We start from the raw sequence: 137902 nt of genomic DNA, 5'->3' as shown, positions 1-137902 counted from the left end.
TATAGCCAAAGTCCCTATTTATAGCAGTAAGAAGCACTAAATTCTTTCCAAATATAAGTAAAATAAAATGTAAGCTCTGTTTGTGTTAGCGAGGGGCTTCCGTTCTCATTTTGCAATACCTTAAGTTATATAGGAGCTGATGATGCTTAGCTCTAGACATGGAAACTCAAACAGGAGGAGGAGGAGGCAAGGCTAAACTTGATAGCTCAAGGGATCAACTACACTTTGTCTAGCATCTCAGCTTTCAAGTCAGGTACTACCATACACCTGGTGACTACAATATTCCCCGTATCTCTCCGATAGGCTTATATGTCTAACTTGGACAGTAAACCCCTCAGAATCCTGATTTCTAGACCTCCTGAACTGACTCTGTTCAAATTATTCTGCCTGAAGACATTCCCTACAGGCTTGGTATGAACATGAACCACAAGGGAAGGAGAGCAAGGGGGCTGTAGTCCATCCTGAGAAAAGGATCAAATTAATCTGCAACTGATAAAAGAATCAGTTCACCTTTGGTATCAGAACAAGTCCCGCCCGCTCCCAAGCGTACTCTAACCCCCCCCCCACCCCACCCCCGCTTTTAAAACCTGTTCTTAAGCTGGTGTCGGAATTCACCGAGTGTTCTAGAAAAACCACTCACTCAGCACCTCCCTAGGCTAGGCCAGACTGGCAATCCCGAGCCACTGCAGCTGCCCAGCAGTGCCAACTGCATCTAAACAGCTGTCCTCCTTGAGCTTAAGAATGCTCTTGGGAGGAATGGCGAAGAAGCGTCTGCCCCCGTACTGCAAGAGACAAGCTCCTCATTCGCCCTTCTGCCTATCCATTCTTAACTTCTACGGCCATCGGGGGGTGGGGGGCGACCAGGTCCATACAGTGAGCATCCAATTCTCTCAACCTCACACTAAAGACCACTAAGGGTCATTAGTGAGGAAAAGGAAGTGAGGAGGAGAATGCGGGCTTCGGAGACGACCAGTCAGGACGGGCAACAATGCACACAAGTTAACCAGAGCGGGCGGAGGTCGGGGCTCTGTTAAGGAAGTCGTCATTGTCGCCGCGACGCCTCCCCCACTCTGCAGCCGACCTCTGGGGTTCCTACCCTTCCCCCCGCCCCCGCCCGGGGACCCGGCCTCCACGATGAAGCCCACCTTCCTCCCCGCTGCAGAACAAGACCATGCCTCAAGCTCCCTGCTAGGCGGAAAGCAGAAGGGGACAACAGACCCCCTAAGTGTGCCCCTCCAGAGGGATCTCGGTCGACTCCAGCTCAGATGGGGGGGGGCTCTGCATCTGGAGGCTGCCTCGCTGGCGGGTCCACCTGCCCCAAGCCACGAGCTGCAAGCTCGCCTCCTCCACGACTCTACCACCCGGTTGGTTACCTCTTGGAGTCTTCGTCCTCCAGCAGTTCAGGCTCGGTCGCCGCCATTACCACATCGCACTCCGCGGTAGCCGCCATCTTACCGCCGGGACCAGAGAGCCGGGTGGGAGGCAGGCGGTGCAGAGCACTTCCGGTCGGAGCATCGAGCCGCTCGGCGGCGCCGCGCCCAGAGGGACTCCCTCGAGCCCGTCTACCAACGAGAGGCTCCGCTTGGGGCCAGAGCGGCCTTCCATCCCTGGAGGTCCACGGTGGTCTCCGCGCTGGGGCGGGGGCCCAGGGACGGTTCCTGTGCGTAGGGGGCGCCACTTTACCCGTGAGTAGGAGGAGGGTACAGAAGGAGGTTGCCTCTCTAGGCCTAAGCTTGCCTCAGTATCCCTACAGCCCGGTTGCCATAACAACTAGCAATCCTAGAGAGTCTCCGGTAACGCTTAGGAGTCCCAGGTGGGTGGAGACGGGTCCCCAAGACACTTAAGGAAGAAAAGCCCCCCCCAAGACTACCTTCCGGACTTTGCAGTGTGTTCACAGCTTCCTCCCTGGAAAGGCATGAAGACCTGCTTTGAGCCCAATCCCCAGCTTTCATCAGTTCCTGGAAGCCCTGCCCAACCAAGCGAGGGGAACGCAGGGCGTCTTCACCCGGCTCCTTTCATCCTCCACGGATCTCTAAGCACCAACTGGTTCATCACCCCAATGACGCGGACCCTTTTATGAGACTGCTTTTATGTCAGCCGCTTGGGAGTGCCATCTCAGCGTTAAGCCTAGAAAGGATGACATGGCGCGCCAGCCCCTGCCCCGGAGTTTTATAAGGCAGCTCATGGGGTGAGGTCCTTTTTCCTTAGTGTCCCCTGTACTCCTACTTCTCATAAACTCTACCCAGCACGCTTGTCTGGCCAGATGTTGTCTGGATTGGGAAGACAGCATAATTATCTTTGTAGTACCACTACCACACACAACAGTGTTGTATTAAAAAATTGAGGCCCTCTGAGGTTAAATGTGGGGAGGAGACGACCTTGAAATTGTAATTTAAAGCCAAAAGGAACGAAAATAAGACAGTGGAATTTAAACAGGGTCTGTGCCCCTTCCCTTAAGGAAAGCTGTGTTTCAAAGTCCCTAACCTTATTTGTAGGTCCTTATCATTACTGACGGAGTGGAAACAACCTGGGCCACTGGATAGAGAATGATAGCTGGACCTCAGTGAATTGAAATGCTGTGACCCTTTAATACGGTTCCTCCTGTCATGGTGATCCCCAGCCGTAAAATTATTTTTTGTTGCTACTTTGTAGCTATAAATTTTCTACTCTTATGAATCGTAATGTAAATATTTTTGGAGATAGAGGTTTGCCAAAAAGGTCATGACCCACACAAGTTGAGAACCACTGCCTTAATTAATAAGTGAATTGAATTTTTCACCCATTTCTCAACAACAGGGGGGAAAAAAGCAAATTTTTCTTCCTTCCTGAATTCCTTATGTTAGATTTCTTCTGTTCATCTGTTCAACAGGAAACATGGGGTAAATCACACAGTCCTCAGAATTGCCCTTAGCTTGAAACCTTGTCATCAATGCTTTTTGTCCCCACACCACACATCCCCCAAGTCTTTTCATCCCAAACCCTTAAACATTAAAAGCAAATAAATAAACTTAGAGACTGCAAATCGTCTCCTAAACGATCCTCAGTTTCATCTTTGCCAAGCCTTGGCTCTTCCGAGAGAATGACCTTTCTTGCAAAAGTGGATGGAGTGTGTCATTTCCCTGTAATAAACTTACCAATGGCGTGCTATTGTGGTGTTTGGTCCCTGGCCTCCCACACACCTTCATTATTTGGCTAGTCTCTGCAATCAATACTGAGCCCCTAGGGATTTCTGGTTCCAGAACTGTCATGAACCTTGTTGTATTTCTTCTGTGTAATAGCTATCCCTGCTTGTCAACCTGACCGAATCTGGAATGAACTACAATCCAGAAATGCAGGGCGCACCTGTGATCCAGATCTTGAGGTTGGAACACGGGTTTCTAACCTGGATCTTGACATGGAGATCTTGAGGAATAATGACCAGGAAAAGCTTAAGCCCAGGTAAGGTAGGTACATGCATTTAATCCCAGGAGACTGAGGCAAGCAGATCTCAGTGTAAGGTCAGCCTGGGACAAAGCAAGTTCCAGATCCAGACATGGTGGCACACACCTTTAATCTGGGACACACCTTCTGCTAGAGGCCTTCATAAGGACGTTGGAAGAAGAGCGATCCACTCTTCTTTGCTTGCTTACGCTTACTTGCCAGCACACCTGTTGGAACCTACTACTTCAGGATTCCATTTAGACAGAAGACCAGCTGAAACAACGAGCCTCGTGGGACTGAGAGAACTACTAGATTCTTGAACTTCTCATTCACAGCTGCCCACTGTTGGGTTCATTAGAATACAGACTGTAAGTAATTACAGTAAATCACCTTAATTTATAGAAACATTCCATAAGTTGTGTGACTCTAGAGAACCCAGACTGATACAAGAAATGTCATGGTTCTTGTATTTCCTCTGCTTCAGAAATCTCTGTGCTATTCAGCCCTTCAAACCTGAACACAGTCACCCCCCTTTTCTCCCTTCTTTTTGGTATCTATCACCTCTAAGTTAAATGCCCCTCTGCCATGCCCATAGCACCCCACTTCAATAACAGCATTCATCATGGTTTGTTTTAATTGTTAGTTTGGCTGGCTAAGTATTCTAGACAGTGAATTTATGGTTCAATCACTTTAACTTGTAGCTTTTCCTTTGTATATGGCCCTACTTAAGGCACAAACAAGACAAAGTAGGTGCTGAGGTGTTTGGTTTCTCTGTTTGTTTTTGAGACAGGGTCTCTGTATAGACTATGTTGTCTTCAGAAAGTCTCCCTACTTCACCTTCCCAAGTGCTGGGATTCAAATGTGAGCCTCCATTCCAAGTTCAAAAAATTGCATGTTTAGTTGAGTGTGGTGACATGTGCCTTTAATCTCAGTGCTCGGGAGGCAAAGGCAGGTGGATCTCTGTGAGTTCAGAGCCATCATGGTCTACAGAGTGATTTCAAGGCCAGCCAAAGCTACACAGAGAAACCCTGTCTTGAAAATCAAAAGAAAAAAAAAAAAATTGAGGCTCAAAGAGCATTTGCCTAGTATGTGCACGATCCTGGGTTCCATTCATAGCATAGTATAGCCAAGAAAAGAAAAAGAAAACTTGTCGAATAGATGATAGAATTAACGAAGCGTTACTGTCTTTTAGAGAGAGAACATTTTAGTGTCAGAGCCTGGAACATCGGCTTAATAACCAGACACAAGTTCTGGTGGGCATTTCCCCGCCGGCCTCTGGGGGAGCTGTGCGATCCGCGCTCACTTTACGCCGCCGGAAGTTGTCTTGAAGGCTGGCCGTTGCGGGGCGGGACCTCTGGGCCAGTCCTTCCACCCAGAGGAAGAGGGCCGTCTTTACGGTCGAGCTGCCCCTCCCATGGTCCGGCCCACTCCGGGGGGCACCTCAGCGGGAGTGCTGCGGGGACCCGGGAGGTATGAAGCTGGGAGGCAGGGCTTGGCGCGGCCTCTGTCTCCGGTTCACTTTGGTTGTCCTGTGTCTGCCTCTGAGATTCTGCGGGGTGCCCTTCAGGGGTACTCTGTGGCGGCGGCCTCTGGCAGCCTCTCGAGTGTCGCTTACTAAAAGGCTCACACCACGGGGTGGAGATCAGCGACAGGAAACTCTCCTGGAGAGGTTTCTGCTTGGGACCCCTTTGAGGCTGACCTCTGGATCTCTGCTTTCTGGGGGGAGGAGGAAGGAGAGATTACTGGCGCTCCCCGGGTGCCTGTGTCAGGAAGTTTCCCTTTAGAAGGACCGCTCTCTGCAGTCTCAAGAGAGTTTATAAATCTGAGCTTTCTTTCTCTGTGCCTGTCGGCCCAAGGGATGTAAAAGCCACCTTCCGGAAGCACTTTTCTCTTTATTCTGTTTCTTGTCATATCTTTTATTTTACCGGTGGATTCAACTGGGAATGGTTAAATGGAATTTATTACCATCCAAATTAGTCATTCAAGAAAGCAAGTTATGCCGGGCAGTGGTGGTTGCACGCCTTTAATCCCAGCACTTAGGAGGCAGAGACAGGCAGATTTTTGAGTTCGAGGCCAGCCTGGTCTACAAAGTGAGTTCCAGGACAGCCAGGGCTATACAGAGAAACGCTGCTCCCCGAAAGAAAGAAAGAAAGAAAGAAAGAAAGAAAGAAAGAAAGGAAAAAAGTTTTTCTCTGTATTTGCACACTCTCCCTGAGGAGAAGATGTCAAGAAGAATCTAAAATTCCTGCTTCTTTCTTCACGGAAGTCATGGTTAAAGGGAGAAAGCAGCCTGGTGTGCATATGCCTCAACTATTTCATCAGCTGGGAGCCAGCTTGGGGTACATGAGACCCTGTCTCAAAACAACCCCCTCCCCCCCCAATCAAACAAAAAGAACAGGAGTATTTGTGGAACTTCCTTCAGTAATTGGTGCCCTATACATCTTGTACACAGGAACAAACCCGGCCAGCTGTTTTTGTCACCCCACTCTCTAGGCCCCTCCCTTTGTGGTGCCATTAACCCCACCCCGGCTGTGTGCCAAACCCTGGCCACTCCTGGGATAAGGAGGTTAATTACAGCTCACTGCTCAGTAGTTCCGTAAACACATCGGGGTGTGCTAACTCCCTGATGCTCCCTCCCCAGCCTGCTGTTTGGATTCTGTCTTTCCCTCACCACAGAGCTTCTGTCCTTTTAGGTTGAAAGCTAAGCATGGGGAAGAGCTGCAAGGTGGTCGTGTGCGGCCAAGCATCTGTGGGCAAAACTTCAATCCTTGAGCAGCTTCTGTACGGGAACCATGTCGTGGGTGAGTGTTGCTGGGCCCAGGCGACTGGCGGAAGTGAAGGATCTGGTCACATCCTGAACCCAAAAGCTAAAAAGGACACCAGCTGCTTTCACACCCTCCCAATTGGGGCTGGAGGCAGGGCTGACTGTCAGAGCCCTGGTCTAACATGTACTAGTCCTTGGGTTTGAACCCCACAATGGAGGGGAAAAATAAAACATTGTACCACCCAAGTTCTATGACATTGTACAAATCTAGAAGGAAGAAACCCAAAGCCAAGATAGGAAGAAGCCCATTCCCACCCCACAGCACTTGGCCAGAGGTGGATGTAGGGTGTCTGCTTGTATTACTGCCCGCCTTGTTGTTATCGTCTTTGAGAGGCCCTCACTGTACGGCCCAGGCTGGCCAGGAACTCACACAGATCAACCTGCCTCTGCCCCTGCCTCCCCTCCTCCAAGAGCTTCAATTCAAGGTGTGTGTCTCCACACCCAGTTCTGTGTTGCCCTTTTGCTTGGTGTGATAAAGACACGACACTCGGTCTCACTCTCAAGCCTGGTCTCTCCGTAGCCCCCATATCCCTTATGCTCTGCGTCTGGTCGGCTTGTTAGGCTATCTACCTCGCTCCCATCTCCCATCTCTCTTGACTCATTTTAACCCAGGTTCTGAGATGATCGAGACCCAGGAGGACATCTATGTAGGCTCCATCGAGACGGACCGAGGGGTGCGGGAGCAGGTGCGTTTCTATGATACACGGGGTCTCCGGGATGGGGCCGAGCTGCCCAAGCACTGCTTCTCCTGCACTGATGGCTACGTCCTGGTCTACAGCACAGACAGCCGAGAGTCGTTCCAGCGCGTCGAGCTGCTCAAGAAGGAGATCGACAAGTCCAAGGACAAGAAGGAGGTACATGTCCTGGACTTCTGCTGGGAGCCCAGTGGTAGGAGAGCGTGGGTCCTCGGTATGCTTTCGGGTGTGTACTGGCTGGTTTTGTGTGTCAACTTGACACAGCTGGAGTTATCACAGAGAAAGGAGCTTCAGTTGAGGAAATGCCTCCATAAGATCCAACTGTAAGGCATTTTCTCAATTAGTGATCAAGAGTGGAGGGCCCCTTGTGGGTGGTGCCATCTCTGGTCTGGTAGTCTTGGGTTCTATAAGAAAGCAAGCTGAGCAAGCCAGGGGAAGCAAGTCAGTAAAGAACATCCCTCCATGGCCTCTGCATCAGCTCCTGCTCCCTGACCTGCTTGAGTTCCAGTCCTGACTTCCTTTGGTGATGAACAGCAATGTGGAAAATGCAAGCTGAATCAACCCTTTCCTCCCCAACTTGCTTCTTGGTCCTGATGTTTGTGCAGGCATAGAAACCCTGACTGAGACAGGGTGCTGGCATGATTCCCAGTTGTGCTCATTTGCCAAGAGGTAGTTTAGGAGCTAGAAGGCCGGGAGGGTCTTCAACCCGCACAAGAGGTAGCAGGCCACGTGATAGGACAGCTCAATCGCTGAGTTGTCTTCTTGGTTTAGTAGGGTCCCTCCTAGCACATGAAGCGCGGCCTAGTTTTCCTTCTCTGGGGCTCTGTGCTCTTGCTAGTCCTCCAGAAGTCCTCTGGGAACTGCATCCTCCCCAGCTGTTGGCCAGAAACAGCTGATGGCCACGCCTGGTCCTGAGCCACTGCATGCCAACAGTCCCTGTTCTCGTCTGTCCTCTCCAGGTCACCATCGTGGTCCTTGGCAACAAGTGTGACCTGCAGGAGCAGCGTCGCGTAGACCCTGAAGTGGCCCAGCACTGGGCCAAGTCCGAGAAGGTGAAGCTATGGGAGGTGTCGGTGGCTGACCGCCGCTCCCTCCTAGAGCCGTTCATCTACCTGGCCAGCAAGATGACCCAGCCGCAGAGCAAGTCTGCCTTCCCCCTCAGCCGCAAGAACAAGGGCAGTGGCTCCTTGGATGGCTGAATAGCTGCCCTTCTTGCTTCACCATTCCAAGCCCATTCTGGGATGGATGGCGAGCACAGGGTGCATAAGCAAGCTGTTCTTCCCAGTCGGTAGGGGATTGACCCTCTAGGCCAGGAAGCTGGGCTGGCCCAGGCCAGTGCCACCTTTGTCCTCTCTTAACTCCAAGAAGTGCAAGTGAACTTGATTGTTGGCCCTCCCGTGATCTTCCATAATAGTCCCCACCCCACCCCCAGCTGACCATATTTTCTCCACTGTCACCTGGACACTTATGGGTTAGTGTCCCTTCCATCTGCCTGGTGCAGGAAGCAGGGCCGTCGTGCAACGTGCCCAGTCCAGGTTCTGCCTCCTATCAGGGATCCCAACTCTGAATTTCCACTAACACACACAGTACCAGCCTTAAAGCAAGAGACTAGGTACTGTAAGCGTACATTTGTGCGTGCTGGCTTAGGGTTGGTTCCTCATCCTCCACTCTGGTCTTTCCTCTGGCCTGTTCAAGGCCTGGTAAAGCCAGGCTCCTGGGAGTGGCATTTCCTGTTTGACCTCTACCCATCTCCCAGTTGTTTCACTTCCTCTTCCTGTTCTAGGAGCAGAGGTCTTATTGGCTGAGGTAGAGTGGAGTGATGACTGGGCTGTCACTTGCCCTGAGACTTAGCAAGGCTCTTCTCCTCTGAGCATCAGTCTTCTCATCTGTGAGTTGACAGAAGCTTGGATGTCACCTAGAGCCACGGGTAGCGCTGTGACTTTTCTAAAGCTGGTGGCTTGGGCCTCCTGTGTGTCTTCTGCCCCTGCTCCACCCTCTTCAAGGTGCTACACCTACCGGCCCTGGAGGCTGGATGGCCTCTCTTAACCACCAGGGGGCAGGGGTGCACTCTGCTCAGTGCTGCGAGCGAGCGGCAGTCTGTGGACCTGCCCAACAGGGTAGTGTCCATCCCTCCTGGTTGGTTTTGGCTAGTAGCTGGACTTATATTTATACTCTCTCTGTATTTATGCGCCTGCTGCTCTGGTGAAGGTGGGATAAGCCGCGCACCCAGCCCTTCTTTCTTACCTCAGATGCCTGAACAGAACCAGGCAACCCAGTAGCAGCTTCCCAGGAGCTGACAAGCCTTCCATCAGAGGCTTGTGCTATCAAGTGAGCTTATGACCCACAACCTGCGGTGCCCACTCCGTGCTTCTGATGTGCACACCTCACACGGGTTAAACACTACGGCCAGGCCACCTCCAATACCCTTTCCTCCTCCTGGAACAGGCGAGAGGGGGCTGGTGCCCAGGCCTGGGCAAGGAGAGTCGGGGCACCTACAGGCTCAGGCTTGAAGTTCATTTATTGATGTGTTGGACACAATAAAACCACAACTGCTGTTATAAAAAAGTTTCCCGTCCCCTACCCCTTTTCTTGTCCCATTGGAAATATCTTTTGGAAAGAAAAAAAAAAAGGGACATAGGTGGATCCTGGTGAAATCCCATGTCGAATGGGGGAATGGCACTGGCTTTGGCGACATGAAAGTTGATCTTGAGGGTTTACTGGACCATGTACCAGCCCGAAACGCCACACTTGGGATGGCCAGACCCAGTGTGGAGTGGAGAGTCTCTAGGCTGAGGGAGACCCAGAGCCCCCTTAGAGTTGGGGTTCAAGAGAAACCACTGAAAGGCTAAGATAAGAAGAGCTGAAGTAAGACAGGTCACTTGTGTCAAAGCCAGACCAGGCAGGGTGGTGTGTGCCTTTAGTTCCATTACTTAAGAGGCAGAGGCAGGTAGCTTTTTTGAGTTTGCCAGCCTGAGCACACAGTTCTAGACCAGCCAGGATGACACAGTCAGGCCCAGCCTGAACACCACTCTGACCTTCAAGCCCCACCCCCACAGAGCAGATGGCGCGTCGTCTCAACTCTGCCTCACTTGCACAGTACATTTTTGAAGAACTTTGGGGCCTCTCATCTCTATGGCCTGTAGTCAACTTGTGGTTGTTTTGGTGTTTGAGACAGTGTCTAGCTATATGGCTCAAACTGACTTTGAACTCGTAATCCAGGTCCTAGGATTGCAGGAATGCACCACCATACCTGGCTATCCCATGGTAAATATGCCTGATAGGTTCCAGCCCACTTCAGTTTGAGATCCCTGTCTCTAGTGATTGTCCAGACCGCTCTAGAACATGGCAGGAGAGGCTGGCCCTTGGGAGCTAAAATGCTGTCAGATCTGTGTACATCTCTAGTTGGGGTCTGGGTATGAGAGCACCATGAGACTGGGGCTGTGATTTTTGCATAGATCTTTGGGATTTGTTAAATCATAGATGCAGGGCAGCCTAGGGCTGGCCCAGGAAAGGAGGGTAGTGGTGGTCCTCAGAGCCAGGGGACTGGAGAACCCCAGTCTGAGTGAAGAGCAGCTACCCAGGTTGGGTGGGAACCCGGAAACTGCAAAAGGCAGTCTCTGTGGGATGTGGAGACAAGTGTCTGGCTGGAAGAGATAGGATGTGGCCATTCTGAGTCCGCTAATAGGGAGCAAAAAGGATGGGTCCTGCAGCAGGGCGGACAGCTCCTGCTGGAGAACGAAACAGAGCTGGGCCCAGGACAGGAGCTGGGAAGAGGGTAGCAGCTGCTGTTGCAGCAGGCCGGAGGGTCAGGGGCCCTGGCAGGGCACAGATGGCAGCAGCTGTGGTGGGCAGTGGACCAGGCAGGAAGCGGGCTGCCAGCGTCTTGGTGAGTTGCTTCTGCAAGGCCAATTTAGACTACAATAAAAACAGAAATGGACAGGGTCTCTGATACCAGAGAAGCCCGCCCCCTCCCTGGGACACATCCAGGAGCCTTGGGGACGTGCCTTTTAGAGTTCTAAGTCTAACCTCCTCCCTCCCGCCCCCAAACAGTCATGCCAGGGGGCCTTGCTGTGCCAGCTGTCTTCCTGCCCAGCAGATGGACAGCCTCGGGACAGGCCGCACTGTGAGGGGTAGGAAGAGATAGTCTCTAGGATAAGCACGCCCACCCCTGGCTTTTGCCCTTCATATTATGACCCTTAGGCCCAGCCCACCCGCAGGAAATTCCTCTGGGTATGGCCCACCTCCACCCTCTAACCTGCAGGACCAGCAGCCTCCCTCTTGCTGCACCCCAAGCCTTTCAGCTGGCCCTGCCTCCTCCTCTCTCCCATATAGACCATGGTCCTCCTAGAGACAGGTACCTTGAGAACACTCACAGCCAGTGCTGTGTGCTTCTGCAGCTTGCTATGCTGGCTGGAGGACTTGGGGGGCTTCCCAGCCAGCCGGTCTTTGTGCCTCCGGCTGCTCATGTGCTGACAGACAGACAGACAGACAGACAGAGAATGAGACAAGAAAGCCCACAGAACCCAAACTATTCTATTGTCAGACTATCTCAGACTTCTTCTTATCCATAGTTCGCATATTCAACACACACACAAGGGGCTCTCCGCGTGGGACAGTCCTGGACAGCCTAGCCACATCCATCCCTCAGTGGGCATCAATGCTTCCTCCCTTGCTCTGATACCCATCCTATCTTGGCCTCCCTTCTCCTACCTGCTTGAGCTGGGTCTCTGAATTGACATGGAGCTGACAGAGGGCACAATGGAAAGGAGGGCTGGGTCCCTGCCGGCCCCCACGGTTTCCTATCACTCTCTTGGTCTTGTGTCCAGTCCCTCCTCGGGACACAGGACGGCCCCGGCCCCTTCGGGGAGCCCCTTGATGACCTTCCACCATCCATCTGTGCTTAGCTCCTGGAAGGAAAGAAAACGGTCTCTCAAGACGGAAGGGAGGCCATAGCATCAAACTAGGTTAGCTTGGCTACCCCTCCGCACACACATGGGCCCCCAGGCACACAGGCTTCTGTCTTCCCAGCATCTCGGGCTGTCTATGGCTTTCTGTGGACATCCCTTAGGGAAGATGGCCTTTTAAAATAGACATCTGGGAAAAAGTCCCTTCCTTTTGATCTAAGGAGTGTGGAGGAGGGTACTCCAGTCCCTTAGTGACCTTCAGTTCTGGTTGCTGCAGACTTCTCTTCCCAATGCTCCTCCCTTGGGACGAAGAGAAGGACCCAGAAATGTCTTTGTAGTAACAGTGGGTAGGTTCCTCTGTCACCTGGCCATGAATGGCATGGCACCTGGGAAGCACTGACCTGTGTTGTGAGCCTGAAGCTGAGAGGCGGAGTTCACTGTCACTTTACAGGTAGGGCAGTAGAGGCGTCCCTTCTCGCCCTTGCCCTCCCCATTCACTCCACTTCCCACGGCCCCTTCTGCTGGCTCAGGCCCTGGTGCTTCCCTGCTGGGATCCGGGGAGCAGGGTGGACAGGAAGAGGAGGAAGACGAAGCAGCAGCATCAGAAAGTTCTGAGTGGACGGGGTCTCCGGCTGATGGGTCCGGGGTTGGTGGGAGCTGAAGTGAAGGGCCAAGAGGAGGGGATGCGGGACCTGCAAGGACATGGGACATACAGGGAGATTTGGATCTCTGAGGCGCAACACTGACATGGTGATAGAATGGGAGTCTGGAAAGCTTCCTGGTAAAGGACAGCTAGCACTAAATTCTGGGTTCACCCTGCCACCAACTCACTAGGCAAATTTGGGCCTCAGTTTCCCTGTATAAAAATCATAAAATCGGCCTGGTGTGGTGGCGCGCGCCTTTAATCCCAGCATTCGGGAGGCAGAGGCAGGCAGATTTCTGAGTTCGAGGCCAGCCTGGTCTACAAAGTGAGTCCCAGGACAGCCAGGGCTATACAGAGAAATCCTGTCTCAAAAAACCAAACCAAATAAAAAAAATCATAAAATCGGACAGAATAGGTCACACTTTCAGTCTAATGTTCTAGCTCCTCAGTATTAAGTAGAAGTCACCAGAAAGATGTGCTAGAATGTTTTAGTATTATAATAGCATTAAACTGGAAATTGGTGAGATCCATCATACAGGTGAATGGTAATCTATCTTTGAGGCAGAGAACACAGCACAGGAAGGGAAACTGACCACATGTAAACTCAGACATGATGGGTGTTAGTGGAGGTTTTAGGGGGAATGTTGTTTTTTGTCAGAGTCTAATGTATCTCAGGCTGGCCATGAACTCACTATATAGCTGAGGATACCCTTGAACTTCTAGCCTTCCTGCCTCCACCTCACAAATGCTGTGATCATGGGTCCGTGCCACTATTCCCAGTTTCGTGGTGGTATTAGGAATCAAACTCCAGGACTTCCCAAGTGGTCTGCAAGTACTGTACTGTACCCACTGAGGTAGACCCCCAGCCCCCTGTCCTTTCTTTTCTGAGTCAGGGTCTTACAGAACCTTGGCTAGCCTTAAATTTGATGTGTAGTCCAGACTGACCTGGAACTCTGGATTCTCCTTCCTCTGTCTCTAAGGAGTGTGGGGGACAGTGGTGCCCATTAGCTGAGACGCAGGAGCTTCTCCCTCTGGCCCCCAGGTAAAAAAACCAAACCTACCCACATCTGAATGCAGACCTCTGCCCTCTAGATTGTGGAGAAAATACACTTCTATTGTTTCAGCCACCTACTTTGGAGCCATGTGTTCTGCCAGGCTTAGGGAACCAACACAGGGAGTAGTTGAATCCTAGCTCAGGCTAGGTGTGCTGGCAGCACGTTGCCTGATCCAGAGTCAGCCTGAGGAAGGAACAGTATAGGTGTCTGCCAATGTCTGTATATTAGGGGTCATTTTTTTTTTAAGCAGGAAATATGGTGAAAAGCTAGAGATGGCGCAGCTGTTAAGAGCATGCACTGTTCTTGCAGCAGATGGGGGTGCAGTCCCGGCACCCATAACCACTGCTACTCCAGCTCCAGGGGCAGCAGATGGGGGTGCAGTCCCCGGCACCCATAGCCACTGCTACTCCAGCTCCAGGGGACCTCATGACCCCTCCTGGCCTCTATGTTCCATGAGCACCAACACGTTCACACACACATACACACACACACATTCACACACACATTCACATTCACCAACACATTCACACACACACATTCACACACACGCACACACACATTCACACACACAGACATTCACACACACATTCACACACACATTTACACACACCCACTCACACACCCATTCACATTCACACACACATTCACACACACACATGCACACACACATTCACACACACATTCACACACACATGCACACACACATGCACACACACATTCACACACACACATACACACACCAAAAAATCCCAAGTTAAAAAAAAAAAAGCCAGGTAGTAGTGGTGCATGCCTTTAATCCCAGCACTGTCATGAGGCAGAGGCAGGTGGATAGATCTCTATAAATTCAAGTCCAGCCTGGTCTACAGAGTGAGTTCCAGGACAGTTGCGACTACACTGAGAAACCCTGTCTTGAAAAACCAAACAAAAGAAAAAGGAAAGAAAGATGGTTGAAGAGCCAGAGTCACTCAAGCCACTGTCAGAAGCCAGCCTCGTTGTGTGAACTTGAAATCAAGACTGACCTTTGCTCTGAGGGGTTCCAGGGCTTCCACTGACTGGAGGTGAGGCTGAAGACACCACTGTCCCGTTTGTGGTTGGGTTTCGAGGCCTCTGCTTGCTCTTGGCAGCTTCCACAGCCTTGAGTTTTCTGGCGTGTCTGTGGCCCTTGTAATGAGCCTCAGCCTGGTTCTGGAAGAGGGAGGGGAGGGGTCACCTTCTTCCCATGGGTCACATGCCTAATCTAGGAGGGAGGCTGAGCAGGGGGATAGGCCAGAGGAATATGTGGTCAAAGGGGCGGACACAAGGCTCATCCACAAAGGAGTGATGTCAGTGTCACCATCATTGCCACATGTATAGAGCCCTGCCTGAGGTTTACAACAGCTTGTTCTCACACAGGGGCTCCCATGCAGGCAGCCTGCCCTCAGAATCAAACTTGGCCATATATGTAAGCTCTGCATCTCTAGGCAAGAAACAGCACCTCACTCAAAGGCAGTGTGTGTGTGTGTGTGTGTGTGTGTGTGTGTGTGTATGTGTGTGTGTGTGTGTTGAACCTAGAGTTGCACACAAAGCCTTGTGATTACTGGACTCCACTAAGCCACATCTCTCCAACCTTATTTGTTTCTGTGTTCCCAGATCCAGAAGTGTTGAACCCAGGGACATTACCCAAGTGATGCCCTTGGGTGTCTGCCTATATGTACAGAATATTCTGGAAATGAACTACTTACTCTGTGGCCCAGGCTGGCTTTAACTCTTAATCCTCCTGCCTCAGCCTCCCGAGTAACAGGACCACAGGTGTGCCCCGCTTGAAGCTTCGTGATGGTTCATGTTAAATGGGATATGAGTTGTCAGGGTCTATTTTATAAAGCAGGGTCTCCTGAATGTTACGGAGTCCGCCCACAGAGAGCACAGCAGTCCTCATCAAAAACATTCCATTGTTCGTTATTTTAAAAATAATTTTTGAGCATTTGCTGTTGGCCCAGCCATTCTGTCAGGGCCTAGGAATGGAGACATGTCCCTTCCAGCAAATCTCTTTACTGACATTTTGTAGAATGATGTGACCTAAACATCTGGAGAGGATGCCACAGCTGGGTGTCAGAATCCTCTTTACTTCAGCCAGGAGACTCTATTTGTTTCTCAACTATTTCCCAAAAGTGGGAAAGACCAGCCTCCACAGGCCCTCCCCTTTGGCTCTTTGGCTCCACTGTGGTTCAGACACCTCACCCAAACCCCACAATGAGATTACCCTCCTCTGCTCCCCCAGGATAGGCTGCAGTAGGAGTGTGCAGACTTCAGGGTCAGTCAGGGCTGGGTTCAAACCCTAGAAATGTTATTCACCAGCTGTGCTCCCTGGTAAGTTATTTATCCACCATGAGACTGTGTTCTCCTCAGAAAAGTGAAGATGGTAATTGTGTCTCTGTACCTCTCACAGATGCATCATGGGAGTCCATTAGGGTGATGAAGTGTAGTGGTGTACACCTTTAATCTCAGCACCAGGTAGGCAGAGGCAGGCAGATTTCAGGCCAGTCTGGTCTACAGAGTAAGTTCCAGCTAGAGTTATACAGACCCTGTCTCAACAACTACAACAAAATTCAATCAAGCTGGGCATGATAAGGCATGCCTTTAATTCCAGCACTTGGGAGAGAGGCAAGCAGTTCTCTGTGAGTTTGAGGACCGCATTGTCTCTACAGCAAATTCCAGCCCCCTTCCAAAGATGCTGGGGTGAATACATGCTGTAAACATCTTAAGTCAATACCGGGAGTTCACATTGTGGCCTCTGGGACATCCATAAGATGGGTGTGAAGCAGAGGGGAGGAGAATGGAATTCTAGTGGGCTACATGGAGTCAGGAAGAAGTATGAGAAGGGGCAGGAGTCAGGAGAGGATGGTGGTCAGAGCAACAGCCCCTTTGCTACCAGCTCCCATGACAGCAGCCCCGAAGGAGACCCTGCTCCCTCCGAGTCCCAATCCCATGATTCCCTCTCACCGCTGAGTTGAACCGCAGATGACAGATGTTACAGGAGATGAACAGCTTCTTCTTCAGAGGGGAGGGGACCCCAAATGTGTGGCTGATGACAGCTTTCTGGACTGGGTCCATCTGTGAGGGGGGAGTGATAGGACTTAGTTTCTCCTGCATGTTCAGTGTGAGGGGGGAGTGATAGGACTTAGTTTCTCCTGCGTGTTCAGTGTGAGGGGGGAGTGATAGGACTTAGTTCCTCCTGCGTGCTCAGGAAAGGTGCAGTTCAAGATACAGTCAGCCGCCCAGAAACCCCGGCTCATGCTATAACTCTGACAAGGGTACAGCCTTTTCCTGGCAGACGTGATCTGTCAGGTGCCTAGAGGATGACCAGGCTGTGCTTAGGGCCATGGCCTGACCTTGGTGTCTCTTGCTGCCCTTCTGGTCTTAGTTTTGAGATTTTTGTTTTGGTGGGATTTCCTGTCCTGACCCAGCTTTTGTACTTGGACCTGCTGGTAGGGGCAAGAAGCCCTACCTCACCACCTTTGCTCCTGTCCCAAAGTCTGATGACTGCTAAGCAGAATGAAGCCTGCTTAAGGAGGAAAGGAAGGCAGGTGGCCAAGCAGGACAACGCAGGAGGCCTGTGGCTCCCCAGGTAGCAGGATTGTCCCTTTTGCAATATGAACTTGATTGTTTTCTTTTTCTCCCTAATTAATATGTTTTGTTCATTTTTTTTGTTCTCTTGATTATCTATCTATTTTGAGACAAAGTCTCTCCTAGGTCAGGATGGCCTTAGAAGCCTTGTCTTCTTGCCTCAGCTTCCAAGTGTTGGGATTATAGGCATGCAACACAATGTAGTAGTCTGTCTTTCTTTCTTTCTTTTGAGATAAAGTCACTGTGTAGCTGAGGGTGACCTTAAACTCTCCTTCTTGCCTCTACCTCCCAAGATTAAAGGCATGTGCTACCACATCTGATTTATACAGTGCTGGGAATCAAACTCTGGACTTTGTGCATGCTAGGCAAACTCTCTTCCAACTTTACTATATCCCAAGCCACTTTAGCTTTCTCTCTCTCTCTCTCTCTCTCTCTCTCTCTCTCTCTCTCTCTCTCTCTCTCTTCTGTTTTCTTCTCTTAGGGGCCTAAGTTTTGAACTTTTGTTTGTTTGTTTGGGGGGGGCAGAGTCTCACTACGTAGCTCAGGCTGGCCTTTAAGTCACTGTGTAGCCCAGGCTGTCATTAGTACCCATTCCTTAGTCTCCAGAATGCTGGCATTGCAGGCAGGGCCACCATGCTGTGCATTAGACACCTAGGTTGTTGGAGTCAAAGGAGAGGTTGTCTGGTTTAGTCAAAAGGAACTTTCCAAACCTTCCCATGGGAAGAAACCTGAGGCAGAGAGATGAGCATGCTAAAGGAACTCCCTGAGGACAGAGGTTACAAGCTGGACAGTGCCCAAGGGACAGCCAGCCCTGCATCAGGATTTCAGAGGGAGATCTTGACACTGGGCCAACAGTAGTGTCACCTGCCTTTGGGAGCCCACTCCTTCGGGCAGTAAGCACATCTGTAAATGACAGTAGGGGCTGAAGCTCATAGGCCCATGCCCAGATGTCTCATGTTCCTCAGGAACTCTGTACCACCCTGCAGGGGACAAAGCGTGGGGGACCTCTCCGGGTTACTGGGAAGGCACGTGACATGTGACATAGTCTCTTGAGGAGAGAGTGGAGCTCATCCATGATTTCATTTGAGAATTAAAGGGAAGCTGTTCCTAACACCTCAGGGAGGCCTCCTAACATCTGCTCCTGCCACACACCACACACACACACACCACACACACACCACACACACACTACACACCACACATACCACACACACTACACACCACACACACACACACACACCATACACACCACGCACACATACACCACACACACACTACACACCACACACCATACACACCACGCATACATACACCATACCACACACATAAACACACCACACACATACCATACCACACACTATACCACACACACTACACATCACACACATACACACATACCACACACACACACACACCACACATACCACACACACATACACCACACCACACACATAAACACACCACACACATACCACACACACACACACCACACACCATACCACACACTATACCACACACACTACACATCACACACATACACACCATACACACATACCACACACACACACACCACACATACCACACACACACACACACACACCACACCACACATATAAACACACCACACACATACCACACACACACACACACCACACCATACCACACACTATACCACACACACTACACATCACACACATACACACCATACACACATACCACACACACACACCACACCACACCACACACACACCACACATATGAATCCAAGCACAGGAGAGAAATATACAGACACAAACACATATGCTTAGCAGCAGTCATAGATTCACAGACAAGTAGAAAGATATTCTCAGACACACAGATACTATGCAACCACAGATGGACTTTCACCTAAAATACATCCATACCCAGCACATAAGAGAAGGTACAAAGACACCCAAACCCCTCAGACTCACAAACACACACACACCATACACCACACACACATATACACACCATACCACACCACACATACTACATGCACATACACACACACCACACATTGTATACACCACACCACACACACACACACAGAGTATATACAAATCCCTAGGCACACACACACACATCTTCACAAATAACACATGAACTCACACATATAACACACAGACCTCCAGGTAGGTACACAAGCTCCAAGACAAAGATATAACTCAAGGTCTGGAGCCACAGCTCAGCAGTGAAGAGTACTTGCCATGCAATCATGAGGGTCAGAGTTCAGATCCCAGCACCCACATAACAACCCAGGTGCCTTTATGCAAGTCTGTAATCTCAGCCCCCTGGGAATGACAGCAGGAGGATTGCTGGGTTATGCTGGTCTGTAGCAGAACCAATTTAAGCTTATCCCCGACTAGCTTACAAATAAATGAGACTCAGACTATGGCCATTTTATTTAGCTTTGTCACTTACTGGAGGCTAACGCCTAATTTACTCTTCTAACTGTTGGCCTGGCTGCCTCCCCAGCGGTGTACCCCAAATCCTTGCTGTTTCTCCTGGCCATCTGCTCACGGTCCATCTCCTCTCCTAGTTGCCTCTCCTCTCCTCTCCTCTCCTCTCCTCTCCTCTCCTCTCCTCTCCTCTCCTCTCCTCTCCTCTCCTCTCCTCTCTTCTCCCAGCGCCTCTCCTCTCTCCTCCTTGTTCTTCCTTACCCACCTTCTTCCTCTCTCATGGTCCCCCTCAGACACCAACCCGGGGGAACTGAAACCCCACCTACCTCTCTTCTGCCCAGATCTAGGCTGTCAGCATCTTTATTCAACTAATAGTTTTAAATGACAGAGCCAGGTCAGATAGCGATACTTGGTGTATGTGAGGATTTTCTCTGGTCCCTGAGGGCAACCAGGGTCAGTATTTAGCCTTACAATACATAGCAACAAACCAAACCTCAACACACCGGTCTCTCGCTTTGCTGAGAAAACAGGCGCTCCAAGTTCAGAGCGAGACCACAGAGAACATCCAGTGACCTCCTCTGGCTGCTGCGCACGCACAGGCATGTACACCCACACGTGTGAACACATACCGACTTGCACCTAACTAAATACATAAATCATAAAATAATCTTTAACCTCCAAAGCAAGTGCCCACGGGCACACATGGCTCACACACACACACACACACACACACACACACACACACACACGGATCATCCATAAAACACCATCTCCGCCAGGTGTGGTGGCGCACGCCTTTAATCCCAGCACTCAGGAGGCAGAGGCAGGCAGATTTCTGAGTTCAAGGCCAGCCTGGTCTACAAATTGAGTTCCAGGACAGCCAGGGCTATACAGAGAATCTCTGTCTCAAAAAAACAAAAACAAAAACAAAACAAAAAACACCATCTCCGAACAGTTGTGATGGTGGGGTAGGGATGACATCATCTTCATCTCTAGGTAGGTGACAGCTGGGTTCTGGGTCCTTATTTGATAGCACCTAGGGCCAGCCAAGTCATCTTCCTTGCCCAACCCCCTTCCTTGCACATGCCCCCCACCCTCCTGCCCAGGCCCATACCGTGCTGAAGTTGGGGAAGAGACTGAGCGGGGTGGTGCCATTGAGGTGGAAGGCGAGCAAATGCTTCAGGTCCAGCGGGGGTTGCAGAGGCCGGGCGGGCAAAGTCAGGGAGGCCAACAAGGGGCTGGGGGCACCGGAGGCCGGGCCTGCTGCAGAAGGAAGAAGGGCAAGGTCTGAAATGAGGAGCCACGGGGCTCTCTCCCACCTCTGCTGCAGAAGAAAAGGCTGTTGTATTGCCAAGACAGGAACTCCCCGCTCCCTCTTCATCACAGCACCAACCCAACTCTGTTGTGGAAGCAGAGTCCGGGACTCCACAGCTCAAGTCTCCTAAGCAGAAGAGTGACCCTTTCTTACTGACAAGGTCAGCACAGTGGCCCAAATAGATACCAAAGGGAGTCCAGCCAAGAGAGGGGTTAGAGGAGTCAGGGTTGACATACACAAAACCATGGTGACAGGGTGACAGCATGACACAGTACTTGTCCCCACTGATCCCAAAGCACCAAACTCAGGGAGTGCGGGGAAAGGCCAACTCTTTTCGGTCTCACTAACTGTCCCTTTCTCACTTCCGGTTTCATGCCACTCACAGAAGGAACGAAAAGAAACCCAAAGCATAGGACTTGGGAGATGGCACATTGGTCAGCGCACTGGCCATTCTACAGGACCTGGGTCTGACTCCCAGCACCCACATGTTAGCTCACATCTGTAACTCCAGTTACAGGGGACCCAATGTCTGCTTCTGACTTCTGCTGGCATCAGGCACACACGTAGTGCCCAGATATGTCTGTGCTTATATGTATCAAATAAATCTTTAAGAGTCCCCCAAAGCCGGGTGGTGGTGGCGCACGCCTTTAATCCCAGCCCTTGGGAGGCAGAGGCAGGCAGATTTCTGAGTTCAAGGCCAGCCTGGTCTACAAAGTGAGTTCCAGGTCAGCCAGGGCTATACAGAGAAACTCTGTTTTGAAAAAACCAAAACCAAACCAAAAGAAAACAAAAGAAAAGTCCCACAAAATTAAGAAGATAGAAAGAAACCCACAGCATTCTGAACAGTTGGGTTCCCAGGGCTGGTGAGGTACCTGCTGCTTCCCTGAGGATGCACCCCATCCAGCATCCAGGGTGACACCCCCAAGCCAGTCCTCAGGACCCACGGGAACAACACTGTGGTTTTGTAGTCTTTGGTCGTAACAGTGTGAAGTAAAGGCAGAAAGGGGATGGAAACCGACAAGCCAGATTTCAAGGGAGGAAAGGGAAAAATAAAAGCAGAAAGCAAGCTGGGCAGTGGTGGCGCACACCTTTAATCCTAGCACTTTGGAGGCAGAGGCAGGCAGATTTCTGAGTTCGAGACCAGCCTGGTCTACAGAGTGAGTTCCAGGTCAGCCAGGGCTACACAGAGAAACCCTGTCTCGAAAAACAAGCAAACAAACAGACAAACGAGCAGAAAGCAACCCAGGTTACTGGAGACTTACGTGGGTCCTGTAACTGCCAAACCAAAAGAAGTGCCTTTCAATGCTTGGGTGTTAACCCCCTGAAACAGCAGGTGGGTTTATTTAGCATCTGTAGATGTAATGCCTATAAACACAGCCAGATACAGGAAAGCAGGCAGGTGGCAGATGGTAGGGGGAGCGTGGAGAGACTGAGGGTGAGCTTTCACCTCTCCGTTTGTGCACAGACAGTGTTGTGCTATGTCAGGAGCAAGCACTCTGTCATTTGGTTTACCATCTCCTAGGGAAAAAGATTTTTTGAGACAGGGTTTCTCTGTGTAGCCCTGGCTGTCCCGGAACTCACTTTGTAGACCAGGCTGGCCTCGAACTCAAAAATCCGCCTGCCTCTGCCTCCCCAGTGCTGGGATTAAAGGCGTGCGCCACCACGCCCGGCTAGGCCCAACCTTCTTTAATGGAAACTGGAAACCCAAGGGAAGGATCCAGAAAGGGAAAGTCTGAAAGGCCGGAAGGGGCGGGGTCGGGTAGATAGGGTGGTAGTGGTGGGGATGAAGGGATAGGCGGCGCTGTCCAGATCTTACCTAGCATCTCAACCTACTTGCCCAGGCTCTTTCCTCATAGGCCAGGGATCTGGTTTGGTGATGAGTAGGTGAAGAGAAGAGCAGTTAGTAGGTCAGCTTGGCTGTAGTATGATTAAGGCTGCGTATCTCACCCTTCAATTTTCATGGCCCCTCGGTTAGCTAAGGTCAGGGGAGGCCACTCTCAGGAGAAGTGCCACCCCAGAGGTCCCTCCCGCACCCACTCTCTGAGAACTCCACGCCAATGCAGAGTCAAACTCATGCAGCTGGAGGAGAGGGGAAGCATCCACCGCGATCTTCACCACCTGGCCGCCTTGCGGCCCGCCACGACTCCTCTTTGTCCCCACGACCGCAGCTCCTGGCTGCAGCCCACCTTGACCAGCAGCTCCGCACCCACGAGCAGCACTGAGGTCAGGGTGGCAAGGACGCGAATGTCGGGAAAGAGCTCCTGCAGCTCCGAATGCGCGCCAGCAGAGGCGCCCGAGGCTCCAAGAGCGCCAAGTCCCCCAGCGCGCTGGCGCACCATACCGGGCGCGCACAGTTCCTCAGGTGCCTGCGGGTAGCTGCAGAGATGGATGGCCAACGCGGCCATCGCATCCAGCGAGGGTCCCGGGAAGGAGTCCCGCAGTCCCCTTCGCACGGAGTCCGGGAAAGCCTTTTGGTGGCGCTCCAAGCCTCGCAGCGTAGCCTCTGAGTACCCCAAGCAGCTCCACACTATAGTAGGTGCAGCGTTCGTCCCCGTGCTTTGGAGTCGGACTCCGAGATCGCCAGTTCCTTCGGGAAGCCATGGAGCCGCGCGCGCCGGGAGCCGAGTTGCCATCACCACCGGCTGCAGCAAGGCAAGGTCCGGCTCTTCGTGCTGCAGGACCAGGGCAAGCTTCTGCACCAAAGCGTCCAGCAGCAGTGGGCGAAGGCTTCGTAGGAAGGTGAACTGGCACTAGGCCGAGGCTAGGGCTGTGGTTCCCAAAGAGCGCACCAAGCAAGGTCAGGCCTCCTATTTTTACAGCAACAGGGAGCCAGGGTTATTGGCAGGGGACCTGTCAAGTCAATAGCTGCAAAGTCCAAGGCTGCAGGGAGCTCGGGGACCACGTGGGAACTGAGGCCACCATGCAGATGGAACAAGGCATCCAATTTGCTCTCATATTCACCCAGATAGACATGGGGTTTAGGGTCTGTTCGGCCAGGGAAATAGTGCAGATCTATAAGCGGTGGGCTTTGTAGACTAGGCTGGCCTTGAACTCAGAGAGAGTCAACTGTCTCTGCCTCTCAAATGCTGGGATTAAACTCATGTGCCACCAGGCGTGTGCCCACCAGGCCCAGCTTAATTCTGAATTTTTGTTTGTGTTTAGCTTGGTTTTTGAGACAGGGCCTCACCATGTAGCCCCAGCTGGCTTGGAATATACCATGTATACCAAGCTGGCCTCGAACTCCTGGAGACCCTTCCTGCCTCTGCCTCTGCCTCCTCAGTGCTGAGATTAAAAGGGTGTGCCACCACACCCAGCTTAATTTTTTTGATTGAAACTAATTTGAGTTTTTCAAAAGCACAGTAAAAACTCATCAAACCCAACGGTAAGTCAGCCATGGCCTAAGACCAGCTTGCAACATCTGGCCCAGGGAGTGAGAAGCGTGCCTGTGTTCATCCAATGATAAGGGCCAGGCCTGGCTTCTTTACTGTTATACTCAATATGGCTGGCCCAGTGCCGGTCTCTTAGGCAGCACTTGGTGAGGGTCTGGCATAGAGGAGATATGAATGAAGTGTGCTGGTTACTACCCAAGGGCCTAGCATACTGGAACTTTTCCCAGGTGGCTCAGTGTCTCCCCTTTTCTTTGGCCTCCCCTTACCTCTGGCTGCCACCCACCTGGATGTCCCTCACTCTCCTGGGGCTATAGCATTCACCACGCTCTGTGCCCATCAGTGTCTGACCCAGGTTGAGCCTCTGCAGCTCCAGCGGGGCTGAACAGCGGTTATCAGGCACATCCTCTTTAGCCATAGAGTAGATATTGTTAACACAACCACTTTGGCCAGGTCTGCCTCCACCTTGACAATCCTAGAGGTGGGAGTGGTCGCCAGGCTGGGGTAGGTCCCTTCACCCTCAGCACGGTCTTCCAGAGTGGGCTGGCCCTGGTTGACTACCAAAGCCTGGAAGTTGTTGGTGCCCACCATGAAGGCATTTTTGTCTTTGGTGTGCTTGTGCACCAGGGCCTAGCAACACTCTGGACAGAAGAATACCAGCTTCTGCTTATAGTCAAAGTCCAGACAGGGAACCACCTCCTTCCACTGCTCACTGAAGTACTGCTTGCACTTGGAATTGGAGGCCTCTCCAGCCACCTTCTTCCCAGGGGGCACCATGCCTGCTCTCAGGACAGGGGACCGAAAACTCCCTCCAAATGCTTACACACACACCCCGCTTCCCTCACCCACAGAACAACTCCATAGCTAGGGACGCTGATGGGGAGGCAAGAGAGACAGCCCAGCAAGCTAAGGGAGAACCATCCATCCAATGTAGTCTAGGAAGTTATTCCAGTTTTGCTGTAGGAGACTAGAGATGAAGGAGATAAAGGAGTGGTGTTGAGGGGGGATGGGGGCTTAGGCTGTCCACAGGGATAGGCCGGACTCGATGGGGAGGGGTGTGCAGAATCATGCAGTGGGGTGCACTGGGAGGAGGAAGGGAGCCCCCAGCCCCTTCCCCAGGGCCTCCCAACCTCCCTTCCTCCCACGCTCCAGGACAAGGAAAGTCCTGGATGGCATAGAGTGCTATAGTATCTCAACACAGCAGAGACTTTTAGCTCAAATTGAGTCCCGAAGACAGATGTGATTCTCAGGGCTCCTGAGTATTTTGTGGCTGATCCAGGGCTCCAACACCCGGATTCCTAACTCACAGGCTGCTGTCCTCAAAGCCCACAGACACCTGTATCATCAGTACAGAGCTGGGCATCTCAAGGCTGTCTGTTTTTCCCTGGCACATCTGTTGCACATGAGCATACATGGGTGCTGGCTCATGTTCATGAACACTGGCATGTGGCCCTGGGAAAGGTCTCAGGAATAGGCTACAGGGTGAGGACAGGCTTTGGGCTAGGCTCCAGTGAGTACAACTAGTTGGTTGTCTCTGCCTCCCCAGGATGAGTCTCTGAGACCTGAAGGTCGGGTCCAGTTGGGTCAGACCTGCCTATGGTACCTCCTAGTGGTGTGAAGTCTGTCCTCTCCTCTTGTGCCCAGCTGCAGCAGGACCAGCAGGAACTGCTGTTTATCCAGTCAGTGGGAACTGAGCCAGGCCTTGGGTTAAGACTGTACATGATTCCCCAAGGAGACCAAGACTATTACTGACAGGGGGCTGGGAAACCAAGGGACTGGACTAAGTCATTTGCCCAAGGTTTCTCAAGCCGCAAGCAGGTGACGTACAATCGAAATGCTCATCCTCCTTGCAGCCGTAGGCCCCACTGCAAAACACCTCTCCTCCCAGCCTGCCTCAGCCCAGGCCAGGCTCTCTCGCTCATGTTTCGATCACTGCAGGAGTCTTTTTGCCTCTGCACGGTTTCCCCCCCACAGCCTGAGAACAGCCAGCTCATACCTATTCAGCGGGGCTCCCGTGCCTTTGCCTCTTCAGTGGGACTTTACTGCTTAACTCAGGCACCTTGCCAAGAACCTCCCCAGCCTCCAAAGATCTCTGTATTCTTAGTACTCCTGTTTATCCCGCCCAGCCATCCCCAAAGAGGCTATTTTATAAAGCTGCCGAAGTTGTTACTAGGTCTGTCTGTCTGCCTGTCTGGAAATCAAACCCAGGTCCCTGGACACGCTAAGCACCTCATCACCTGTAACTTCCCCTGAGCCTAGAATTTCCACTTTTCCTCTCTCCTTGATCAGCTTCCCCCATCCCCTGACAACATCTTAGAGATCCCCCCTGCTACCCCAACCCCTATTGCTGGGCTGGTCCTGGCCTCCAGTCTGAGCCAATCCCCTATGTGCAATTCTCTGTGTATCTGCAACAGTATGCCTTTACCCAGGAAGCCCTCCTCTCCCCTCCCCTCCCCCCCGCCACTTTTCCATCACTGCCCCTGCTGTCCCCTCCAGGCCACCCCTTACATGCTGAAGATCTGTTTCTGGTTCTGTTCCTTCACATCTCTCCCCTCCTTCTGTCTCCCCTCTGTCCCATACATTCCCCAAGGGAAGGAAAGACAACTGGCTTCTCTCTTCTTTTTCTGTCTTTGAGACAGGGTCTCATGTGTAGATCAGGCTGGCCTCAAATGTGCTACAAAGAGGATGGCCTTGAACTTCTTATTCTCCTACCCCCAGCTCCCGATTACAGCCCTGTGCCACCACATCCAGCTCTCTGCATGCTGGAGCTCAAACCCAGGGCAAGCTTTAGAGGCAAGTGCTCTACCAGTCAAGCCACATCCCCAGGCCAATAATGTCTTCATGTGCGAACCCCAGACAGAGCCATGGTGCCTGGCTTCTAATGTATACCACAAAATTTGGAGAAAGAATTTTAAAAAGCAAGCTGAGTGTTTGTGTATGTGTGTGTGTTTATCTGTCTGTCTGTCTGTCTGTCTGAGTGCGCAGCAGATGGACCTTGGGCACTTGTTAGGGTGGAAATCACTTCCTTCCATGTCTTTGCTTTCCAACAGCCTGTGATGTCAAGATTTTACCCTGCCCGCCACCCAAAGGATGTGAGGATGGGGGACAAGTGTAAGACCAAGATCCAGGTGACAAGTGCTCTCCCGGAAGTTTGTCGAACCCTTCCCATATTCCTAGAACCTCGGTCCCACCCCATCCAGCAGCAGGATCAAATAAGTCCACTGAGATGTTTTCAATGAAGGAACCTGGGAAGTTGAAGCCACTTAGACATTGCTCCAGACAGCAGTCCTTAGACCCACTAGAATCTAGTCCAAAACAAACCAAAAACCTATTCAGTTGAAATCAGCCACATAGAAGTACTCAGGAGTTACATGGCCTGGACCATATGTGCAGCATCTCAGAAAGTTCCAGCAAATGAGCTGTTGTAAATCTACAAGACCCTATGTCACCTTGTAGGAGCCAGCCTGAGGTGGTGGTGCCAGGGGTGAGGGGTGAGAGGGGAATCAGCTGAACTATATGAATCAGTGCTAACCAGGGGCGGCCTAGTGTGAGCAGCGCTGGATCATATAGACCTCTACAAGCTAGTGGAATCCAGTGCAGCCTGCGTGGTCTAAAGGCTCCTGTGTGGCTATGTAGGTGGGTCTCCCCATGCTCCTAGCCACAGATCATGTAAACCCTGTCTCCATCAGTGTGTTCCCCAACATACCTACACAGGCCCTCACTCCCACCCCTTTCCCAGAAGCTCTAAGATTGAATGCCAGCCCAGGTGTCCCGGCACCACTCCCACACACTCATGGGGACACCATCTTGGATGGCAGACACTCTGGGCCACGGTCTCCTTGAGCTCTACTGAACAGCAGCCACTAGTGGTAACAGGAGCAAAAAGGCACCAGCAGAGGACGCCACCTGAGTCTCAGGCAGAGCCACTGTGCCCCAGGCAAGCCCACCTCCTGGCCTTATCCCAATGCCCCATACTGCAGCAGGAGCCACTGTGGTCAGGCCACAGGGAGCAAAAGGAACAGGGGTCCACTCAATTATTGCAAATATGGGTAGTTCCTAGGAGAGCTCACAGGGATGAGACAAGTAGAATACTGCAGGGTGTAGGTTTCCCAGAGTTCTGAACCTAGCAGGACGCTGGGGCAGGAGATGCAGACGGGAAGCAAAAGGTCAGTGGTGGTGGTGATGGGGCAGATTTTGTAGTGATTTATTACATGGTGACATGTATCTGTGCCTTGCCAACAAGAATCTGTTAACCTACCTGGAAGCTGATCGGGTATAAGGCACAGGGAATCCAGATTCAGAAACGTCTGGCTGCCTCCCAGTCCTTGGGGACTGGAGTTCAGAGATGCCTGGGATACATGAAGTCCTAGCTAGATTTAATTCTGCCCTGGAGATTTATTAGGAATCTCATTCTTTTCATCTGAGAAATGGGTTTGTAGTTATGGGAGGAACATCAGTATAGAAACGGAACTTAGAGCCAGGCAGTGGTGGCACACGCCTTTAATCCTAGCACTTAGGAGGCAGAGGCAAGCGGATTTCTGAGTTTGAGGCCAGCCTGGTCTACAAAGTGAGTTCCAGGATAGTCAGGGCTATACAGAGAAACCCTGTCTCAAAAAACCATTAAAAAAAAAAAAAAAGGTAGCCGGGCGTGGTGGCGCACACCTTTAATCCCAGCACTCAGGAGGCAGAGGCAGGCGGATTTCTGAGTTCGAGGCCAGCCTGGTCTACAAAGTGAGTGCCAGGACAGCCAGGGCTACACAGAGAAACCCTGTCTCGAAAAACAAAAACAAAAAACAAAACAAAAAAAAAGAAAGGAAGGAAGGAAGGAAGGAAGGAAGGAAGGAAGGAAGGAAGGAAGGAAGGAAGGAAGAAAGAAAGAAAGAAAGAAAGAAAGAAAGAAAGAAAGAAAGAAAGAAAGAAAGAAAGAAAGAAAGAAAGAAAGAAAGAAAGAAAGAAGTGGAACTGAGGGGCTGGTGAGATGGCTCAACAGTTAAGAGCACTACTGACTGCTCTTCCTAAAGTCCTGAGTTCAAATCCCAGCAACCACATGGTGGCTCACAATCACCCGTAATGAGATCTGACGCCCTCTTCTGGTGTGTCTGAAGACAGCCACAGTGTACTTATTTATAATAATAAATAAATTTGGGGGCCTGAGTGAGTGGGGTTGACCAGAACGAGCAGAGGTACTAAATTCAATTCCCAACAACTCATGAAGGCTCACAACCATGTGTACAGCTACAGTGTACTCATATACATAAAATAAATAAATAAATCTTTATTTTTATTTTTTTTTGTTTTTTTGAGACAGGGTTTCTCTGTGTAGCCCTGGCTGTCCTGGCACTCACTTTGTAGACCAGGCTGGCCTCGAACTCAGAAATCCGCCTGCCTCTGCCTCCCGAGTGCTGGGATTAAAGGTGTGTGCCACCACACCCGGCATAAATAAATCTTAAATAAAAAAAAAAAAAGAGCTAGAACTGAGAACCATAGTGAAGAAGGGTAGGTTTGCTTCTGTGGAGCCAGGAGATGCCAAGGCATTTGGTGGCCCTGTGTCTCCTGTCAACACACAGTCACCCAGACATGCCTTCCAGTCCCCTCACAGTTAAGTGCACTGTTCTCCACATAAGGGCCAAGGAATACGGTGATTTTGATGCCAAGCCCCCTCCCTCTGGGATGATTCACCATCTGCCTCTGACATTCAACTTGAGCTCTCGGATGGAGCATGAGCCTTGGCATGTGCACACATGCACACATGCACACGTGCCTGGGTGACTGCTTGCTGCCCCAGGAGAGAGCCACAGGTCAAGTTTCTCTCTTCTCAAACGTGTAGAGCGGGTATCTTCTTTGGTAGGATTTTGAAGGATGTCCCGCCCTGGCCAAAATCCATAACCTGATCCAACTGGCTGAATAGCTGCTGCCTCAAGAAAAGAGAAGTTGTTGGCTCTGGGTACGCAGAGAGCAAGCCAGTCTGACTGCATCAAGAGGCAGCTAACCCTGTGCCTCGGGCCCAGGTTGGGGCAGGAGTGCAGAGCAGGTATCTTATGAAATAATATCACCCTGGCTGCCACCCGGGAGAGAGGGTTCAAGGAAAACCACATTTTGTAGTTGTGCTATAATTAGAAAAGACTGACGCCCACCCCGAGACTCACAGGCACCCACACCAATAGTGCTAGGCATAGATGCCAAGGCTTGTGTGTACATACATCTCCCCATGGTGATGCTCATGCAGTGATACACGCCCCCCGCCCCAGGGGCTTGGTGTGAGCCAGCATGTAGACATAGACGGACTCAATCAACCGCAGAGTGGACACACAGCCTTTCAGATGTCTCTGGAACACTAGAAACTGTATGTATGAACTGGATGTCACGTACCATGACGAAGAGTGAAAGTGAACACACTGAGATCTCCACCCAGGACGAGCGCATGCGCACTCTCCCTCACAAAACCAGATGCATCTGACTCTTGAGATGACCAAACAGTCACAGAGCAGTGAGTAGAGCCCTCCCAGGGGCACATGCAGGTGCACACACATGCACATATCAATGGATAAAATAAAAACTCAGAGGTGAGGCCCTACACCTCCCTGGGGGTCTAAAAGCAGTTAGTGCATCCTGAGGGAGGGGGGAGGCATTTTCCTTAGTGGTCTGGCTATGTATGCCCACAGCCCGTCAATCACCTCTCCTGAATGCACACTCCTGCAAGAAACCTTAATAAAACCCACTGATGAGAGTAAGAAAGAAAGAAAGAAAGAAAGAAAGAAAGAAAGAAAGAAAGAAAGAAAGGAAGGAAGGAAGGAAGGAAAAGAGCAACAAAATGTGGAAGTAGACAGGGGATTATTTGGGAAGAGGAAGGGGACCAGCAGGAGGGGACAAAGTGGGGTAATGGAGGAAGAATACCATCAACACATACATAATACGCAAGTATGAAAATGTCACGAATCTAAGTATGGCCCGGGGCTCCTCCTCCCCCTCACTGGAACCTCTCCCACACTTCTGGGCTATCTGGGGCTATACTGATGTTTCAGCTCCTGCCCAAGCTAGAGAAACCTCAAAGCCCAATAGCGGAAAAAGCTTCACTATGCCCCCTTAGACCCACTGTCTGGAAGAGGTTTCCGGAAACCTTTACAAAACAAAACAAAAGCGACCAGGCAAGCCAGATATAGTGAGTGGTGCATGCCTATAATCCTAAGACTTTTGTGGCTGAGACAGGATAGCTAATTTGAGGCTATCCTAGGCTGCAGAGTAAGTTCAAAGCCAGCCTGAGATACAGCAAGGCTTTGAAGGTGCTGGGGTGAAGGGGGGGCAGAGAGAGAAACAAAAACAAAAGGCATGACAAGACCTTAGGTGAGGAGGCCAGTAGGGGGTAGGGACACAGGTAAAGCAGGGTGTGGGGGACTGGTCTGGCCCTAGTGTCCAGGCTGCTGCTCTGCAAGGAGCCTTCTGGTCCAGTCTATCTTCTCTCCACCAAGGGGGTAACAGCTCTTCAGCTCCATCCAGTGCTTCCCCTCCCTTGCCCTTAGAGGAGGCGAAGGCAAGATTTCCTATAAGAGGTCTTTAGCTCAGGTTCCCACCGCACATTTACCCAGATGTGCAGCACCCTTGAGGGCAGACACTCCAGCTGTCCTTTCCCCTCCTTACCCTTTGTTCTCAGCCGCAGTCCAGGCTACATAGGACTGGGGTTTGGTAGGGAGTCTACTGACCTTGGGTCCCCAGCCTCTGGGCGTCACTAATAAGAGGGAAAGAGTAGGTAGGGTACGGGAGAGGGCGACCCTTTCCTGGAAGCCTCTGAGATCCGTCCCCACTCGCCAGCTCAGGCGATCTCAGTACTCACCCAAGAGCATCCTCAGCCTTTGAAGACACCACAGAGCAGAGCGAGCGAGCGCAGAACAAACCCAGCCAGAGTGACAGAGGGAACGGGGATGTGAGGGGCAGGAGGGGAGGGCTGGAGGGAGGGACTCCAGTTAGGCTGGAGAGCCCTGTTCCCCTTTGCCAGAAAAAGGGGTGCCTGATTCCTGATTTCTGAGTCCCAACCAGAGGGAGATGAGCAGAGTGGGGTCTTTGCCAAGCTGTGGGACTGTGAGGGATTGTGGAAACCAGGGATAGAGAGTAGAGTGTGACCTACTCACCACCCCCACCCTCCTCCTGTGCCCCAGGCTCCCTGTCTCCTGCCTCTTCTGCTGAAACAAAGGGCTGACTTTGTCAGCAAAGACCTCCAGGAACAGGTACCACCCTCACACACTTCACCCCTGCACTGCGTGCCTGAACGCGCCCCTGCTCTGGACTTGCTGAAACCCTTATTTAGACCACAGGTCTTCTTCCTCTCCTGGACATCACCTTATAGTCACCTGCTTTTACCGAAGGGGACACAGGCTCAGAGAAGTATCACAAAGGGTTGCTACTGAGATAAGGAGGGAGCCCAGGTTAGCCCCTTAGACTTGTTACCTCCTGCAGTGCCAAGAAGGAAGTGGGGAGGGCTCTGCCAGATCAGCTAGAACTTCTGATACCACCTGTCTGGGTCCAGGGTCCCCACCTCTTCTCTCCACTGTTACTCCTTCCTCCCCTTCCTGGGTGCTAAAAAGCTGGCTCTCCACTCACCTGAGCACCTGGTGGCTGCGCAAGGCGGGTGGGGGGTTGGTCAGGAAAGGGGAGACAGTCAGGCCACAGCTGGGATCTAGTCTCGAATTCCAAACCCTGTCTGTGCCCAATTCGGCCCCCACCCCTTCAGCATTCTGTCTCCACCAGATAATAACGAGTAATCGCAGGGCAGCCAACACCTGCGCCACAGAGCAGGTCTAGCGAGGAGCCGACAGCGGCTGCTTCTTGCTAGGAAGGGGCTCTGAGGGGAAGGAGTTGTTTGTGTGGGGAAAGAAAAGAAACTCAAGCCCATTAATGAACCCGCCCAGAGACACGGAAGCTCTGTCTTCTTCCAGGCAGACACCTAAACTAAGCCCCCTAATTCTCTATCCAGACAGCCTCGCCTCTCTGGGTGGTCTGGGTGAGGGAAGGCAGGTCTCACCTGGGGGAAGAGGATGTTTGTCTGTCTTGGGAGAATGTAGGATAGGACACTTCTGTCTCCTGTCACCCAAGGAGGAGGCAAGAGGAGGCACTAGCTGGGCTCAGGGATCTAGAGGGGAATACTATTTCTTTGAAGCTTGTACCTAAAGGTCTCAGAATGATAGGGTGGGGGTTGGGGGAGGGCTCAGTGAGGAGGAATCAGCAGCCCAGAAAGATGCCGATGGGGAGGACAAGAGGAGAGCTTCCGGAGCCTCCTGGAGGGACTGAAATTAATCCATCTGTAGGGAGCTGTGGACTACAGTCACTCATCAAGCCAGTGACTCATGCATGACCCATGTCCTTGATTTCAAGGGCCCAGGGTACAGCCAGAGGCTTCAAAGTTTGGACAAGAGATAGAGGGCTGGGGAATCTCAAGCATGTTAGTGGGGAGTGCGGAAGTCTCAAGTCTGACTGCCACAACTGCAGCCATCTTTGCCTTGGACACTGTTATAATCTGAGTCATCTCTGTTTGTCTGTCCATCCCAGTGTCTACCTTACATTCTTCGTCCACGGTTCCTCTAGCTATTTCAGTAGGACAGAGCTTAAGTTATTTCTGAAGTCCCTTCCTGCCCTGTCAGGTGCATAATGGAGGATGAGAGAGAGGACCTTGGCTCACTCTAAATTAGAAAATGCCCAGAGTCAGAGGAAATGGCTGGCTTTACGAAGCTCCCCTCCTTTAGCCAAATAGAGGGGCAGAAGACAACTGGTGGGTCCCCTCCTTCCTTCCTTTTCTTTTCTTTTTAAATTTATTTTTAAAGATTTATTTATTTTATGTATATGAGTACACTGTTGCTGTCTTCAGACACTTAGCAGAAGAGGCCATCAAATCCCATTACAGATGGTTGTGAGCCACCATGTTGTTGCTGGGAATTGAACTCACGTCCCCTGGATGAACAATCAGTGCTCTTAACCACTGAGCCATCTCTCCAGGCCCTTATTTAATTATTTATTTATTTAGACCCAAGGCTTCACTATGTAGCTCTCTGGCTGTCTTAGAACTCAGTATATAGACCAGGCTGCCCTCAAACTCACAGAGATCCACCTGCCTCTGCCTCCCGAGTTGCAGGGATTAAAGGCGTGCATGACCACCATGCTGGGCCTGGCTCCCCACTTTTAATTGAGATAACACAGAACAGAGATATGGCCAGAGAATCATCATGAGCACCTGTAATCATCATCTTGCTGAGTCTACTTTCTCAGGCCAACCCCCTTTTCCATTCATAAACACTATGGACCTTGCTCTGTCTGTCTCTCTGTCTCTGTCTCTCTCTTTCTCCATGGTTTTGCTATATAGATCTGGCTACTGAAACTCTCTACATATAGTCGGCCTTGAACTCTGAGTAAAACCCTCTTGCTCTTGCCTCCCAAGCGTTGGGATAAAAGGCATATGCCAACCTCTCTTACATACTGGCTGTTCTCTTTAGCCAGGGTAGAAGGTGGGACTGAGGCAGACACCTGGAATCAAAAGCCAGCTATCTGGCTTTGGGGATGCTATTCTCTCTGAGCCCCCACAGTCCGGTGTATAAAGTGAAGGCTGAACATCACCATCTGCCTGATCTGAAGGGGGGAGGCTTCCTGCTGGGTGTCTAAGAGCTTAGTGAGCAGTTTGGTTCTATAGCAATGCTCAGGATAGGACAGCAGAAGGCCACAGCTCCTCACGCAGGTGTCCCAACTCCCTGTGCTGCCCACAACATCTGGATTCGAGCCAGGAAGCTGTGCCTACACTTTTTGTGTCTGCAGTTGTTGAAGAATGGATTCAAGTAGTTTAGGGTGTGGTGAGTAGGGTCACTGGCTTTAGCCTCACAGCTCGGGGTTCCCAGTGACCACACCTGAAGTGTGGAAGTAAAGGATAGCCCAAGACACATTCCTACAGTCTGACAGGGCCTCCTGTGTGGCAGGAGTCTCAGGAAAATACCAAGAGGTGGAGATGAAGAAGTGTCCCAGGTTTGGCTGTGAGAACTCCAGAAGCTGGGTGTGGCTGAGGAAGGAGACCTCTGACCTAAGCTAAGAGAGGAAGCTCCAGGAGAGAAAAGCCCCCTACCTCTGTAGCTCCTCCTACATACCACCTCAGGAAGGAAAACCAGAAAGGGTCCTGGCTTCACTGCCTATGACGGCCTGTCACTATGGAAGCCTCTAGTCCCACAGGACCTTAATCAAAGTGACAGCTCCCAGGGATCAAGCTCCTGGCTCCAAGAGACAAAGGCCTCGGGTCTCCATGTGTGGTGTGGCATCTCAGACCTCGAGTGCCAAGGAGTTAAGCAGCTTGTTGAGGGTCCCTGGCATGCACACCCCAAAAACCCCCAAACTTCCCTGATCTCTCCACCTCCCTAGGGTGCTCCAGTGGCCCCAGCCCAATCTTACAACAGGCTGGAACCAGTTTTTAGCAGGACTCAAAGCCCAACTGACATCTACCTCGGGCGGCTGCTAGCTAGCATCTCTCTATCCAGAAGGGCTGTACCCGAGGCCCAGGGCCCTGTGAAGGCCCAGAATTAACCAGAGCAATGAAGATGGCAGCTTCTCCTCCTGGCACTTCTGAACTACACAGCTACTAGAAATCTGTGCTTTGTTTTTGGGCCCTAAGCACAGCAGTCACCCTCTCCCACCTATAATGAGACGCTGCTCATACCTCTCAATGTGGCCAATGGGAAGGTCTGGTTCTGTATCTGCCTCCCCTGCCCAGCTGCAAGTGCCCAGGAGCAGACACCAAGCACTCCTCTGAGGGTGTCTCAGCATCTTACATTGGGCTTGCACTGGGCCTGCCTAAGGCCTCTGATTCCTTGACACACCCTGGATACATAGTGACTTAATTGACCTAATATTTAACAATCTAGAGGGGAGTGCTAGGCATCACATTTCCTAGTGACTCCCAATGTGGTGACCTCCCAAACCAACCCCACCAACCCTGACCCTCTTCCCATTTTGGCACCTCTTTCTCTTCTCTAACAACTGAACCACCCTACCCTTCTCCCCCGCCCCCTCCCCCATCTCTCCAAGAGCCTGCCTAGCTGAAGTCATCCATGCCTCCTCCCTCTCCCTTGGTTCCACTACACAAAGGCCTCCAGAAACTGATTTCCTACCCGACCACTCTCTTAACTACCTATCCCTAAGTTTCACTTTTGTCCTCTGCTGGGGACGTATGAAACAGCACATACTCCTGCCCACAATGCTACTGTGAGACCCAAAGGCCAAGGCTCACCTGGTGGGAAGGCCCCTGCCCTGTAGGGGATACCAGCTTACCTCAACCAAGCCCAGCCCATACCCTACACAAGGCTCCACTGGCCACCACCAGGGAGGCTGAGAGCTTTTGGTCCCTGTACCAAGCTCTAGCTATGACTCTGCTCATGAGACTCTTACTCCTCCGGGATCCGTCAGTGTCACAGTTCTTGAGCATCTCTGGGTTCTCCTATCAGCTCACTCACTTTCCCCTCTTCTGATATCTTCCCCCCGACCCCATACTCTTTCCCTCTGGTACTAGGGATTGAACTCGGGGTATCTCAGGCATGCTGGGCAAGAGCTCTACCTCTGATCCATATCCCTAATCTTTGTTACATTTGTTATGGAGACAGGACTCACTAAGTTGCCCAGGTTGTGTTTGAACCCTCTCCAGAGCCCAAGCTGGCCTTGAATTTGGGATCCTCTTTTCTCAGCCTTTGGAGTAACTGGGATTACTGGCCTTTGCCAACAGGCTCAGCTGTCTTCTGGGTTCTTGGCGTTCCTTTCGCTTTCATTACCTGAGAATAAGTATATCTTTACATAGAGTTACTTAGATAGCTTTTTTTGGGGGGGGGGCGGGGAGCATATTTGAAAGCCTTAAAAATGTGAGCCACCTTCTCCTCCCCCTCCCCCGCCACCAGTGATGGAAAGATGATGGCTATGCAGTTAAGAGCACCGACTACTCTTCCAGAGGTCCTGAGTTCAATTCCCAGCAACCACGTGGTGGCTCACAACCATCTGTAATGGGGTCTGGTGCCCTCTTCTGGTGTGTCTGAAGAGAACAATGGTGTTGTACTCATATGCATAAAAATAAATAAATAAATCTTTTTAAAAAAATGTGAGCCCCCTGAACAGCAGCTTGAACCTCATAGATTAAAAAATTATATTTAGGGCTGGTGAGATGGCTCAGTGGTTAAGAGCACCGACTGCTCTTCCAAAGGTCCTGAGTTCAAGTCCCAGCAACCACATGGTGGCTCACAACCATCCATAACGAGATCTGACGCCCTCTTCTGGAGTGTCTGAAGACAGCTACAGCGTACTCACATATAATAAAATAAAATAAATCTTTTAAAAAATTATATTTAATATGTATATATAATATATATAATATTTGATGAATAAATGTATGACTTTAAAAAAAAAAAACAACCTTGCTATGTAAACCAGGCTGGTCTTGAATTTACAGCCACCCTGCCTCAGCCTCCGGATTACAAGAATACACCACCCACCCAGTTTAAATGGAAGACTTTTTAACCCATCGCGCACGCACCTCCCCATCCTATGTGCTCCAGAAACAGTCATCCATAAAATTTACTCCTCAGTCACAGTCTTGGGGAACCCAACTCTAAGGGTCTCCTCGAAGGAGTCAATGCTGATAAGAGAGTCTTCCTGTCATTTGCTAGGGACATGACCTCCGCCTGAAGTGCCCCTCACCTGTCCTGTGGCCATCACTCTCTCTCTGAGGCCTTTGTGTCTCTGAGGGTATGTCTCAACTCCCACCATGCTCTGGGGGCACTGTAGAAATGTCATCCAAAGATTAGACACTCTCAAGATTCAGGGCAGCCTCTGGCAAAACTACCCTGCCGGGCTGCAAGGTGGGTTTCTTAAACCACCCCCAGGATCTGGGGTACTGATGCCTCCTGCCTCTCCCTCCTAGGCTTTTGTGGCTCGGTCTTCCTCGCCAGCCTGCAGCGCGTGACCCCCACGTGTCTGTCAACAGGCATCATCTTCACAGAAGCAGTCATCCATTTCCCCCAGAACACTGCACTGTAGCCAGATGCCCCTACAGCACTGGAAGCCAATCTTCCCCCACCCCCACCCCCACCCCCACCCCCAGCCCCAGCCCCTACCCTCCTCCATGCAAAGTCACCCCAGGCAGAGAGAGGCAGAAATCCTGGCAGAGAGTCCAGCTGCCACAGGAAGAGGGACCTCCTGTTGTTCTCAGTTGGAGCGCTATGAAAACGGTCTGACTCCGGGCCAGAGAAGCAGGAGTATGGAACACTCTGCAGGCTGGAGCAACGTTGTTATAAATGTCCTAATCACAAACACTTCCACAGGGAGAGCGCCTAGAACTGAAGAGACCTCCAGAGGAGACCTCAAAGACTCTCAAAACGCAAGAGATCCCATGGAAAGCTTGTCCAGAAGCAAAACAAAACATTTGGTTTTGTGGAATCTAGAGGACATGCCAAGCAAGCACCATACCACCGAGCTACATTTCCAGGTTTGGTTTTTTTGTTTGTTTGTTTGTTTGTTGTTGTTGTTGTTTTCAAGACAGGGTTTCTCTGTGTAGCCCTGGCTGTCCTGGAACTCACTCTGTAGACCAGGCTGGCCTTGAACTCAGAAATCTGACTGCCTCTGCCTCCCAAGCGCTGGGATCAAAGGCGTGCGTGGGCCACTACTGCCTGGCTCCATTACCAGGTTTTAAAATAAAACCTGATAGCACCACAGAGGGAAGCCACAGACCCAAGGTCCCTTAAAGGGACCCAAAGCCAGTTTATAGGAGGGGCCCTAAGCTCAGCGCCACTCCACACTGACCTGGCCCCGTGGAGGTCTTGCCCAGGCTGAGCTGCCGAAGCCTTCGCTGGTGGGCGCGTCCCCCACAATGCACCTGGGCCTGGGCTGCAGAGTTCAGCTGGATGTTGCAGACATCGCAGAGCGTGTAGGAGGGTCGTTTCCTTTCCCGCTTAGGCTTCGATGATTCTGGAGAGTGAGGGGGGCACTCAGATGCTGCAGTTGTAGGGGGCTCCTTCTCACCTGAGGGGGGTGGGCTCAGTGGCCGCTTCATACCTGAAGAGATAGAGAGGGAGACAGATATAATACAGTGGCTCGGGAATACACCCCTCAGCCAAAATGTCAAGAGAAAACACGATGGGCAGGCAGAGTACCACTGAAGTACGGGATCCCTAGGAAGAGTGTCAGAAATGGCTGCACACTGGGGAGCCGGTTGGACACAGGGTCCCAGGGCCTGAAAGCAAATCTCAAAGACGGAGATGGGATCTTGGAGACAAGGTAACACTGGAGAAATACAGCAGCAGGCCAGTGGAGTCGCACTTTGGGAAGCTGAGTCCTGTTCTCAAGCCTCCAGGCAGGAGCTGACAATACTGTGACTGACAGGCCTGTGGAGCTTCCTGGAGACACAACAGCCCTCTGGCCAGAAACCCAACCATCCTGTGCCCCATACCCAGCAGGGTGACACTCACCAATAAAGACAGCCTACAAAGCCATCCCAAGCCCATCCCACATGGCTTGAGATGGCCCTGTCTTGGTCACATGAGCCCAGGCCACAGCTGGCAGCTTGGTAGAGACCTGGGTCTGCTGAACACAGCATTCACACATCGCCCCAACCTAGACACTCATGTCCTTCTTACAGACAATTGTCCCCTTTGAGAATAACCCCCCACACCCCCATTTCTCTGGCATTTTCTCTCACATTTCTGCTTCCGTTTCTCCTCTGGAGTTGGCTGCTAAATCTCTCTCAGACAGAACTTGTAATCATTTCCTTCCTGGTGTGGTGTGGTGTGTGTGTGTGTGTGTGTGTGGTGTCCTCGAGTGAGCACTCACACATGCTCCTGCATGTGTGAGAAGGCAAGCGAATGTGTACAATATATGTGTATGTATATATGTGTGTTTGTCCCTGTGTGCAAATGGATGTGTGCCTATGTCTGCATGTGTGCATGTGTGTACATGTGCACATTCACACATATATGCACATGTGTGCCTGTGTTTGCACGTTTGTGTTTCCTGGCTCACTTTACTTCCTGAGGGCAGTGCCTGCTTCCTTGAACACCCCAAGATTTGGGGGGGGGGGAGCATGACTGAGCCCATCTCTCTACTTATAGATGAACCGTATGACCCTGTTCCATTCATGTTGAAGCCCTAACTAACCCTTAAGTATTCCACAATGTAACTGTATTTGAATAAATGACCTTTAAAGAGGCAACTAAGTTAAAATGACAGCATAGCAGTAGGCTGCAAATCCAAATGCTGTCTTCCTTTATAAGACAAAGGATTTGCCCAAGGCTATTTCAGAAGAAATCACCCCTGAGCCTGGCTATAACACACACCAGTTATCCCAGCTTTAATGGAGGTTTAAGCAGGAGGATCAGGAGCTGGAAGCTAGCCTGGGCTACATGGCTAAATGTTGTCTTTAATGTAAAACAACAACAACAAAAAAAGAATAGAGAGGCTAGAGGGATGGCACAGTGGTTAAGAGCACTGTCTGTTCTTCCAGAGGTCCTGAGTTCAATTCCCAGCAACCACATGGCAGCTCACAACTGTCTGTAACTCCTGTTCCAGGGGATCTGACACCCTCACACAGACATGCATGCAGTCAAATCAGCAATGTACATAAAATAAGAATAAGTAAATTTTTTTTAAAGACTAGAAGGGGGCTGGAGAGATGGCTCAGCGGTTAAGAGCACTGACTGCTCTTCCAAAGGTCCTTAGTTCAAATCCCAGCAACCACATGGTGGCTCACAACCATCTGTAATGAGATCTGACACCCTTTTCAGGTGTGTCTGAAGACAGCTACAGTGTACTTATGTATAATAATAAATAAATCTTAAAAAAAAAAAGACTAGAAGGTTTGAGTGTAGCTCAGGTGATGGAGTTGTTTGCCTAGCATGAGGGAAGTCCTGGGTTCGATCCCCAATACTATGTGGACCAAGTATGGCGGCACGTGTCTATCATCCCAGCACTCAGAAAGGGTGAGAAGTTCAAGGTTATTTTTAGCTACATGGAGAGTTTGAGGACAAATGTAGGGTACATCTGACCCTGCCTATTAGGTTAATTAATTAAAGAAAATAATAAGTAAGACGAAAAGCCACCATTGCTTTGTGTCAGTCCTGTGACACCGTGATCGCTCAGCCCTTTAGCCCCAGAGCTAAGATACAATGCATTTCCGTTGTTTAAGCCTCTGCCTTACAGTGCTTTAGGACGACGGCAGCTGGAGAAAGCTAATACTTCTCCCTCAAGGTCATTTCCCAAGTCCTTAGTCCCAGGCTCATTCTGCACACCAGCTCAGTCAAGCAATGCTGTAAAGTTCTCACAGGAGCACATATCTCTCCGTGGAGTCCATGTGACGAGGAAGGGTATTACCCAAGTCCATGGCCCAAGTCCATGGCCGTGAACCTACATGCGTTCCCTGAATGTTATCCGTGAGCTATTTGTTGTTTTAGCAGACGGTGGCCCCTGTGAAATGTGTCTGTCATTACGCATGTGGGGGCTGTGAGGCGGGTGGAAAAGTGACCTAGCTCAGAGTAGGTGTTCACTGGTGATTCACACTCTAGTGTCAGTTCTGGCCTACACATCAGTTGTGATGTCTGAGGCCACAGCAAAGGTCTCTGTTCACGATGGGTGGCTAATGGGATCTGACTCCTTCACCCTGGGTGCGTGTCACAGCAAAGTGCCACCACAGTGTAAATGCCATTGTGCTCACACCTCCAACTATGGTTGAGTGTCTGAGACTTGCTATATATGTTACATCATGTCTCTGTCCCCAAATGCGATGACAGAAGGACTCATGTTTGGAGCTAAGGTAACCGGATGAGACTGTACCAGTGTCACATGGTGGGGTGTAATTGTGTCCTCCAAATTGAAACACTGCCTTTTAGTGGGAGGACAGAGGCTGGCTCATTTGAGACTTAGAAAGCTGACAAAAGTTATAGGGTTCAGAAAACTTCTAAAACTTCCAAGACTCACCAGGCTTCCCCCAAAGTTGTAGCGGCAGTACAGTTCTGGGGAGAGGAGGCTCAGGGATCTCCCGTCAACACAGGGTGCTCCAGGGATGCAGATTTCCGGAGCCATTGTCCATGCTGGGAACGGCTTCTGAGTGATGCAGCTGTCACATGAATCTATATGTAACTCCAATAACCTCCCTGGTTCACTCAGCTACACTTGGGTGGAGCAATGTCTTTGGTCTGTCTTTGATGTGTGCCCTATCTAAGGTGAAGAGACACTTGTTGATGAATCCCTAGGGACCGTCACACAACGGGTGAGTCCAGTATATGAAGGCGATCATGTCACAGACGCGCATACAAGTTCATGAGAGGATGGACACACAGATCAGCCAATGCACCTGCAAGCTGTGGGATTCCCAAGATTACCAGACATCCACTGCAACTTTGGGGAGCAACATGGGACAGGTTCCCCTTTACAGGCCTAAACAGAACCAGCCTTAAGAACCCAGATCTCAAGAACAGAATCAATTTCTGTTGTTTATTTTGCATTGTTCTGCTATCCCTACCCTATTAAACTAATATACGGTGAGCTTGGCCCTTGTATAGCCACAGGTGCCTGAGACTTTGAAGCTCCTGTCCTGGATGCAGGGTGGTGCTGCTGAGATGCGGTACTAGCATCCATTCCAAGCGGCACCATGGGCATCTATTTGCTAGTTAAGAGGCAGCTCTACTCTAAGCAGGGATACACCACCCTTCCAAACACAGGAGGTGTCTAAGTTGTTCCCTGGTAGATATACCAGGGACACAGAACACTGCCCTGCCCACGGAAGACACCGGAGGCCACTCCCATCATTTTGTGAGGTTCTAAGTTCCTCTAACAATATTTAGTCCTGTCTCACCTCTAGATGGCAGATCCTACAGCTCTTCTGCCCCCTCCAACTCTTCCTCCATGCTCTGGTAGGAGACAGGAAGGAGGTCGCAGATGCCAGGGTTAGAGGAGGTGGCCCAGGTGTCAGGGGCCAGGTGGAGATCTCAAAGGAATGAGACTTTCTTAGCTGTCCAGGAAGAGCTCAAAGGGACAGGGATATTTTAAAATCTCAGTGCAATTTATGACAGACTGGACGGGGACATGGCTCAAAAGAGCAGACAAGTATGTGCCACACTGCTGGTTAAACCTCTGTGATATACAGCCTCTGGGATCTCGGACCGCTGGGATTCTGGGCTAATGTGTGCCCCCAGCCAGGATGCTGGGCCTGCTGTGGCCTGTCCTGCTTGACCCAGCCTTCCCAGCTGTCCCCTGCTGAGCTACACTGCAACCACCTAAGCCAGGACTTTCAGTTATATGGAGGCATGGGCAAGTGTGGGGTTGCACAAGGCTTATCTAACCCCAACTATAAACATCGCAGACTAGTACACACACACACACACACACACACACGCACATGCATGCATGCATGAAAACACACAAACACACACAACAACTATACTTAACACCACTATGACTCACCCCTGAGACCTCCACTTGAGTCTTAGTGACATTCTGAGAGGAGAAAATCAAGTCCAAGAGCACGGCAGTGGGCTTGCCTCAAAAACCATGGAAAAGCAGGCTAAAAACTGGGGGAAAAATCCTAGAAGCTTCTCCGGTCAGAGACTATATTGTTGCTTACCTAGAATGCATGAACTTCTGGATTTGCTCCTAGCAGAAGATAAAACCCAATGTGGTAGCAAACACCTATACTCCCAGCATTTGAAGAGGCAGAAAGATTAGTTCAAAGTCAGTCTTAGATGTTCAAGGTCAGCTTGGGCTATGTGAGATTATTTTCTTCTTCTTCTTCTTCTTCTTCTTCTTCTTCTTCTTCTTCTTCTTCTTCTTCTTCTTCTTCTTCTTCTTCTTCTTCTTCTTCTTCTTCTCCTTCTCCTCCTCCTCCTCCCCCACCCCTCTTCCTCCTCCTCTTCCTCCTCCTCCTCCCCCTCCTTCTCCTCTTCCTCCTCCTCCTCCCCCCTCCTCCTCCTCCTTCTTCTTCTTCATTTCTTTCTCCTCCTCCTCCCCCACCCCTCCTCCTCCTCCTCTTTTTGAAACTCGGTTTCTCTGTATAGCTCTGGCTGTCCTGGAACTCACTCCATAGACCAGGCTGGCCTCTGGCTCACAGAGATCCATCTACCTCTGCCTCCTGAGTGCTGGGACAAAAGCCATGTGCCACCACCACCTGGCTATCTTTTCTTTTTTCTTTTCTTTTCTTTTCTTTTCTTTTCTTTTCTTTTCTTTTTTTTTAATTATCTGGAGGGGTGGAGTAGAGAGATGGTTTAATAGTTAAGAGCACTGGCTGCTCTTCCAGATGACCTGGGTTCAATTCCCAGCACCTACATGGCAGCTCACACCTGTCTGTAATTCCAGTTCTAGAGGATCTGACACAGACATACACCCAGGCAAAACACCAATAAATAAAAATAAATTTAAAGTATTATAATTATTTTTATTTTTTGTTTGTTTTGTTTTGTTTTGAGACAGGGTTTCTTTGTATAGCCCTGGCTGTCCTGGAACTCACTTTGTAGACCAGGCTGGCCTCGAACTCAGAAATCTGCCTGCCTCTGCCTCCTGAGTGCTGGGACTAAAGGCATGAGCCACCACACCCGGAATAATTATTTTTTAATGTATGTGTTTGTGTGTGTGTGTGTGTGTATGTAAGTATATGCCACATGTGTGGCCCACAGAGGCCAGAAGAGGGCATCAGATGCCTTAGAACCACCATGAGTTGCTCTGTGGGTTCTAGGAATTGAACCTGGGTCCTCTGGAAGAGCAGGTAGTGCTCCTAACTGCCAAGCCATCTCTCCAGTCCCAGATCCTGTCTCTCTAGTGGGAAAGTGCATTTAATGAGGGCACCCTGTGTGCCAGACATCATGCACATAAGATCTTTTTAAAACTTCACAATAGCATCATGAGGAGGTTAATCTACTATTAGCGTGTTATACACCCTACAGATCAGAGAACTTCCAGGTTCCCCAGCTAGATCTGAACTGCACTTGTCTGACTCAGATCCTTTAACCACTGCCTTGGCTCACCCATCTTAACTGAACTGCTTTGGGGCAGGGTGAGGAGGGTACAGGCTCAAAAGGGAAGATGGGAGAATACAGCTATGTGCCGTCTATTAGGGTCCGAGGGCAGGCAGGGAGGTGTCACACCCTGGGTGAGAAAAGATAGGGCCAGAGCCAAGAAGGCCAAGTGGAAGGACAAGGTGAAAGAAAAAAAGCATCTATGGGCCCATCTGTCCAGTTTACCCAAGAATTGGCGCTACACCTCCCTGCTTGCCACCTTCCCTCACAGAGTGCCAAAAACTGAAGCAGACAGAAAGGGTATAGTTATGATAAGGGCTATGAAAAGAGCTAATAGAGATGTCTGTCTGATCTGTATCTGTTCATTTGGAGCTGAGGGATGGGGTGTAGGGAACACTCAGGATTGGGTGTAGGGAGCACTCAGGATTGGGTGTAGGGAGCACTCGGGATTGGGTGTAGGGAGCACTCAGGATTGGGTGTAGGGAGCATTCGGGATTGGGTGTAGGGAGCACTTAGGATTGGGTAGAGGGAGCACTCAGGATTGGGTAGAAGGAGCACTCAGGATTGGATGTAGGGAGCACTTAGGATTGGGTAGAGGGAGCACTCAGGATTGGGTGGAGGGAACACTCGGAATTGAGTGGAGGGAGCACTCAAGCACAGCTACCAGGGTCCCCTCTCCACCACTCTGGATGAATGATGGATGCACTTCAGAACCCTAGGTTTTAGTGGACACTTCAGCCACTGCTCTCCAGTGAGGTCCTCTTCCTGTCAATGCAGAGGATGAGATGGAAAAGGACCAAAGGCCATAGCACACAGAGGGTTGTCTCCCAGCAGGCCAGGGAAGAGGTCCTCTTCCAAAGGGGTAACTGGAGGAGACATTTCTAGGCCTGTTCCCAACTTTAACCGGGCATGGAGACTCCCTCAGCAAACACTTAATGAGCCCAATTACACTCTGACATTTTCCCCCATGTCTGCCAACAGTCACCCTGCATTTCTCCCAGCCAGGCCCCAGGTCCTGGCCCTGAGAAGGGGGCCTGGCTAGCAGGCCAACCTCAGTTGGTCCTTGCCCGTCTGGGCTTTGGTTTCCTGGTCTTTAAGGAGACGGGACTAGGTTGAACATGATCTCTTGGGACATTCACAGGCAGAGCTACAGTGGGAAATCAGCAGGAGCAGCAGCTGTGTGTGGAGGGGAGGCCAGGCCAGGCTGTAACCCCGCCTTGGCTGCATAAAAGCAACTACTGGGTAGGTGAATGTCCATCACCTCAAGTTAGCAGAAAAACCACCTACCACCAGTCTACCAGGTCCTCAGGACGCTCTGGGAGGTTTTACAGGCTCAGAGTAGAAGATACAAGTGAACTGGGCTAGGTTCCCCTCCCCCACACACCCAGAGATGTCACTCACATGGCTATGAGCAAAGTCAGAGGAGGCCACCAGACCAGGGACCCAGTTATACAAGGAGGTTTCTGGAAGAGGAGAAACCTCATAAAGTTCCTATCCTGGTGGAGCCAAATGCCCTTTCAGTATGCTGGAGGAACTGCCACCAAGGTTGGTGTGGCCTCTCTGCCACCTCATCTACCTCCTTACCGCCATCTCCCAGAGTGAGCAAAGGAATCAGCCCTTTAGTGCATACAATCAATGATACCTAGCCAAGCTGACTGGGACCCAGGGAGCTGATGAAGGCTTCTGTCTAGCCAGTATCTGTTCACAGGGGGCTGAGGGGTGGGGTGGAGGGAGCACTCAGGATTGGGTGGAGGGAACACTCAGGATTGGGTGGAGGGAGCACTCAGGATTGGGTGGAGGGAGCCCTCAAGCACAGCTTTCTGCTCTCCACCACTCCGGACAGATGACAAATGCATTTCTGAATCCTGGGTTTTAATGGAGTTCTCAGCTACTGTCCCTCTCATGAGGAATGCAGAGGACAGAATGGAAAGGGGGTCATCTCATGACTCAGATCCCACAGGAGTCAAAGGACCTCACCTAGAGCACTAAGATGGGTAGTCTGAACAACAACAGCCCTGCCGGTGTCCCAGCCCATACGACAGGATGCTTGGGCCTGGGCCCAGGAAGCAGAAGCCAGGCCTGAGGTTCCACAGGACAAATGCCAGATAGCCATGTCTGTCTCCTATCTCAAGTAGTGACAACAGAAACCTGTTTCCTCCCTGGGGACTTTTGAGTACTTAGGATTGGGAGTGAGCTGGCCAAGAGCTTTGGAAAGTCAAGATTCCATCCAGCTCCAAGGAAGGGTGAGAGGGCAGAGGAGGTGAGGGGGTGTGGTGGTACAGAGGAAGATCACAGCCTCTGTCTCTCCATGCCCTGCCCCCCTCCTCACCCCTTGGTGTCTGGGTGCTCCAGGGGACCTCACTCCTCTCTGAAAGATATCTCTCTAAAGATAGTGGCTTCCTCTCCTGAGCCTTAAGACTCTTCTGAAAGACCCACAACCCAGTCTTAGGAAGTAAGGAAGTTCTTCTTACTATCTAACCTGAATCTCTCCTTGCATGGTCCAATTCAGAGTAACTACCTCTAATGTGGGGGAAGGGAAAGCTACCCTCAGGACTCCTTTTCTCCTCTGCTGCCTGGAAAAGACTAAGAACCCCAACTTGTGGGAGTGGGTGCTCTGAGCCCTATGCCCTCTCCCGGGCATCCCTGAGCCTGCATCCTGGCAGAGCTTGCCTTGATCCCCCTTTTCTTGAAGTGCTGAGAAGAGTAGCACCTCAAAACACACCCTTTTTACAGCCCCCCACCCCGCCCCCCCAAAGTAAGAGTGTCCCAGGGGCCCAGGGAAGGAGAGCCTGGAGGTTCCAGGGATAGCTTCAGAGGGAGTCTGGGGAGTGGATCAAGCTAGGAGGGCACCTTCTTAGCTGAAAATAAGGATGGCCCCAGGATTGGTGGAGAGGTTAGGATATAAAGACCTTTGATGCCTGAGAAGGTCACAGGTCGGGGCAAGTGGTGGGGGTGTTCTTTGCAATCCCCAAAAGACCCTCTCTCCCGTAGAGCCCATTAAGCCGGCTGCCTCTTTCCCAACCTCAGCTTCAGGTTAAGTTCCATATCCCTAGGTCACAAGGCGGGGCAGGCAGGGACCTTACTGCTACCCCCAACCCATCCAAGCCACCTTGCTAAAACTTGTACCCCCACCCTCTGCCCCGCAACAGTCAGTCTGCGCTGGGATCCGGGAGTCTGGCGCCCCCGCCTACCTGAACCGGGCCAAGGACGCACCCCGCTGAGCGGCACCAGGGCGATTGCAATTGCTGCTGCAGCTGGCCGGTTCCTGTCCCGCGCCTCCTCCGAGCCCGCCCCTGCTCGGCCTGCGCCCGCCCGAGTAGCTGCCAGGAGCCTCTCCAGCCCCGCTCTGGAGAGCCAGAGAGGGACTCCTTCCCCTGCCTGAAGAGCTAGGCCATCGCAGTGGGCCCAGCCTCCTCCCGGACCTTTTGTTTTGGGAAGTGGCAGAGACTGCCGTTCAAGGCACACTCTTAGATGCCAGGAGACATCCACTTTGCCCGGACTGGCTGAGTCCCTGCTTCACAGAGCAGAAAAGATCCCGGTCCAAAGTAACTCAGGAAGTGAGCACCAAACTTCAGAGGTGAGGGGAAGGAGGGAAGACTGTTGGGGAGGAACCAGCCAGAGAGGGATTTGCAGAGGTAGGGGCTGGTGTCATGGCCTGATGGTACCCATGTCACTAGGCATCAGAGAATCACTCACTCGGTAAAAAAGAAAGCCCTAGAAAAAGGTAACAGGGCTTCTGCATGCTGCCCGACCCCTTCTTGACCTGAGGTGAACCCTAAGTGAACAGGCCACCTAAAGAGAAAGTATTACAGAACCCTGGGGTTGCCTGACTCACCGGACAAGGCACTGGACTGCTAACCAGGCTCCGGCCTTCCAAGCTACCAACTGACTCCTACCCCAGGGCCTTTGCCCTTGGTGTTCATCATCCTGGAACATTCCTTTGACCTTCACAGATGTATCTGCTTGTTGCTGGCCTGCTCGGCTCAGATGTCACCTCCCCCCACTCCGTTCTCTGACTCTTTTCTGTTGTCTCAGCCATCTCTTGCATCTCCCAGGTGATTGCCCTTCTGGTTGAACACTTACCTGTCTCCCCCATGGAGGCAGAGCCTGTATTTCCCAGGTACCTGAGACACCCACACAAGGCTTGATGAATACTTAGGAGATTCTCCACAGAGAGCTGTGGGCGGACAGATTCATGACCATTTTGAAGTTCATACTCCTTAGACAGGCTGATGGTACGGAACGTGGATTACATCTCAATAGGGCAGTTGGCAGTCTTTTAAAAAGTAAATCCAGGCGAGAGACAGCAGCCACGATCCACACTGGATACACAACACCCCAGAGGGCACACATCCTCCCTCCAGACCCAGGCATACTGCTGTCCCACAGTCCACACCCCACGTCGGTCAGTGGAGAATGCAGCTGCTCAGACTTGGAAGGGACCTTAGAGGTCACCCTATCTCTTTTACACTATCTCTGACCAGTTACCTTCCCTCCATCCTAAACTTTAACGTGCCTATGGCAGAGACCCCCACACCCCCATTGAATGCCCCCATCCCTCTGCTGGCCAGCTCATCTCTGGGGGAGACAGTCATTTCCCTGTGATGTCCACATACTGGTCCTCCATCTCTTCCACCTGACATGGAATAAGCTACTCTGCTTTACATAGAGATCTGGCTACAGCCTCTTCCAAAGAGATCTCTTATCCCGGCTAGAAACCGTATCTCTCCTTATGCTACCCTTGGTGTGGTCCTCCTCTTCTTCCTTCTTCTTCTCTTCCTCCTCCTCCTCCCCCTACCCCAGCTAGAACACACTGAACCTATCACTCTTTGGCTTCTGAAACCCCATGCTGCCTCCCTGTTACTGAGCCTTTCTTCCCAACCAAGGTAGTTCTGAAATCTTATGTCCTGCCTAGTATCTGACCCAGTATCCCGGTTTCATCTCCTCCCGCTGACTTGGGCTTTTCCCTTTCAGAAGAGGATGGGGAACACATCCTTCTGCCTCAACCCTGTACTCGATGAATGAAACCATCCCTTAACTCTTCTGCCACCTAGAAAGAGCCAAGGGCCTGTGAAACCCTGGATCCGCTCCCATGGGATATAGCTGTGAGTTATTAGTTCAGCCCCTGGTCTCATCCACAGTAAAGTAAATGACTCCCTCTTCTTTATTTTTGATGTGCTTGGAATCAAACCCACAGCCTCATGCATGCTTGGCAAGCGCTCTACTACCAAACTATGGCACAGTCTACATGAACTCTCTGGATAGGCTATATGTGTATGCTGCTGGCCCTCCTGTCTGCTGGGCCTCCAGCATCACTCAACAGGGTCACAGGTGCGGGCTCTGGGCCATCACAAAGACGTGACTTCACCTAGATACTCAGGGATAAAACACTTCCCTAAAACATTTGCCCTCTGAGTCTGGCCTTGTCTTCCAGACCCTTCCCATAGCTTTAGCAACCCATCGACTCTGACGATTTCCAAAAGATCAGCGAGACTCTCACACTGCTGATCTGCATGAATGGGGATCTGAGAGGTTAATTACCTGTTCCATGTCACACAGCAAGAGAGAAATGGAGCTGAGATCTGAACCCATCTGGCTGGCTCCAGAGTCTTGGCTATTTTTTCCCCACCATGCCAACCATGCTTCTAAGAGCCTATTCCAATGTGCTGGGTGACTTTTGAGTTTTTCCCTATAAACTGTGACGGGATCAGGGATCATGGGGAAATGTCAGAGAGCCTTCACTCCAGAGGCTGAGGAGGGAGGATCATGTGTCTGAGGCCATCCTAGGCTACAGAGCCAGTTTTAGTCTAGCCTGGACTACATTGTGACATCCTGTCTTAAACAGCAAAAGCAAAAACCAAACAAAACGGGTAGGAGGGTAGCTGGGCGGTGGTGGCGCACGCCTTTACTCCCAGCACTTGGGAGGCCGAGGCAGGTGGATTTCTGGGTTCAAGGCCAGTCTGGTCTACAGAGTGAGTTCCAGGACAGCCAGGGCTATACAGAGAAACCCTGTCTCGAAAAACCAAACCAAAACAGAAGGGTAGGTTAAGGAGGAAAAAGAAAGCATCCCTCTGTGATTGTGGTACCAGCTTGGTACTCGCCCTCCCCTGCTCTCCTGCCCGTCTTCCCTTCGCCCGGCGAGGGATCCAGTCCCCTAGCTCTTGTTCCTCTCCAGTCAGAGAAAATGACCCATGATCTAAATAAAGCCACCAAGTCTCCAGTTTGCCCATCCTGGAACTCACTCCTGCCAGTCTCATCCCATCGCCTCCTCTTCCTCTCTGGGCAGGACCCCCCAGGCACTGGTCAGCACACATCGCTAGACTCACAGAATGAACAAAATGGCTCACAGTGAGCTTGGCAAAAACAGGCCAGACATGGAGCTCTGGCTGGCCGAGCCTGGGCAGGTTACCTCCCCTCTCTGAGCTTGTAAAACACCAGTGTTAGGTGTTGTGAGATCATCCTCGCAGAGTCCCAGACAAAACAGATACCTGGCTATCAGCATGGACACCATTCACTAGGCACACCTGGTATCTGCCCTGAAGATGAGGTTGCTGAGGCTGGAGGGGCTTATACCATGACCCACTTGAATCCTGGAGAACATGGGAGCTGGAGAGCCAAGCTTTATGCCCATCCCCTTGTCCCTCACCAGTGACCTTCTCTGAGAGCTCAGTACATGTAATTTCCTGTTTTCCATCCTTTTGAGTCAGGGTTTCATGCAGCCCAGCCTGGCCCTAAGGTCACTTTATAGCAAGAAGATGACTTTGAATTTCTGATCTTCCTGCCTCTACGTCCCTAGTGCCGGGATTACAGGCACGTGCCGCCATGCCCAGTTTTATTCCTGTTGGAGATGAAACCCAGGGCTTGTGTATGCTTGGCAAGTACTCTACCAACTCAACTATATCTCTAGCCCCTCGATAAATGTAATTTTGGACACACACACATGCATACATACATATATATATATACTTTCTGGGTAGTGATGGCACACGCCTTTAATCCCAGCACTTGGGAGGCAGAGGCAAGTGGACTTCTGAGCTTCTAAGTTCGAGGCCAGCCTGGTCTACAGAGTGAGTTCCAGGACAACTAAACCCAGAGAAACCCTGTCTTGAAAAACCAACCAACCAACCAAAAACCAAAACCAAAACAAAACAAAACCCAGTTATATACATAACTGTTTTTAATAATTATCCAGTATAACAGCAGTAAGAACTTGTGGGAGCAAGGCCCCCGTGCTATAGGGATCAGGCCGGGAACCTCATCCCTACCCGGCTCTTCCTCAGTCTTACCCAATACCTACAGAGGGACCAATTGAACTGTCTTAGTTCTGGGCCCATGGGTCCCAGAAGGGTAAAAGGGAACCCCAATCATGGGTCAGCATCCCACCCTATCCATCCGGGGATCTTTATGCTCCTACTGTAGGGACAGAGTCACAGCCCCTCCTCCACCCACCTCCTCCTAAAATAGCTCTGAGCCACCATGTGGCCCGGGCGGCTCCCCACCAGCCGCAAATCCCCCTGAAATCAAATCCCCATCCAGCCCGAAGCAGGATGGCACCACCTCCTGCCATTGCTGGGCTCAGTGCTGGCCGGGCTCCCCTCATGGAAACCCGGACAGTTGTCCTTCACAGTGACCGGGACAATCATAAATCCCTAAATAATGAGACAGGCGCTGGGAACACAGAGTCAGACAGGGTGCTAATTGGGTGGCTTCTGAACAGGAATGCCTTGGGGACAACAGCTGGCCTCAGTTTCCCAGCCGGGGCATTGGGATGGGGGAGTAGAAGGGCCTCTGAAGTCCTGGTGGGGCTGTTTCTAGGCTCTCCCATCAGCCTCCTGACCAAGCGAGCCAGCAGTACTGATTGGGAATATTCTATAGCTCTGTATAGGCGAGCAGCCCAGCCCCCACCCCACCCCATCCAAGTCTCAAAGCGGGAAGCCTGACTCATTTCTAGCAGTGTCTGGTAATTGTGTCTTGCAGCTAAAGAACAAGTAGATCCTTCCCAACATGCATCGGGGCAAGGAGGCAGAGAGCCCAGCACAGACACTGAACTCGCGCCTCCTGTGAGGTCCCTAATGGATTCTTGGATGAACCTGCGGAGGCCCTTGGTGCGCAGCAATCGGGCAGAGATTATCACATTATACGTTCAAAGGCTTTGCCCACGAAGGAGCACAGCAGCTGACACCCTGACTCCCCAACTCTACCATCCCCCTCTCCTGGTCCTTGGCCACAGGAGCTGCATATACACTTCAGCAGGGATAGAGGCAGGGGGATGGATAGTATGATCTCTTTAGCGCTAAGCGCTTTGGAGTTGGTGAGATGGGGGAGGGCCACTTGTGTGTCTCTGGGTGTAATTTTGAGGGATTCGCATGAGGACAGGTGTGACTGAGTCAGGCAGATACATTTGTGTTACAGCTTGGTCACTTATTAGCCATGAGGTTGGAACATCTCCCTTCTCAGCAATGGGAATAACAACTCCAAACTATAAAGTCCAGTCCAGGAGAAGGACAAAAACATTAATTACAGCAGACCAGGATTAGACCTCAGAAAGAACTTCCTTACCGCTGTGTTTTAGAAACCAAAGGCTCAAAAGTCGTAGGAAGACAAACAAGCTTGGGGAGAAAAAAAAACCCTCAGGATACCCTCTCCCAAACTGTGGGTGCCCATTCCATCCGGTCCCCCACTTGTCCACCATCTTGCACCCCAAAGCTGCCAGCCTAACCGCACTCTTTCCCGGAGCAGAATCTTTTCCCGATTCCTCCTTTCGGTTAAAATCAAAGCAATGGAAATTATTCCGGCCTCCTCACCCAGCTTTGCCGAGTCTGGGTTGTATAGAGGCTAACGCCTAAAAGGAGGCTGGAGAGTTTGGGTAACCAACAGCAGGGACAGCCCCTCCCCAGCATGAGTGGCACCCTCAGGGCTGTCTAGAAAGTAGTCAGCTTCTGGGAGGACTTCATGGGAATTACTGCCTGGAAGGGAAAGTGAAGAGCAAGAGTTAGGGGTCCCCCTGGGACAACCTTGGCTCCCTTCCTTCTTACTTCAAGAGAGGCATTCAGAAGATGCCCACAAGAGCCCTGACTATAAGCCAGGGCCAACACTACGGAAATTAAGATCTTGTGGCTCCTGACCCCACCCTTCATTTCCTGAACCTTTTATTTAATGAGTTGGTCCAGCAGGGTCCTCCCAGGAACCCACAGTTGGTCCTTGGTGTGAGACACAACCTATCCTGTCCAGAAGAAGGGGAACTGAGGGTGACCCTGGGAATTGGAGGAAGCCCGGCTCTCTGAGCCAACTGGCCAAAGCCAGTCGTATGGGGTGGCCAGGGCACCCATCTTGTCAACCAGGGAATAGCTGACCACATCCAGGCACCCTCCGCTGGCATAGACCACTAAGAGTCCTCTGTCTCTGTCACTCTTTCTCTTTCTAGTGCTAGCTGGCCTTGAACTGCCTCTGCCAGGAACTGAAAGAGTATACCATCACAATTCTGAGAAACACCCTGCTGATACAGAGTGCATCATTATATTCTGGGCCCCTGTCTGCTCTGTTCATTTCCCAGATGCTTCCCCTAGCCGAGCTACCCAAAGGCCTCAGCTATAGACTGTGAGGGCCCAGAACACAGTCTGGCTGCGAAGCAATGGCTCACTTCTACGCTTGGTCAAACACACCTCATGGGATTCCTGGAACAACTGAGAGGTAATATAAGTCCCAGCCCAGATCTGACAGGCAAGCAAGACAGGCCCACTGGAGAGGTCCCTGACTCTGCTTATTTACCTAAGCCAAAAACCAGAACCACCACCAGCTTTGAAGACTTCTACTGCCCAAGCCCTTTGTGGGCTCTGATGGGCTTGGCTGGTGCTGCGACCTGAGAGGTTAGAACTTCTGCCCAAGTGATTCTGATGTGCAGTCCAGGGGTAGAATTTTGTGCCCAGCAGCCGTCCAAAGACATAACTGGTCTTGGAAGTATTTTATGCAGAGTTTGGCAGGGTCCTCTCTCAGCTCCCACCCCAGGGCCTCAGATTCAGGGACTTGGAATAAAAATGTTTATTTGTTTGTTTGTTTTAAGATTTCTTTGTGTGGTGCTTTGAGTAAGAATGGCCCTCGCCGGACGTGGTGGCACACGCCTTTAATCCCAGCACTCGGGAGGCAGAGGCAGGCGGATTTCTGAGTTCGAGGCCAGCCTGGTCTACAAAGTGAGTTCCAGGACAGCCAGGGCTACACAGAGAAACCCTGTCTCGAAAAAAACAAAAACAAAACAAAACAAAAAAAAAGAATGGCCCTCATAGGGGGCTGGAGAGATGGCTCAGCGGTTAAGAGCACTGACTGCTCTTCCAAAGGTCCTGAGTTCAAATCCCAGCAACCACATGGTGGCTCACAACCATCTGTAATCTGATCTGATGTCCTCTTCTGGTGTGTCTGAAGACAGCTACAGTGTACTTACGTATAATAAATAAACAAATCTTTAAAAAAAAAAAAAAAAAAGAATGGCCCTCATAGGCTCACAACCTTTGAATACTTAGTTACCCAGGAGCGGCACTATTTGATAGGATCAGAAGGATTAGGGGGTGTGGCCTTGATGGAGTGTGTAGGGGTAGAGGGGCAGTTGTGAATAGTGGTAGGTGGGTAGGGCTCTTGGAAGTTTCAAAAGCCCCTGCCAGGTCCAGTCTCTTTCCCTCTGTCTCTCTCTGCCTGTGAATCTAGGCAATGTAGGATATAGCTCTCAGCTACTTCTCCAGCACCTACGGCTGACCTGACATGTCTGTTGCCATGTATGCTCCCCACCGTGTGCTAAGTCCCTGAAACTGCAAGCAAGACCCAGTGAGGTCCTTTACAACAGTTGCTATGGTCATGCTGTCTCTTCACACCAATAGAATGATGACTAAGACAACTTTGCTTTTTATTTATGAGTATGTATGTATGCCTGTGTGAGTTTGTTTGCCTCCACAGAGGAGGTTGGAGGGTGCTGGGATTTGAACTCAGGACCTCTGGAAGAGCAGCAGCAAGTGCTCTTAACCGCTCAGCCATTCCTCCAGCCGGCCACTCTCCTTTCCTTTTTTGAGAAAGGGTTCCCTGTGGTCAAGTTAACTTTGAACTCACTACTTAAGGTTGACTGTGCGTTTCTGATCCACCCACCCCGCCCCCTCAAGTCCACGCCCAAATGCTCTATTTTGGTTTGGGTTTGAGACAGAATCTGAACGCGTAGCTCAGGGTCTCAAACTCAAGATTCTCCTACCTCAGCCTCCTGAGTCCTGGGATTACAGTCCTGTGCCACCGTGTCTATCTGTGGCTGCTTTTTAAACTGTACCCAGGGGGTTGGAAGGAGCATCTGGACATGGAGATGCTAGGAGGAAAAGCCTGGCTCCTGGATGAAGATCCAGTGCCATTGCTTAATGTTTTCTGTGCTACCCTGCTACCCAATCCCTCCCCCACCTCACTCCCACTCCCCAGCTCCCACCTTCCTACCCCTACCTGGCTGTGCCATCTCAGCCTGGGAAGACCTGCTCACTACACTCTTAGGCTGGCCTCCATCTTCAGACCTGGGCTGTGGCTCTCATGTTGTGCTTTGTGTTCCCATGGGCATTATTAGCCTCCAGGGAAGGGTGTCAGCTTGTCCTCAGAACGTGGCCCCAGCTGGTCACCCCTCAGCATATAACTCAACCTTGCTGAAGGAATGTAGCTGTACTTCAGCCTCAGTCTGGGACAGCAGCTTCCACAGCTGCCCCCCCCGCCCCCCCCCCCCGGGGAAGCAGGCTGTGACTAAATTCCTCTGGATTCCTGCTCTGTCCTACCTTAGGCCTCTATTGCTCCTAAGAAGTGTGAATTCCATGCTCTTACTTCTCTCAGCATGGGGACAATGTGTAGTTATAGTCCCCAGGGTACACACGGTCTGGGAAGCATCCTCGCTCTGGAGGACCCACACACCCACTGAGGCACCTGGCCTAAGGAATTCCCACTCTGCTTTCTGGAAACAAGAGGATATAGCTATAGGACATGGGTTCAGATCTTGCCTCTGAGCCTCAGTTTCCCCATGTACAATATAATGACAAATTCTAATAGTACTCACTTAGTGGGCCTTTGCATACTTAATGATCGATCAGTCTGTCAATAAGTAGTGCTGACTCAGTGCTGGTCAGGGAAACTAGGGTCTAGATCCCCACCTTACAGGTGAGGAAGTGACTTAGCCCATAGGACACCGAAACCTCAGGTGTGTCACCTCAAAGTTTCTCCCCTTCAGTATTCTCAGGCCATTTCCTCACTCCTTTGGCGCCTGGCCTGGTCCAGGTGGGCACCGTGCCCCACACCGACAGAGGCCCCTTTATACCCTTGCCCAAGGTCACACCCTGAGCTCCCAGCCACAGCAAGACAAGTACCCTGTGTCTGAGTCTGTTTCAGGGCCAGGTCTGTGGCCAGTGCTAGCTCCAGACTCGTGACTCTGGATGGGTGGGGTCAGGCATCCCCTCCCCAGCAGGCTTCAGGGGTAGACACTCCAGGCTTTGGTTCCTACCCTGCACAAACCCTGGGGCCAAACTCTAGTTTCTAAGCTGTTTTTAATATCAGAAGGAAGGGAGGTGTGGAAGGCCATGATAGGGTCCTGAGGGTCCGAATGGGCTCCTCCCCTTCTGTCTTACTAAATCTGTCCTGGTCCTCCTCCTCCTCCTCCTGAATGGGAAATGATAGCCACCTCACCTGATGGCTCTGCCTCTCCCTCTCACCTTTTCCCCCTCCAAAATATTCTCTACACACAGAGGGAAGCTAGGGGGTAGATCCTAGCATAAGCAAGACCCTTGGTTCTATCCTCAGCAATGATAAATAAATAAATAAATAGTTTTTAAAAAGTAAAGCACTTAGGAGGCCAAGGTAGTTGGGTTGCTGTGAGTTCAAGCCCAGGTGGGCTATTCAGTGATGCCAGGTTAGTCTAAGGTAAAAAGTGGGACCCTGCCACAGACAAAAGCTCTAAAGTTCCCTGCCTTTGGGAGAAAATCCTCACCCCAGCTGGAAGGTGTATGATGATACCAGCCAGCCCTGCCTTTCAATATTGCAACATTGTCATTTACAAAGGTTACACTAAAGAAACTTGCTAATGAATTACAAAAGGAGGAGAAGGAAGAAGGAAAACAAGCAGGCAAGCAAGCAGGCAAGGGAGCTAGAGAGGTGGCTCACCAGTTAAGAGCAAGCATTGTTTGGTTTCTAACACCCACATCAAATGGCTCACAGCCCCCTATAACTCCAGCTCCCAATGGATCCAATGTCCTCTTCTGGCCTCTCCAGGCACCTGCACACACATGGCAGAAACCCACACAGAAGCATCACACACACACACACAAATATAACCCTCAAGCCAGACGGTGGTGGCACAGGCCTTTAATCCCAGCACTCGGGAGGCAGAGACAGAGGCAGGTGGATCTCTAGGTTCAAGACCAGCCTGGACTACAGAGTGAGTTCCAGGACAGCCAGGGCTACACAAAGGAAACTCTGTCTCAGAAAACAAAACACTGCAAAACAAAAACAAAACAAAACAAAACAAACCTGTTTTCCCCTAATCTCATAATGTTTATAAGTAAATTCACAGTTTTGTGCTGGGTCACAGTCGTAGCTATCCATAGCTTCATGTGGCCTGCAGTCTCTGGGCTGGATGGCTGGGCCCTTCTTGTCCTCTTTCAAATCCTTCTTTCTTCTCCCAGCACCTCCACCCTGCCCCTCCCACAGATTAACTGAGATATAAATACTACTTGCCTACTAAAAATATTCCTGGTAGAAGCGACAGTGTGATTACCAGACACTGGCAAGGAGAAAACCCATTCTTGACTGAACCCGACAAATCAATGAAATCTTGACCACAGGCCTCATTTTCACTCGCCAATCTTCCCAGACTGGATAAAGTCACCTAGTGATGCTCTCACTCACACCGGGAGAGCTTGGTACCCAGAGCCTGCGGCTCCCAGACTGATGGACAGATCAAATCCCAGCGGCAACATACACGAGGAACTGATGCTGATAAAAAGAGTTTTGGTTGAAATTAAAATGGAGCCGGGCGTGGTGGCGCACGCCTTTAATCCCAGCACTCGGGAGGCAGAGGCAGGCGAATTTCTGAGTTCGAGGCCAGCCTGGTCTACAAAGTGAGTTCCAGGACAGCCAGGGCTATACAGAGAAACCCTGTCTCGAAAAACCAAAAAAAAAAAAAAAAAAAAAAGAAATTAAAATAGAATGAATAGCATGGACATTTGTCCCACTGTACCATAGGGAGGAAAATCTAAACTTAAAAAAAGAAGATCGCCGGACGTGGTGGCGCACGCCTTTAATCCCAGCACTCGGGAGGCAGAGGCAGGAGGATTTCTGAGTTCAAGGCCAGCCTGGTGAGTTCCAGGACAGCCATGGGCTATACAGAGAAACCCTGTCTCAAAAAAACCAAAAAAAAAAAAAAAAAAAGAAGAAGAAGATCTTTGATCCCAGCACTCGGGAGGTGGAGGCAGGCAGATTTCTGAGTTCTAGGCCAGCCTGGTCTACAAAGTGAGTTCCAGGACAGCCAGGGCTATACAGAGAAACCCTGTCTCGAAAAAAACCAAAAAACCAAAAAAACCAAACAACCAAACAAGGAAGAAGAAGAAGAAGAAGAAGAAGAAGATGAAGAAGAAGAAAACCTCACCAAGGGAATGAAGTTGAATTAAGTTGGGTGACTAGAGTTCAAAGTGGAAAATGTCCCCCTGAAAATGCCCAGTGCTGGCATGTTTTGATTTAAAATGTTTGTATTCAAAACATCCTGGGGGTTAAAATAGTCAGTGCTCACCCAAGCTATTTCTGTACCGCTCTCATTTCCATGTGACAGATGCTCTAACCACACCAGGGTCCTTCGGTCCCTGGAGCCCATTAAGCCTTCCCTCTCCAGACCTGGGCTTTCTGTCCTGAACCCTCTAGCTTTGGGCTCCTCCTCCCTCTTGCTCTGGGCATCTTCTCCATGAGAAACTTCTTCATAGTCCTTTCTAAAATAGGTTTTCTGTCTTGCCTTCTTCTTTTTCTTTTTAAGGATTTATTTATTTAAGTATGTGAGTACACTGTTGCTCTTTTCAGATACAACAGAAGAAAGCATTGGATCCTAAAACAGGGTTATAAGCCACTGTGTGCTGGGAATTGAACTTCAGACCTCAGGAAGAACAGTCAGTGCTCTTAACTGCTGAGCTGTCCCTCCAGCCCTGTATTGACTCCTTTAAAAACAATTATGCACAAGTGTGTGCATATATACACATAAAGAATATGTATGCATGTATATGTGTTTCTGTGTGTGTGTGTCTTTCTGTGTGCTCACTCTTGTGGGGGTCAAAGGATGACTTACAGTGTTGAGTTCTCTCTTTCTATCATGTGGGTCCTAGGAACAGATCTCAGGCTGTTGAGCTTAGTGGAAAAATGTTCCCCTGCTGAGCTGTCTCTCTGACATTTTCTGGACTTTTTTTTTTCCTTTTTTTTCCAAGACAGGGTCTCTTTGTGTAGCCCGGGCTGTCCTGGAACTCATTTTGTAGACCAGGCTGGCCTCAAACTCAGAAATCAGCCTGCCTCTGCCTCCCAAGTACTAAGATTAAAGGTGTGAGCCACCAGTGCCAGGCCTTTTCTGGATTTTTAAAGACAAGTAGCAGAAGACGGGCTCGAGTTTTTGCTTCCACCTCCTCAGGGATTCCAGGTGCGTGTTATACCATGCCCAGTTTACGGGGTGCTGAGGATTAAACTCAGACCAACCGGGCAACATCCTCAGCTGCCTCTCTCTGCCTCCTCCCACTCGCTTCTCTTTATGTTTTTCTGTTTTCCCTTGAATTCCCAAGGCAGAGCCCAGGGTAGGCACACAATAAATGTCTGTTGAGCAAATCAGTGTCCATGTGACAAGAAATGGGGAAGTGGGATGGGATTCCCAGGGCTCTGGGAGAAAAGAGGGACAGGGGTATAGTCACATCCCCTGTACACCCCTGGCAGATGTTCCCAGGGAAGTTTCAGGGAAGCCCATGTCAGCAGGAGAGAAGACACACCAGGGTGGCTTTCTTCCCCACCCCCACCCAGGCCCATCTTCCCAAGGATCACGATCACACACACACACACACACACACACACAGGCCAACAGCTGCCTCAATCTGGACTGTCTCTTCATTCCTGGCTCCTACATTTGGCTATTGGCAAGACTATCCAGGAAAACCTTGTGATTACCACTCTGGCTTCTCCACCCCTGACACACACCTCAACCTGAAGATCCTGAGTAGTTGGTTGCCCTTAGCCTTAAGCAAGAGCTAGTTAGATTCCCAACTAGCGCTCCTCGGGTTAAAAGCTTTTCTAAAAGCTTTCAGTCCCTTTCCCCCCACAGGAAGTTGTTAACTAGGGCACCATCTCTCAGAATCAGGTCACAAGAACACTACATATCCCTACCTTCCCTTCCCAGATGGAGACACAGGTCCAGGAAGAGGAGTCCTAGGTGGAGGGTCCTCCAGGAGGTGCATCAAAGATGACAGTAGAAAGGTTAGAAGTCAGCCGGGTAGTAATGGCCCACACCTTTAGTCCCAGCACGGGGGTCAGGGGGATAGAGGTGGGGGCAGATGGATGGATCTCTGAATTTGAGGCCAGCCTCATCTACAGAGCTAGTTCCAAGACAACTAGGGTTACACAGAGAAAACCTGCCTCAGAAAAAAACCAAAAAGAACTAACCAAAACAAAACAACTGCAAAAAGAGAATGCCAGAGGCCACTGTCACCTGGGGTCTTTTTGTCCAAGGAGACCTGGGTTCAAGGCTGCACTCTGATGGAAGACTGTCCTCGGGCAAATGGCTTTGATCTCTGCACTTGCCTATCACCTGCACAAAGGTCTTTTTATTCTGTGGTGCTCACAGGGCAGAACCAGACAGTTCTAGGGTGAGCCAAGTTCTGTGCAAAAGAAGCACCCGGAAGACCCTGGGGTCCCAGCGATATTTGTCCCGTTGTGATCCTAGAAGGGGGTCACATGGTTCATCTTGCCAGTTTGATAGGATTTAGGATCATCATGGAAACAAATTTTCTAGGCATGTTCCTGAGAGGATCTCTAGGTTAGGCTGAGATAGAAAGAGGTGCCCTAATGGTGGGCACCACCATTCCATGGGCAAAGGTCCCTGACCAAATAAGGAAATCAGTGCAGGGCGTGGTGGCGTGTGCCTTTAATCCCAGCAGTCGGGAAGCAGAGGCAGACAGATCTCTGTGAGTTGGAGGCCAGCCTAGTTCTGTTCCATGGATAAACCTTGTTTCAGAGGGGGTTGGGGGGAGGAAGAAAGAAAAGAAAAAAGGTAAGCCAACACCAGAATTCATCTCTTTGCTTCCTGACTTCTGAGACAATGTGTCCAACTGTCAAACACAATGTGTCTACCTGCCTCTGGTTTCTGTCTCATTTGGCCTGAGCTGGCATTTGGCCAGGCCTCTCGTTGTACCTTCTGACTGTAGGCCTGTTGTACCTTCTGACTGTAGGCCTGTTGTACCTTCTGACTGTAGGCCTGTTGTACCTTCTGACTGTAGGCCAAAACAAACCTTTCCTCCCTAGAGTTGCCTCTGTCAGGCACTCTGAAACAAGTAGCTGTCCCAAGCCAAGGGAAGAGTCCTTCTTTTCTCAAGTGGCCCTGAATGGCCAGCTCAAGCTCAGCTAAGGAGAACAGGCTAGAAGATGCTTTCCTCTTTGGGGATCCATAAAAAACACAAAGGTTCTGGCTTTCCACATCTTCTCCTGCTCCTCCACTCCCCCCCCCCCCAGGACTCTCAAAGCAGGCCAGAACTGTTGTCATGTAGGAATCAGCAAGTCGAGGCCAGGAGGGTGGGGAGGAGAGATGCTAGGCTGCAGAGGGCCATGCAGGAAGTAGGGCAGCTGGGATTTGGCCAGGCCTCTCCATGGGCATCTGGAGTTCAGGAGGGTCTGTGGCTATGGATCTCACCACACCCAAGGAAACCTTAGGCAAATAAACAAGCAGCCAACACAGCAAGTCCTGTGCAGGGGCCGTGGGCATGGTGTGGTCAGCAGCAGGGAGCAGAGAGGCCAGGCCAGGGAACTGTTTAAAGAGGCCCCGTGGCCACAGTGGCGGAAAGACTGGAGCAGGGTGGGGGCACCGTAGTGGTTTGGAGCAGGAAGCTGGACTTGGGATGGTTAGGTGGAACTTGGCTGCTTCGAAGTAAAAAGAAAGGTGTTGATTCAGCCCTGTCCTTGTTCATGCTTCTGAGTGAGGGTATAAGTGTTTTGCCTTCCATTTAAGGTCAAACTGGTCAACAAGACAGACAATGGGCTACCTCTCCATCATTCTGAACCCCAGTTCTGCTTCCAGGCCTATGACTGGGCTTTGTCATTGAAGAATATTCTATCACCAGTTCTCAATAGAGGGGAACAGAGGCACCAACCCTGACCTGTTGTCTGCAGGTCCCGATACCCCTGATTTGCTTGGAGGAGAAGAGCCCAGAAGTGACAGGAAGGATGCATTGCCACTTTGATCTATGATCCGGAGACACTCATCCATGTTGTTCCTGAGCTTCCTCAAGAGAGTGCGAGCCAGAGACACAGATCCACACGCCTCAGCGGAGAGTTAGAGACATGGTAAGCCTGGGGGGCATTGGCTCACACCTGTCATCCCAGGGCTTAGGAGGCTAACACAAAAGGACTGCTGTGAGTTCGAGGCCAGCTTGGGCTATATATACAGTGAGTTCCAGTCTAGGCTACAGAGTGAGAGCCTGTCTTCAAAATGAAAGAGAACAGACACAGAGAGACAGAACTACAGAGCCATGGAGCCAGAGAAAAAGAAGCATGTGTGTACGTGTGTGTGTGTGTGTGTGTGTGTGTGTGTAGGGACAGAAAAGATAAAGGGGAGGGCGAGGCAGAGATGGAGCACATAGTAGAAAGAAGACAAACACATTCAAGGCAGAAGGAGGCCCCAAGAACCACACAGACAGGCAACCTAGAGATTCAGGGCCCCGAGACACCCCTAAGAAACCCTAGAGATGAGGTGCTAGGTGCTAATCGTCAAGTCGCTCAGGGTTTGGGGGAGTCCCAGGAAGGTGGTACTACTGCCTTCTGTCCCCAATACTAAGGCACTGCAGGTGCCTGGTCCTCAGGCACCACTGTCAAGTAAGTCAGCCACTGGCCACTGGAACTGGTGGGTCCCCCAAGGTGAGTGAAGGGCACTGAAGAGGGCAGGGGGGCTGTGAGAGAGGGAGGGGCCTAGGATGCACACTGTAGGGCATCGGGTTAGGTGTGCAAGGGTAGGCACATGAGACTTAGTGCCCAGGGATGGCTTGTGAGCCAGGTGGCATGCCGGGTATAAGTACTCAAGTGTGGATGGATGTGTCGGTTTCCAAAAACAAAACAAAACAAAAACAAACAAAAACAAACAAACAAAAACCTTGCAGTGTTAAGGAGACCAAAGTGACAGGTAGGTTGGTCCCAAAACAGCTCGGTAAGAATCCTGATTGAACAGAGCTGGTCACAACAAAAGAGGTGACAAACCTTTGTTTTCTGGGCAGACAGGATGTTCAGGTGCCATGGGGCACTCCACAGCAGCCTAGAACAACATGCGCCATTCATTCTCATTCAGGAATGATCCCAGACATCAGCAAGCTGACCCCCAACCTCATGAAGAACCAGCCCCCCACCCCTCACCCCCACCCTGGCTGAGATGTGAAAAGGCATGGTGGGAACGGGGTGAGGGGGCTAGGAAGCATGCTGGATATTCAGCCTTCTCTTCCTCTGGTCTAGCTTTCATCCCTCTTGCTGCTGCATGCAAGCCGATTTCGTTCTTGCTCCTTGGGAACAGAAAGTCCTACATCCTTGCCGTGCTGGGAAAAAAAACAAGCTCTCCTCGACTTTCCCTCCCACTCAAGTATCATAGGACATTAAAAAAAAGTCCTAATTTTGAGTTAGAGAATGAGGTCAGGAGGCCCGGGGGGGTCGGGGGGGGGGCACTGCTTATTGGTGACAACTGACAATTTTCATTTCACCTTGAAACTCCTTCCTTGTCTAGACATATGTGGCTCAAGCCCAGTTTTATGACCACCCTTACAGGGGAGAGGTGTATAGGGAGGGAGTTCACCAAATGGCACTTATGGTCACAGACTTGTCTAGCCAGGTCCCCTGTCACCCCGGTGGGGTACAAAACAAAAGAACCACTAAGAGGCCACAGAAATAAGTCTCAATATCTTAAAGTTTTAATGGGTATGGTGGCATGGGCCTCTGATCCCAGTTGCATGAGAAGCTGAGGCAGGAGGATTGCTTCAAGTTTAAGGCCAGCCTGAATAACTTTGTCAAACTTTGGCTCCCAGAAACAAACAAAACAACACCCTCTGGGATATGACTCAGCTACAGACCACTGGCCTAGCACAGATAAAATCCTGGGTTAAACCCCCAGTAATGAAAAATAACAATAATATATATTTTATAGATCTTGTTAATGAGATGTATCCTAGGCTAGCCTCAAACTTTATGTAACACAGGAAGAACTTACGATGCCCCTGACTCCACCTCCCAAGTTCTGGGATTACAGGCATGGTCCGCCATATACCATACCTGGTTGTGTGCGGTGCTGGCGGCCTTGCGCATGCTTGGTAAGCACTCTACCAACTGAGCTACAACCCCAGTCCCATGTTCAATAAATCGTTTTCTAGCCTCCTGCCTTGACAATTATGCCTTCGTGGCAACCTGGGAGAGCAGGTTGACAATCAGATTTCTCTGCTTCTGGTGAGGTGAGTTTCACAGCAGAATAGCAGTGTAAAGAGATGGCTCCATTCTCCGGGTCCAGCTACCTCTGCCCTTGCTACATTCCTATGGCCAGGTCATGTCTGCACCGCAAGGACCGACCATCGGACACCGGACCTCAGCCTGCTTCCAGCCTGTAAAACAGCACACTAAGCAAGCATTCTAGGGACTGAACTGTATTTTCAGCCCTGAGAGTGTGGCCCTGATGCTCAGCCTGGTTGACTCTACACTTGATGGAAAGCAGCCAGAGCAGAACGCTTGAAAGTACCTAGCCTAGGGCCTGTGCTCTGCTTCCCTTGCCTAGATTTTAAGGGTACTCATGGATTGGCAGGCTTTGGTGGCCACCAGAACTAGAGCCAGGGCTTGAAGCTTTCCCTCCCTCCACTGGAGGGCAGCTCACACAATCCTCAGGCAGGATTATTTGTCTTCCTGGAAAAATCCAGCCCAGTTTGATCCCAACTTGTGGATTTCTGGAGGCGGGGAAGGCAGGGAGGTGACGCCCACAGGGAATTTTTTGTTGGGTATCCAAGCCAGAGCTTGTTCCATCTAGGCACAGCCCCAAGTGGGCCCCTGCCGCTCCCCGGATCCTGGCTCCCCGGATCCTGCCTCGCCCCACAGACCGACACAGCCAGGAGGAGGTGAGGGGTTCTGGACAGCACAGAGATGGGAACCAGCAGGGGACCAGGGCTGGCAGGGGAGGAGTGAAAGGCATTTCCCTTTCTGGACAAGCTTTAAAAATTTTCCACCCCACCTCCACCCCCTGCAGATCGGCTTTGCTGTCCTACCCAGGAGGGGACACTTAGACCTGTTGAGCCATCACCAGGCGCCAGACCACGGGCTAGGCGCTCTTCTGCGTATTCTCATTAAATCCCTGCAGCTACCCTATGAGGTGGGTCCTAACCTTAACCCCATTTTCAAGTAAGGAAGCAAGGACAGAGGTTGAGGACTCAGTGCTAACCCACCCCAAAGGTCTCCTGCCCTACAGCTCACTGCCTCTCAGCAAGAAGCTATCCCAGAAGCAGAAAGGATGGTAGGAAATGAGCAAGGGCCAATGAGATGGCTTTGATAAAGACGCTTGCTGCCAGGCCTGACGATCTGAATTCAATTCCCCAGTATCCATATACATGGTGGACCTTGTATAGTATAGACCTAGTAAGTTGTCCTCCAACCTCCATCCACATGCCATGGCATGTAGATCTCTCTCTCTCTCTCTCTCTCTCTCTCTCTCTCACACACACACACACACACACACACACACACACACACACACTTGAGCATAATACACGAGGAAGAATTTCCTGACAATGATGGTGTGTGTGGGAGGAGATCGTGGAATGCTGGATCTAGACAGTCATGAAAAACATGAAAAAAATCCCCTGCCCTAATCGTCTCTTCAGTCTGTCCAAAGGTTAGGGATGATCTCTGGAAGGTTCCTGGAGTCTTGACTGGGACTAGGTAGCGCCCTCCCTCTGTTCCACACCCCAGGGGTCTTTACTTAAGTGGCTCACATGGTCCCAAGTTGCCTCTCTTTTCTGACTCAGGAATCTTAGCATCACAGCTGAGTTATCTCAGATCACGTCTCCTAGAAAACCCTCCCTGGAGTTCTGGGAGGCAGAGTCTCATCCTAAAGCCCGAATCCCACATAAGCAGGCAGTCATCCCAGGCCTGCCTTCATTCTCAGGGTCTGACTCCAAGACACTAGGCAGAATGGACATGCTGATCCTGGGCCCTCTGGATGCTGGCATTTCCTCATTCCCCACCTCCTCTCTCCATCTATAGCCAAGTGCAAATGATGCAGATGACCCAGGGACACCAGAAAACCCAAGTCCCACGCAGATAGGCAACAGCTGTCACTCACTTGCTCCCAGAACCCTTCGGTTCACTCCATTACTCCGAACCGCGAAGATATAGCCCTGGGACACACAAAGGGTACTTGGGGTGACGAAGTTCATCTGCTGCCCTTCGGAACACTGTAGTGTCTGCTGCCCGTTACTGCTTTCCGCAGCCCTTGGACTCTGGCATCATCCCGTAGAGCCAGCGGCTCCCTCCAACTTCCTTAGAGTTTTATCGCACCCGCCTACCGAGCCTTGTTGTCTCTGGGTGTCCCCTAGGTTTGAAACGGACAGGAGACAGAAGGCTCTGCCTTGTCTTTCCGAGCTGACCTCAAGGTCCTCAGAGTGGACCGGCCCGCGGTGCTTGTCTTACCTTCAGGAAAGAGATGCAGCCGGCGGTGGCCACCTGCTCTCGCCTGGTTTGCAGCGCAAAAGCTCTAGGCTCGCGGGCCGGGGCTGGCGGGCTGGGGGCGGGGACGAGCCGGGAGGGGCGGGGTCTCCAGTCCCACCCCAGTCCTGAAGGTGAGGAGTCCGTAAGCATTTTGAGGTTGTGAGTAGGGCAGAGAAACAGGGCCACTGGGAGTTCCGGTTTCTTTTCTTTTTTCTCTTCCTTTCCCTTCTCTCCCCGTCTCATTTGAAATAGGGTCTTATGTAGCCCAGGACTACCTTGAGCTCTTGGTCCTCTAGCCTCCACCCTCCAAATGCTAGGATTACATACATGCATGTGCCACCAATCATGCTTGTTCACGCGTGTGCGGGCTCTCTCTTTCCTCCCTTCTCCTTTTTCTTTCTTTCTTTCTTTCTTTCTTTCTTTCTTTCTTTCTTTCTTTCTTTCTTTCTTTCTTTCTTTCTTTCTTTCTTTCTCCCTTCCTTCCTTCCTTCCTTCCTTCCTTCCTTTTGCCATCATCATCATCATTGTCATGTTTCTTCCTCCTCCACTGCCTCTTCCTCCTCATTTGTTTTTCCTAAAGCTAGGAAGGTTGCACTCAGGCCACATTTGAACTCAACTAGTACCAGTTTTTCTTCAGCTTCCTAAGTGCCAGGAGCACTGGCAACGAACCTACACTTGACTCTCGGAGGGTTAGAAAACCTGAGTCCTCCTGACCTTATACAATTCTCTCTATCTGACAGCCTGGTCCAGATGTTCACAAGCCTGGCTCTGCCAGAAGACCCTCCAGCCCAAAGCAGCAACAAGAACAGATTTGCCTGAGTCTTCCCTCCCCTCAGTCTGAGGCTCTCACAAAATTGAAGATGGGTGGAGACACCCCCACCCCACCCCCTCCCTAACCCCTGCCTAAAGGTCAGCAATATAAAGACCCAGTGACCAGAGAGACATTCGGCATCCATCTTTTTCCTCTCCTGGCAACACAGGGCCCTCCTCCAAACCCCAAACCCCCCTGGCAGGTCCCTCAGCTGTCACTGTTTAGCACAGGAATGACAGGCGTCCAGACTCTGTGAGTCCAGCCACATTCAAGGCCACTGAGCTTAGCACTCTGCCCCCGCCCCCTCCTCCATCAGTCGCTAATTTTATTGACCCGAAAAAGGCACGTTCCTGGCTGGTGGTTGGTGGGGGGGGGGGGGGGATGACTCCTGAAGGGACCAAGGACACTCTGAGAAAGAGAGATTTACCCTAGTTAAAATGGCTGCCCAAAAGAGTGGCTGTGAATTTTTAGCTTTAGCCAGAAAAGACTAGGAGAAGAGAGAATCAATTCTTTTCTATGCACTTTGAGGCAGGGCAAGAATGAAACAGAAGAGATACAAGTTGGATAACAGGAAGAACTGTCATCCTTTGTGGAATCTCTGCCCTAACCCTTACACACACACACACACACACACACACACACACACACACACCCCAAAGGTGGCTTGTGCCTGCTGGGCCTCTTACTACAGAAATAGCCCTTTCCCTGAAGAATCAACCTAGATCTTGCCTCTATTAAAATCAGAACAAAAAAAAAAAAAAAATTAGGCCTCTTTGATTCTCCCTGCTCCATGCCTACCTGACTCCAGCCCTCCAATGCTGGCTCTCAGATGCTTTTCTCAAGTGAGAAGGAGGGACAAGCAGGTGGGGGGTTGAAGAGTTAGAACCTGTCACAGGGCGGCAAGGAGACAAGGACTTTACATTCTTTTTTCTTTTTTTTTTCTTTTTTTTTTTTTTTTTTTTTTTTTGTGGTTTTTCGAGACAGGGTTTCTCTGTGTAGCCCTGGCTGTCCTGGCACTCACTTTGTAGACCAGGCTGGTCTCGAACTCAGAAATCCGCCTGCCTCTGCCTCCCGAGTGCTGGGATTAAAGGCGTGCGCCACCACGCCCGGCAGGACTTTACATTCTTAAAGAGCCTCAAATTTAAGCTTTTTAGATCTAGGAATGAAACCCAGAGCCGCGTCTGTGATAGGTGTGTTCTCGGCCTGTGAACCCTGTCTTGGGTACCTCAGATTTATCCTGCTGGTGAGTTACATGAGAATTGGACAGACACAGAAGATATTTTTCTTTTCATTTCTTTTTTCTTTTTCTTCCTTCCTTCCTTCCTTTTCTTTCTTTCTTTCTTTTTTTTTTGAGACAACCCCAGGCCGACCTCAAACATACAATGTAGCCAAGGATGGCCTTAAACTTACCTTAGCTACAGTTATTATTCATTGTGTGTGCATGTGTGTGCCAGAGAGTGTGTGTGTGTGTGTGTGTGCTTGAGTATTTATGACTGCACTAGGGTGTATGGGAGGAGGTCAGAGAAACAAGTTGGTGGCCCTCACCTTCTACCAAGTTGGTCCTGGGGATTGAACTCAGTCAGTCAGGCAATACTTTACCCAGTGAACGATCTCATCAGAGCATCCTCCTGTCTCTACCCTTCCAGTGTTTAGATTCCAGGTAGGCACTCCCCTGCCATGCTGGCTTATGCAGTTCTGGACATCAAACCCTGGGCTTTGTCCACGGTAGGCAAGCACTGTGACACTCAGCTTCATCTCTAGTCCAAAGGGAAATATTTTAACATTCAAATGTGCTCAAGCAGGTAAGTGTGCAAAGAGGGGTACAAGATAGGCCTTACAGTGGAAACCAAGATGTTTGCGAGGGTGTGTTCATCTCTTGACTAGGAGGAGGCATGGCACACTAATGCGGCTTATTTTCCATCAATTACACTTCAAAATAAAAGCCGTTACATATTCTCTACTTACACTTTTAATTTATGAAGAGCCTCAAAAAGAAAAACCAAAACCAAAACCTACAAGGTGCTTGGGCAAGGGAGGGATGTTGTAGTTCTTAGAACATCATGGCGTATCAATCCTCCTGCATCCATCTTCCAACTCCATCCAATGGATCGCTGGACTCTCCTGCCCCCTGCAGTTTGACCTAGGTACTGCAGTCACAAGGGGGTCAGTCCAGCGAGAGCTCGGACAGGCTTTGGGTGCAGTCCTGCAGGATATCGAAGACAGGTATGGAGAAAGGCACCCGGGACCACTTTTTGGCCTGGATCTTCCCTCGAGGTGTTTCCAGTAGCATGCTTCTGATTTTGAGCACTGGCAAGGTCACTGATTTGTAGATCATCTGGAAGCCCCAGACCTGATGGTGGAACAGATGGAAGCACGTGGCTTTCTATCCTTAAACTGGACTTCTGTGATGACCAGCCCCGTATCTACCACCAGAGGCCACCATGTAGTAGGCTCCCTAAGACAGGACTATAATGAAATTTTTGGTTTCTTTAAAAACACAGATACACGAGAGTGTTTTAATTTTAATCCCAGGTGTGTAATATGGGGCGGCCTTGGATTGTCCACAGCAAATGACAGTGATTTGCTTGGTGCTCTAGCAAGGGCCTGTTTTTGACGTCTGGAAGTCTGGGGACCCTTCAGAGGGTGTATAAGTGCTAGAGCAAAGATAGAAGAGGCTAGAGCCGGGCGTGGTGGCGCATGCCTTTAATCCCAGCACTCGGGAGGCAGAGGCAGGCGGATTTCTGAGTTCGAGGCCAGCCTGGTCTACAAAGTGAGTTCCAGGACAGCCAGGGCTATACTGAGAAACCCTGTCTTGAAAAACCAAAAAAAAAAAAAAAAAAAAAAAAAAAAAAAAAAAAAGATAGAAGAGGCTAGTTGGTGGTTGGATGATGTTGGTTGCATCGGGTACAAAGAGATGAAAAGAAGAACTTAGATATCCTGACAGTGAAGATCATACTGGCCCCAAGGAACTCGATGCCCCAAATCATCAGGAAGTTTTCTACCAATAATGTCGCCCCCTTCCCCCTCTCCTTTTTTTCTCTCCTACTGAGGGTTAGGGGCTTGAAAGGGTGAATAAAGAAGCGAAGAAGGGTGGAAGAAAAAGGAACCTGCAAAATAGTAAAAAGGTCAAGCTACAGGGGACTACAGGACAGACGGCGGGTCTCTCGGACAGAAGGACGGAGGGTCTCCCAGAGCAGGTGTGGTTCCCACCTGGGGTGATAACTGGAAGGTGCAGCTAGGCCTCCTTTCCCAAACCAAGGGCCTCTGGAGTCCAGGGCTGAGGGCTCTTACTTACCTCCCCACAGTTACTGCACCTGATGGTTCCTCCAGGTCTCCAGTCCTTAAAGACCTTGTTAATGACCACAGGGTTCTGAGAGGTGGTATAATAGACCCTAGAAAGGATGGAGTAGACAGAGCCCTCTGGAGCCCCTGAACCCCAGATTCCATGCCCTGTAACTGCCTGAGTCTCTCCCAAGACATCTGGCCTTTCTGCCTGTCAAGATCGAGAATTTTCCAGAATCAGGAACTCTACTCCCCAGGAGGATTGGCCTGCCCTGTCCACACCCTATTCCTGCATCCAAAGAACATCCTTGGATCCTGAACCCCATCCCTGCCATCATTATGCTCTCTCACTTCTGCCTAGACTCATTTCCCGTGTTTAAACCCCATCACCCTCCTTCTCCTACCTAGGTGACATGGTCTCTCAGAACCGGTGTGAAGAACTTTGCCACTGTGGCCTGACACACAGGAGGTGTCTAATAAATAGTTACTTAATGAATGTTATGAGCAGAAGTAAGGTGACTGGTTAGGAGGCAGGATGGGGGCGGCTCAGCAGGAGAGGGAGAGCTGGAGCTGTTTGATTTTGTGTGTTTGTGGGTACCACCATGCTCCTGTGGAAGTCAGAAGATAATTTTGAGGAGCCTCTCTCTCCTTCTACCATGGGATGTGGGGATCAAGCTCAGGCCATCTGGATTGTGAGACAGGGTCTCACGTAGCCCAAGATGGCCTCCAACTCGCTAGGCACCCGAGGGTAACCATGACCCAATTGCTGATCCTACTGCCTCTGTCATCACCTAAGTGATGGATTTCAGGTTTGGACCACACCCAGTTGCTCAGGATCCAACTCAGGGCCCTAGCTCTCCCCCTTCACCATCCCCCTCTCTTTTTTTTGAGACAGGGTCTTTCTATGTAGTCCTGGCTATCCTGAAACTCACAATGAAGATCAGGTCCCTTCTCTTTTTGAGTCTAGCCTGACATGGAATGCTCTGTGTAGCTAAGGTGGGTGACACCTTGAACTCTTACTTCCCTGGTACTGCAACTATAAACACATCACACCCATCCTAGTTAAGCACACAGAGTACCACACATCATAACAGCAGCTCTTTTTTTTTTTCTTTTTCTTTTAAGATGGAGGCCTTTCTGTTGCTCTGGCTGACTTGGACCTCCTAGACTCAAATAATTCTCCCTAAGCCAGGCGTGGTGGCACACGCCTTTAATCCCAGCACTCAGGAGGCAGAGACAGGCGGATTTCTGAGTTCCAGGCCAGCCTGGTCTACTAAGTGAGTTCCAGGATAGCCAGGGCTATACAGAGAAACCCTGTCTCCAAAAACAAAAAGAAAAAAATTCTCCCTAGCCTACTGAGTAGCATAGACAGGCCACCTCACCTGACAGTTAAACTTTTCTTGATATCCTGAGAGTGGGTAGGGTCAAGGACTCAGGTCATGGCTAAATTCTTTGTATCCTAAATTCCAGTTCTCTTTCAATCACAGAATGGCTTTGGGAGCTTAAGCAAGACACCACTCCTCTTCTTCCTCACTTGTGGGCTGTGGAATGGGGTTGGGGATAAAACCTGCTTGCTAAAACACTTTTTAGCTTGCCGCACCCAGTAAAAAGCCCTTCTGCATCCTGCAAGCCCTCCCATGGCTCTCACGAGAAGTTGGGGTTCACATTGACGTGGTGGGTGCCCTCCACTTTCCGCAGGTCGCTCCCGTAGCCCACGGCCACCATACAGTTGATGCAGAGAAGTTGCACTTGCTCTGGTAGGAACTGCCCCTGCTGGGTCTCCCGATGGGCCGCTCGCGCTGCCCGCTTAAGGAGAGATGCTTGCTGCAAGTCCCGGATCTGGAGAAGAGGTCGGGGGACAGGACTTGGACATGGACACCAAGAGACCCAACCTCAGGAAAGCTCTCAGAGTTCCCAAAGACCCCAGATCATTTGTACCCGGACCCAGAAGGGACTTGTTTTTTGAGACAGGGTCTCTCACTGAACCTGAAGCTCCCTGTCGCAGATAAGCTGGCTGGCCAGCAAGCCCAGAAATCCTTCTGTCTGTCTTCCCAGAGTTAAGATCACAGAAACACATTGCTATGCCCAGACTTTTACTGGACTTGGAATTCAGGTCCTTGTGCTTGTGTGACCCTCGACTGACTGAGTCATCTCCCCGTTCCTGTTAATGTTGTGTTGTATTCACCCTTTAAAAAATGTCATGCATAGCTTTTTTTGTTTGTTTGTTTTTATCTTCTTTTTTTGTTGTTTTTTATGGATTTTTTGTTTTTGTTTTTGTTTTTCGAGACAGGGTTTCTCTGTGTAGCCCTGGCTGTCCTGGAACTCACTCTGTAGACCAGGCTGGCCTTGAAATCTGAGTTCAACCACCTGCCTCTGCTTCCCAAGCGCTGGGATTAAGAGTGCGCCACCACTGCCCGGCTGTTTGTCTGTCTGTTTGTTTTTAAATCTATCATGGGACAGCATTATGCTAAGGCAACAGCACTAAAGAAAATGGTTTAGATGCTGCTTCTGAGATTAGTACATTATCTGTCCGGGTCTTACCTACCACGTGTGTTTTTGTTTCCTTCTGTCTATTTCCAGAACGACTCTCACAAATTCACAAAGTATCTGTTTCCGTCCCCCAGCCCTTTCCCCCAGCACCCTCACATAATTCAGGCTGGCCTCCAACTTGCTGTTGTAACCAAGGATATGGGCACACCTGGGACAAGGCCTGTTTTCTAAGGTCATGCAGAGGACAGGCATCGCCTTCCCTGGCAACAGTTACCATGGCCTTGATCTTTCTCTGCCTGGTATAAAAGTTCCCTAAGTGATTCTGGAGGGGACCCCAGGAGTGTGTGGATGCAGTCAGAGCCTCAGGCTCTCAGAGGCTGCTGCAGGCTGCCCCTGACCTTGGCCTTGAACTCATCAGGGTCCATCTTCTGTACAGCCGCCACCGCCTTCTCCATCAGCACCTCCAGAGCCTCATTGGTTAGCTCCCGCTTCATCTCCCGACTGCCCTCTGTAGCCAGGAAGGAGTACACACTCTGACCAGCTCGAGCACGACCCCGGGCCTGAGAAAAATGACAAAGGTGAGGGAGGTGTGGGCTGGGATCCATACGGGATCCTTCCAGGGCTGCAGTGGGGAGCAGGGCTTAAGTGTACCTGGACCATGGAGATCTCATTGGTCAGGAGCCCATAGCGCACCACCACATTGCACTGAGCGATATCCAGCCCCTCCTCTGCCACACTTGTGGCTACTAGAAGGCTCAGGATACCATCCCTGAACTCCTGGATCACTTCCTGCTGGTCTTTCTGTTGGAGGGTTCAGGGGGAAAGAAAAGGTTTACGGGAACCCCGAGTCCCAGTCTGTCCCAAGGTTATCCCCAAGATCATACTGGCCTTTCCTAGTGACCTGTAATCCCTAGGACACTTTTCCCTCCCTCCCTTATAAAAGACAGATTCTTCAAATATCCTAAACTGGCCTTGAACTTGCTGTTATAGACAAGAACCACCTTGACCCTCTGGGTCTATTGCCTCCATCTGTCATCTTCTGAGTGCTGGGATTACAACACACTACCACACCTGGCCCACACCTGGCTTATGGCTCTGTGCTTGTGAGGCAAGCATCCTACTAGACCCCTTCCCTAGTGACCTCTAAAAGTCCCTGCCTAACCCCTATCCCCCATAAGGGATCCCATATTCATTTTTTTTTTTTCTACAGGCCCTTGGGTCCCTGCTACTCCATCCCCTGGGACTTTAGGCATGGGAAAACTTAAGCGAAAGAGGGTGGTGGTAGGGAGTGTCTCTGTTTGTTTGTTTGGTTGGTTTGGTTTTGCGAGACAGGGTTTCTCTGTGTAGCCCTGGCTGTCCTGGAACTCACTCTGTAGACCAGGCTGGCCTCGAACTCAGAAATTCACCTGTCTCTGTCTCTCAAGTGCTGGGATTAAAGGTGTGCGCCACCACGCCCGGCAAGTGTCTCTGTTTAATCCCAGCTCTCTGGTCTCTTGTCTAGGAAGATTCAATCCCTCTTCCCCAGAACTCTGCTATCTCTGTATGGAAAACCCTGTTCCCCTTTCTGCCCTGCCTCCAGCCACGGCCCAACACCTGGGTCATGTGTGTGCTCTGGCTTGTGTTCCCTGCTCCGATCAGCATCTGCGGCTTGATGCCCACAGTCTGTAGGCAAGGCTGCTGCTGAAGCCAGAGCAGGAGGGAGGAAGCAGTCTGACGGGTTCTGGTGAAGATGATACCCCGAGTGTGGCCAGGACTCCCAAACTGCTTCAGTAAGATCCTTTCCAGCATCTCCAACTTCGGGTTCTCAGGACCCCAAGCTGCTAGCTGGCCCAGCAAATTTTTATGGTCTGAAAACACCAAAACAGAGGCACAGGGCTCAGGCATGGGTAGACAGGGTGCTCGCAGGACAGAGTTGTTGGCGGAGGGGACACTTGATTCTGCTTATTCCCTGCGCTTATTATTCCCTAAGCACACTTTAAGAACACATTTCCATTTACTCTCAAGGCCAGCCTTACAGGAGACATTCTGTATAGAATTCATCGCTCACAGACCCCAGACCAGCAGTCCTCAATACCACCACTAGGACCTCTGCATCTGTCGTTTTAATTTTTTTTTTTAGGCAGGGTTTCATGTAGCCCAGGCTAGCCTTAAAACTCACTTCCTCCTGCTTTCACTTCCTAAATCCTAGGCTTACAGTTATGGTGTGGTGGTTGGAATCCATTTGGCCCCCTTAGATTCATGTGTTTGAATGCTTGGCCCTAGGGAGTGGCACTATTAGGAGGTGTGGCCTCATCAGGGGAAGTGTGTCATTGTGGAGGTGGGCTTTGGGGTCTCCTATCCTCAGGCTTCACCCAGTGCAGAAGACAGTCCTCTCTCTGGGGCCTTCAGCTCAAGAAGTAGAGCTATTGGCTCCTCTAGCACCATCCCTGCCCACACACTGACATGCTAGAGAGGGAGGGAGGGAGGGAGAAGGAAAGGGAGAGGGAGAGGAAGAGAGACTGGGAGAAGAGTGAAACACAAGAGATTCAGCAGTAGAGACAGAGGTGAACGGCCCAGAGGGGAGCAGAGAGGAGGGCTAGCCACACGGCAGGACACAATGCTGGGATAAATTGGGTTCAGCTAGATAGCTGGTGGGGGGTAGGGGGTGGGAATGGGGACTGCCCTAACTAAAAGGCCTAAGCTTTAAAATATTAAAAAGTGGGATCTGGAGAGAGAGGCGTCTCAGCGGTTAAGAGCACTGACTGCTCTTCCAGAGGTCCTGAGTTCAAATCCCAGCATCCACATGGTGGCTCACAACCATCTGTAATGGGGATCTGATGACCTCTTCTGGGGTGTTTGAAGACAGCTACAGTGTAACTAACTATTCATACATAAAATAAATAAATCTTTTTAAAAATAGGTTAAAATATCAAAAAAGCCTCTGTATGATTATTTATATCACTAGTGGGGCTCAGAGAGTACTGTTATACCCTTTGTTTTAATAAACTATCTTTTTTTTTTTTTTTTTTGGTTTTTCGAGACAGGGTTTCTCTGTGTAGCCCTGGCTGTCCTGGCACTCACTTTGTAGACCAGGCTGGCCTCGAACTCAGAAATCCGCCTGCCTCTGCCTCCCGAGTGCTGGGATTAAAGGCGTGCGCCACCTCGCCCGGCTAATAAACTATCTTTGTTGTGGGCAGGCAAGATGGTTCAGAAAGGAAAAGCTTTTGCTCCTAAGCCTGACAACCTGAGTCCGAGTCCGATCCCTGGCAGGAGAGAACAGACTCCTTTTTTTTTTTTAAACAGCTGTTGTACAATATGGCCCTTCAGCCCCCCCTTTTTTTAATTATTTATTATATGTAAGTACACTGTAGCTGTCTTCAGACACTCCAGAAGAGGGCATCAGATTTCATTATGGATGGTTGTGAGCCACCATGTGGTTGCTGGGATTTGAACTCTGGACCTTTGGAAGAGCAGTCGGCGCTCTTAACCACTGAGCCATCTCGCCTTTTTTTTTTTTTTTTTTTAAAGACTTATTTATTTATTATATGTAAGTACACTGTAGCTGTCTTCAGACATTCCAGAAGAGGGCGCCAGATCTCGTTGCGGATGGTTGTGAGCCACCATGTGGTTGCTGGGATTTGAACTCTGGACCTTCGGAAGAGCAGTCGGGTGCTCTTACCCACTGAGCCATCTCACCAGCCCCGAGAACAGACTTCTAAAAGCTGTCTTCTGACCTCTACCCATGCTGCTGTGGCACATGCGCACACACACCAATACACCTCCTCTCCCCAATCAATTAATTAATCAATCAATGTAATAAGAAATTGAAATATCTCTGTTAATTACCCAACTTCGTTTTTACTTGTTGCAAACTGTCACACTTGAGGAAACAAGTTTGCCATACTAGCAGCCTTAGGGTTGGTTTAGTTAGGAAAATAGAGACCCAGGACTCTCCTTGGGTCCTGGTAGCTGCCTAGATACAAATGACCTTAAGCTCTCAAGCAGTTCCAACCCTGTTATGCCTCACCATCAAACAGCTTCAGCAGCCAGCTTTCAGCACGCACCATCTGTGTTTTTGTGGTGCGTTCTCTGTCGTAAAAATCTTGCAACATGTCAAGAGCGTCCCGGGCACGGACAGTATCGTGGATAAATAGCGCATCATTGTAGCGTCGCAAATGCAGCGCATACACCCGCTGTTCCTGGAGCCCAGCCTCTGCCGCTGCGGGAAAGAGGTGCAGGGTCAATTTGGAGGCTCTTCCATCCCCCAAAGGTCCACCCAGACAGAAACTCCGCCCCTTAAGGCTCCGCCCCCAAACACCCCGCCTAGACAGGCTCGCAAGCTGCCCCTCTCACCATCCTTGCACAACTGTACCACTTGCTGCTCATACATCTGGGTCCCAAATTGTTGCTTCAAGTCAGGCATCTCTAGTTGTTGGTGGATTTGGTTCATAAGCTTTTTTAGCAAGTCCCCAAAAGGATCCTGAACAAGAAGAAGTGAGGGGATGGGGGATTCCCACACTCATGGGAGGGTTAAGGATTAAGTAGGACTCAGTGCACTTCCTTGAGAGTGAGAACTTCAAAGGCTTGGGTGTGAGGCATCCTGGCTGGAGACAGGGATCAGATCCCTGTATGCAGCTTCTATTGTCTCACCTATGTCTATACCTTTGCCTTGTGGCCTGGGCACAGTGATGCCGAGAGCCCTGGGTTAGCCCTGTCATTACAGACATCAGTGAGTGTCAGTACTAAGGATGCGAACTGGTCCAGCCTCAACACCAAGCATCCCCTTGCTTCGTGGCTTGACAGTACCATGAGCCAATCTGAACAGTAGGCTATGGACTTGGGCTATGGGTGCCTCAAAGCACAGATAAGGTAGGTTGGAGCAACAGAGGCATAGGCAAGGGGCCTGAAGTAACAAGAATCGGGGAAGGTGGAGTCAGGGCCCGTGCCTAGGTGTTCTAACTCGGCACCAGACCCCAAGCCTGCCCTGTGGCCCCTCACACACCTGTGCGCGCCTTTGGCAGAGGTCATACTGCTTGCAGGGCTTTGGGTTATGCATCAGCAGCTGGGAGTAGCAATTCTTTGGCGACATGATGTGGCACGTATCCAAATTCGCACAAAGCTAGAGGCAACAGAAAGGCATCATGGAAAGAGGAGTCAGGCAGAATTTGAGGGAGGCGGGGTCCTGGCTACGGACAGAAAAGCCTGAGGCAGGGCCACTCCACTGGAAGTTAGGATTCATTTCAAAAAGTCTGAAGTGAGCCGGGTGTGGTGGCGCACGCCTTTAATCCCAGCACTTGGGAGGCAGAGGCAGGCGGATTTCTGAGTTCGAGGCCAGCCTGGTCCACAAGGTGAGTTCCAGGACAGTTAGGACTATACAGAGAAACCCTGTCTCAAAAAAAAAAAAAAGTCTAAAGTGCATCCCGTGACTGATACTCTCACATTGATGAGCAAGAGGAACTTAGATTCAAATGACCATGAAGAAACAATTGAATATCAGCAAAGAGGGCTGGAGAGATGACTCAGAGGTTAAGAGCACTGGTTGATTGCTGCTCTTCCAGAGATCCTGAGTTTAAGTCTCAGCAACCACATGGTGGTTCATGACCATCTCTAATGAGATCTGGTGCCCTCTTCTGGCCTGTAGGCATACCTGCAGGCAGAATGCTGTAGGCATGATAAATCTTGAAAGAACGAAAGAAAAAGCAGTTCCCATTTTCATAGTTCCCAGGTCAAACAGCTTCCAGTTTATAGCACGAACGAACTCCAAAAATAATTAAAACTAGCTCTATGACAGAGTAGTGGGGATGGCTAGGGGAGACTGTGACAATGACAGGGCTGATCACTGAATGGTGAAAAGGAATCTGATGGAGGTTCAAAAGCAAGGGCATTTCCAGGCCAAAGGAATAGTAGTAAGTTCAAAGGGTCCCACAAGCCTCATATGCTCAAGGTAGCGGAAGAGACCAGCATAGCCACAGTATGAAGAATATATTTAGTAGGACTGGGAGGTAAGACAAGCAAAGATCTATGGTGGGAGGGGCTCAGCTGACCTGTAGGATGTGATCAATGGCCCCTTGGAGCTTGGTGGCCCCTCCAGTGCCTGGGGAGGCTGTGAGACCCAGGACCTGGGGGAGGGGCTCTTCCTTCTTCAGCTTCTGTTCTAGGTACCGGCTCAAGATGGTGTTGTAGACGGTGTCCTTGTGGGTGTGGTGACACTCGTCCACCACAATCAACGAGAATTCTGGGGACACATGAGAGACAGTGGACGGCTGCCGCTGGTGCTTCTTTCTCACAGCACTTTCGTGAAGTCCTCATTCTTCTCTGAAGAGTTCCTCTTCCCTTCCCTACTTTAGGCTGGGTCCCAGACAGGGAGCAGGGAGGAATGAGAGCAAGGCTGGGCTAGAGGAAGGGGGCTTGCTTGCCCGGGAGCCCGTCCTGTGAGCAGGTCGCGGCTTTCCCCCTCACCTCTGAGCTCTACGTGTTCATCCTCCTCAGAGCTGTTGAGTGCCAACTGTAACAACTCTGCCGTGCAGATGAGCAGGTCGTGGCTCCGAGCCATCAGGCCAAAGCCAGCTCGGGATCCCATGTCCCCACTCAGGGTTGTTACGGTCCAGTGTTTATCCAGCATGCGCCTGAACTCCTCAGCGTGCTGGTTCACCAGGTGTACCTTGGAGTCAAGAGGAATGAAGAGAACCTGGATTGGGGTGGGGGTGGGAAATGGCAGTTGTTGGGAGTTGGGGTGGGGGAAGCTGGGAGGCGCAAGATGTCAGGACACGGTTCAGGAACCAGCCATCTCCTGAACCCAGGAGAGGAGACCTGGCAGAGCGGTCATCTAGAAGAGATGAGCTAAGAGACCCCACTTCAGGAAGGGCAGACCACTCACCCTATTGACCAGTACCACCACCTTGCCTCTGTCTACCGTCTCTAGATGCCTCTTGGCCACAAAGGCAGCTGCCCGGGTCTTCCCAGCACCCGTGGGCAGCCATATAATGATATTCTTGCCCTCCAGAGCAGGTAAGATCACTTCCCACTGGTAGGGTCGCAGCTCCATTCTGGAATGGCAGAGAGATCAGAACACGTACTGTCCCCTTCCTCCCAGCCAGCCCACTAAGCTGCAGAGGCTGTTCTTAGCCAAGAACTCGTAGATACCGACCTGGAGCCTGCACTGGCCAGGATTAGGATGGGGTTTGGAAATGAATAGCAGCAGACTAGCCTGGTCTCTGCGGAGGCTTCTGGAGCTCTAGAAATGAAACTGAAACAAGGGGAGGAGCCAGCCAGAGCTGGAGCCCAACCCAGCCATCAAAAAAAAAAAAAAAAAAAATCGAAGACTGGCAAGGGAGATGCTGACAGGAATAGGCTGTCACTGCTCCTGGGTTCTCTATTTCCTCATCTGTTTTCAGTTGGCAGTAACACTGCCCATCTGGGCTGAGCTTAAGGCCTGGAGGTGCTGACCTTGGCTGCCTGTTTCCTGGACCAGGAGTCAGGAAATAGGCAGGCATTAAGGACAAGCTCTTAGTTTCCCTTTGCAGGGGAGACAGGCTGGAAGTTATTGAAGCAGAGGAGGTGAGGGATGGCCGTCAGCCAGGTTCATCACCCCACTATATATTGCAGGGGTCAGTGGCACCAGTGTAGCCTGAAGTTAGGCTTTCAGGTTAGAAGAGTCAGGACTAGAGAAGCAAAGGTCAGCCTGCTAAGTCTGAAGCCGGACCCCCCCCCCCCAAAAAACAATCACACAGGGGAAAAAAAAAGCTTTATTGTTCCCTCCGAGGGATTAATGCCAAGGAATGAATGGTCCTCCTGCCCCCAATCCTGGGGGGACAGATAGACAACAGTGTAGGATGAGCCAAGGCCCCTCATGGTTCCTCCGGTCTGGGCTGTTTCCATGTGAAGCCTACTCACTGAATAGTCCTGGCCCTGGGAAACAGGCATGGATGGGGACCAGGCTCAGGATGCTCAGCCTGCATGGCTCTATAAGGACCAACAGTTCATGCCCTGGCCACCAGACATTTTACAAGGGGCTGGCCCCAGACCAGACATCTCCCCGAGGTGGGATGCAAGGAAGGTGGAAAGAGAGCTGCTGGCTTGGGAGTGAGTGCCTGCTGGCCTGAAAGTCTGTAAGATCTGGGGTCCCTGGCTGGAGTTCCTCCAGCTGAGTCCAGGAGAGGGGGCCGGGAGCACCCAAACGGATCTGAGGAGATGGAGGTGGATGTTGCGGATCCCAGCTGGGGGCTACTTGTCGATGAGCCCTCCCTCTTTGAGCTTGAAGTAGAAGAACTTCTCCAGGGCACTGGCGCAGCGACAGTATTCGCTGTCTGGGGGATTGTACTCCCGGCAGTTGGCAATGACCCGCTGCAGGTCAGCGACGAAGAGCTTCCGGGTCACGTAGTAGCGACTGCGCAACCGTTCTGTCATGGTCTTCAGGTCTGGGTCACGAGAGAGAAGGCACATGACTTTAAGAGGTGAAGGGCTATCACTGGGGCTGCCCACCATGGTGGGTTGCCTGACTCAGCGCAGACAGGAGTCGGGCTACCCTGTCAGACTGGGGGCTCAGGCTGGGGAGTGAGTACAAGGGTCCTCACCAATGGGGAAACGGATAACCTCGTAGTAGTCAGGAGCCTCTGACTTCTTCACAGGTTCCATGAAGGGCCAGGCACTGGGGTGTGACTAGAGAGAACAGAGGAGCTGAGGACAGGCCCAGTGTTCACTGCCCAACCGAAGACGGCCACCCACTTCAGTTACCGACAAGAGGACCTTGGCCTCCCACCTTGATCTGAGCCAGCAGGTTTTTGAGGGTCGTATACAGCTGATCAGGGTCCTTAAGCTCCTTGCTGGAAATGACAGAAACCAAGGCTGCGGTCTGGGTCCTTCTTGCCCTACCACACACACACACACACACACACACACACGCACGCACGCACGCACGCACGCACGCACGCACGCACGCACGCACGCACGCACGCACGCACGCATGCCTCCATTCCTGAGGTCACTCCCCCTTGACTGAATGGACACTTACCCCTTCTCCTTTCCCAGTGGCTTCCAGCCTGTCTCTCCTGCAGAGGGGGAGAAAGCATCCCTCAGAATGCCTGCCCATGCCCTGAGAATGCCCCCCTGCCCTCTCAGCCAAGGCCCCTGCTCACGAATGCCAGGGACGCTCTCCACCGGGATCTGCCTCACTCCCTCTTTGAAGCAGCTGAGTCCAGGGTAGACCTTGCGGATCTGTGCCTGTTTGCGCTCAATCAACTTCTTGATGATCTGAGGAAGCGAGGGTCTGAGGGGGCCAACTCAGGCCCAGTCACCCCCAAGACCATGGTCAGTAAATGGTAACATTTACTTTTGGCTTTTTCTAAGAGGCAGGGCAGGAACCTAAAACCTGGCCTGTCTCTGCCACTCATAGACATACACACCTCTTTCTGTTTCTTGATGATGTGGGACAGCTCTGTGTAGGGGATGCGGGGATTCAGCTCACACTCCATCAGCGTCGCTCCTTCATAGTCCTTGATGTAGCCCAGATAGCGGCTCTTGGGCACCTTGATGTCTTTGGAGAAGCCCTAGATGCAGTGGAGAGTTAACACAGTCCATCAGCAAGGACTCGCTAACGTTCACAGCCACTTCTCCAGGATTGACTGAGAAGACAGCACATAGTGCGTCTCTTCCTGTATCTCTGAACATCAGGGTAGCAGTGTGAGAACCGTCCCTGCCCCTGCAAAAGCTGCAGGCCAGCTGCTCCTCACCTCTTGCCATCCCCCAAAGGACCTTCCAATCCCTGGCCTTGTTCTTCACTGGGTGGCAAAGGTAGGGAGAAGACAGAAAGGGGTGGGCCCTTTCTCACTGGTGCCAGGGGACTCTACTACTGGATGCTGCACACACAAATCAGGGCCCCAGGCAGCAGGTATGAGCCTGGTGAGACCAAGGCTTACCTGCTTTTTGAAGTAGCCAATGGCGTACTCGTCAGCATAGGTGAGAAAGTAGAGGATGCTGTGTTTGATGTGGTATTCCTTTAGGTGGTTCATCAGGTGGGTGCCATAGCCCTGTGGGGAAGATGGAACAGGGTGGAAAGGAGATGGGGAAGCCAAGGCAGAGAGGACAGGTGGCTATCAGAGGATCAGTGTTTGTGGAGGGGGAGGGAAGGATTTCTAGGTGCTTGCTCAGGGCCAGACTCAGCACTTGAGTCTTCAAAGACCCATTTGACAGTTAGCCCACGACCAGGTATTAAAAGCCCCACTTCACAGGAAAAACAACACCAAAAAAACCCAAAAAAAATCCCTGAAAGCCAGTTACACAAAGAACAGTCTGAGGTCAGTGGACCACGGACGGATGCAGCAGAGGTGGGCTCCAACCCAACACCGCTGTTGGCCCCACACCTGGGGTTTTAGAATAAAGGGGGGGAGCAGAAAGGGGTCACAGAGGCCTGTTCATGTCAGGACACAAAACAGGAGAACGAAAAGCCCAAAAGTAGTTTGTTGTGAAAAAAGACAGAAGCTGGGACTATCAACTTCCCCAAGGTATGGAAATGTTCCTGTGAAGAAACCAAGGGTCACTTTAAAAGTGTGGTTGCCTTGGGGTAGAGCTCAGTTAGTACAACACCTGCTCAGAGTGCACAAAGACCTGGGTTCAATCCCTGGCAATGGATAAGACCTGGTGTGGTGGTACACACCTGTAACCCTAGCAATCTGGAGGCAAGGAGAAGTGGATCACAAGTCTAAGGTCCCTTGGATTACACAGGGTGCTTAAGGCTGGACTTGGCTACATGAGCCCTTCTCTGAACCAGTCCCTAAGGTTAACATAAAAATATTGATTGTTGGGAGTAGAACTCACTGGTAGAGCATTTGCCTAGTGTGCACAGGGCCCTGCATTCTATCCCAACATCAGAAAAGAACAAAACAAAACAAACAAAACAAAAATCACTGCTGCTTTGGGTACTTTTTCTTGTTTGTTTCCTCAGGACAGGGTTTCTCTGTGTAGCCCTGGCTGTCCTGGAACTCACACAGTAGACCAGGCTGGCCTTGAACGTGGAGAGATCCCTGTCTCTGCCTCTCAAGTGCTTGGATTAAAGGCATACACCACCATTGCCCAGCGTGGTACTTTTTTTTTTAAAACCAGTATTTTCTCAATGATCAGTTATCAAGATAAAGCTGCCACCCTGTGGGAGTATGTGGAAATGTCTGGTCGATACAAGAAGGGCTGGGGCACAGAGCAGCACCCTGCCATTTTGGCTGGCTTGGTCCATATTCAGAACGGGGTCGTGCCCAGGGGCACTGTGCTCACCTTGACCTGCTCATTTGAGGTAACGGCACAGAAGACGATTTCCGTGAAGCCCTGAGTGGGAAACATGCGGAAGCAAATGCCACCGATGACCCGCCCATCCTTGATCAAGGCCAGGGTCTTGTGCTTCCTAAGAGAGAGGGGACATGTCATGGAACTCACCTGTCCTCTCCTCGCTCCCCAGGTCCCTCAGCCCTGAAAGAGGGAAGTGTCATTAGGGATGAGAACAGAGGGCAGGAATGGAACCCTGAAAGGTGGAGCCCTGTTATTAAGAGAGTGTCCGGTGTAGTGGGATGGGAAGAGAAGCAGCTCAGGGGCTGAGGTCCTCCCTAGGGACTCACGGGTCAAAGACGAGGCGGGCGATATATTCCTTGGGCATTCGCGGCAGCTGGTGGGAAAAGACATTCTGCAGCCCCACGAGCCAGAGCAGCACGCGCCGGTTGGCCTTGGGCGTCAGGGAGTTGCCAATGACGTGGAACTCGATGATCCCTCGCCGTTCTTCCAGGCGAGCCGTCTCATCTCGAGCTGCGTTGGCCGAAAGCAGGCTTGTCTAGGCAGGAGAAGGTGCAAAGCAAGGGCCTTGGGGTGGGGTGGGGGTGGGGATCCCCTCCCCCACAGGTCGACAGACTGGGCTCCCTACCTCAGGCCCCAGCATGGCAGCGGGGTCAGTGATCGTCAGCATGACCTCATTGACCAGCTCCATGGGGATGTCCCCCATCACGCGGAGCCGCTTGGCATCCTCCAGGGTCAGGCTCTCGGGAAGCTTCCTCTTCTCCCCTGCTGGGGAGGATGACAGGGTCACCCCGGGGTAGCAGGAAATGTGGAGGCAAGGGTGAATGTGGGCCAGTGGTCAGTGGCCAAGTACCCACCTGGCATGGGCTCAGTCCCTGCGGAATCTAGGCTTAGGGAGCTGTTGCTGCCTCCACCCATGGAAGGACTGAAGATGGGTGTGCTGGGTACAACTGTTGCACTGACCGTGGCTGCAAGAGAGAGGAAATCAAGGATGGGGGCTTCAAGTGGAGGGTGTGGCGGAGAGGGCATGGCAGGGCCTTTAGAAGCATCCAGTCTGAGCCCCAAGGTATCTTCCCGTTGCTACCATACCCCACCACTATTATCCCAGAGGCAGCAGGCCAGGGCGGCCGAGCAGACCCTGTAGAGCTATTGTGCCACTTACCTGGCCGGGGCACCAGCTGTGTCCCCTCCGAAGGTGGCATGGTGAAGCCTGACTCCCAGATGGGAGAATTTGCCCCGTAGATCTCTTCCTCAAGCATGGACAGAAATCTGTAGGGAGGGTACAACTGTCCCACAACTCCAGCCTTCAATGAGGAGTTGCCTGGGCCAGACCCCAGAGGGATGAGAGGCCAGACAGACAGACCCTGTTCTCAGTGGGTGGGAGGAGACAGCAGCTTCTGCTGTCTGAGAAGGCTTAGTATGTTGAGTGGGGATCAGGTCCCCTTCTGCTCAGGATAGGACATAGCCAGGATTGAGACTGGAGACCCAATTCTGTCATGATGTGTGGCCAAGGAGAATGGGTCTGAGCGGATGCCATCCTATGCTGTGTGGCTAGGCAGGGCACCCACCCAGTCACCTGAATTGCCTTAGTCCCCTCTCTATCAGATTGGTCTAGAATGAGCCAATCTTGTCACCTCTTGTTCCCACATGCTTGTTCCCAGATTCAAATGGGAAGAAGATGTGGAACAACAGAGGCACAGAGATAGGTAATGGCTTCACTTCAAAAGTAAACTCTAAGCCGGGCGTGGTGGCGCACGCCTTTAATCTCAGCACTTGAGAGGCAGAGACAGGCAGATTTCTGAGTTCAAGGCCAGCCTGGTCTACAAAGTGAGTTCCAGGACAGCCAGGGCTATACAGAGAAACTCTGTCTGGAAAAAAACAAAAAAACAAACAAACAAAAAAAGGAAACTCTAGACTTCTCAGAGCACTGTGGTAGGAGGGGCTCTGGGGTGGTATCTACACACCCAGAGGAAACTATTAGTAACAATCTATCTATCAGGGGGCTGAAAGAGTGTAGCGTTAGCTTGGGCCATGTACCTGCCATCCCCAGACTAGCACATACTAGCAAGTAGCTTCTGGGCCATGGGCAAATCTGCCAGGTAGACACCCAGATCCCAGAAGGCCCATGGAGGGAGAGGAGGGACCAATCCAGGAAGCCTTCCTGGAAAAAAGGGGACAACAGCAAGGACATGAATTTGGGGTAAAATCCCAGGAGGCCAGACTGAGCCTTACTTGGGGAAGTGAGTGAGGATGAGGGTCCTCTTCTCAGGCACCAGTTTGTCCTTCTCCACCCGAAATTTTTCCAGTAGCTGCCGGCGGGTGACAGTGAAAATGGACCGCAGAAGGCTTCGGCCAAACACGTGGGTGGTCTCGTAGCGGGGGAGGCTGTCGCAGCTCTGGGGCACGTGGCAGTAACAGAGCCATCTGGGGGAGGTGGAGCGGCAGGTGAGGGTGGAGACCACCAGACTGGCTGTGCAAGCCTTCCCTGTAAGGCCCTGCCTGGGCTTACCTGGTATAATTGACTTTGTAGGTAGCGACATCCTCAGACTGGGACCGCTGCCGGAATTGAGCAGGGGTCTCCAGCTTCCAGTAGTTAAGGCAGAGCAGGAACATCTTTGAGAGCTCAAACATTGTCTGGCGCTCTCGGGGGGCCAGGTGGCTAAATTTGTACTGCACAAAGTTCAGTACACCCTGAGGAGTAAGGAGGGGACAAAATCAGGAGGAGGTGTGGACAGCCAACAGAGGCATGTCAAATAGGAGGGACTCTGTGAAGAGAACCTCTGACCCTTCCAACTTCCACACCCACTCTGAGGTCAGCAAACATCATGTCCCTTCCTCGAACCTCTCTCCTGTTCTCTGCTTGAGGAAATAAACCAGACTGTCCACCCTCTTAAGTCGCCTTTAATCCTGCTACATGCCCGTCCTACCTGTTCAATGTTAGGCTTCTCAAATGGGGGGCTGCCTAGAGACCCCTCCACCACTGGCCGTGTCATCTGCAGGATGCACTTCCGCAAGAGCTGTAAGGAAGAGGGATGGGGAAAAACAGGAGTAGCAGAGCTCAGAGAGCAGGATCCCCAACACACACCAAAGCTTCACCATCTTTACTCTGTGAGAACTCACCTTGAAGAGGTAGAAATAGACTTGTTTGGTGTCTGTGTCCTCTTCCTTGTGAACAGACATGAACAGATTTTCTACATCTACTACCATTCCCAAGAGCCGGTTAATCTCGTCCTCTGACACATTCTCCAGGTGGGACACATGGTCCGCTGCAAGATGGTTGCATTAGGGCTGGGAAGAACAGAAGAGCTCCACGGGGCTTGATTCCTGTACCTCCTCTGAACTAGCCAGAGACACACCCTTGATTCTCCAATTCTTGACAGACAGGGAGACCCAGTGTTCTCAGTTCTCCCATCAGCCCTTGGTAGCTCCCTGCTACCAAGGCAGATCTCCTTTTTTCCTTCCATGGGACATTCACATTTATTCCCTACCCAATATTTCCTTAGAAGGTTTCTGGTTTCTCTAAGAAGCTCTGTGGTACTTATGTCACCCTGTTCAAACAGGACCTGGCTCCTGCTCTCCGCCCCAGCTCCAAAGATGGTGCCTGCCTTACCCAAGGGGTGCTCACAGCTACGGCACAACTCGCTCAGGTTGGCAGCTGGCTGCTGGAGGTCCATGCGGGGTGCGGTGGGGGGCTTGGGGTTTTTCCAGCCATTACACTTGCAGGTTTCATTGGCCTGGAGGCGGAAGGATCAGTCCCCTGATGCTGACTGCATCCCAAGCGCAAGAGCGGCTCTATGGCTAGAGCTTCGCCCCCCATTCCCACCCCAGCCCTTGGATGCCCCAAGCCCCGCCCCTTTCGCCCTAGGCCCCGCCCCCACCTTGCAAGCTGAGAAGACCCCTAGTTTCTCAAGCTTCTTGGCACGCGGCAGACCCCGGACTTGCGCTTTCCTCTGGCTAGCGCGCTGCTGCTGGCTCAGGCCAGGTCGAGCCGGATCCCCCCCACTTCCTACCCCGGCCCCCCCAGTCCCTGTGCTCCCAGCTGGGGCTGCAGCTGGGGCAGGGGCTGGTGCCGGAGTCGGAGCCGGAGTGGAGGCTGAAGCCGGACTGGGCGCAGGAGTCGAAGTTGGGGCAGGGGCTGGGGACTGAAGGGGCCGGGACTGCGCTGCCGGGACCGGGTTTGGGGCCTGGGAAGGTTCCGCCATGGCCTCCCCCGCAGCGGAGCGGCGCCGCGCTCCCAGCCCTAGGGCCGCATGGGCAACCGGCGCACAGTGCGCAGGCGTCGCGGCCCCGGCGCACGATGGGAGTCGTAGTCTTCCTTTGCCGCTTCCCATCCTTTGGCCGTCCAGACTTTTCTTTTTTTTCTTGGTTCCAGACAACCAAATGTCGCTTGGTTGAGCATCCTAGGTTTGACCATTACTTCATTCTAATCTATTTTAAGCCATCCGAGATAGTGACAATTACTATCCTCTTGGGAACAAGAGGCATCCCAGAACACTGGCAGTCTGGAGGATTTGTGGATGCTGCCCTTTTAAAGTCCATAGGTGGAAGAACAGGCCTGGGCCTGAGGTTGGCTCCCACATTGCAAAAGTCTGCCCCATTGTGGCTGCCGGCTAAGGCTTGCAGCTACAATAGAGATGAAATGTAACATTAATTCTACTATTTGTACTGTGGTGTTCACACATATGAATCAACTTTAACAATCAGTTTTTGTCTTTTTGTTTTTCGAGACAGGGTTTCTCTGTGAAGCCCTGGCTGTCCTGGAACTCACTCTGTAGACCAGGCTGACCTCGAACTCAGAAATCCGCCTGTCTCTGCCTCCCAAGTGCTGGAATTAAAGGCATGCACCACCACTGCCCAGTGACAATCAGCTTTTTCTATACTTGGGTTGCTGTTAAACAGAAACGGTTTTATTTTCAAAAGAACAAAGAGACATAGTTGTGGGCTATGCTGCTGCTGAATGTGTGTTCATGCACGGGCATTTGTGTGTGTGTTGGGAGTGGGCAGGAAAGAGAGGTGGGGGGAGGGTGTGTGTGTGTGTGTGCTGAGAACTAAAGAACCAGAGAGACCAACACTGAAGATGCGGAGGGTAGGGGGTGGTCCCCACTTCTGGCTTGCCTAGCCAGTTTTGAAGCTAGAGAGGATTCCTGACCTCATACCCTTCCATCCCATTCCTTAGTGGGGGGGGGGGGGGAGCCAGAGAAATAGACAGTTTCTTCCCATTGTAGAGGTAGACTGTGAAAGGTCAGGGATAGTTCTTCCTGGAAGATCAGGAAGGCCCCCTTTTTTTGGCTTAGTCCAGAGAACAATTTTCCTTGCCCCAGGCCCGATTCTTAAAAAGGCAGGGCCCCGGCAGGGCAGGGCAGAGCAAGCCAGACCTTTTTAACCCCGTTGCTCAATCCCATCAACTCCCAGGATGGAGCTGTAATCCCGCACATTCAGGTGATCCAGTTCCTTCACAGCGTCCTTCCTGCCCTCTGATGTGAGAGAAGGGTCCAGGGAGAAGCAGAAGCCGGTCCTGGACAAAAGCTGCACTGCTTGCAAGGAAGATAAGACAGAGCGACTAGAGCGTTTGCCCTTCTGGATGGGAAGAGTGGGCGGGCCCTTCCTCTTCGCACCCGCCCCGGATGGGGGGTTGGGGAGCCCTCGCGCCCTCAGGCAGCAGTTGCACTCTCGGATGCAGCGGGTAGGGAGCAGTTTCTCCACCGGGCAGTGCGAACCCGGGGAAAACCGGGTAGCTTCCCGATGTCCCAGCGTGGCCCTTGCTGAACGAAATCAAGTGGCCACTCTACCGGTGAGGCTGCTCAGGGATGAGGTGCAGGGCAATGGCTGTGAGCAACCAAGTTTCCAGATAAAGGTGGATGCCCAAGGTTTCGCTCCGGAGGACTTGGTGGTGCGGATAGACGGCCAGAATCTGACGGTGACCGGCCAGCGGCAACACGAGTCGAATGACCCGAGCAGGGGCCGCTACCGCATGGAGCAGAGTGTTCACCGACAAATGCAGCTCCCGTCGACCTTAGATCCTGCAGCCATGACCTGCAGCCTGACCCCCTCTGGCCATCTGTGGCTCAGGGGACAAAACAAGTGCCTACCTCCCCCTGAAGCTCAAACAGCCCAGTCCCAGAAACCCAGGAGGGGAGAGCCTAAGAGCTCCTTAAAAAACGAAAGTGTGAAGAAGCCTTAAAGTCTCTCAGTGTTCTTCCTGCGGGAGAAGAGTTGAAGCCCAAACAGACTAGGCCCTGAGACTCAGGAGGGGAGGCCCTAGGCACTCCAACCTACCCTAATGTATTAAACCGAGGTGTGCAACAGCCTTAAGTCCCTCTGCTTTTTTTCCTGAGGGTGAAGGGTTGGAGCTGTAGGGAGTGGGGTGACCAGGGGAGGCACCTCAAGGTGGTAGTAAGTACACCAATAATCAAGTTTCTGACCCTGAGAAAAACTAGGGGTGTGTATGGATTTAGCCAATAGCAATAGCTCCAGCAGGGAGCAGCAGAGAGCAGCTATTCAGAATGTTGAACCTGGCATGGAGGTGTCACGAAGGACAGAGGTAGTGATGGGCTGTAGCACCGGCCTTACGACCAGTACTCGGTGTTCCTCGTCAGGGAGAGGAGATATTAAAAAAAAAAAGGGTCTGAGTCCTAAATGTGGTCCTATCAAAAAACCCTCACAGGTCACTTCAGACACCAACAATCTTCAAATACAGGTTGCATATCCTTTAATGTAAGCTGAGGGGAGACAGATGTCAGCCCCAGGTCAGTCCTATCCTCTTCCACCATCAGAACTACTAACAACAGGGCTTCTTTCTTTTGGTTACCATGACCACTAGCATCCCCTCACACACAGGGAGTAGAGCCATTTAATGAGATTGGATGATTCATTTAAATTAACTTCAGGAAAAACAGAGGCTACGTATGGCCTGATCAGCTGCCAGAGAAGGACGAGGAAGACAAGCGTGAGGTCGATCGATCGGCTGACTATATTGACAAGATACTGATTGGTTACATGGTGAAGAAAACATACAATACAAAATACAGAAAAAGTTGGTTCCATCCCTCCCACTCCCCCCCCTTACCCACCCACCCCCAAATACTCATCATCGTGATTTGGTCAGAACAGGGCTCAGAGCCAGAGGTCAGAGTGACCAAGGGTGAGGGATCCTGGGCCATGGGTGTCCGGCTTGTCACAAATGATGCTTAAGTAATGCTGCGGTTTCTCTCCCAGCTGGGAGTCAGCTGGGGAGGAGGCTGCAGCCTGATTAACAGCTAGCTGAGGGAAGAGCAGCCTGTCCCTTCCCCAGCTCAGGGCCTGCCCACTGGCCCAGCCTAAGACGCTCCCAACAAGTTAGGATGTGGGTGCTCTTGCTGAGTCCGCTCTCCAGCAAGAAGGGAAGGAAGGGTGACTGCTCCAAGCCCTGTCCCCATGGATGAGGAGCACAGGAGCATGGCTACTACCAGCAAAGGGCAAGTGGGGGAGCAGGAGAAAGGGAACTGGGAAGAGCAGAAGATCATATATATTAAAAAAGTGACTTAAGACTTAAAATTGAATTAGTATTTGTACAGAAAGGTGCAGGTGGAATAACTCCCTCCGGCCTAGGATCAAAGTTATGGGGAGAATTCTTGATGGACCCTTCCCCTGCCCCCAGTGGTGGCCCGAGTTGTTAAGTGCGATTGGTTAGAGTAGATTCCAGTCGGGTCATTGTGGTGGAGGAGTGGGGGCAATGGCAGGTAAGGGGGCTCAGTTGCTGCAGCACTGGCTCCGGCTGGCTGGGTTGCTCTCCTGCAGATCCACACCTCTGGTTCGGCCTGGAGCCCCAGCCGCATTCTGGGGCTCATTCTTGGGAAGCTTCTTAGCTGTTAGGGAGAGAAGGGGAAATGTGTTTTGGGGTCACCCTAACACTCTCCCCTAATCACTGACAACCAGAATACTGGAGGGCTTGTGTGCCAGGTATACTGTGTGTCTCTAGAAACTGAAGCAGAGAACTTGCCCAAAACCAGAGTGACAACCGGCATTGCCAGAATTTGAACTCATAGACAGAAGGATTCCTGAGGCAAATGAGCTAAAGTCCTATGGGGGAAGAGATGGCAATGGAAGGCTCTGACATGGGCAGGGAGTATAACACTTAGACTGGTCCAGGCATTAGAAAGTTTTGCATCTGGGAGTCAGCTAGACAATTTTATCAGTTAATTTTATTTTAAAATTTTTTTATTTTAGGTATATGAGCACACTGTCACTGGCACACCAGAATCAGATCCAATGATTGTGAGCTAGGAATTGAACTCATGACCTCTGGAAGAACAGCCGGTGCTCTTAACTACTGAGCCATCTCTCCAGCTCAACTTTATAAGTTTAAATGGTAAAAATTCTGTTAGGGAAGATATCCCACAGACCCACTAGAGACTAGCACACAGGGTCCTGTTCTGCTCAGGGGAAGGACAGGGAGAGACAACTTACCTATTGCCATGAAAATTTCATTCACGTTCATTGCAGTCTTGGCAGACGTCTCCATGAACAGCAAGCTGTTGTCATCTGCATAGGCTTGTGCTTCCTGATTCAGGCATGTGAGGAAGAGAGTGGGAGGGGAACATGGCATATGGTAGGGCTAAGACCCAGGATAAGATCTTCCTTGGTCTCAGCCCTTATAAATCAAGAGACTGACTGGGCAAATGCAGGGGTATCGGGCTTAGGGTTCCCCTGTTCTGGGTTTCCCCAAAACACCAGCATCATCTGCTCTCCACTCACACGCTACACCTTGCAGTTCATAAATATTGGCAGATTCTTAATCAATAGCTTCCCTATGTCCTCTCTGTCTACTTGCTCTTCAAAATCACCAGGCGAAAGATCCTTCTGGAGAGAGATCTCCTGCACTATGCCTGCACATCTGGACAAAAGCATGAGCAGATGTGGATGCCACCTGCAGCACTGTCTCTAGTCCTCAGCGGTTATAAGCAATCCAGGAGGCCATCGAGTTAGGAACTGGCAAAAGATGAACTGAGGGGTGTGGAGGCTCATGATTGTAACCCCAGGAGAAACAAGAGGTTTAGGAGTTCAAGGCCAGCAGCCTGAGCTACATACTACATGAGATACTTCCTGCTCCCCACCCCTACAAACATAGGACACTGTAACATATAGTACATGTGGTACACAGCATATTCCCATCCATGATGTAAAGTAAAAGATATGTACATTTTTGGGAAAGCCAAAACCAGGGAATTCTGGGTAAGAGAGGCTGAGTTTCTAGGATTAAAGACACTAAACTCATTCTCTAGGCCTTGTTGGAGTAATTGAAGTTTACATGCATGCATGGCCTAAAAAAGTACTGCTTCAGTCCATTTGGCTTACAAAGCAAATGTGCAGAAATATTACCTATCCACCCACCTCCCACAACACAAAGACAATTCCTTTATGGCCTGTGCTTGAGTCCTGAGAGGACAGCAGATGAGAGCTGCCACTGCCTGCCACCTTCCAGGGCCCAGGCAGCCTGGGGAGGCCTCCCTTACGCAGCCAATGCGCCCTTCCCCAAGTTCTGTCACTTTACCTGAAACTCCACAGCTCTCTTGCTGGCCAGGTCTGCTTTGTTCCCCGCTAGTGCAATGACGATGTTGGGGCTGGCCTGCCTCTGTAACTCCTTCACCCAATTCTTAGCCCGTGCAAATGTATCCTGAGGAGACAGGATCGAAATGTCAAAGGGACAGAGGAAATAGTCTACTCAGGGTTACTCAGTTGCAAATGAAAACTGGTATAGCCACAGGCATTTGAAACATCACCCCTAAAGATTCTTATGATCTTTTTCCAGTCAACAGGAAATCCTCCCATACACCCCCCCCCCAACAGAAGGCTGAGTGGTCTGAAGTGAGGTTGTTTGTTTGTTTGTTTTTAAGATTTATTTCATCTATGTGAGTACATTGTCTCTGTCTTCAGACACTCTAGAAGAGGGCATCGGATCCCATTACAGATGGTTGTGAGCCACCAAGTGGTTGCTGAGAATTGAACTCAGGACCTCTGGAAGAGCTGTCAGTGCTCTTTACTGCGGAGCCATCTCTCCAGCCCCCAAAATGAGGTTTTGATAACCCAGTTCTTGGGGATTTACAGAAATGAAGGACAAAGAGAAAAGAAGGAAAGTCTTTACTGTGTTGGTGATGTCATAGACCACAATGGCTGCTTGGGCCCCCCGATAGTACATTGGGGCCAGGCTGTGATAGCGCTCTTGGCCAGCTGTGTCCCAGATCTCAAACTTGACCGTTGTATCGTCTAAGCAGACAGTCTGTGTGAGGAAAGCCGCTGCAAGAGAAAAGGTGGTGTCATTAGGCAAGGAAGAACTGGGAACCACCCTGACTTATTCTTGCTTGTTGCTTCTGGCATGTAGAAGCCTGTCCACACGGGGCAGGTGGGGCTTGTGCTCCTGTGTGTTGTCTGGGAAGTGCCTGCACTTGAGCCATTTCAGAGCCATCCTGCAAAGCACAGCAGGGGCTAGAAAGGGGAGGCATGGGGGAGGGAGGGGACCCTGATGCCAAGCCTGAAAAGGTAAAGACCTCATCCCCCTAGCCTTCCTTCCACCGCCCTTCACAGACCCATTTTAGTTCACAGGTGACTGTGACCTTCAGTTTCGGGAAGGCATTCTCTCTGGGAAATATACACTGTCACGCTGCCAGGCTGTGGCTGGGTGGCTGGCTTCCCAACCACCCCTGCCACCTCCAGGCACTCCAGCTAGCCACCATCCCCACTGTGACCCAGAATCGCTCCTGTATAGCCAGCCTGTGGTTTGAATACAGATGCCACCTGAGACAGGAATACTGCTGCCTAGAAATCTCCTACCAAGAGAACAGAGAAAGGACTCAAGTCCAAGGGTGGCTCTGGCCTCTTGAGGTTCACACTGACTACAGATGTGAGAGGCTAAGGCAAACATGCTTTGAAGGAGAATCCTGGAGCTGGGACAGACAGGTAGGCAGGTAGGGTTCCCCATACCCTGGACCCAGCAGAGGATTATGACAGTTCTGTGGGAAGCTGTTTTCCTGGTTACCACTCCTCCCCACCTCCCGCCCCCCCAGCCCACTGAGGAGCCTGGGCTGCCAACTCACTTCCCCCTCTCTAGCTCCTGACAGAGCTGAGGAGGCAGTGAGGAGACTGCTGACACGGCTCATTCTGTTCCCAGCTGCCTGGAAATCTCCTGCCGACCAAGAGAGCGGAGAAGAAGGATGACTCAAGTCCAAGGGTGGCCCTGGCCTCTTGAGGCTCACACTGACTACGGACGTGAGAGACTGAGTCAGTCCAGAGCTTATTCACATCCTAAATGCTGACCAATGGGGAATCAGAAAAAGAACAAAGGTCAGCAGCAGAGGAATGGACATATATATTGCCCTGTAGGAAAAGAAGACCTCAATCCACACAACTAATAAAGAGGCTAGACCAGAGCAGGAGGCCAGTTTTCAATCCCTAGGTAACTCTTAGAACTCTTGCTTTTTGGGACCAAGCATGAAGACTGACTGCTGGATTCAACTCCAGGGCCCATTGACAAAAAGGTGTTCCCAGGCCAGACAGATCTGGTTTCTGCGTGCGCAGCCTTCCTCCAGACCCCTCTGGCCTAACTCGCTTTGCTCACTCACCTCCAATTGTGCTCTCCTGGTACTCGTGGAACTGCCCCTTGACAAAGCGGAGGACCAGGCTGGATTTGCCCACGGCAGACTCGCCCAAGAGGACCAGCTTAAACTGACAGATCTTGTTGCCAGCAGCTGGTCCATTGGGTCGTGCTGCACCTCCTCGACCCGCCATGGCGCGCTGCTCTGTAGTAGTACCAGTGAGCGTGGAGGTGGGGCCGGTGCTATGCAAAGAGGCACTTAATGGAAAGGGAGGCCTCCAACTGCAGGGAGAAATCAGAAGTAAGGAGTTAGAACGCGACTGTCAACAGGTGCCTCCCTGAGGACCTGGGTAACTGCTCTTGCCGCTAGACTTCCAGCCCTTTCCACAGGGTTGAACAGCAAGTCTTCCCTAGACTGAACTATACTCTTTCCTGTAGAGTGGTACCAAGCAAAGTGGCTTCTCAATATTGGGCTCATGGGTCCTAAGCAAACACTCAGACTTCCTTCTCTCAAAAACATAAATTCACTTACAAAATCCAAGAGAGGAATAAATGCCAGCATGAGTCACTAGGCTCGCTGGGCTCCACCTTCTCCCCCCCAAAAAAGGGCCCAGGAAGACAACTAGGATTTAGGTCATCAAACAATAAGATTGTAGTCTATGCTCACAAGCCTACTCTGCGCAGGAGCAGTGTGTGGGGAGGTGGGTGAAGCACAGCAGGTCCTGGCAGCCAGCTCCTCAGATAAGGTGCTTATGGGCACTCAGAGACCAAGGCCTGGCCAGTTCGAGTTGTTATCAGAATGACCAGGCTTGTACCACACAGTAGAACGACTGACTGACTTTCCTGGCTTTCTGAGGCTGAACTGTGTATACCAGAATCAAAGCAATGCCCCCTGGCTCTTCCTCAGCTTCTTTCCCCAGTCTTCTCATTTTAGATGGGCCTGCAGTCTCACACACATTAAAAAACAAACCACACAGAAAACCAAACATGCTCTGAGGCCGGAGCTCTGCCCCCAGTCTCTGCTGCCAGCTCTCCCTTTTAAATAGAGACCTAGCTTCCATTCTCTGCTGGCAAAGGAAGGGGTGACACAAAGAAAGCTGAGGGGGAGGGCGGGGGTGGTTGGAGGCAAACATGACACTGAGACCCACACCCTTAGCAACTGGTGGTCCAGCCCTGTGGATCCCACTCAGCTGCAGAAACTCAAACTTTTTGGAAGCTTCCAAACTGCACAGAAGGATGAGAAGCCTCTAGAGGACATACCAAAAGACACAGAGCACACATAGGGAGAGAGCTGGCCTGCCTGCCCCTGAACAGGAGGAGTATATATCCCTACGGTCCAGGAACAGGAGCATGATGAACAGAGGCCTGGGGGAAGAAGCTCTGTGCCCCTGCAAGAAGCTGACAGCAAAGGGCCTGCTTTGTTCAGCCTCAAATCCTTTTGCACATCCAGAATCTCCCAGCAACTCATTTAAAAAGTGAGCTTCAGGAAGAATGACTCACTAACCAGGAGCAACGGTTTCCTTTCTGGGCAGCACCAAAGGAAAAAAGCTTTGAAATGGGGGCCACCTCTTCCCCAAAAGTACAAGGAAGGAAGTGGGGGTTGCAATCTTCAATCTGATTACTAACCAGAAATGTCATTTAGACATGGCATAGGTAAGATGCTTTCTCATTCACCCAGACAGGGAAGACGAGGCCTGTGCAGTCTCACTGGGAGAGCTTCCTCACAATGCCTATGCATGTTCTAGGCACTCAGAGGACTTACTTCAGGAAGTCAGTCTGAAAGACAGAGCCAGCACTCATGCAGAACTGCACTATTATCTCTTTGGAGCTTTAACATAACCTTCCATTTTTACAGATATAACTTGACAGTAGTAAGTGCCCAGGTCAAGGCCATTCAGTATACAAGTGACAGAGCTGGGATGTAACTTGGGTTCCTACACAGGAGCTCATTTGTTATCAGGCTGTTCTCCCTGCTGGGGAAGAACAATGAGGGCCATGCCCACCCTTGGTGTTGGTTTTGAGTGGCTGCAGCAGTTCCACTGGCTCAGCAAGGTCCGGACCTGGCAAAAGTGACCCTGATACACAGTGGAATTTACAAGTTGGTGATTACCCCGAGTGCACATGACACAGGGCAGACGTCAGCTCAAGCACAAGAAGTATGAAGGAGTGGGGTAGGGAACAGACAAGCAAAACCCTGGCTGCAAGAAACCACAGCAGGTGTGGAAAAGAGACAACTACTGGCACGGGCAGCAACCTTCTTGCCCCTACAAGTCGAAAGCCAAGTGTCGTCCCTATGGAACCCATAGCCCTGTAAACCTGCCCAGCCAGAATGTGATCTGCTTCTTCTCATTCTTCTTCTTTTTTAAGCCAGAAAGGGAGAAAATGAGTTCTCACCAACAATTCTCAACCTTATCTGTATGTGGAAGCCATCTGTGGGGCTGGCCGGGAGTGCTCATCCAGGCTCAGACCAGAGCCAGCCAACTCTCTACAAGTACCACTGAGATACAAACAGGGCTTGAGCAGCTAGCATGAAGCAAACAAAGCCCAGCTTGAGGCGCCAGGAGTGTGACTATCTCACGGCATTCCTGGGTTACCTCACACAAGCCACCTGAGCTAAGTCAAACCAGGACAATTAGTGACAAGGCGCATCAGGGTTAATGCCAGTGTGTCTGCCCAGAGTGTAGCACCTTCTCCACAGACTGGTAAGCAGGCCCTGGCTTTGCTAGTACACTGAGCAAGTTCTACCCAGTTGGCCTAAACTGGCTGCTGAAAGGTCCTTCTGTCCCCCTGGCCCTGCCTCTAGGAACCCCCGAGCAGGTGCTCACAGCCCTTTTTATGGTCTACTGCCTCGAGGCTTTCCTGGCCCCAAGAAGGGATCACATGAGCAGAAGTGTCTGACCTTTTCAACCAATAAAGCACCAAGCAAGACAATTTTTGTCATTAAGTAATGCAGCGATAAGAGCATGTCTGAAACAGGTAAAGGCCTCACCCAGGTTCTCAGGAAGGTTTACACCGTCTACTCCCAAGGCTAGAAAACCAGAAGATATACCCCTGGTGGGTGGTAAAAGTGAATTAATTCATGTCCTGTGCTGTCCTGCCTCCTGGTATGAGTGTGTATAGCATATGTGTGTGTGTGTAGCATGTGTATGTGACATATGTATATGCACGCATGGTGTATATGGGTGTGGTATATGTATATGTGTGTGTGCTGTACGTATATGTGTGTGTAACAGGCTATTTTCCTCCCAGCCCCAAGTTCCCCAGGGATAACAACCAAGACTCAAAATATATCTACAAATACCTAGGCCATATAGCTAATAATTTAAAATAATCCATTTATACCAATCTACATTCTGTCACATGCCTAGTTACCTCTACTCAAGGACCAAATATCTCCTCCTCATGTTTCTCTGGTGACTCTTCCCATGCCAGGCTCTGTCCCAGAATTCTGCCTACTGGATGCCCCACCTTCTATTCTATCCTTTCCTATAGGCCATAAGTTTTTTAATTGACAGATGATGCACCCATATAATACACAAGATATTCTCTCTACATGTGCATGTGGTGTGTGTGTGGTATATGTATGTACAGTGTATGTATATGTATGTTATGTATGTGTGGTGTATGTATATGTATGCATGGTGTTTGTGTATGGGTTTATGTAGTAGATTGGTGTATGTGTGTATGTATAGGCGTAATATTTTGTGTAATGTGTAAAGGTTGTGTTGTTCAAACGCTGATTTCTCTGCTCTCATATCTTGTTTCAATCCAAACACAGCACTGTAATGCTTAGGTCCAGAATCTGTCTCAAATTTGTATAAACAATTCTTACAATTTATTCTCAGCCTTGTCAATAAATGCTGATCACGCAACAGTTGGGCAAGAAACTTCCACTAAGCCAAGGGAAGAGAGGAAAGGAAGAGTTTGGAGTTTGGGGAGAGAAGGAAGGGGCCTGAGAAGACATCATGGAAGAAACATCTAAAGCAGAGAGCTAAATCCGTAAGTATTAACTGGGATCATGGCTGGTAGGTAGGCAAATTTGCATAGGAGTTATTTATAAATCAATATTACCCAGCTATTGAAATATAGCTTGAAATAAATCTTGGCTTCTCTGTATTGTTTTTGAAGACTAGCAAAGGTAAAGAAATACAGCTGCCAGATTAATTCACTGTTAACATTTATATTAAGTTAATTAATTTTACATGTGTGTATAGTGCGTGTATGCATGTGTGGTGTACATATATGTGTGCAAGGAACCTTTCCTCCTGAACTCGTAGCAAAGATATTCCATATTTTAAGTCAAGTAGCAGAATAAGTTTAAGTTGTTTGGAGTAAAGAAATCAAGTCCTTAAGAGCTAGGCACCAACAAAGTTGCCCGTAGGGTGAGTAACAATCTTTTCTCCTGAATGTTTGGCAATGGTGAAACTTCAGGCCCATGACAAAGGACTCCCTCAAGACCCATTCCCAGCCCTCCAATAAGAATCCTGGTTCACTCACAGACCATCAAGAGTGAGCACCGCCAGGCGTGGTGGCGCACGCCTTTAGTCCCAGCACTCGGGAGGCAGAGGCAGGCGAATTTCTGAGTTCGAGGCCAGCCTGGTCTACAGAGTGAGTTCCAGGACAGCCAGGGCTACACAGAGAAACCCTGTCTCAAAAAAATTAAAAAAAAAAAAAAAAAAAAGAGTGAACACCAACCCCAACTTCATGCCTTTCATGGAAAGGCAGCATGTGGAAGGACCTGGGGAAACACCATATTTAGTATGTCTTTTCCCAATAGCACACAAGAAGCTCAGGGCCCTGGACACTACAGCTCTGTGCACAGGCCAAGAATGGACAAGAAACAGGACAATCAGGACATCGCTCTTCATTGTTGCTGTACTCTGGGTGCCTCAGGTCTGTGGCCACTTTTCTCATCAGAATCAACATTAGACCATCTACATCAGAATCTCTGGAGGTAGAGTCTAGAACTCAAGGCTTTAAAATCAGCTCCTCAGAGGCAGAGGCATAGGGAGCTGTGTAAGGTTAGAGGCCAGCTAGGACTACAGAGTGAGACCCTGTCTCAAAGAAGCAAACAGAAGTAGCTGACTGACACACCTGAGCTCCAGCTGAGAAGGGAAGGCAGACAAATCCATACTGAGCATACATGAGCAACCACCGAGTGGGGCAGGGCCTCACTTTTCTAAGCTGAAGCCTTCAAGACGCCAAGGGCTGTGGCAATATCGTCCCTTCTCAGTCCCTGTGAGGAATGTTCATGCTTCTTTTCTCTACTCCATACCCGGACTTCACACTGCTGTCCTTCCTGGTAAAAGGTCTAGCAATTCCAGCTGGTGGGTGTCTCTGGTGCTTCCTGTTTGCTTTAGAGACTTCCTCTCGCTGCAAGTGAGCACAGCCTGAATAGGGAGCAGATTAGAGAAACCGGACTGTAGGCCAGGGGTGGGTGGAGATGCAGTCACTTAAGGTTAGCTGCTGAGGACGGGTGGGGACAGGACTAAGAAATGGCTCTGCCCAGCACTCTAGGGAGGTGGTCTAGCCAGAGACTTGAGCTTGAGAAGGCAGAGCCACTCCTGAAACTTACTAGTTAAAGAGAATGGTGTACTGGCCTGAGCAGAAGTCATTAGGTTCAAAGGCTAAGGGAGCCAGTATCAAAAGGTAGCCAAACAGAGCCAAGGACTGATACAGAGGCCTCAGGGCACTGAGGTGAGGACTGGCCCACAGTCTCAGAAGAGGGATCTTTCTTCCCAGGGAAACTACTACTAAGACACACTTGGGCCCAGCGCAGTCTGAGAGAACTGCTAAGCTGCAGAGCTAGAGGCAACAGCAGCAGCCTGGAGTCTCCTATCCCCTGTCCTGACCTCAGCAAAATCAGGTTAGGGCTCAGAGAGGGGTACTGGACCCAGCTCCAGTCAGCTGGTTAGTTTTGTAATCTTGGCCAAGTTATACAAGTGGTCATTCTCAGCTTCAGTTCCTTATCTACAAAATGTATTATTTAATGTTAATTGCATTGGGTTTCTGTAAAGGTTAAGTAAACACAGAGTATCCGACATAGAATTAAGAGGAAGGTAAGGTTCCAAGTGGCATGCTTATTAAACTACAGGCTAGTTACTTAATTAACTCTGACTCCTTGTTTGCCAGAACTAAAAAGGCCATATCGGCCTAACTATGTCAATTACAGAGGTAAGGTGTAGTGACTTGCCCAGGGACACACAGCAAGGTGATGGCAGAGCCCAAACTCATGTAACTTAGGAAAGGTTCCCCTATCAGAGATGGAAGAAAAAACAAAATTATCAACATAGTCACATCTACTAAGCATAACAAGTTAAAGAGCTGGTTTTCTTTTTCCATCCTTCCTTTCATTTTGTTTTGTTTTGTTTTGTTTTCCAAGACAGGGTTTCTCTGTGTAGCCCTGGCTATCTTGGAGCTCACTCTTTAAACCAGGCTGGCCTCGAACTCAGAGATCCATTTGCCTCTGCCTCCTGAGTGCTGGGATTAAAGACTGCCCAGTAGGAGTTGGTTTTCAATGTTTTTTTTTTTTTTTTTTTTTTTCAATTTATTTATCATGGGTGTATGTACCATCACGTGTACATAGAGGTCAGAGAACAACTTTCAGGAGTGGGTTCTGGGGACTGAATTCAGGCCATCAGACTTGGTAACAACATGTTGTACCATCTCCACAGCCCCCAAGTATGCTTCAACAAAACAATGGCTGTAGGCAGGAAAACACTTTTTTAAATTAGCTAAAATTTTAGCTAATCATAAACTTAAATAAGCACATGAACTTCTTTGTATCTGAAAGTTACAAGGTAATAAACAAAATACTAATGGTATGGAATTTGCATAAAACAATGAAAAATTAAAGATTAGAAATGGGCATACTGACAGACACCATTAATCCTTGCACTTAGAAGGCAGAGGTAGGTGGATTTCTACGAATTTGAGGCCAGCCTCATCTACATAGTGAGTTCCAGGACTACATGTTGAAACCAAAAATAAAAAACAAAACAAAATATATACAGAACCAGTTACCTCTCTTGCATATAAGCCATTTTTATCTTTCTCTAGTAAGACTCAGAACAACACGACAAAAAAGTTGCCTAAATTGGAAAACAATCAAGAAAACAAACATACCCAAATGTCAATAAGGGACAGGATGAGCTTCTGTATACAAATATAATTTGTTCAATATATGTTAAACCTATGTTTATTGCCTAGACTTACTTAACAATGGGCTAAAGAATTGTGACACTGGGGCTGGAGAGATGGCTCAGCGATTAAGAGCACTGACTGCTCTTCCGAAGGCCCTGAGTTCAAAACCCAGCAACCACATGGTGGCTCACAACCATCTGTAATGAGATCTGATGCCCTCTTCTGGAGTGTCTGAAGACAGCTACAGTGTACTTACATATAATAAAATTAAAAAAAAAAATAAAGAATTGTGAAACTGTTTAAATATTCCTGAAAGCAAGAAGCCCACATGTTTTTAATGAGCAGAAAGAGGTTACAGTGGCGTGATACTCTGTCCCACCAACTAAGGCTATCTGAAGGAGGAGGAAAAGTTTGAGGGTCAGGAAAGGAGAACTGGATAGGGTGGTAGGACTTTGGTACTACAGTACTCGGGAACATGTCTCACCAGCAGAGCAAAAACTTTGGCCCTGGAGCCAGGCACTCTAAAGTCCAGGCTGAGTTCTGGGAAGGACTTTAACGGAAAGCCATTAAGCAGCTGATTTAGGAGGAGATGCAGGAAATAAAGGGGCTTCCTTTACACAGTTACAGTAGATGACCTGGAACCATGTGAGCAGCCTAGAGGCATGCGCAGAGTCAGCTAGGTTCCCTGCCACTAGGACACACAGAACCCCCTACTTGCTCCTCATGCCTGAGAATAATCTCAATGCATTCCTCATTCTAGAAAAGACCACAGTGAAGCCTCATGGAATCCGTAAGAGCCCCAACTCTGCCAACTCCTGAAAAGGGGTTTAAATTCTGGAAACATCACTGTGTAGCCAAGCTAAACATTTTGCCAGGAGCCACAAAAGAGTAATGGTGAACTCCTGAATCCCTTTCCCTCATGTCCTGGGTAGTACTGAGGACAGACGCCAAGACAAGTCAGACTTAGCCATCTCTTAGGAGACAGACCCCATCTTCTAGAGTCCAGTCCTGGAAATAGTAAGAAATCCTGAGAACTGGCAAGATGGCTTAGTGGGTAAAGATTCTGACTGACACTCAGAAATTGATCCCCAGGACCCACAGGGTAGAAGAAAGCCAACTCGTGCAAGTTGTCTAATGACCTCCACACGCGTACACATGTGGGTGGGTGAACAAATATATAATTTAAAAATAACAGAAAGCCGGACGTGGTGGCGCATGCCTTTAATCCCAGCACTGGGGAGGCAGAGGCAGGCGAATTTCTGAGTTCGAGGCCAGCCTGGTCTACAAAGTGAGTTCCAGGACAGCCAGGGCTATACAGAGAAACCCTGTCTCGAAACAAACAAACAAACAAACAAAAATAAAATAAAATAACAGAAAGAAGAAATTCTTCCCTGACTGTCAAGCTGCTTTCTCAGCTTTCCACCACAAATGTGTCTCTGGAGGCCACAGGGGAAGCACAGTCAGCGCTAACTTTCAGGCAAAGATGGAAACCTCCTGTGACGCTTTCCTCTCTTCAGCCGACCCACATGCCTCAGCCCACATCTGCTGCTCCAGTGTGGAGCACAGGCTTTCTGGATGGCAGGTAAGACGACTACTCTGTATTAAATTCTAGCTTGGTTTGGGACTTTTGGTTGGTTTTGAATGTTTTCATTTTTTCGATACAGAGTTTTACTGACCTGGAGCTTTGGAATCCTCCGACTCAGTCTCCCAAGACCTGGGATCACAGGTGTGCACCACCACTCTGTTCCCTGTCTGTGTCTGTTTTGTTTGTGCAGTTAGACACTTACTAGGATGTTACTAGCTGAAATCTCATCAATGCAGGGCTTGTCTCCCTCTCAGTCTCAGGAGGAGCTCTACAGAGGCCAGGAGTGTGAGCCAAGACAGCTGCCACTTCTGCTGCCCCAGACCCAGCAGGACTCCAAGAACCTCTGCTCAAGTCAGGATCAGCGACAGCACCTGTTCTCTCAGGCACTCACTCCAACTGACACTCCTCACAAACCCTTCCTGTCTCCACAAACAACCAACACAAGAAAACCAGCTTAAATCACTGCCGTCTTTGTTTCGCCCTTAGCTCCCAGGCAGCGAGAAGAGGTGGTATCTATCTAAGGGGAGAGCAGGGGTGTCAGCAGTAAGACAAATTCCTCCTGCCCAGACAGACAGCACATGCACACTGTGGTCAGAAGCTGCCCAGCTAACAAGAACAAGGTGAAAAGTTCTCACGGCAAGACCTGAGGGACAATGGTTCTTGAAGCCAGAGAACAGTCTTTCAGACAAACTTTCTTTCTTAAAATATATGATGGTGTCAGCTGAAGACAGGGTCCAATCAGACAAATAAACAGGTACAAACACGGTTCAATAAACTAGTCACATTTCTGCTCTCAGAGCCCCACATTCTACAAGGACTGCTGCAAGTGACAACAGGAGGTTTGAGATCTTGGGAGCTGGAGAGTTGAGGATGAGAAGACAAGTGGACCCAGGGCACTGTCACAGGTAAAGGAAATCCCAAAGGCTGACTGTAGTTTCCCTGTGATTTAAGCTTGAGCCTGGTGTAAGGTCATAAATATTGTGACCATGCGATACAGGCCAGGCTGCTAAAGTGTGGTAAATAAATGGGGACATGGAGAGCTCACGTCGACAGCCATCTTCCAGCTGACATGATCCCACCACAAGAGCACTCCAGGCCAGTGAGGGGAAGCCTAACAGATTTCCTGACAGAGCTCTCAGGTCCTGGAGTGACCTGCAGCTGAATCCCTTCATCCCCTGCCTGAGAGGCTTTGCCATGGAAGCAAGGGGATGAGGTCTTCAAGATGCCTCTCATATCTTTGTTTTTATCTAACTTAGTGAAGCAGAGTCAGGTGCACAGTGGAGTTAAGTCAGACTGATAGCAGGCCCTAGGGCCAGTACTTTTGTTAGCCTCCTGCTGTGACCCGGAACTATCTAAGCCTGTGAGAGAGAGGAGCGCTGGGCGTGGCGGGCACGCCTTTAATCCCAGCACTCGGGAGGCAGAGGCAGGCGGATTTCTGAGTTCGAGGCCAGCCTGGTCTACAGAGTGAGTTCCAGGACAACCAGGGCTACACAGAGAAACCCTGTCTCAGAAAAACCAAAAAAAGAGAGAGAGAGAGAGAGAGAGTAGCACCTTCATCCAGGGCTGCTAAGAAGGAGGATGCAGAAGGAAAAAAGTCAGCCTCTAGAACCCAACAAAAAGCCAGTCAGCAACCCAAGTGGGCCAGGGCAAGCCCCGCCCTCGAAGTCCCAGGAAGCAAGTGGAGCCTCAACCCACCACCCCTACCCCTGCCCAGACACCTTTCACCTCAGCTTTGCGGGACCTCACCCTCCGATGCCCTTACTTGAAAGAGGAAGTCTTTCACTAGTTTCCTGGAACAAGGGTTGCTTTCCTAGAAGCCTCCCAATGTTCTGTCAACAGCCCCAGCTTTGAATTCCCTGGGGAGGTGGCTTGATGCCACTGACTGAACGAACTATCGCTATCCAATCTACCGCTATAACTATCACTATCCCCCTACTAAAACCTATTGCGATCCCTTCAAGAATAAAAAAGGGTGACTCTTCTGTGAGAAACCCATACCCGTGCTCTGGGGTCTGTTTTAATCCTCATCCTTAAGTCTATATTGAAATACTTTAACAAATCCTGACTCTGCTTCCTTAAGTTTGGAAAAAAAATTAAAGCTAAGAAAAGTCGTATAACAAGAGGCATCTTGAAGACCTCATCCCCTTGCTTCCATTGCAAAGCCTCTCAGGCAGGGGAAGAAGGGATTCAGCTGGGGTGGGGGTGAGAGAACAGGGCAGTTGATGACAAAACCAGAGTTGAGTTCCTTTTAAAAATCAGGCTGCAATTGTTAGAGGTTTGCAAACTGGCACCATTCATGGCCACAGAGTCTGAGCAGCTCAGAGAGCTACGTGGTGACTAGAACACCCAGGGTGCAGGAGGCCTCACAGCCTCCTCAAGCCTGAGATGCTTCTGACAAGGCCACCTGAAAGGGACACACACAGACCTGTGAAGAGAGGCAAAGGCTGGCTCAGGGCTTAAGTTACATATTTTTAGAGGGTGACTGCCCAGCAGAAGGAGTTAAGCTAGTCAATGATTCAGGATCATAGCTCCAAGTGATAGTCTGCCTTGAGCCTGCCGAGAGCCACAAAGGCTACAACAAAAGCCTTGCTGAAGGAGAGGTCTGTGTATGGATGGCAGGAAGGCTCGTGACTAGACCACCTGGGACTTCACATGGACTCTCAGCCCAAAGTCCAGAAAGGTTTGACTAGAGAACTCTAAATACCCAAACCAGACAATGATTACAGCCAGTACCTCTCCACACTCTGAGTAAACTCCAGAGTAGACACCAAATGTGCCCACTATTTCACTCAAGTGCAGCATCAGGCTGGTGAACAGTTCATAGGAACTGTTGCAAGGACCAGGTGCTAGGACTGGAGGGGTTCTCACTATGTGCTTGCTCTGCCACTTCACCCAGATATGGGGAGCACCAACCACCACCAAAAGGGACAACCTGAATTCATGCCAGTGACTCCAGAGCAGGGCACTGCAGAGAAAATGTTTGCTAAACAGGCTTTGGAAGGGTGGCTGATTCCAGGGCCTGAACAGGAAATACACAAAGAGCATCTTGTGCCAAAAAGTAAGGAAATGCTCAAAAAACAAAATCAGAAAACTTCACAATGATAGGTAGGTCAAAGGGAGCTGAAAGAGCAGCCTATGGTCAAAGATGAAGCAATGTGAGGAAAAGCCACAGAGTACACACTAAAGTGTAAGATTAGGTACCTGTGAGCCAATATGGACAGATGAAATAATTGAATACATAAATAAGAGAGAATAAGCAGATCTCTTGAATTGAGAGTCTTAATAATTCACGTGACCACTCCACCCTCCAAGAGAGGGTCCTGACCAGTCACTCTTCAGTGTGGGCTACACATGACATTCTTCCAAAGAGAACAAATGTGGTCAGGCTGCCAGTGACAGTGGTAGATCACACTGATTGTGTGGCCCTTCATACAATGGGATGCAAATGGTATTTTTACATCTCTCCATTAACCCCTATCACTCCCAACCCCTGTCTACTCAACGAGAAAAATGTCTGGCATCACACAAAGTATCTGGCTGGTGACCTCAAGACCATCAAGGTAACTGAAAACGAGTGTAGTCTGTGAAGCTGAGAGTAGTCCGAGGAGAGGTGACAGCAGCGGAGACAGGACAATCAGGTGGGTGTCATCCACAGAAATGTGAGTGGAGCACAGACTTTCACACATCAACACTAATGTAACATGCTACCAACAGGAGAACAGGGTCTAGGGCTTGTGAGGAAACTGTACTACCCTCAGAATTTCTTTACTACTCTTCTGAAAAGTTCACTTAAAGGAAAAAAAAAAGGCAGGGTGGGGCAGGGGCTCACGCTGAGACAAGATGAGATCTTGAAGATGAGTTAACTAACCTGAGAGGGAGCAGGGAGAAGAGGGGCTGCATGTGAGAGAGCACACCCAACATGGCAGCTAAGACTAGAGCAGGGAATTTCAAGGCCACAGCAGCAGGATGCTGATGAGGGGGCTGCCCTCACTGGTGCTTTTGTTTTCTTTTGGTGAGAATAGAACTGGAGCCTTGAAAATGCAAGGCATGCACCCTTGTACTGAATTCTAACTCCAGAACATCTAGTGCTTAAGACCAATGTCACCCTGCAAAGCTAGCACCCACCAACCAAAGTCAAACTCACTTCGCTAAGTGCTGCCTGGGTGGGTACTGTCTCATCAGACACAAGTGCAGAAAGTACAGACTATTCTGTCCTGCTATCAGATTTACTCACTCTGCAGAAGCAGATGAGGCAGGGGCACTCTGTAGCCAGCCAGAGACATGTCCACCTTCTCATACTAAAGTCCTCACAGGAAACTGAGATTTGGAGAGCTCTATCCTCTGGAAATCTGTTTGTAGCCTGCCTGGCCTGCATTATCTGCCTGGTATCAACTACTCTACTGACCTGTATGCTCTGCTGTCCATGTCTGAGCAGCTGAAGAGAGGGCTCAGGCTAGCAATGAGCTGGGGCTAGGTTCAGATCCCAGCTTTAACTAGGGAGAGTGTTAAGGAGGCCGGCAGGCAGGTACTATGTCCCTGCTTTTCCTTTAGCAGCTGCAAAGAGGGACCTACAACATGACTATATCTGTGGCCTGAGGTGCTCATCTAGCTGAGATAGAACTAGCAGGGAGCCAGCATTGAGAAGCAAGATCATGTAGAGACAAAGACAGGAGCCAGTATCTCCTCAGGCTAATGAGAAGCTTCACCAAGAAAATGACTTGCAAGACAAGTCTCAAAAGAGGATGGAGGAAGTCACTTCCAGGCAGGTGGGGTAGACACTAAGCCTAGAGAGGAGAGGCTATACTGCATAATGGAATGAACACAGGCTCCTGTCCTGTCACTCACTGCAGGGTTCCTCACTGGGACATGGGCCTTCCTCCAGTGGTATAGGGATGAAATGAGTGAGCTCAGAGTTCAGAAGAGTGCCTGGTACAAATCAACAGTAGGCGGAGCTTTAGCCAGATGCCATGGCACCCGCCTTTAATCCCAGCACTTGGGAGATAGAGACAGGTAGATCTCGGAATTCAAGGTCAGCCAGGTCTACAAAGAGAGTTCCAGGCTAACCAGGGCTACACAGAGAAACCCTGTCTCAAAAACAAAACAAAATAAGTTGAGCTTTAACTGGTATCACTACCCCTGTGTAGTGATAGGAGATGTGGTGGTTTGAAAACCAATCCTTTATATGCCATGCTCTCAATACACAAAATGCCTTAAAAGATTATTCCAAGGTTCTTTGTTTTGTTTGAGATAGCCTCAGCCTATGTTTTATATCTGGAGGTAGGGTCTCACTAAGTTATTCTGGCTAGTCTCAAATATGCTATGCAATAAAGGCAGGCCTTGAACTTAGGATCCTCTTGCCTCAGTCTCCCAAACTGCTAGGATTCCATGGGGCTCTGCCAAGGTCTTGAAAGCATCAGAAAATAAATTTTGGGACATCTTAGCTATAAAACCTGCCTGAAACAAACGTGGCCATGCAGAGCAGTAACACTGCAGTCATCTCCTAGGAAAATCTCATTAATGAAGAAAAAGGTACAGTAATGGGAATGGTAGTACATGCCTTAAGTACCAACGCTGGAGGCAGGGGCAGATGGATTGATATGAGTTCAAGGCCAGTCTGGTCTACATAGTTAAGTTCCAGGATAGCCAGAGCCAAGTAGAAAAAGATCTGCCTCAAAAATAAAGAAATAACACGGACTCCCAATTGGACAATCACAGTGACTGCCTAGCAGTTTCTTATAGTTTATCTGCCTCCCCCTGCCCCCTCCATGGTCTCACTATGGCCCAGGCTGGCCTTGAACTCACTGAGATCCTCCTGCCTCTGCACACACACCCCCACCAAGTGCTAGGATTAAAGTCATGAACTGCCACCCCCAGCACTCCTGTAAAAAAAAAAAATAGCTACAGCCTGTATCAATACTGTTCAGTAGCTATGGAATGAGCAAACACTGGCTGGTATATCAGATTTTGACCCTAAAACTGATTAGACTTGTAGAGATGAATTATAATAAACCTTCACAACCCCACCTGCCCACCAAAGGCCACCGTAAGGATCTATCCTAACCATGACACTGGACTGGCTCCTTTACCTTTTATTTCTAACTCTGCAAGAGATCGAGTATTCCCATTTTGTGGGGAAAAAAACAAAAAAACAGGTTCAATGAGTCCAAGTCACCCAAATGGTAAGCAAGGGACTGAGGATGGGAATTCAAGTCTCTGCGTCTAAGCCTCTACTGCCTTCGACCTACATTGCCCTTCTGATAGCTGAGCAATGGTTACAAAAAGAGTCAAGAGTCTCCGGGCCTCCAACTTTCTATGTAGCCAAGGATGACTCTCAACTCTGATCCTCCAGCCTCTATCTCCAAGGTGCTGGAACCACAGATGTGCCTACACACCTGGTTTATACAGTGCAGAGAGATGAGACTCATGCATCTTAAGCAAGCACTCACCAACTGAGCTCTATCCTCAGCCCATTAAAAAGGTTCTTTCTGGGCTGGTGAGATGACTCAGCAAGGGAAAGTGCTTGCCACCAAGTCTGAAGACCTGAGTTCTATCCCAGGCCCCACCTGGTAGAAGTAGAGAACTGAATCTCACAAGTTGTTGTCTCTCTTCTACACGCGTACATCGGCACGTGTGTGTGCACACACCCAGACAGAAAATAAATGAATACATGCAGGTTCTTTTTAAGGACTAGTTGCTTAGTGGAGCTCGATTTGAATTTGAAGCTGAGCATGGTGATGGACATCTTTAATCCTAGCGCCTGGGAGGCAAAGACAAGTGGACACCTACCTCTATGGGTTCCAGGCCATCCAGGGCTACACAGTAAGACCCTGTCTCAAAATCAGCAGGGTATCAGAGGGAAATCAGAAGGCATGGCCTTTCAACACTGCCTGGGGGGACCTCTCTGTCTGTCACTTTTACTTTCGTTTTCTAGCTATCATGAGTTAAGTTTTGGAGAAATTAATGGCACACAGACATTAGCAAACTCTTAGGCCCTGAAGAGTACAGGCTTGGGATTCTTAACTGTCATGGAGTCCATGGCAAAGAAAGAGGGTAGAATGTTGGGAAAGAGAGGGAAGCAAAAGCAATACTAGAGATGGCAGACTTAAGAGTCTGTACTCACATCCCCGTTTACTCTTCCTGCAGGCGCCTTTACTTAACAAGCACCGCAGATGAGGAGGGGAGCCTGCTTTTAGAAAAGATAAGGTTACATCTGAACCCACGCACCAAACACAGGGTCTGACCACTTCTAACTGTATGGTCTGAGGGGGGAATCGTCTCTCAGGTAGGCATACAAATACCACCATCTCCAGGACGCCTGTAAGGAATAGGCACTGAGAGAACTCTGGGGCTTTCTATCTTCACGAGCTCTTGCCCTCCTCCTGGAGTGAACAGGCAGAAAGGCCAAGGAGGTGTGAGAAGCAGGAGGGGAGGTGGAGAACAGCCTTAGAGAGGAGGGACTTCCTCTCAGGAGTGCCCTCCCTAGCCCAGCAGATCGGCAACAGCCTTCTGCTGGGCCGCTACAATTTCTGAAAGCCAAAAGTGGCTGCAGAACCATGCAGAACTCTAGTGCCTCCTGTCTCACAGACAGCTTCTCCGCAAAAGGGCATTTTGGAGTCAGAGCTGGAAAGATGTTCGGACAAATGCCAGAAACACCCATTAGAAGGTTCCCTTGCTTCAGCTAGGACCCCAGGAATCACAATCCACTCCTTGGAAGGTAAGTCTAGCAGAAACCAATCCCTGTAAACAGGCAGGGGTCACTGGCCCTCTCCCTCAGAGGCACATGTTGAACAGATCAGAGAAACTAGGCTGGCTGAGTCTCTGAGCCCAGAGAGAGAGAGAGAGAGAGAGAGAGAGAGAGAGAGAGAGAGAGAGAGAGAGAGAGAGAGGATTGATTGATTGTTATACTGACTGAACACCGGCAAATGTCCAGAAGTAGGTTAGAAAGATCTCAAAGCAAAATGTTTGCCTTTGTGTAGTAAGAAAAGCATCTTAAGTTGATCAGATCTCGAAAAACCAAAAAAAAAAAAAAAAAAAAAAAAAAAAAGCTGATCAGAGATGCCCAAGGACTGAATGGCTTTCCCACTCTTCCTGCAAGACAGCAAGGGTCAGCTGTGGCCTCAGAATCAGGCTACTCCTCAGGAAGGCAGTCTCTAACCTGTACTTTGGCCATATAACAAGAGAACCTTCCAGCTTGGTCAGAGATACCAGCCATTCCACACACTTAAGTCCCAAGGAAAACATAAGGATCCTGTGTCAATACAGTAGGGGAACTGGCAATTTCCGGCACATATAAGCAATTCCTTTACCGACGAAAACTATACCTGCCACAGTGATGTGGACTAACTAACTGCTCTGTGGAAAAGTCCAAGCCAAGAGGGGAGTGGAGACTCTGGTGAGGAATGGACCTGTTGCTCAAGTGTATAGTGGTGTGTGATTCAGGGTGGTTAAGAGATGGTGCCTCAATTTCACACTACTACTATTTGGTCTATCCTCCACCCCTATAGATAAGCAGACAGCAGTCTCTCTAAGGAAACCACTCACATGCTCTGGAAGGACAGGGCTGGGCCTGAAGCAGGGGGGAAGGAGGAGGGGAGACAGAAGATAATGAATGGGCAGAACCTCCCTGATCTGTGATCTGTCGCTAGGATTGAGCAGAGCTCAGCTAAATTCTTTAGAGGCAGGAAGACGAACACACACTGAGAGAACTTAAGACAGGGCTGGGGGCATAACGTGCAGCCCAAGGAGAAGGCTGCCATTCTAAGTGACCCAGAATTCAAACTCTGCTGAGGTCCTTGTAAGCTCAAGAGGAAGTAAGGAACTGTAAGCGCGCAAACACACTTCTGTGCGTGTACAACATTCTCATTCCGACACCCCCCATCCCCTAAAGGAAATCGAGATAAAGATAATTTCAGGGCTGCAGGGGACAACTGGGTTTTTGGTTGGGATTAGGGAGTGGGGGGCGTAGAACACAGGAAAGGAAAACCAGGAGAGACAGCACTCTCCGTCACCCCTAAAAGAGAAGGGGGACAGGTTCCTTCGCACCTGGTAAAGACTCTTTGATTCTGAAAGCTGAGGGGGTGGGGAGCGGAACTTAAGAGTCCCTCTCTCCCACAAGTGGACTGGACAGGCCAGAGGAGAGCCTCAAAAGACTCCCAAAGGCTCCCGAAGGACAGGTTAGCGAAGGAAAGACGAGCTCCCCCTTTGGCCTGACGCCCTGGTGAGCCCCTAAGAGGGGGCTACGGGTCGGGGGAGGGGTCAGTGTCCCCCTAAGCTAAGGTTGGGCAGGAGGAAAGGGTAGCCCAGGGAGGCTACCACACAAGTGAGACACTGGCCCTGGGACAGGCACACTCACCGCGGCTCCGGGGCAGCAGCGTTACTTTGGGCCGGGGCTTCCACAGACTCCGCTCCTCTCCCCCCCACCCCCGGCGGTGTCCCAGGCTCCGGCCTCCACTTCCGCCTTTCAGCCGCTCCGGATCCGGATCTTCAGCTCTGCCCCGCCTCTCTATATTCCCAGGTGACTGACAGAAAGAACAGACCAATGGGAGACACTCCGATCCTACCCACAATCAACGCGGGAAAGGAGGGAGAGTGCGCGCGAGGGATGGCGGGACTTGTAGTTCTCCGCACAGGGAGGAGCCGGTGGGGGGCTGCCTGGCACTTGGGTTTTGGGTGGAACCGGCTGCCGGTGGGGCGGAGCCGGTCCAGGCCTGCTTATCGCGTCACTGCCAGTTCCAAGTGCCGCGAGGGAAGGCGTGTGGCTGAGCTTTCCAAGAGAGCAGACAGAGGGCTGTTCATGCAGAATTGAGAAAGGAAAAGTATGATGTTCACGTAGCCGCGCAGACCAGTCGTGTGCCCTCGGCAACTTAGAGAAGCCAAGCCCGCCCAGGAGGCTGATTGTTGAGGACATTCTATTATAGGAAAGGCGATGGAGTCAGGTGTAATGGCTCGATCCGAAGGCAGAGGCTTGCAGATCTCTGTGAGTAACAGCTAGGGTTATGTAGTAAGATCCTGGCTTAAAAAAAGAAAGAAAGAAAGAAAGAAAGAAAGAAAGAAAGAAAGAAAGAAAGAAAGAAAGAAAGAAAGAAAGAAAGAAAGAAAGAAAGAAAGAAAGAAAAGAAAAGAAAGAAAAGAAAGAAAGAAAGAGGTGATGAAATCTCTGAGAGCTCTATAAGAAAGAAAGAAAGAAGAAAGAAAGAAAGAAAGAAAGAAAGAAAGAAAGAAAGAAAGAAAGAAAAGAAAGAAAGAAAGAGGTGATGAAATCTCTGAGAGCTCTATAGAATGGGCTCTCTGGGGGCTAGCGAAACGGCGACAGGTGAAGATGCTTGCGGCCAAGCCTGACAGAGTGCCGTGCCCAGGACTCACATGGAGTAAGACAGACTCCCACTAGTTGTCTTTTGACAACCACCCATCCACCCTCCCTCCCGCTAAATACTTGAAGAAATGTATTTTTTTTTTTAAAAAGGAGGAGTTGTCTAGAGGATACTAAATGGCTGAAAAGGAGACCTGCTGCTGCCAAGGGTTGCTCTCACTCTCTCTTCCTTTCACATGGGCTCTCACTATGTAGTCCTGATTGGCCTGGAACTTACTTTGTAGAAGGGTTGTATTTGAATTCACAGAGATCCTCCTGCCTCTACTTCTGGAGTGCTGGGATTAAACACATGTGCAACCACCACGACAGACTAAGCTTTCTTTCTTAGGCTCTGTTCCCAAATATACCAGACCCCCTCATCCCCCTCACTCTGCCCCCAGTCAGAATTAGCGCTCCTTCAAAGACTGCCTGTGTTCTCTCTACCCGTCACTATAGATGAAAACCACTAACCCTTCTACCACAGGTCAATTCTGTTTCTGTTTCTTCTAACTCCTTCTCTATGAATTAGGACCACTTTTGTTTTGTTTTGTTTTTTTGAGACAGGGTTTCTCTGTATAGCCCTGGCTGTCCTGGAACTCACTTTGTAGACCAGGCTGTCCTGGAACTCAGAAATCCTCCTGCCTCTGCCTCCCCAGTGCTGGGATTAAAGGCATGCGCGACCACGCCTGGCATGAATTAGGACCACTTCTGTTTAACCTCAACCTCCAACACTGGCCTCTTTCTGCATCTCTCTCCCAGGGATACTACTCAAAACCTTTATAAAATCAAAGCCCACCCCCAGAGACCATGTAGTGCCTAGGGCATGGAACAGCATCAGTCATACCCTGAAAGTTTGAGCTGAAGAATAGACCTGTCTGGGACAGCCTGCCACAAAGCTGTGCCCACATCCAATTTCATCTTTATCACCAAGGTGCTAGTTTCCTACAACATATGCACCATATGACATGCACAGACCTACACAGAAATGTAAGCTAAGAGAAGACAGAGTTTGGGAGAGTGAATTCTTAGCAGGCTCTTAACTGGTGACCAGCTCTTTTCTCCACTGACCTGCCCACTATAACACACTATACCTAGCTTAATATCAAATACCTATCCAGGCCGGGCGTGGTGGCGCACGCCTTTAATCCCAGCACTCGGGAGGCAGAGGCAGGCGGATTTCTGAGTTCGAGGCCAGCCTGGTCTACAAAGTGAGCTCCAGGACAGCCAGGGCTATACAGAGAAACCCTGTCTCGAAAAACCAAAAAAAAAAAAAAAAAAAAAAAAAAAAAAAAAAAAAAAAAAAAAAAAAAAATACCTATCCAGGAAAGAAGAGTTCCTTATTCAGGAGGGTAAGAAAATTCCTGGTATTTCTTTCTAAGGCTTTCTAAGAGAAATGATCCTGACCAGACGTCTCTCCCACATAGTGTGTATTTGTGGTTGTAACTGGGTGGTAGGGAGGAAGGAATGTAACAGGCCCTTAGCGACTCATTAAGGTTTCTCCCCTTATCCGAGGAGTCCCTGGTGGCGTGAACATGGTGCCAAGTGGATTAGCTGGCGCCTTTGCCCTACCTAGAGACAGCAACAGGGCCCTGGGGTACAGTGGGGTGTGCCTGCTTGCGTTAGCTCTTTCAAAGCCCTGGGGCTCTCAGACTAACCCCCAGAAACAGTCAGAGTCAAGGTCTACAAAAATATATGGATTTATTTATTTTTTTTATCCAAAAGTGAGCCTGGGTGGGACATTGAGTGAGAAAGGAGGGCTGGAAACCAGAGAGGGCTTGGGAGTTGCCCAGACCCTCCCTGAGGTTGAGACCATGTTGGGAAGGAGGGGGGGGTGTGCAGGTTTGGCTGATGTTAGGAGGTGAGCCCTGCAGAAGGGTAATGCTAGAATGCTTTGAGCTGCTGACAGCAGAAGGAACCACCTTGCATGACAGCCTGTAGAGAGACAGAAACAGATGTTGCCAGGCCCAAGTCGAGAGTACAAACAGACATTATTAGGACCCCTTTGGCGCCCACTCTAAGACGGGGATTGCAAACTGAAGAAAACACAGGGAGACCAAACAAATAAGACAAGCCAATTGGACATCAAGAAATGATCAACAAGCAGGAGACTGAAGAAATGGGGACTGTTTCAGATGAATGTTGGCTCTTGGTAGCCAGACATTGTTGTCTTTTTTTTTTTTTTTTTTTTTTTTTCTTGAGAAGTTAGAATACTGAATATTTTGTGGTTCTATCTGGAGTTCGATGCTGGTAACTAACTCATAGTTTGAAGAAGAAAAGAAGTGTTCTGAGAGCCAAAGACACATCTGGAGCTCTCAGTTGTTTTCTGTGTGTGCCATGGGGTGAAGTGAACTTCTCCAGCTTGGCTGCTGGCAGGAGGCCTAAGATGTCCTGGGCTTCTCAAATGACGGCTAGAATCTCAAACTCACTCTCCTCAAGGTGACGTTGTTCTCAGGGTCCTCTGCAAAGGACCCAGAATCTGGGACAGAAGAGCTCCATAATACTATAATGTCATCTAGCCCTCTCACTCTAGACCCTGCCTGGTCTAACCTCAAGCCTTCCTTTACTAGGTTAGACCCTTGCTCTTGACCATTCTTCTGTTCCCAGTCTATACCTACCTCCAAGTCTTCGGGAGAAAGTAAGACATCTCCTTTGCATAGCCCAACAGGGCGCCATGGTCCATTTCATGCCTGCTGGATTCCACGGCTTCAAGTGACTCCCCTCCCAGAAGAGGAGGATGGGGGGATGGTTTAGAAAATGGAATGAGGTTAGATGTGGCCATTCGTTGTTAAAAAGTCCAGAGAATCCAGAGCCAACCAGTCCAGCTGGCAGCTGCTGACCCCAAGGCAAGAGGCCAAGGAGCCCAGCGCCTCCCTGGATGGCAGGTGGTAAAGCCTACCCCAGACAGGCCTGGGCCCAAGGCCAGGGTCAGTGGAATGTGTCTGACCCAGACTGGAAGCTGTGCTTCAGGAGGCTTGGGGTCAGGGGAGGAGCCTCTGGCGCTGGAGAGGGTCCGAGAGGATCAGGTTCCGAGGGATAGGGTGGTATCGTGGAAGGTCTCAGCTCTGAGGGGGTGGCCCCTATCTCCACTGTCCCAACACTGGCTGGACAGTGGACTACAGCGAGTGTAGTATTCTGGAGACCAGGTGGTGGTCCAGACATATCAGAAGAGATGCATGGTAGTCTCTGGTGGGGGCAAGGAAGGTCTGGGAGCCAAGCTGGACCAGCTGTGTGACTTGGGGGTCCCAGCCTGGCCTGTAAGAGGCCCATCACTTGCCGCAGCTCCCGGCTCAGCTGAGACACTTCCTGATTGAGACGGGAGATCTGTTGAAAACATAGCAAAATGTCTCATGGATGCCTTAGCAGTAACCAGGTCACCCCTCATCCCCCACGCTACAGTTTACAAAATTCTTCAACCACTGTCGGCTCACAGCCACCTGGGAAGAAGAAAGAGTAGGAGCTATAATAGCCTATGAGTACCCCAATTTATTTCCAAAAAGTTATTTGCAGCAGTGGACACTGCTGTCCCTATGTCCCTACTCCCTGGCTTTTTATGTATTTAATGTGTGTGTGTGTGTGTGTGTGTGCACTTGAGTGCAGGTCTTCTTTTTGGCCAGAAGTCAACATTGGATAACTTCCTTTTATTCTCTATGGTTTTGTTTGTTTGTTTGGTTTGGTTTTTGTTTGTTTGTTTGTTTGTTTGTTTTAAGACAGAGCCTCACTGGATGGTGGTGGCACACCCTTTTAATCCCAGAGGCTGGTGGATCTTTGTGAATTTGAGGCCAGCCTGGTTCAGAGTTCCAGGGTGGGGGTGGGGGGTGGGGGGGACTGAGACAGAGTCCCTCACTGAACTTGGAGCTCACCAGCCACCTAGACTAGCTGACCGACATGTGTCCATGTGTCTGTCCAAATCCCTTCCCCATCACCAGTGTTACAAACATGTAGCACTATGCCTGGATTTCAGTGTGCACTAGGGGTCAGAACTCAGGCCCTAACGCCTGTGTGGCAGGCACTTTACCAATTAAGCCATCTCCCTGAGACTGTCTCAGATAGCTCAGGCTGGTCTCAAACTTGCCATGTAGGCAAGAATGGTCCTGAATTCTTAATCCTCCACTGCCTCTATCCCTGGAGTTTTGGGGTTACAGGCATGAGCCACTACACTTGGCTCTCTCTCTTGTATGAAATATAGAATAAAAAATGCTCAGTCACAGCTTTGTTCTTAGCCTGTCACCCAAGTATCTTCATGAGTGATTTTTAGTGAGTACGGAATCCATTGAGAAACTTGTTAAAATGCAGAGTTCTTGGCCCCACCTGAGACATTCCAAACTGACAGAAGCCAGGGAACTTGTAGTTTAAAGGGTAGTGTACTGATAACAAACCCGGGTATGGGAATCACTGGCCTGGAGCTGAGGGAAGCCTGAGGCCAGAAGCAGAAGGAGAATTTACCAGTAACTTTGAATGGGAGAGAGCTCTAGGCCCTGCTCTGGCCCAGATGCTGCCTCTCTGGGCTGCAGGCTGTTTATCAGAACAGAGGGAAGGTGACTCCCAGGGGTTGAGTGTGGTAGCTGTGTGGCGACAGACAGTACTGAGATCCCTTGGGGAAGAAGTAGAGGCGGTGCCTAGCCTAGTCTAAGTATATAGAATATGGTCTCTTCCTGGCCAGAATTCAGCCATAAGGGCATAGGCTCTCTAAGCCTAAAAGTACACACACACCACATTTCCCAAGACTGGGTAAAGGTAAAAAGAGAAAGGACTTAAGCTTTGTGCACCAGACTTGTACTTGGTTGGATGGTTCTAGGCTGTAAATGGAGACCCAGTCGTAGGAGGGGGGAGGTGTTAAGTGAATACTCAAGATGCAGCCGGACCCGGACCTGATGTGTGTGCACTCTTTATTTTATTTTATTTTATTTTATTTTATTTTATTTTATTTTATTTGGTTTTTCGAGACAGGGTTTCTCTGTGTAGCTCTGGCTGTCCTGGAACTCACTTTATAGACCAGGCTGGCCTTGAACTCAGAAATCCGCCTGCCTCTGCCTCCCGAGTGCTGGGATTAAAGGCCTGTGCCACCACGCCTGGCTGTGTGTGCACTCTTATCCTTACACTTCTGGGAAGGACATACTATTTTTCTATCATCTGTCTGTCTATCTGTCTGTCTGTCTGTCTTCTCTTGAGACAGGGTTTCTCTGCCTAGCCCTCTACCTGTCCTGAAACTCTGTAGACCTTGGACTCAGACATTGTCAGCCTCTGCCTCTGCCTCCAGAGTGCTGGGATTGTTTGTTTGTTTGTTTGTTTGTTTGTTTGTTTTGTTTTTCAAGACAGGGTTTCTCTGTGTAGCCCTGGCTGTCCTGGAACTCACTCTGTAGACCAGGCTGGCCTCAAACTCAGAAATCCACCTGCCTCTGCCTCCCAAGTGCTGGGACTAAAGGTGTGCGCCATCACCACCCATGCACTGACAGATTATTTTTCTAACTTTTAGGTGAGTTAAGAGAAGCCCAGCATAGCTGTGGGACTTGCCCAGAGTAATTTAGCTAGTGTGACTAACAGAACTCAGGACTCTGGCTAGCTCTAGAACATGACATGCTCTTCTCAGACCCCAAGACAATATTTCCCGGGATTGGAGGGGAAGAGCCAAGCCAAATTTACCTCTTGGTTCAGCCTGCAGACCTTTTCCTTCACCTCCTCTGCTGCCTCTGTGGCCAGTTCCCGGCTGAGCCTGGGGCCTGCGGGCAGAATGGGGTGAGGAGGTAAGGATGAGTCCATGGAGCGTGAATCCCCAAGTCCCCACACTTCTCTGTTGCCTGGCAAGCAGAAGGCAAGGAATAGAATGCTCTTGGTCCTTCGGAGAGGAGGGGTAGCCGACACTAGAGGCTGGGTTTGTGGCCCTGTGACTCCCCAACCTCTGCTCTTCCTCCATGCCTGCTACTCTCCAGTTCTAGGCAGAGCTTGTTGGCATTCAAACACAGTGTCTCTTCTGTGCATGCCTTTAGATCTTTGAACAGTTGCTCCATTTACCAAAGTGCCACGATCTCCTGTCCTTTTTAATTACGCTTATTTATTTACAGCTGTATACAGGTGTGTCTCACGGTGCCAGGACAACTTTCAGAAATCAGATCTTTCATTCCATCATACAGGTTCTAGGGATCACACTCAATCAGGCTTTACCATTGGACCATGTCAGTGTCTCCTTGCAGTCCGTTTAAGAAGTAGCCAACCAGTCCTACCACAGTCTTGCTCTCCTTCCTCCCTGTTGTAGAACTCGCCGCAGAATTCTAGAATTGTTTATCTGTGTGCACAGGTATTGCTGATCCCACCCCTAGCTCCCCCGGATAAAATGTTGGCAGGATCTGAATTGTTTGTATGTTACTTTTGGCATGATCTAGTTTAACTGTGTACTCCTAGGATGGCAGAGAACACATGTGATATGGAGTGAATGGGTAGATGGATGGATGGGTATGTGACAAGGTAGATGGATTGATGGGGACAGGTGGATAGACATGTAAGTGGATGGATGGATGGATGGATGGATGGATGGATGGATGGATGGATAAATGGGTAGACATAGAAGTGGTTGTGATTTGAAGTCACTGTGGTTACTTACCTGAAGGGGGAGCCTGTGAGCGAGTTCTGGTGGGCTCTGGCCTCTTGCTGAAGCGGAATGTAGGAGCCTCAGCTGTGTTACTGGAGTCTTCAATGCCATCCACGATCCTGAGGGTAGAGGAGTGTTCCTCAGCACCATAGGGAGGATGCGGGGCCAGAATAGAGTAGGCAGAGGGTCAATGAGGGCAGCAGAGGCAAGAAACTGGGGAAGAATAGTGGTCAAAGCAGAATGGGATTTGCAAGCTGTGATTGGAAAGGCAGGGTTGGCAAATGGGGCAGAGACAGTAAGGAGCACTGGTTGGAACGCTGGGAATGGAGCCCAAAGAAGGTTCTGGAAGCCAGCAGGGATATGGGAAAGGCAAGGGAGGCTGGCATCTCACCGGGGACTGAGGTCCGGAGGTCCAAATGTTCCCAGTGGGGGAATGAGGAGCTGGGGGGGCTTCCAGGCAGCAGAGCCCCTGGGGGGGCCGTGCGGGGAGGGACTCTGACCCCGGCCAGCCAGGGCAGGGGAAGGAGTTGGGGACAGGGAAGGAGAGGAGACAAGGGCTGAGAATGGGGGCAGCTCCTCGCCCAAAAGGCTGACCAGGGACCCCCGAGGTCGTGCTGGACTGAGGTTGGGCAGCAGGTGGGGCCGACGGGGCTTGGAACCAGCCCCAGGCTCCATGCCACCCTCGGTTTCTGTGATGGATGGCAGAGTCTTGTCTGAGGAGGAACCAAGAGTGTCGGAGCGTGCCTGTGAGAAGAGGGAGGAGCATCAGTTGTTACTGGAAAGTAGATGCAGGACCCTTCACTGGGATGCGACCCTCAGCACCGAACGCAATCCCGATCGATCCCTGGTCCCTTTTCGCTGTGGCAGAGGAGCTAAGGAAAGCTGCCCCGCCACCCAACCTCTCCACAGAACAATCCCACCCCACCCAGAAATGCAGATTACCTGGGAGAGCCGAGGAGACCGTGAGAAGCGGCCGAGGCCCTGTGGAGACAGTGGGGATTCAAGCTGTCTCCTATCTCTCCACTCCTCTGATACAGCCCCTCCTCTAGCGAACAGTGTTAAGAGATTGAGTACATGAGACCACCAACTCCACCTCATAGGAATTCAGAATAACAAACTGAGCCCCAGAGTAGCAAAAGACAAAGACCTAAGGTCATCACATCACATCAGCCTAAAACAGAGTGGGAACCGCTGGGACAATAGCAGGGGAAAGGAACTTTGATGGTGGTGGTGGTGGTGGTGGGGTGTTGCATCACTTCAGAAAGAGACCTAAAAGAAGAAGGGGTCGTTCATAAAGATAAGACAAGGCTAAGAGGTACCAGGCAATAGTAGAAGGCTATGAGAGATTGGCCAGGGGCTGGCTTGGTGAGGCCCAAGTGGAGTGGAGTGGGAAGATAGTATATATGAAGCAATAGAAGGAGAGGTAGTTGGAGTTAGAGGTGATGTTTTTAGGGAGGAGAGAGCTGAAAGAGGATAGCTGTTCTGAAGGAAGGTGGGGGTGGCAGCCATATATCGTCTACATACATTGTTTTCAGAACCTTGGCGCAGGTTGAAGGTTAGGTCCCGGGGTAGGCCAGCCCGGAAGGCAGCCGCATATTCCGGATACAGCCGCAGGACCTCAGCCAGCCCTCGGCTGCTCAGCTGCTGCAGGCCACAGTAAGTCAGAGCTTTCACATCGGCGCTGGTCTTCAGCACACAGCTGGGGCCTGCCCCTGACCCAGGCTCCTGTCCCAACTCAGGGATGTCTGCCCCAATCAAGTCCCCCTTCCCTGTGGGTAGAGCAAAGGGACAGTCAACTGGGATGAAGGGAATATCGGTAGGAGATGGTCCATACATCTGAGAGATGATGGTCAGAGTACTTAAGGATGGTTGAAGGAGTTAGGCATTGGAAGAGGGAATCAGGGGACTTGTAAGAGGCCTATGGAGAGTGGCAGGTGAGGCTGTTCAGTAGCTAGTGGAAGGTGTCTAGAGTGCTGGAGAAACGACCAATAGAATTGGGTGATCAATAAAGAATGGTCAGAGGGGTCAGTTGAACAGTAAAGGCCAACAGGTTTTAGAGTCGTTTGGGGACAGGTCAATGGAACTGGAAGATGATGCAATAGAAAAGAAGGAGTTGGAGTGAATGACAGCCGCTGATGGAGGGCCCGTGGGTTAAAGGGTGGCCAAAGAGTTAGGGCAGAGCGGGAGGAAGGGCCTAGGGGGAACTGAAAGGATTGAGGAAGACTACTAGGTAGGCATTCTAGGTACTAGTTAGAGGTCTCCCACCCCCAGAACCCCAGGCTGTCCCCCAAGGCCTCCGGAGAAGATCTTAGGATGGACAGTGTGAGGTGGTGGTGGGGGGGTTCTCACCCAGGATGGCCAGCACCATGTTGTCCCGGAGCACCTCAAGCGAGCCAGAGCAGACGTAGTAGTGTGCCTGGAGGGCATCCCCACGGCGTAACAGGTACTCCCCAGGAGCACAGAAGGAGGTCTTGATGTGCAAGGAGAGGGCCCGCAGGCAGCCCCTGCTAGCTGCTCCAAACAGAGGCAGCTGCAGGATCTCCCTGTTCAGGTGCATAGCAATGTCAGCTCGCAGCTCGTCCGGGAAGTCACGCAGTAACTGTCAGAAGAGCCAGAGGTTACTCTGACCATCCCCTTGCCAGTCACTGCTCAAGTCTACAAATGAGTTGGGCTGTCCCCAAGGCAAGGGTGCCAACTTGCCCTCTCTTTGAAATTACCCACTGGACCTTAGGGAGACTCCTTGCCTAGCCTCAATTTCCCTTACTATGTTGATCACCAAATCTAACTGCTGGGCAGAGACCAAGTCTTCCCTCTGGGTACCGCACGTAGCTGCACACACTGAGCAGCTCATAGATTCTGATGGCTCAATTCTATACAGTCAGGAGTCATCCGTGGTGGGTCAGACCTCAACTGGGAATTGGCAAAGTAGCAATCAATCACCTTTGTTCCTGTGTTTCTGGGGGCTTTAGAACCTCTTTTTTTTTTTTCCTCACCTCTGGGCCTCAGTATCCCTATCTGTAAAATGCAGGCTCATGCTAGGTCTTGAATGTTACCAGAGCTCTATACATTTCCCTCATAAAACCACAGAGCCCCTCGGCAACTGTCTTGTTGTTCCCCCTGGGCCCCTGGAATGGACTCCCTCCCAGTTTTGCTCCCTCATTTCTAGCATTCCTTCCTCATTCCTTCCCCAGCCTCCTTGAATAGCCAATCCCCTCACTCACTTCTCACGTCTACATCTCCCCACCTGCCGCATCATGGTAACCAGACCCCCTCTTCCCCACCACTCATGCCTGAAAGCCCTAACATCGGGTTCACGTGCGTATCTACAACTAACTACCTGATGGACAATGCAGCTCCTGATGGCTCAGCCCTGGACACTCCCCTTCATCCCTAGGCTCAGTCTTCCTCCTAGGTGCCTTCATCTCATCCCTTGACCCCAAGCCAGACCAGGGTAGCACTGTGAGCTGCTCTCTTGCAACCAACTAGAACTTGCCTGCTCTTGTGGATCATTTCCTGGCAAATGCTTCCCATCTGCTTCCTCCTCCACCCTCTTTGCCGCACTCCTTCTTAGAGATCTGACAGGATAAAACTGCAAACTCAAGGCTATCTGCTCTTGGGGCTGCAGCTGCTGAGCCCCAACTCTGGCACTGCAACCCTCCCAGCACAGCCTCCCCTCTCTGGAGCTCACTTTGCTACTATCCTTGAGCTCGTTTGCTCTACTTTACCAGCACTCAGGAACCTAGTTTCTTCTTCTTCTTCTTCTTCTTCTTCTTCTTTTTTTTTTTTTTTGGCCTGGAATGGTCTTATGGTAGACTGATTCTCTTGACCCTCTTCCTTGTCCCCTCTGCCATCTTTCTTGTCCCCTCTGGGCTCAGACACAATGAGGGCCCTACTTCAGGAACTCACTCCTGCATGGTTCCAGTCATTACGCGTTTCTCTATACTGGGCTCCCTCTCCCACTTTTCTTGGGGTCTCCTTTAGGGCCGAGGCTGCCTATAATCATCTCTAGCCACTGCCCCATTCTCCACTGGGATCAGTACATAAGAGCGAGCAGAGAAGGGTGACTTGACCCACTCTAGTACTGGGGGGAAACGGTGAAGCCTACCACAACGGAGAAACTGAGGCCCAGAGAAGGCAAGGTGTCCACTCAAGTCCAGACTCAAGCATTCTGCTTCCTTTCAACCTCCATGTTCAAGCACCAAAAAGAGGGATTTGGATTTGGCTGGGTGTATGTCCTTGCTGAGAGCCCTGTGCCTCCTTACACCCCGGTTGCCTCTGTTCCATGCCTGGAGAGGCATTAGCCCTTTCCTACTGCACCGCCACCTTGGCAGAAGCCCCTGCTCAGCGCTACCTCGTTGGCATCGATGCCGCTGTTGACTGCCCACGTCGTCTGGAAGTACTCGAGCATGCGCTGCTTGAGTGGGCGGGGCAGACGATGCACTCGGATGAAGTCCTTGAGATCCTTCATGCGGCTGTGGTAGAGCGAGCGTCGGGAGTACATGCGCTGGATGATGGCTGTGACATTCCCAAACACCACTGCGTGCATCAGCGCTACAGAGGTGGCAACCCAGAGGATCAGAGGCGCTCACCGCACATTTGCTCCTTGTGCTCCCCGAATCACCCTGCCTTGGATAGGGGCGTCTCAGAGGTTCTGGGGGAGCACAGGAGAGCTAGCACAGGAGCCCGCTAGCTTTCCTGTGAGTACAACTAGCAATCGAAGCAGGGGGAAGTAGGTGGCAATCCTTAGATGGGGCACACCCATACTCCTCTCTCATCACCCGCTTGGCCATGACCTTGGGTATTTTTACTCCTTGAAAGAGATCACAGCTGTTGATGGGCACAGTCATGGGCAGCGAATATGAATGAACACGTGACTGTGTGGACTTGGGTGGGCACCTTCCTTTCTCTGAGCCTTATCTCCCTATGCACAAGCCCGGATTCACAGGCTCCCCGCAAATAGTGGGTCTGGCCTCACCGCCTATGAGCATCGTGCAGATGGAGAAGATCTTCTCAGCGTCTGTGTTGGCACACACGTTTCCGAAGCCTACACTGGTGAGGCTGCTCAGCGTGAAGTACAGCGCAGCGATGTAGGCACTGCGCCGAGATGGTCCACCTGCCGAGCCGTTGACATAAGGCTCCTCCAACCGCTTGCCCAGCTCATGCAACCAACCTGTGATGAGGGCGAGGGAAGAAATCATGGCTACACAAGCACTAGAGAACCCATTTCCCTGATCCGCCTATTTGGCCTTGGATACATATTTACAGAGGAGAAGGGCAGTTTGTAGCGCCTGAGACAGTAAGTGTGCTGAGCAGCTGTGACTGGGCCTGGAGGCCAGGAACTGCCTACTGTTGACTCCAAGGCTACCCACTCCATACACTGTTGACCACAGGGTCAGTGTCTATTATGTTTTAAAATTATTATTACAGATTTACTTATTTTATTTTTAACATGTATGAGTGCTTGCAAATGTGTTATGTATGGACCCAAGTAGACACAGGGAATGGGTCAGTGTCTACTACTTTTTAAAATTTTTATTATAGATTTATTTATTTTATTTTTTTACTGTGTACGAGTGTTAGTCAACATGTTATGTATTTGTACCGTGTGTGTGTGTGTGTGTGTGTGTGTATGTGTGTGTCCATCCATCCGTCCATCTGCCTGTCTGTCTGTCTGTCACTTGCACAGGTCAGAAGAGGGCAGTAGATCCCCTGTGAGCTACCTATCATAAGGGTGTTGGTCAACAAGTGCTCTTAACCCCTGAGCCCATTGTAGGAGTCATGGAGAGAGGAAGGTAGGTTAGACTGGACAGGGTGGTAGAGCTGGAGGGACCATGCCAGATCCAAGTGGTGCGTCGGTGTGGGCTGACGGAGTGGGAGGTGTCAAGAACAGCGCCTAGGATCTGACCTACTTTCCAAGGAGACACTGAGGGCCTGGGTCTGCCTCCTCCTTGACAGTGGCTCCATTAACCGTGTCTAAGGAGGACTTGATGATGGCATCGAGCTGACGGACTATAAGCTCTTTCTAAATAAGCCTTTACACATGCTGCTTTTCCTGTCCAAAATACCCTCTCTCTATCAATGACTTTCTCCTATCACTGATCTTGGTCTCGTTCCCAGCTAGGCTGAAAGTTGCCCCCTAGGCAGAGCCCTTGTCTCCAAACCAGTGTCTCCACACTTGATCTCCACAGGGCATCTTATTAGATGGCTGGAGGACTATGGGATGAGGAAGTGTCGAGTGCCAGTAGCATCCGTTTGGGGATAGGAGAGGTTGAGAGGTAGCAACCAGGGGAAAAAGTCTGGGGCTGGTGGCTCACCAATGTCCCAGAGCAGCGGGTCATTGGCCTCCATCTCCCGGCGCCCGATGACGTACCAGACGCAGGCCATCCAGTGAGCAAGGAGGGCAAAGACAGACATGAGCAGCGTGAGCACCACTGCGCTGCACTGTGAGTACCGCTCTAACTTCTGCAGCAGCCGCAGCAGCCGCAGGAGCCGCACGGTTTTCAGCAGATGTACCAGCGAGGTCTGCAGGAGGGCAGCGGGGAAGGCTGTTAGCAGGCACACTTCCCAGAGCTCTCACACAGCCCCACCCCCATCGAGGCCCTTCCCCCTAGACACCCTGGAGCCAGAGGAAGCTGCAAAGAAGGAAAAAACAAAATAAAACAAAACAAAAAACTATCCCTGCTGTCCTGAGAAAGTGACTTTAAAATGCATCAGGAGAGAATAATTAACTTAGCCACTGAGGACTTCTTTTGCATTGTTCCACCACTATGCCAGGCATTTATAGTCCTCATTAAAATAAGCAAAACAATCTTCCAAGTCTTTGGGCCAGTTATCATCCCGGACCCTGGTTTGCTGATGAATGAACCGCATAGGGCTCACAGACACAAGTGACTTGCTCCAAGGTCAGAGACCAGGGAAATAACAGAGCTGTAACTCAGACTCAAGATGAAGGGCACCAAAGTCCATTTGGGACTAAGCTGCCTCCTAGCATTAGTAGGTGATACAGGTGCAAGCCCCCGTCAGAGCTGGCAGAGAGCAGGTGAACTGAATGGATGATCTATGGAAGATCCCTGCTGTCCTAGAAACCATTAAGCAGGCGTCAGAAAGTGTACCGAATGGAATGGGGTCAAATAAGGGGCCTGAGAACTACCAAAGGTTACAGGCTTTTCTGCTTGTAGGTCAGCCACAGGTGAGAAGGAAGGCAGGGCTGGGGGACACTTGCTGTGAGCTAGAGGTTGATGGAGCCCTGGTGTCTAGCCAGGGTCCTGTAAGTTGGTTCTGCTATGGGGAAAGGGATGCAAGGATCAAACCCAGGACCTTATACATTCTACACGTCTGTCTGTCTTTCTCCATATCTCCAAATGTTCTGGTTTTGTTCTAATTATTAACACTTCAATTAAGCCTTCTAATAAATATGCCAAACAAGGAGTAGCCATACTCCTTACACACACAGACACACAGACACACACACACACACACAGCTTGTCAGCTAGAGCTATAGACGCTAGGGCTTGATATGAAGGCCCTCACCGCACTGGCATTACACTGCTCCAGAACCACCTCGCGACGGGGCTAGAAAGGAGGAGGCCCTGGCTCCCCAACACAGATCTTCTCTAAGGCAACTAAACACACCAACCTTCAGGCTGCACCTTTAAGGATCCTTCTCTCATTGTCCTTTGGCCCGAATGCTGTGGGGAGCATGGCTCCTTTAACATGTCTGCTCCTCTATTTCTGTTCTAGCCCTCTCAGGCTTCCAATGTTTCTCCTCATCTCCCCTAAGCCATACATTTGGAGATCCTGCTTATCCGGGAAGCAGGTTGTATATGGGAAAGAATACGAGACTGGGAGTCTGGAGACCTAGTTCTGACAGAGCTATCAGAGCAACATTTAAAAAGAGATGGAAGAACTGTTGCTGAAGGATTCCACATGTGCGAAAGTACAGTAGTGATCTGTAATGTACTCCCGAAGGCAAGAGAGGAGAGGGGACATCCTCTCCCCATCCTGAGAGGAGGGGCTGGTGGCTTTCTGCAGCACACCTCTCCTGCAGCACAGCTGTCTGCTTGGCTGACTATCTCGTGGGATCTCGTGGGCATAGAGGCATGGATACAAGCCCAAGGACAGGTAGTCTTCTCTGAATGGCTAGGATCTCAGGGCAGACTTACACACACACACACACACACACACACACACACACACGCACGTGTGTAGGAGCATGCACACACATGTGCACAACCAGGAGAAGGGGCCCACAGCCCGTTGGCGGCTAGTTAAATCCGGCTTCGTGTAGGTGGTTTCCTGCTATAGCTGAGTGCGGCAGGGAGAGCACACAGGAATACTGGTCTCCACCTCACCTCCCCCACCATGGCGAGGGGGCTTGGGGACACAGGGCAACACTGCCTCACCTTGGACTAGAAAAGTCTGTCTGTCTGGCCTCCATACCGACCACTCTGGGCATTTCTGGGCAGTCCCAAATGAAGACAAGGGTGTAGGTACACTCCCCAGCCTCTGACTCCCTGGCTGCCTTACTACACTCTTTCTCTGGAGTCTCATCCTTTGCTAGCCAAATCCTGTTCATTCTTGGAGTCCTGGCTCTGTTCCCACCTCCCCCAGGAACAGTTCCTTCCCAGACCACCCCAGCTCCTGCCCAGCTGGGATGATGCTTCTGCCCGCAGGTGCTGGCCTGATTTCAGAATGTTTTTGCATACACTGGTGTTCCAGTCCAGATCTCCAAGGCCAGCCCAGACCCTGTGCAGCATTGACCATGCCGCGACTAGCGTCTCCCATTCAGTGATTCTGTGTCTAATGTCCCCCCTCTATCATTCCTGCCTGTCTCACCAATCTGTGGGGGGCTCTGAGGGCCAGTTCCTTGTCTCTTTCTACCACTGACCAGACCCCATATAGTGTTTGCAGACAGCTAAATGCTCATCAGTTGTTTGTGAAATAAAAAAAAAATGTGAAAAGTACCACTCAGCTGGCGGTATACCAATGCCGCCTTGGTAGCCATAGTTAGCATTCGGTTCTCTCAGCTTCCCTCAAAGACTGTGAGCTGAGTTCTCCAAGAGCATAGACCCTTTGGGTTCCTTCCCAGTGCCTGGCTCAGGGATATGCCCATGGCAGGGTCTAAGGAACACCTATCTGCATATGAATTGATAGGTCTGTAACTGGGTTTGTGGATGCTCCTCTCATGGGAGAGACTGGGTTGGAGTTCCGATGCTAGGATATATGGTGGGATGGAGGGGTGTCACTCACCACAGTGATGTTGAAGACATACAGCAGATCAAAGGGCAAAGCAGCAATGAGGTCCACGAAGAACCAGGTGGCCAGATAGTGGAGGCCAATGGACCGAGGAGCCGAAATTACCTGGCCAGACTGGGACACGTAGGTGGTGCGAAAGTTCAAGATGATGTCTGAGGAATGCAAGAGACGGTTGCTAGGGACCATAGCCTGAACTCTCAGGTCTGGTAGCTAATGAATGGGGCAAGCTAGGAGGCCCAGAATGGAGGAGGAGGCAAACTGAAGAAAGCTGAGACTCTTGGATGATCTATAGGAAGGAAAGGCCACAAGGCTGAGGCTGCAGGGCACTGGGTACTACAGGAGTTACAGGGTCTGGGTGGTAAGCCTCCCCCCCCCCCCCCCGAGAGCATACTCACTCCTCACTAGGTCCCTAGAGCTCAGAACTACAAAGAGAAGACTATTTAAGCTAAGGAAGGGCCCGGCAGACCCAGAATGGAGGGAGGCTTCCCCCCAGCCCACCCTCCAGGTTGGTAGAGCAGAGAGTCTAACCCAGGATGAAGAGCATTTCCACAGCGATGTCACTGACAAGGGTGTGTCGGGAAGTGATGGGGGTGTCATCATCACCCGCGAAGCAGACGTTGTAGGGGACCGTGACCGCGACGTAGAATGTGGCGAGGAGGATGAGACCATCCCAGACAGCCTTGGGGATGCTGTAGTGGAGGAGGAGGCAGCGGGAGCCCCCCACGGAGGCCACCTTGTACTCGGGCACTGATGGTTTTGGCTCAAACACGTTCTAAAGGGAGAGGGGTAGTGGTTGGGGACACTTAGGGGAAATAAAAGTTGAGGCTGAGGAGGGAAGGGAGAGTCTGGGGATAGGGAAAGGGGGAAGGTTGGTATTGCAAGGGTAGCCAGAAAGGAAATGGAAGATATGGGGGTTGGGGGCTGTGAATTCTCAGGTCAGCATCTGTACCATGCTAGAGCTCAGGTTTCTTTTTGTAGCTTTTCCCTCTGACACCTTTTCTTCTTTTCCCTTTCTTATGCTGGGGGCCTAACCCAGAGGCTGTGTTTTGAGGCAGGCACTCTATCACTCAATTAAATCTCCACAAAACACCCTCAGGTGGCTTCTAAAGAAATCGTGCTTTATCAGCAGCATTTACATGGACTGACCCTCGCCCTACTTGAAGATCGGCTGATGACAGTCACACAAGCCGAAGAAGGCTCAAAACTTCTTTGTAGTGCTTTCTAAGTTCTAGGGACCTAGTGAGGGATGAGCATGCCCTCACAGGGAGGAAGTTAGCTCTGCTGACCCAATTCCTATGGCCTATAACAGACTAGAGAAGCAGATGGGGGACTCATCACCTGGTTTGGTCAGGAACCTTGGGGGTGGCACACAGGGTGGGATGCTAGGTCCACAATAGGGGCTTTCTTCCTAGGACCACAGCAGCTTGTGAGTTCATCCCTCATGATACAACCTTTACCCTGGGAGGGGGGCCGGGAAGGGGAGATCGGGAGGATTACTGCTAGAGCCCCACCCCCTGTGACATCACCAGAGCAATGTCAATCACCTACCGAAGAAGGGATTGATAGGGGGCACTGTCAATCACCTACTGAAGAAAAGGAGGGATTGGTAGGGGGCACACATGATGAAGCAGAAAGTAGTATGGAAATGGGCAGGTAGAGGAGAGAGCCCACAGAAGGAGACTGAACCAACAGGGAAGTAAGGCTGGAGGATATGGGAATCTCTGTCGGGGATGGAACTCACACTGTTGGCCTTCACACTGCCCTGGCCCCGGCGACCAAAGTGGCCAGTCAACCGGTGTAGGACAGTCCGGTTCTGCCTCTTCGTGGACCTAAGTCTTGAGCTAGTTCCTCTCCTCCCAAGAGAGTTTTCTATGGGGGGGGGGAATAAAGTGGATGGAGATAAGTTGGAGTGTATCCTAAGAGCCCAGTCCACTGTGACCCAGACCTGTAGTTACCGTGATTATTGTCTCCATGGATTCCTGGTGAGCCAAGTCCTGGGCCTCCACTCTGAGAGATGTCCTTGAAGGAAAATAGGAAAAGCACAACCTCCCCCATCTCATTCTTGATGGGCATCATGTCCAGAAGACACCAGAAGGCTGAACCTGGGGAGTGGGGGTGGGGAGAGAGAGAGAGAGAGAGAGAGAGAGAGAGAGAGAGAGAGAGAGAGAGAGAGAGAGAGAAGGGCAGAGGTGCATGAGCATCTCCGTGCAGGCCTTTGGTCCTCCTAGGCTTCTCAGATTAGTCAGTGGTTTTGGTGAAGGTTTAGAGCTGGGAGACACCCCCCACCCCAGAGAACTGTCATCTGGTCCCTTCACTTTTCAAATGGAGAGACCAAGGCCCAGAAAGGATCTACATGGCAATTTGTAGCCATGGAAGGATAAGCCCCTCAGCTTCTCTGTGCCTAGCAGACTCTGCTGGGTGAAGCCTGGGATTTGGGCAGATGTCAGGCAAAGCCAGGTCAGGCTCTTTACCATCCTTTCGGTAAAAGCAGATTTCAGTTCGGTGTTCTTGGTGGCCCTCCAGGGCTTTTTGCAACCGTTGCAGGGCTGGTTCACTGGTCTCTGGGCCATAGAGGAACCGACAGCTACAGGTTTTCTGCATGACCTCGGTGCGGCCGTAGCCTGTGAGCTCACAGAAGCCGTCAGAGCAGTAGACGATGGGAAAACCCCGTGGGCCCTGTGCATTGGCCAGAAGGAAGTTGCTGTCTACAGGAGGGAGAAGCCAAGGTCAGGGCCAAGCCAAGAAGGGAGCTAACCTCGACATGAACAACAGTTCCCTCAGGTCATGGATAGAGCCCAGAGACCTAGAAGCTTCCGGGTGGTTCCTAATCTCCCTCTGAGATGTTCTGAAATGAGCACAAGGTATACAACAAGGGTGGCCCAGAGTCCATGAAGGGCTAGAGAAGGAACCCCAATGAGGCCGTGTGGTTCATGCTCCTATCTTCAAGCCGGAGAAGTGTCACTGCAGAAAGCAACTAAGAATGGCAAGGGCAGGGACTCCAGCACTCACTTCTACTACCTACATAATGTGGCTTAAGGCCTCAGCTTTCTTATCTGCAAAGTGGGACACAATGTGCCTTTCACTCCTGGATGTGGGTTGTATCAGGTTACTTGGGAAGGAGGGCCTGCTGGCACTTAGAAGATTCCCCGCCCCCCACCCCCAATTCACTCAATTTTGGAAGCACATCCTTGGATACTACCCCGGCATCCTCTTTTAATGAGCAAGGACAAAGATTCTGATGATGTCACACTCTCTTATTGTTAAACCAAAAGGCAGAAAAATGTCCAAACTCATAAATGTGCTTAAAGTAAGGGAAAGACTGTGGGAGACACATCCCTCTTTCTTGCCTTCCAGGAAATGCCGAGTTTTTGATATATTTTTTAAGGAGTTTCAAAGGATCTGTTCCTTATGCTCAGAGTCAAACTGCATAAGACATTGAGGTGTGAGCTGCAGCCACCCCAGCACCAGAACCTGAGTTGGCTCCCTCTAGCTTCAGTGGATTAGAGGTTTTGGGGGTGGAGGGACACGCAGAGATAGGTTTAGTTGATGAGGTAGGAGGCACAAACAGTCCAAGGACCCTAGGAGAGGGTACTGTCAGGGAATGGGGTGTCTGATCAGGACACTGAGGGTTCCTAGGAAGCACTGGGTCCTGGGCACAGCCTACTTCTTTCATCCCAGGGCCCGTTGCCTCGGTGATTGGCGCTATGGAAACAAGGGAGGTTGGGGGGGGGTAGGGCCCTGGCGGCTCGGTTTCCGCCCTCGGCTACCGCTCCCCCACCCTCCAAATGCCGGCCAGGGTTTCGAAAAGGGACAAAGGAAGACCTAGGGGTTCCAGAGTTGGGAGAGGGAATGGCGGGAGAAGAGGAGGGAAGGAGCTGTGCGGCTGTCCAGGGTGCTGAACTTCGGAACCCAGCTCAGGTGGGCTAGCAGGGAGTTTTCTCGTTCTCAAGTACTTGCCCCCGCTTTGCCTCACCCACCTCACACAAAGATATCTCATGATTTGGGGGCGCGTGACCTTAATGCGGTTAGGTCTTGCCGAAGTCTGTTCTCTCTCTTTTCTGGGGCAGAGGCAGCTGCAGTCACCAGAGCACTTTGTCCCATCTCCACACCACAGACACCTCTATACACACTCCCAGATCAGCTCTGCCCTGGTGTGGGTGGCTCCCAAGGCCCCTCCTCCGTCTTGTGGCACAAAGAGCCGCTTTTGCCTTGAGTCACACCCCCTAACCTTCCCCTCCACCCTCGGCGCTCCATGTCTTGATCTCCACTCTCAAAGGCTCTGCACCCCGTTTCTTTGCCACGGTTTTAGGAGATCCAACACTCCATTCTCTCTCCTCTGATCTCACCACATCCAGATACCCACCCTGTCCCAAGGAGACTTGACCCAGCCTCGGCCCAACTCACGCGTGCCGTCAAAGCGGGTGGCGATGGTGTCCAGAAAGGTGTTTTGCGGGGCCAGCAACCCCTTCATGACCGGCATGGCCCCGGGTACGGATTCGAGGCGTTGCGCGGGCTGCGTTCAGCGCGGCCTGGCCGGAGGGGGCGCGCTACCGGCGGGGCCGGGGCGCCCCATGCGCCGGCCTGCCTCCTCCCCTCCTCTCGCCGCCGCTGCCTGTGTGCTCTGAACCTGTTAGTTCTAAGCTCTGCTCCGCAGCACTTCGGGAGCCGCCACCCCCACCCCGCCCCACCTCCCCACGGGTCAGGTTTTCCCCGGAGGGCTCGGCTCGCGCCCACCACGTGGCTCCGCACCGGGAGGGGCCGCCAGAGACACCCGCAGCCCTCCTCTGTGGCCCTCCTCCCAGAGGGGAGCGGCCCACGCGTGTCTCTTGGGGAGAGACTCGGAGACACGCCCACCATCCAGGCTTGAAGTGATGAAGTGGGACTGGAACGGTAGCCACGCCCTTCTTTCAGGGTGATCACGCCCCTACGCGTGGTTCCCTGGCTGCTCCGGTAGCTCCACCCCACGGGTTTCCCCGCGCGGCCCACGCTGCGACTGGTGTCTGGTTGACAGTGCCTCCTGCTGGAATTGGGATATTTCTTTCTTTCTTTCTTTCTTTCTTTCTTTCTTTCTTTCTTTCTTTCTTTCTTTCTTTCTTTCTTTCTTTCTTTCTTTCTTTCTCTCTTTCTTTCTTTCTTTCTCTCTCTCTCTTTCTTTCTTTCTTTCTTTCTTTCTTTTTTTTAAAAGGTTTCATTTATTTATTTTTGCATTTGTGTGTGTGTGTGTGTGTACATTTCTATTCCAGTAGTGCAGGTATGGAGGTCAGAGGCCAGCTTTCTGAAGTCGGTTCTCTCACTTTGTGGGTCCCTAGGATGGAACTCAGTTCTTCAGTCTTGACAGCAAGATCTTTGTCCACTGAGCCATCTTGCTGGCCCTGCTGTCTCTACTTTAGGAT

The 137902-nt window shown here is 50.8% G+C and overlaps 9 protein-coding genes across 17 annotated transcripts in view; 2 read left to right on the top strand and 7 right to left on the bottom strand.

Annotated features, from left to right (window-relative positions):
- Dnajc7 (DnaJ heat shock protein family (Hsp40) member C7) overlaps window positions 1-2041 on the bottom strand; it is a 38690-nt gene extending 36649 nt beyond the window's left edge. The window contains exons 1-2 of the mRNA XM_021175511.2: window positions 1871-2041; window positions 1374-1658 (exon numbers count right to left, since the gene is read on the bottom strand). Coding sequence (XP_021031170.1) covers window positions 1374-1658; window positions 1871-1917 — 332 coding nt within the window. The 5' untranslated portion in view covers window positions 1918-2041. The remainder of the gene's footprint in view (window positions 1-1373; window positions 1659-1870) is intronic.
- Window positions 1927-9504, top strand: Nkiras2 (NFKB inhibitor interacting Ras like 2). 5 transcript variants are annotated; one of them, XM_021175517.3, is made up of 6 exons: window positions 1927-2188; window positions 3279-3438; window positions 3643-3788; window positions 6114-6221; window positions 6857-7098; window positions 7899-9504. In XM_021175517.3, the coding sequence occupies exons 4-6, from the start codon at window positions 6128-6130 to the stop codon at window positions 8136-8138; spliced, it is 576 nt and encodes a 191-aa protein (XP_021031176.1). In that variant the 5' UTR covers window positions 1927-2188; window positions 3279-3438; window positions 3643-3788; window positions 6114-6127; the 3' UTR covers window positions 8139-9504. The 5 variants fall into 5 exon arrangements, with proteins under 5 accessions (XP_021031176.1, XP_021031175.1, XP_021031178.1 ...); XM_021175516.3 differs by having other exon boundaries at window positions 3279-3443; XM_021175519.3 differs by lacking the exon at window positions 3643-3788.
- A 76-nt stretch (window positions 9505-9580) lies between these two features.
- Window positions 9581-39316, bottom strand: Znf385c (zinc finger protein 385C). 2 transcript variants are annotated; one of them, XM_085829565.1, is made up of 8 exons: window positions 39065-39316; window positions 20679-20827; window positions 16521-16631; window positions 14561-14726; window positions 12245-12535; window positions 11650-11846; window positions 11298-11408; window positions 9581-10854 (listed from the first exon to the last, which is right to left on the bottom strand). In XM_085829565.1, exons 1-8 carry the CDS (start codon window positions 39312-39314, stop codon window positions 10618-10620), a joined length of 1512 nt encoding a protein of 503 aa, XP_085685691.1. In that variant the 5' UTR covers window positions 39315-39316; the 3' UTR covers window positions 9581-10617. The 2 variants fall into 2 exon arrangements, with proteins under 2 accessions (XP_085685691.1, XP_085685690.1); XM_085829564.1 differs by having other exon boundaries at window positions 11313-11408; window positions 39065-39314.
- CUNH17orf113 (chromosome unknown C17orf113 homolog) lies at window positions 22851-25042 on the bottom strand. The gene is given in 10 exon segments (XM_085829198.1): window positions 22851-23006; window positions 23009-23395; window positions 23397-23432; window positions 23434-23503; window positions 23505-23687; window positions 23689-23714; window positions 23716-23924; window positions 24365-24422; window positions 24552-24694; window positions 24697-25042. Coding segments are annotated over 10 exon segments (1614 nt in total).
- Window positions 39317-70958: 31642 nt separating the features above from the next.
- Window positions 70959-81991, bottom strand: Dhx58 (DExH-box helicase 58). Of its 2 annotated transcripts, none has more exons than XM_029484186.2 (13): window positions 81906-81991; window positions 81636-81804; window positions 81218-81446; window positions 80803-80993; window positions 79761-79877; window positions 79112-79238; window positions 78786-78977; window positions 76373-76626; window positions 75431-75580; window positions 75178-75339; window positions 73938-74128; window positions 72303-72399; window positions 70959-71357 (listed from the first exon to the last, which is right to left on the bottom strand). In XM_029484186.2, the coding sequence occupies exons 2-13, from the start codon at window positions 81801-81803 to the stop codon at window positions 71172-71174; spliced, it is 2064 nt and encodes a 687-aa protein (XP_029340046.1). In that variant the 5' UTR covers window position 81804; window positions 81906-81991; the 3' UTR covers window positions 70959-71171. The 2 variants fall into 2 exon arrangements, with proteins under 2 accessions (XP_029340046.1, XP_021032256.1); XM_021176597.3 differs by having other exon boundaries at window positions 81218-81419.
- Window positions 81992-82485: 494 nt separating this feature from the next.
- Kat2a (lysine acetyltransferase 2A) lies at window positions 82486-90282 on the bottom strand. Of its 2 annotated transcripts, none has more exons than XM_021175619.2 (18): window positions 89908-90282; window positions 89640-89763; window positions 89150-89295; window positions 88957-89046; window positions 88539-88720; window positions 88262-88453; window positions 87192-87298; window positions 86887-86997; window positions 86658-86797; window positions 86359-86567; window positions 86021-86147; window positions 84673-84783; window positions 84160-84303; window positions 83893-84007; window positions 83769-83805; window positions 83517-83580; window positions 83332-83416; window positions 82486-83175 (listed from the first exon to the last, which is right to left on the bottom strand). In XM_021175619.2, the coding sequence occupies exons 1-18, from the start codon at window positions 90229-90231 to the stop codon at window positions 82982-82984; spliced, it is 2502 nt and encodes an 833-aa protein (XP_021031278.1). In that variant the 5' UTR covers window positions 90232-90282; the 3' UTR covers window positions 82486-82981. The 2 variants fall into 2 exon arrangements, with proteins under 2 accessions (XP_021031278.1, XP_021031279.1); XM_021175620.2 differs by having other exon boundaries at window positions 86658-86794.
- Window positions 90283-91595: 1313 nt separating this feature from the next.
- On the top strand, window positions 91596-92329 carry Hspb9 (heat shock protein family B (small) member 9). The gene has a single exon (XM_021178108.3). It carries the CDS (start codon window positions 91611-91613, stop codon window positions 92208-92210), a length of 600 nt encoding a protein of 199 aa, XP_021033767.3. The 5' UTR covers window positions 91596-91610; the 3' UTR covers window positions 92211-92329.
- Window positions 92330-92976: 647 nt separating this feature from the next.
- Rab5c (RAB5C, member RAS oncogene family) lies at window positions 92977-115819 on the bottom strand. The gene is made up of 6 exons (XM_021177575.3): window positions 115676-115819; window positions 97624-97877; window positions 96150-96301; window positions 95559-95681; window positions 94475-94568; window positions 92977-93873 (listed from the first exon to the last, which is right to left on the bottom strand). Exons 2-6 carry the CDS (start codon window positions 97787-97789, stop codon window positions 93758-93760), a joined length of 651 nt encoding a protein of 216 aa, XP_021033234.1. The 5' UTR covers window positions 97790-97877; window positions 115676-115819; the 3' UTR covers window positions 92977-93757.
- Window positions 115820-118410: 2591 nt separating this feature from the next.
- On the bottom strand, window positions 118411-137171 carry Kcnh4 (potassium voltage-gated channel subfamily H member 4). 2 transcript variants are annotated; one of them, XR_015044956.1, is made up of 17 exons: window positions 136914-137171; window positions 134981-135214; window positions 134465-134611; window positions 134251-134378; window positions 133038-133281; window positions 132504-132661; window positions 129569-129776; window positions 128230-128424; window positions 127606-127805; window positions 125604-125853; window positions 124779-125023; window positions 124197-124235; window positions 123646-123998; window positions 123267-123373; window positions 122312-122388; window positions 119287-119992; window positions 118411-118603 (listed from the first exon to the last, which is right to left on the bottom strand). XR_015044956.1 is itself a non-coding variant. In XM_085829562.1 (16 exons), exons 1-16 carry the CDS (start codon window positions 136987-136989, stop codon window positions 119597-119599), a joined length of 3057 nt encoding a protein of 1018 aa, XP_085685688.1. In that variant the 5' UTR covers window positions 136990-137171; the 3' UTR covers window positions 118411-119596. The 2 variants fall into 2 exon arrangements, 1 of the variants encoding a protein (XP_085685688.1); XM_085829562.1 differs by having other exon boundaries at window positions 118411-119992.
- Window positions 137172-137902: the final 731 nt, after the last annotated feature.

The sequence above is a fragment of the Mus caroli genome, unplaced genomic scaffold (assembly GCF_978045245.1).
Source record: "Mus caroli unplaced genomic scaffold, Mus_caroli_1 scaffold_13, whole genome shotgun sequence".
Taxonomy (NCBI): Eukaryota; Metazoa; Chordata; class Mammalia; order Rodentia; family Muridae; genus Mus; species Mus caroli.
This window is presented reverse-complemented; position numbering and strand designations above follow the sequence as displayed.

Excerpts from the sequence above, each read along its gene's own strand:
- Nkiras2 (XM_021175519.3), top strand. The coding sequence starts at position 6,128 with ATGGGGAAGAGCTGCAAGGTGGTCGTGTGCGGCCAAGCATCTGTGGGC. Across the intron at positions 6,222-6,856 it reads GTACGGGAACCATGTCGTGG|GTTCTGAGATGATCGAGACC; the intron begins GTGAGTGTTGCT and ends ATTTTAACCCAG. Across the intron at positions 7,099-7,898 it reads AGTCCAAGGACAAGAAGGAG|GTCACCATCGTGGTCCTTGG; the intron begins GTACATGTCCTG and ends TGTCCTCTCCAG.
- Znf385c (XM_085829565.1), bottom strand. The coding sequence starts at position 39,314 with ATGAAGCGGCCACTGAGCCCACCCCCCTCAGGTGAGAAGGAGCCCCCT. Across the intron at positions 11,847-12,244 it reads GCTTCAGGCTCACAACACAG|GAGCTAAGCACAGATGGATG; the intron begins GTCAGTGCTTCC and ends CTTTCCTTCCAG. Across the intron at positions 10,855-11,297 it reads TGGCTGTGAGTGTTCTCAAG|TCTAAATTGGCCTTGCAGAA; the intron begins GTACCTGTCTCT and ends TTTTTATTGTAG.
- Dhx58 (XM_029484186.2), bottom strand. The coding sequence starts at position 81,803 with ATGGAGCTGCGACCCTACCAGTGGGAAGTGATCTTACCTGCTCTGGAG. Across the intron at positions 81,447-81,635 it reads TGGTGGTACTGGTCAATAGG|GTTCTCTTCATTCCTCTTGA; the intron begins GTGAGTGGTCTG and ends ACCCCAATCCAG. Across the intron at positions 79,239-79,760 it reads TCTGCCAAAGGCGCGCACAG|GATCCTTTTGGGGACTTGCT; the intron begins GTGTGTGAGGGG and ends CTTCTTGTTCAG.
- Kat2a (XM_021175619.2), bottom strand. The coding sequence starts at position 90,231 with ATGGCGGAACCTTCCCAGGCCCCAAACCCGGTCCCGGCAGCGCAGTCC. Across the intron at positions 87,299-88,261 it reads ATCCTCACTCACTTCCCCAA|ATTTCTGTCCATGCTTGAGG; the intron begins GTAAGGCTCAGT and ends CCCTCCCTACAG. Across the intron at positions 86,998-87,191 it reads ACAGCTGGTGCCCCGGCCAG|CCACGGTCAGTGCAACAGTT; the intron begins GTAAGTGGCACA and ends TCTCTCTTGCAG.
- Hspb9 (XM_021178108.3), top strand. The coding sequence starts at position 91,611 with ATGGGAAGAGTGGGCGGGCCCTTCCTCTTCGCACCCGCCCCGGATGGG.
- Rab5c (XM_021177575.3), bottom strand. The coding sequence starts at position 97,789 with ATGGCGGGTCGAGGAGGTGCAGCACGACCCAATGGACCAGCTGCTGGC. Across the intron at positions 95,682-96,149 it reads TCTATGACATCACCAACACA|GATACATTTGCACGGGCTAA; the intron begins GTAAAGACTTTC and ends CTGTCTCCTCAG. Across the intron at positions 93,874-94,474 it reads TGAAATTTTCATGGCAATAG|CTAAGAAGCTTCCCAAGAAT; the intron begins GTAAGTTGTCTC and ends TCTCCCTAACAG.
- Kcnh4 (XM_085829562.1), bottom strand. The coding sequence starts at position 136,989 with ATGCCGGTCATGAAGGGGTTGCTGGCCCCGCAAAACACCTTTCTGGAC. Across the intron at positions 123,999-124,196 it reads GGTCTCCTCGGCTCTCCCAG|GCACGCTCCGACACTCTTGG; the intron begins GTAATCTGCATT and ends CTCTTCTCACAG. Across the intron at positions 119,993-122,311 it reads TCTGCAGGCTGAACCAAGAG|ATCTCCCGTCTCAATCAGGA; the intron begins GTAAATTTGGCT and ends TGTTTTCAACAG.